This window comes from Malus sylvestris, chromosome 10 (assembly GCF_916048215.2).
Source record: "Malus sylvestris chromosome 10, drMalSylv7.2, whole genome shotgun sequence".
In the NCBI taxonomy this organism is placed as follows: domain Eukaryota; kingdom Viridiplantae; phylum Streptophyta; class Magnoliopsida; order Rosales; family Rosaceae; genus Malus; species Malus sylvestris.
The window spans coordinates 13,525,680-13,669,858 of NC_062269.1; the positions used below are offsets into that span (position 1 = coordinate 13,525,680).

Sequence of the window (144,179 nt, forward strand, 5' to 3'; positions counted from 1 at the left end):
TCGTGGCCATTGCCACACCACCTCCTCAGCCCATGCCAAGCCAATTTCTAGCCTCTGCCAACCGACGTGCCGCACCACCCTGATAGCTACCCTACACAGCACAAGAAAATTAGGTTTTTCTTACATTGGTGCAGTGTGGAAAAGACAATGAATCAACGGAAAAAAAATTTTGCACGAGCAAGCGAAGAAGAATGTTAGGGGAGGGGGAACAAATATCCTCTAGCTTTCTCTCTTTCTTGTAGGGATAAATAGTTTCCCTCTGAAGTTGATTTAACCCCTACTTAAGGTAGGCTTAAATAGGCTTTGGAGGCAATTTATATCCCTTTCCTAGAAGAATCTAATTCCAAGTCCAAGTGGGAATCTGCATCAAAGTTGGAGATCTCTACACCTACTGCCTATTCTTGTGAGCAGCCCAGCAAGTGTGGGGGCATTTGTGGAGCCAAAAATAATTAAGAAAATTATGGAGGTGACACGTGGACTTTTGGGTTAAAAGCAAAACTACCCTCGAGGCACACAGGGATTCCCAAACGCATACAACGGACAATAACGGCTCAATCAAAGAAAAGTCAAAGGTGATCAAAATGGTATTTATTCAAATCCCTCTTATCACTCCTCATCAAATCTTTATTCAAAAGGTAACTCCCAAAACTTCTTATTTAATTTGGGATTAATTACCATGTTAATTGCAAGATATTATTTCACATAATATCTTGCAATTATTCTCCAAATACACCATATATGGCCGACTACTCCCGTATAAATATCCCTATTATGCCACCAAAAACCTAAGTCATCTATTACCCACAAACTCCTAAACACATTCTTTTCAGAATTCTAACTTTGGCATCGAAGATTCTTCGGTCAAAGCTCTCCCCCCCCCCCCCCAAAATTCATTATGGGCGCGTGAGGCTTTTGGCCTTAATCGAAGGTGTTATTATTTTGCAGGTGCATTTTTGTCAAAGGAAGAGATGGTGGATACTTGCATCCATAACAAACATCTGTGTGAACCAATTCTAGAGGTTTAGTTGCCTTCCAAGCTTGATTCCTTAGAAAACTCTCTCAGTGACATTTCCCCAAGGTACGACCTTCACACACTTCATCATTTTCCTGCAGTTTTGGTAATTCCAGCACCAAATCTTCCTCATGCATCAGTTTTGGTAATTCCTTCACACACTTCACACACTTCATCATTGTCCTACACTAAGTAGGTTCTCATCAAACCCAGACACAAGCATCAGATTTTTTATGTATCTCTTCCCTTGTTTTATGTTAATAACCAAAGTTCCTTTTCCTACAACTTGGACCAATTCACCAATGCCCATTTTGACTTTTGTAAATACACCCTTGACTACATCCACAAGCCAATCTTCATGAGCATTCATGTGGTTGCTGCAACCATTGTTCACATACCACACATTTGACATTTTAGACGTAACAGCTAAATGGTAAGCAAAGAATAAGGTTCCTTCTTCTTCTGGTAGCTTGCCAAAGTTCACTATTTGGGTTCTTTTGGCATTACACTCTTTGATGGTATGCTCGAGCCTGTCACATTTTGTGCATTTGGGCTTGCCTTTAAAGCAACATTCTCCAGTGGAGTTTATCACAGATTTTGCAATTTGTACCTTCACCAGTGCAACTCTTCTTCACATTGTTGGGTTTATTCTACAATTTTTGCTTCCTTTTGTTCTTCCAATTTTTCTTAAACTTAGGGTTAATAGATTGGGTGCTCTGAAGGTTACTACTTGACTTAATACTCAGACTAGATAATGCTCTCTCTATCGAGTTCTCTAAATGCCTCTTAAGCCTTTGTTCATAGGCTTTCAGTGGTGCAATAACTTCATGTACACCCACAGAGTCTATAATCTTAAGTTTGTCCAACCTCAAACACAATAGAATCATAAAATCTAGTTAAACTCATTAGAATTTTCTGGACCATTCTCTGTTTTGATAGTTCTTCACCATGAGATTTCATTTGATTGCTAATTTCAAACAACCTAATGAGATATGTAGATAGGGACACATCTTCACCCATTCTTAAGTATTCAAAATAGGCATTTGACGGTTTGCCCCTTGAACTTCCTTAGAGATTCCAATTTCCCCCTGAATTTTAATTTAAACCGACTACTACCTGAACTTTTATAATTAGCCAATTTCCCCCATGAACTTTAACTTTAGACGATTACCCCTTTAAAAGTTTATAAATAGCCAATTCCCCCTAGCGTTAGATTTGAAAATTTTCACCCAATTTTCCATTCTTTTTGCCCCTATGCAGTTTGTTTGTACCATACTTGACCAATCCCGAAAGTACCGAGCACCGGTCAACGTTATACCGTCAAGGACCCATAAGAGTTTCCCTCCAACCAGGAAGCCAGTCACAGCGTGACACGTGTCGACATCAGAAGCCAATCATAGCGCGACACGTGTCAATATCAGAAGCCAATCACAACATGACACGTGTCAATGTCAAAACAAAGCTAGAAACTCTCTTCTATAAAAGGAGATCATTCTCCCACAATATTTCCTAATGTCATTTGTACTAAATCATTTACTAGTACTCACTAAAGGAGAGCTTGAACCTATGTACTTGTGTAAACCCTTCACAATTAATGAGAACTCCTCTACTCCGTGGACGTAGCCAATCTGGGTGAACCACGTACATCTTGTGTTTGCTTCCCTATCTCTATCCATTTACATACTTATCCACACTAGTGACTGGAGCAATCTAGCGAAGGTCACAAACTTGACACTTTTTGTTGTACCAAAGTCCTCGCCGATTTTGTGCATCAACATAGTTGTCATGTGTTGTCCGCGTGATCAAAACGGACAAAAAAATTAGACGAAATTTTTTAAAATCAAGCGGTAGGGGATAAATTGGCTATTTATAAAAGTTCAGGGGGGTAATCAGTAAAATTAAATTTCAAGGGGGAAATTAGCTAATTATTAAATTTCAGGGGGTAATCAACTAAAATTAAAGTTCAAGGGGGGAAATTGACAACTCTATATAAGTTTATAGAACAAATCGACAAATATGCCTATTCAAAATCTCTCCTAAGGCTTTGAACTTTAATCGATCTCACCTTCTTGTCACCTCTGTACTCTCTTTGTAGCACATCCCAGGCATCTTTTGCAATTTCTTCATTGGCTATGCGAGGGAAAATCTCATCGGACACAGCTCCTTGTATGAGCCCGAGTGCCTTAGCATAGCTTGTTAGCTATGGCTGCTTCTTCATCTAAGCTGCCTTCTTCTTCAATCTCAAGAATCTCGTACCCCTTTTCTATAAGATTCCATAGGTCATGAGACTTGAAGATTGTTCGCATTTTAATGCTCCAGAAATCATAGTTTCCTCCATGGAAAATGGGAGCTCTCAGCTCACTGATGCAGGATTTATCCATATGAGGCTTGAATAGAAGATTTATGGGTTCTTCGTTGAGTTCCATTCTTTTTTTTCTTCACAGAATGAATGCTCAGCTCTTAGTGAAAGAACCTGAGCTCTAAGGCCATGTTAATGTTTAAGAAAAACTGTTTTGTATTTCTGAAAAAAAAATGTAGAACAACCAAATGAAGAAGATGAAGAAAGCTTTGTAAATTATTCCATTTCTGTAAGGATTGATGATTACACCAAAAGGTAATGTTAGGGAGACTAAATTTGTAAACAAAATTTGCAAACTAAATGATGTGTCACCAATAAGAAACAAGCACGTTTATCAACATTTAGTTTTCAAAATTTAGTTTACAAATTTAGTCTCTCTAGCATTATCCTTACAACAAAACAACTACATTCCTTATGTAAGGGAATGTTGCACAGATCCAAACCTAATGTAGGACTCCATGAGATTGTGACACATGGTAATCCAATGGCATGTAAGCCATAAGCTAGGAAAGAACCTAAGAGGTACACTTCTCATGTAAGCTCAAGGTACTATCCTACACACTACCAATTTATACAGTAAACTAATTAAACTCTAACACTCCCTTATAATTGGTTTACTGACTTCACCACAAGCATCTCCCTAAGATATGCAAATCTGTCCTTTGGCAGTGCTTTAGTGAATATATCTACTAGCTGCTCTCTTCGTGTAATTCATAATGTCTATGTTCTCTTAGATGTAAAGTTTGTCGACATTTGGATTCTCATCTCTCAAAGGTGCTGCATATAATATGTAATTACAGTAAACCTTTAGGTCTTGGCTTTTTTTGCATATATGTTGTGTTTTTTTATCACTGGGGTTTATTCCAGTGTGATGAAGAGAAAGAAGTCCATTAATCTTAAAGCCAAGTTCATCCAGAAAAAATGGAGGGTTATTGCTAGACAAGCATATTTCTTCACATGGAAGCACAAAAACTTTTACTGCCTAAGACGTATAGGCAGCCGCTGCCTAATATAACCAGAGTCACACTTTTAGTTCAGGCAAAAGTTGAACAGTTCACAAACGACATTTGTCACACTTTGACAAAGGATCTAACGGTTAAAAACTTCACAGTATAGAATATGCGGAGTATTACTAGAAAATCCCTAATATAACGAAGATTGTTGGAAATTCTGTGTAAGGGTTGGGAAAAGGGTAAGTGGCTCCCGTCTTGGGGTATCTAACTATAGCACTGTGCACGGTGGCTCGATCCCGCTCGCTGTGAAGCATGCCACCATAGGGTCCCTTCCTTTGGGGAAAGTAGAATGGTTTGGGTAAATTTGGCTCCCGGTTGAATTGTGCATGTAACATGTTTCTAGAGCCCACCTTGTCGTTACTTCACAGTAATATTTCCAGTTGTGTAAAACTGGAAATCCACATCAGGATCCAGGGCCAACACCATTAATTTATCAATGAAAGTATTTCAGGACTTCTGTTGCACAAGTTATTACTTCATTGTGTACTAGATTTCCAAGCCTCCACGACATGCCCAGCGAAAATATATATATACAGTTAATTAAATCCAGGCCTATATATACAACCAAACCAAGGTACTACTACTGCTGCTTCTGCTTCTGCTTGTTGATGTCATAACTCGAAACCTATACAGTGAAGCTCCAGTCCCTAGATTATAGTTAGCCATATATACAGTATCTCACTGCATGAGTAACTACAATCAGCTATATACTACATTTGGTCCCAACCTTCACTCACTTCACCAGCTAGCTCGGAAAATACTTGGCTTCGTACATGCATGGATGGAGTTGTTTGTCCTCATCTTATCTGTCAACCACATTCTAACATGTATATGTATCAAACTGTGATTTGCAGGTAAAAGAATAATGATTTTCTTTAATTGTAAGGAGCCAAGCAATGTTCAATATGCACTTATAGCAGCAGGAGTAGTAGAACCTGCCTTTAAGGCCTTAAATTCCACTTAACAAGATAGAGGGTCGCTTAGGTGGTTTGATGGGATCTGAAAGTTGCCATTTGATCAAACAACAACACCATAATATAATGGCATTGAAGTATTTTCATTTTTTTTTTTTGGGTAAAGTTTTCTGTAAAACCCAAAGACCATAACATCTAGGGTTTAATATCACCTATGGTTTCACCGTAATTATTGCTGTGCGGTGGCATGTTTCAAGAAGGCAAGACAAGTTTGCGTGATTGGACCTTCCCTACAAAAAAGTAGCATCTTAGAGGAATAGGATCCTATCCAGATCGTCTATGTGAGGATCCCGAATATCACTTCATCATGTTTGCTCATCTGTCATCTTGCAGTCAGAAATTATTTTGAATTTTTTTATTAAAATTGAATATAAACAGTATTTGACGAAAACTAACCGCACATTATACGATGAACGGACATGATAAAGTGATCTCCAAGATCCTCACTAAAAAGATCCCGAGAGAATCCTCATCCCATGTTAGGTGTACTACTGTAAGCCATAGCATGTTGGCGGTTGGCCCTTAATCCTTTCACGTTTTGTCACCCCTAAGGCTAGATGTGTACTTGACCATTCCAACTAAGGTTAGATGTGTACCAACATTTTCCTTTGTTCTCGAGACTCCGTTGTTTGATTCTCCCCTCACATAGACATATAGGTAAATACATGCGGGTTTAACGTTAATTGCCTACAAACTTGACTACCAAAGAGGGTCCTCTGAGCGAAAAGTAACTTTATGCAACAGAATCACCGTCACCCGGCGCCTCAATCCAATAATTAATATTATATGACATGTGAGAAAAACTTACATATGGCATGTTTTACTATATGAAATGCTACATGATGTTTATTGACAATGGTAATTGTACACCCTAAGACAATCAACTTGTCAATAAATAAAACCATAGTTGCAATTCTCAACGTTTTTAAAGAACAAACGTATTGTCTAAACAATAATTGTAAAATTGGTTATGTGTGCTCAATTATGTAACATGACAATTGAGATTAAGATTTACATCGAGACATCCAACTTTTTAGGAGAGAGGGAGAGAGAGAGAATCCTTGGTATTTAAGTTGGTAGGTAGTAGTATCTATCTATTATGCATAAAGAGAGAAGAAAATGTGAATAGTGTTTTGGTGTCATCAAGTTTCAATAAAAAAAAGTGGACAAAAATGCCCCCAAAACAAAAAACTTCAAAGGCATGTGAATAGAGGTATTTTCGTCATTTTAATAGTAATTTTTTAATAATTAATTTTTTTGTGTGCGTGCATGTGTGTGTGTGTGTTTTTTTTTTAATAATTAGTACATCACAATAGGCTAGCAATAATGTGATTCAATTTCTCTATTTTTAAACACGTTCAAAAAGTCTTAAGAGGTATGTAATGCCAGTTATAAAAAAAATCATTTGCACGTGAATAATAATGTGATTAAACTAGTTGTCAAATGATTGTTTTTTTTACACGTTCGAAACATCTTAAGAGGCGTGTAATGTCGGTTATAAAAAATGTCATTCGCACACGGATAATAATGTGATGAAATTAGTTGTTAAATGATTTTTTTTTTTGTTTAACAAACAATATTATCTACACTAAGGGGGAGGGGGTGAGCTTAGCCTCACAATTGGCTAGCAATAATATGATTCAATCAGTTGTTTATTACATATTATTTTCTCTATTTTAAACACATTCAAAACATCTTAAGATGCATGTAATACCGATTATAAAAAAAGTCTTTCGCACATCTTCTTCTTCTTCCTCCGAATTTGGGTTGCAAATTCGGTTTTTTTTTTCTTCTTCTTCCTCCTTCTTCCTCCTTCTTCTTCCTCCTTCTTCCTCCAAATCTGGGTTGCAGATTCGGTTTTCTTCTTCTTCTTCTTCTTCTTCTTCTTCTTCCTCCAAATTTGGGTTGCAGATTCGGTTTTTTTTTTCTTCTTCTTCCTCCTTCTTCCTCCTTCTTCTTCCTCCTTCTTCCTCCAAATCTGGGTTGCAGATTCGGTATTTTTTTTTCTTCTTCCTCCAAATCTGGGTTGCAGATTCGGTTTTTTTTTTTTGTCTTCTTCCTCCTTCTTCCTCCTTCTTCCTTCTCCTTCTTCTTCTTCCCAGATTCGGTTTTTTTTTTCTTCCTCCTTCTTCCTCCTTCTTCCTTCCTTCTTCTTCTTCTTCTTCTTCCTCCGAATCTGAGTTGCAGATTCGGGATTTTTTTTCTTTTCTTCTTCTTCCTCCTTCCTCCTTCTTCCTTCTCCTTCTTCTTCTTCCCAAATTCGGTTTTTTTTTTCTTCTTCCTCCTTCTTCCTCCTTCTTCCTTCCTTCTTCTTCTTCTTCTTCTTCCTCCGAATCTGGGTTGCAGAATCGGTTTTTTTTTTTTCTTTCCTTCCTTCTTCTTCTTCTTCTTCTTCTTCCTTTGAATCTGGGTTGCAGGGTCGGTTTTTTCTTTTTTCTTCCTCCTTCTTCTCCTTCTTCCTTCCTCCTTCTCCTTCTTCTTCTTCCAAATCTGGGGAAGATGAAGGTTTTTTTTTTTTAAATATATATATGTATAATTTTATTTATTTTTTTTATTTATTTTTTTTATAAATAATTTATTTTTAATTTCCATGTGGGTGACACGTGGCGTCCAGTCATTGTCCACATGGGCGCCACGTCACAGTTGACGGGAGACTTAACAGTTTGACTAACGGATATATGAGACTGTCCCAAAATTTACACTTTAAGTATGACTCTGGGACGAAAAAAACTTGATATACTAAATGTTGAAAATCACGAAACATGAGGATAGTAAACAGTTTTTTACCCTTATTATTAAGGACAGAAAAACACAGGAAGTAATTATTTGTAGGCTTTTCAAGAGATGATGTTAGAAGTAAGGCTTTTGGATGGTAAAGTTGAGGAATACTGGGACTCGCCAGTCACCATCTATTATTATATTCATAATACTATAATAGTTCTCTTTTATTGCAATACAAGATTTAGTGGCGTTTTATTAGAGTCAAAAGGATCCTCTCCGTAAAATGATTTCTGACCGCACGATTTACGATGAACAGACACGATTCACGAATTCCCGAGATTCTCACAAAGAGAAACTGACGAGAATCTAGACTCTTATTAGAGTAGTTCTCACATTGAGTAGAATGAGCATGAAGTTGAGTTAGACTGAAAAATAACAATGATCGAAATGTGTGAAAGTGGTGTAACAAGCGATGTGGCCCTTACTAAATAATTTTACACAAATTACAACAAGATTGGAAGTGCAAAAGTACATATTCTTTATGGCATTTGAGCTAAAAAATTATTTAGGAAGTTAAGTTGTTTTGTAGAATGTACCTTCTTTTTTTCTGTTCACTTGATTAAAAATTTCATTCACCTAAAATATAACTACAAATGGTGTTTTCTACAAACAAACAAAAAAAACCCTCGAATAACTAGTTGCTCTCACGTCTCAAGTCTCACCAATCACCATTAGTCTTTTATGTTTTCTGGTGAACTATCTCTCACTATTCGATTTATTAATAGTTAGTGTGAATTTAAATGCCAGAAAGCAAACGTCCATTTCTAAGTAGTAAAGTAATATATACAACCATCACAACAGATCATAACACGACTATCAAGGGATGTTTGTTTGCTCTCATTAACTTTCACTAGACTAGACTAGACTAACTATTAGTCTAGTTCTGTGTTTGTTACCGTACGAGACAAACGTTAATGAGATTAGCCGGGACTCGCCCAGACTAAGGGTGTTGCTAGAGGTTCTTAGCAAGAGTCCCCGAAAACCATGGGACTAGCTAAGACCTTGGTTCTTCTGCTCTACTGCTAGCATCCCCTCTTTGCTCTATTTCCTCTCTCCTACTCCAGCCCCTCTTTGCAACCACCAAAAGCTCGACGCCAATCTCCATGTTCACACGTGACCTAGACTCAAAGTCAGGACTGGGATCAGAGCGTACCAAATGCCCAAGTACCAGTTGGGTTTTCGTCGGTGGCGGAAAAAAGCTGAGCTTCACTGTCACGGTTACGACAGACCTAGCGTCAATTTCAATTTCAATTGTGAAATTAGGGAGAAAGTTGTGAAATTTGAGATTTGTATTTTGTGATTTGTGAGAAAGTTGTGAAATTTAGGATTTATATTTTGTGATTTGTGAGAAGATGGAGGGGGCGTATGACACAAAAAGAGGGGGTATGACGGGAAAAGAGGGAGAAGGGGTATGGCAGGAAAAGAGGGGGTGCGACGGGAAAAGAGGGAGACAGAAAGGGAAGAGAGAGAGATGTTTCAAAAGAGAGAAAGAATTCTAGAACAGGAAAAGAAAAGAAAAATTACTTGTTTGGATTAAGTACCTAAAACCCTCCAAACCTTTAGTGTCATTCTAAATTGGTCTTAACTTTTTTAAACATTCCAAACAAGTAACTAACCTAACGAAAATGTCACATGTGTTAAGCCCCAATTAATTTTTCAAACATAGATTGTATTCAAAACCCACCAACTGGTATATTATGATCAACATTAATATTAATTGCCTTAAAAACTAAATTTCAAACATATAACATATAATATGGAACCCAATTATAAAACGGGCATTGAATTGAATCAAAAATGGACCAAATTGAAATTACATCAAGAGGGCAATCTTCTACAAGGGAAAGGGTTAAGAATTCAGATAAGGGTTTGATGAGCTTGCTCCTAGTATGTGTTTTTCTCATACGCCGATTATTAGCTCATAAAGCTTCCAATTCTTCTTTGTGGCAGCGAAGTTGGTGGTGACAGCATCATGGCAGTCAATACCATTTCAGCAACCTCCACAACATTCTTCTTGATATTGGTAGCTTGAGTTGTAGTGTGGAGTTGGTGGTTCTACGTTGGGTTTGGAGATGATGGTACAATGGGAGTGGTGGTGACTGTTAGTTGGTAAATGATGCTTCCATGACCTACCATTGATTTTGGAGAGAAAATAACCCCTAGTTAATTAATAGATTTTTAACTAGGGTTTACAGATGTGTTGTTTTTAATAGGTTAGGTACCTGTTTGGAAAGTGCAAAAAAGTTGAGACTAATTTGGAATGACACTAAAAGGTTAGGGGGTTTTAAGTACTTAATCATACTTTTTATTATCCTACTTGTAGTCCAATACTGCACCAAACGCCTTACTAAGTTAATCCAGCTTAGTCTATTCTGAGCCAATCCAACTCAACCCCTAGAATTAGTCTAGTTTGAGATAATCTGATGCAACATATGCACTCAAATCATACTTCCGGATTCCAAAACAAAATTGGTACTAATTGGAATTACAGAAAGGCAGAAAGGTAAAGTAGAATTTCTCAAAACGACAAACAAACCTTGTGTTTTGGCAACTGTCCCACAGAGGAAGAATCGCACGTTGTTTGTTATCCAGATCTTCGCAACGGCACCGTCGGCAGTCCCTTTGTATTGTCACCCTTTTACTCGTTCAATTTCACCCCAGACGTCGAGACCACCAAAACAGTAACACAGTAAAAGGTAATTCCAATGGGAATTGGATCTTCTCCCCTAGGCAAAGCCTTGGGATCCTCCTAACCAAATAACACGGACCGTTGGATTTTGATAAAACGGCTACAATTATTATAACTTTTAGAGGAGCTCCCTGTTTATAGCCGTTTGAACTTCTGTTTAATTTATAAAACGAAATCTGAGCAGTCCAACAAATCACTCCCTCAACATCCCTCTTGGATCTCACACTTTGCACCCTCTCTTTAGAAAACCAAAAAAGGGAAAAAGGAGAGAAAGCACACATTATGTGCGTGTGTGCGTGCACTGCTTTAACCTTCTTTGTACTCTGTAGAGAGAGAAAGAGGAGACAGTGAGATGGAGGACTGCAACTGTAAGCGAATGGCGGCCATAGACGACTCCACCACAGCAGCCGTATCAAAAAGGAGAAAGATCACTGCTTCAACGCCACCATTGCCTCCATTGCTGCCAAGTCCAACAATACTTCAGCTCATCGACTTCCCCTATTCATGCTCCAGCTTTTGCTCCGATCACTCTCCACCTCCATCCTCGTGATGCTCCACCAATGTTCTCAACGACGTCGCCGCCGCCCGTAGCTCGCCTCGCCTAGATCTGGAGGTGAATCCCGCCTCCTAGCTCGCATCGAGCTTCGAATTTCTCTTCCCCCTTTCTTTCTATTTGAAAACGAGGACAAAAAGAGGAGAGAGAAACTAGTGAATGGAAACTGTAATAGTTGATTTTTCTCATTTCCGTTAGGATTTTCACAGGAAACAAACAGACGCTTACTCTATCCCTCTCTCTCTCTCTCTCTCTCTCTCTCTCTCTCTCTCTCTCTCTCTCTCTTCATTATCCTTCAATTTTACGTTTCTAAGATTTTATTGCAATGTTTAACAAATTCGAATTTAAATTTCAAAATTCATTGCACCGTTTGCAGGCCAAGAGTTCCGAAACGCCATTCTCCAACTCGACCTCCGTCACCAACAATAAATTCATGTTTCACTTCTCATTCCTTCATCATAATTTCCCTCTTCAATTTCTCCAAACCGAAACGTATTTTTTTCAGGTTAATTTTTGTTTCATCAGCAGGGAGACGACGTCGTCGAGCAAGCTGTGCCTGGACTCGAACGAAATGTCATCACCGGCGCCGGTGGTGTCTCACCAGCGGAGAATCTCGGTCAGTAAATCGCCTCCGAGTGAAGAGATCGAAGAGTTCTTTGCCGCCGTCGAGAAGTACGAGCATAAGCACTTTACAGAGAAGTGAGTACCTTTTTCAATTTTCCATTTTCTTTTCGTATTTTTTTAATTTTCCATTTTCTTTTCGTATTTTTTTAATTTTCCATTTCGTGTGCTGCACTCAACCGCCGGTGCATTTTAGCAGGAGACGGAAATCGGAAACCCTAACTAACCACAACAACAACAACAACAACAACAACAAAGCCTTTTCCCACTAAGTGGGGTCGGCTATATGAATCCTAGAACGCCATTGCGCTCGGTTTTGTGTCATGTCTTCCGTTCGATCCAAGTACTCTAAGTCTTTTCTTAGAGTCTCTTCCAAAGTTTTCCTAGGTCTTCCTCTACCCCTTCGGCCCTGAACCTCTGTCCCGTAGTCACATCTTCGAACCGGAGCGTCAGTCGGCCTTCTTTGCCCATGTCCAAATCACCGGAACCGATTTTCTCTCATCTTTCCTTCAATTTCGGCTACTCCTACTTTACCTCGGATATCCTCATGCCCAATCTTATCCTTTCTCGTGTGCCCACACATCCCACGAAGCATCCTCATCTCCGCTACACCCATTTTGTGTACGTGTTGATGCTTCACCGTCCAACATTCTGTGCCATACAACATCGTTGGCCTTATTGTCGTCCTATAAAATTTTCCCTTGAGCTTCAGTGACCTACGACGGTCACATAACACGCCGGATGCACTCTTACACTTCATCCATCCAGGTCGTATTCTATGGTTGAGATCTCCATCTAATTCTCCGTTCTCTTGCAAGATAGATCCTAGGCAGCAAAAACGGTCGCTTTTTGTGATCTTCCCTAGATTGCTCCGGTCATTAGTGTGGATAAGTATATAAATGAATAGAGATAGGAAAGCAAACACAAGATGTACGTGGTTCACCCAGATTGGCTACGTCCACGGAATAGAAGAGTTCTCATTAATTGTGAAGGGTTTACACAAGTACATAGGTTCAAGCTCTCCTTTAGTGAGTACAAGTGAATGATTTAGTACAAATGACATTAGGAAATATTGTGAGAGAATGATCTCGTAATCACGAAACTTCTAAGTATCGGAGTGTGGTATCGTCTTGACTTGCCTTATCTGTCTCATAGGTAGATGTGGCATCTTCTCTGGAAGTACTCTTCCTCCATCCAGGGGTGGTATCTTTAACTGGTGGAGATGCACAAGGTAATGTATCAATTTCACTTGAAGCTTACTTGTAGTTTCAGGCTTGGTCAAGCGCGATACAAACCATGTAGTAGGAGTCTCCCAAGTCGCCGAGCTAGGGGATCTGCTGAAAGAGGTGACAGACAAGGTAAGCAATCAGAGCTCCGGCTGATTGTTCACCTTCTCCCTATCTTGCAGCAGCATGAAGGATAAAGAGAAGAAAGATGAGAAGAGATGATATGGGATACTTTTGCTTTTGAAGAAGTAACTTTCCACAGGCTTATTCTTGAACTGAGCTGGAGGGTTTTCTGGTTTCCTCCAGAGCCGACTGAAGAATTTGAGGGTCAAAACAAGTCCATCAAATCTAGAGTACGTTCGACCCTACTGATATGGGATACTTTTGCTTTTGACAGAGTAATGGATGTATCGGCACGTGTGCTGTTACGCTTGTCTCCACATGCTTCCTTGTATCCTTCGCACTTGCCCTATTTGTTCCTCAAGCAGATGCGGTATCTTCCCTGGAAACATAAGATGTTGAAGATGAGTACTCGAGAGCAATGCCAGGTAAGTAATCAGGTAAGGGGTTCCAGGCAGTCAGTTCCTGGCTAGAAGCTTGATTCCAAGTGCTGACTGATTGCTCTCTTTCTCCTTGTCTTGCAGGTAACAACAAGGCCAAAGGAAAAGACAGGGAAAAAGCATGATATGGGATACTCTTGCTTTTAACCCTGATGATATGAGATATTCTTGCTCTAGTATAGCTTGTTTGCAAAGGTATTATCGGGGGGAAAGAAAGCTGAATATTTCGAAAGGCTTCGTTGGGAGTGCCCTCTCAGATATGAGGAAGGGTTGAACATTTTTGCAGGTCTGCCTGTCCGTTGGGGATGGAGGTCGACATATATAGGAGTCTCCCTAACAACAAGTAGTAATGCTATTCCTTTACCCTGCTTGGTCATAGCACGGTAGTGGGAGCTGCCAGCTTCACATGTTTTAACTCTGTCAGAGCACTTTGAAAAAGTGGTCTGTCGTATCTGGCTCTCGAGAAGTCTTCGACAGAATGCCCATAATTTCCGCAAAGCTGAGTGTGCGTGTGACAGGTGCTGACAAGGCTAGAAAAGAAGGTGCCTCTTCGATTTCTGAGATCGGCCCTCGTGGTCTCTGAGCAGCCCAGCTTTTGAGAAAGCGAGCGTCTCTTCGATTGATTCGGAGAACGATGCATCTTCGATTTTTAAGAAAGCAATCATGATGGGGGTCTGGCTCTCGAGATTCGGGGAGCAGTGTCACTTCGATTTTTGAGAAAGTAATCATGTTGGGAGTCTGGCTCTCGAGATTCGGATGGCAGTGCCTCTTCGATTTTGGAGCAAGCAATCTTGTTGGGAGTGTTTTCTCGAATGTGAGTAAAGGTTGGGCATGTTTGCTAGTCTACCTTGCCACGAAGCACAGAGGTTGACACACAGGGATTTTCGAATTATCCAGCAATGGTACTGTTCCTTTACCCTCTCTTCGATTTTTGAGAAAGTAGTCATGTTGGGAGTCTGGCTCTCGAGATTCGGAGGACGGTGCCTCTTCGATTTTGGAGCAAGCAATCTTATTGGTAGTGTTTTCTCGAGTGTGAGTAAAGGTTGGGCATGTTTGCTAGTCTACCTTGCCACGAAGCACAGAGGTTGACACACAGGGACTTTCCAATTATCCAGCAGTGGTACTGTTCCTTTACCCTTGTGGGTAATAATATGGTAGCTAGACCTTCAAAATTTATGGGTCTAAACTTGGTTAGTGCTGTTTCTTTGCTATTCTTTTACCTTTCTTGGTCAGAGCGATGTAGTGGGAGCTGCAAGCTTTACGTGCTCAATTTTGGCAGAGAACTTTGGCAAAGTTATCTGTGGTACCCATGAGCTATTGTTGCGTGTGGGAAGTGGGTGATTCAACAGTAAGATTCATGTGTTTTCTACTTCCTCAGAAGTCTTCGACAGAATGCCCATAATTTCCGCAAAGCTGAGTGTGCGTGTGACAGGTGCTGACAAGGCTGGAAAAGTAGGTGCCTCTTCGATTTCTGAGATCGGCCCTCGTGGTCTCTGAGGAGCCCAGCTTTTGAGAAAGCGAGCGCCTCTTCGATTTCTGAGATCGGCCTTCGTGGTCTTTGAGCAGCCTAACTTTTGAGAAAGCAAACGCCTCTTCGATTTCTGAGATCAACCCTCGTGGTCTCTAAACAGCCCAGCTTTTGAGAAAGCAAACGCCTCTTCGATTTCTGAGCAGGCGCCTCTTCGATTTCTGAAGATCCGTCGAGTGCAGATTTTTATAGGGGCTGGCATTAAGTTCCAAAGCACACTTGAATCTCCACCAGTAGAAGCTCCATTCTTGCACTTCTAAGATCTTGATTTGTCCAACCTCTTCTCTCTTCAACACCTTTGAAAATGTCTGGCCCCTCCGACCGTCGTTTTGACTTGAACCTTGTTGAAGAGGCAGCCCCGCCTTCTCCAGACAACATATGGCGCCCATCCTTCGTCTCCCCTACTGGTCCTCTTACCGTTGGGGATTCTGTGATGAAGAATGATATGACTGCTGCGGTGGTGGCCAGGAACCTTCTCACTCCCAAAGATAACAGACTACTTTCCAAACGGTCTGATGAGTTAGCTGTTAAGGATTCGCTGGCTCTCAGTGTTCAGTGTGCAGGTTCTGTGTCTAATATGGCCCAACGCCTATTTGCTCGAACCCGCCAAGTTGAATCATTGGCGGCTGAGGTGATGAGTCTCAAACAGGAGATTAGAGGGCTCAAGCATGAGAATAAACAGTTGCACCGGCTCGCACATGACTATGCTACAAACATGAAGAGGAAGCTTGACCAGATGAAGGAAACTGATGGTCAGGTTTTACTTGATCATCAGAGATTTGTGGGTTTGTTCCAAAGGCATTTATTGCCTTCGTCTTCTGGGGCTGTACCGCGTAATGAAGCTCCAAATAATCAACCTCTGATGCCTCCTCCTTCTAGGGTTCTGTCCAGTACTGAGGTTCCGAATGATCCCCCTCCGGTGCCTTCTCTTTCTGGGGCTCTACCGACTGCTGAGACTTCTCCTAAGCAACCCTTGTGAAGGCTCCCTCTTGTTTGTTTATTTTGACTCATGTATATGTACACATTTGTAGCTTATCGGGGATATCAATAAATAAGTTTTCCTTCATTTCAACGTATTGTGTTAAATACACCAAAACCTTCTTCGCTAAGTTCTTTGAATTTTCTTTTGTTGAAGCTTGTATGTTGAAGCTTTCTGAGTGGAGCATGTAGGTTGGGGTAGTGTTCCCTTAATTTCCCGAGTGAGAAAAACTTCTCGATTGGAGACTTGGAAAATCCAAGTCACTGAGTGGGATCGGCTATATGAATCTTAGAACGCCATTGTGCTCGGTCCTGTGTCATGTCCTTCGTTAGATCCAAGTACTCTAAGTCTTTTCTTAGAGTCTCTTCCAAAGTTTTCCTAGGTCTTCCTCTACCCCTTCGGCCCTGAACCTCTGTCCCATAGTCGCATCTTCTAATCGGAGCGTCAGTAGGCCTTCGTTACACATGTCCAAACCACCGTAACCGATTTTCTCTCATCTTGCCTTCAATTTCGGCTACTCCTACTTTACCCCGGATATCCTCATTCTTAATCTTATCCTTTCTCGTGTGCCCACACATCCAACGAAGCATCCTCATCTCCGCTACACCCATTTTGTGTATGTGTTGATGCTTCACCGCCCAACATTCTGTGCCATACAGCATCGCTGGCCTTATTGCCGTCCTATAAAATTTTCCCTTGAGCTTCAGTGGCATACGGCGGTCACACAACACGCCGGATGCACTCTTCCACTTCATCCATCCAGCTTGTATTCTATGGTTGAGATCTCCATCTAATTCTCCGTTCTTTTGCAAGATAGATCCTAGGTAACGAAAACGGTCGCTCTTTGGTATTTCTTGATCTCCGATCCTCACCCCTAACTCGTTTTGGCCTCCATTTGCACTGAACTTGCACTCCATATATTCTGTCTTTGATCGGCTTAGGCGAAGACCTTTAGATTCCAACACTTCTCTCCAAAGGTTAAGCTTTGCATTTACCCCTTCCTGAGTTTCATCTATCAACACTATATCGTCTGCGAAAAGCATACACCAAGGAATATCATCTTGAATATGTCATGTTAACTCATCTATTACCAACGCAAAAAGGTAAGGACTTAAGGATGAGCCTTGATGTAATCCTACAGTTATGGGAAAGCTTTCGGTTTGTCCTTCATGAGTTCTTACGGCAGTCTTTGCTCCTTCATACATATCCTTTATAGCTTGGATATATGCTACTCGTACTCCTTTCTTCTCTAAAATCCTCCAAAGAATGTCTCTTGGGACCCTATCATACGCTTTTTCTAAATCTATAAAGACCATGTGTAAATCCTTTTTCCCATCTCTATATCTTTCCATCAATCTTCGTAAGAGATAGATTGCCTCCATGGTTGAGCGCCCTGGCATGAACCCGAATTGGTTGTCCGAAACCCGTGTCTCTTGCCTCAATCTATGCTCAATGACTCTCTCCCAGAGCTTCATTGTATGACTCATTAGCTTAATACCCCTATAGTTCATGCAATTTTGTACGTCACCCTTATTCTTGTAGATAGGCACCAAAGTGCTCGTTCGCCACTCATTTGGCATCTTCTTCGTTTTCAAAATCCTATTGAAAAGGTCAGTGAGCCATGTTATACCTGTCTCTCCCAAAACTTTCCACACTTCGATTGGTATATCGTCTGGGCCTACTGCTTTTCTATGCTTCATCTTCTTCAAAGCTACAACAACTTCTTCCTTCCGGATTCTACGATAAAAAGAGTAGTTTCTACACTCTTCTGAGTTACTCAACTCCCCTAAAGAAACACTCCTTTCATGTCCTTCATTGAAAAGATTATGAAAATAACCTTTCCATCTGTCTTTAACCGCGTTCTCTGTAGCAAGAACCTTTCCATCCTCTTCCTTGATGCACCTCACTTGGTTTAGGTCCTTTGTCTTCTTTTCCCTTGCTCTAGCTAATTTATAGATATCCAACTCTCCTTCTTTGGTATCTAGTCGCTTATACATATCGTCATAAGCCGCTAACTTAGCTTCTCTCACAGCTTTCTTCGCTTCTTGCTTCGCTTTTCTATACCTTTCACCATTTTCATCGGTCCTATCCTTGTATAAGGCTTTACAACATTCCTTCTTAGCCTTCACCTTTGTTTGTACCTCCTCATTCCACCACCAAGATTCCTTTTGGTGTGGGGCAAAACCTTTGGACTCTCCTAATACCTCTTTTGCTACTTTTCGAATACAACTAGCCATGGAATCCCACATTTGGCTAGCTTCCCTCTCTCTATCCCACACACACTGGGTGATTACTTTCTCTTTGAAAATGACTTGTTTTTCTTCTTTTAGATTCCACCATCTAGTCCTTGGGCACTTCCAAGTCTTGTTCTTTTGTCTCACTCTTTTGATATGTACATCCATCACCAACAAGCGATGTTGATTAGCCACGCTCTCTCCTGGTATAACTTTGCAATCCTTACAATGGCATATCTTGGATTTTGATCAGTTTCCAATTGGGTTCGGAATCTGGTGCAGGTACAACTATGATATCGTCAATGACGTGCCTCTAGAGGGTTGGTACCAGTGGGTTCGTTTGAAGTCATAAGCAATTCAATTAGCTCTAGAGAGAGAGCAGATGAGAGAGAAGAGAATGGGAAATTACGATAAATTGACACTATGCAGAACAAAAGTAGCAATGCAGCTTGTAATTTTATGCATGGAGATGGAGGTGGGAGTGGTGGAGGAGAGTTTGCTTACGACAGTTCATTTTTTCAGGAGTCAAAAAGACTCACAGAGGAAGGTTTGGAATTTGATCTGGGTTTTTAATGTTCGGGCTTCTCTTTTCTTTTTATGTGACTACAAAAACAAATGGAAGCTTCTAATTCTCTGCAAATCCTCCCAACTTTTTTAATTATTTAAGTTCTAATATTATTATATAGTCTTGCAACAATTTTCCAGATTTGGATTCCCCCATTAACCACATTTGGTAATTACTTATTTTTTTGTTTTTAGCTTTGGAACTGTTTTGGGATTTTGTGGGTGTGTGAATCTCTCTCAAAAATTTTCTTTTTTTTTTTAGGAAAACTAATGAAAATGGCTTAAACTTTGAGTTTTAACGAAAATGACAAAATAAAGAGTAAAGTGAATAGTACCAAGATTGAGTTTTAATTGAAACGTCAAAAAGACATTTCAATTACTCCACTTGCCGGCTTATGCGAAAGTGGATTAACGAATTCGTTGTTGGAAATTCATAAGGCTAGAATTGTTCAAGATTTTGAATATTTTAAGATATAAATTATTTGGGCAAATTACAAACAGAAAGATTCAACTAAATGTTTTATATAATTTTAGGTTTTGGCTTCTCTATTAGATTACTAGAGATAAAACAAAGTGAAAAGGATGAGCTACCTCTACTAGGAGTACTAGAGCGGATTGCAGTCTACCAACTCATACTACCAAATTTTAAGAGAAGTTTTAACGAAACACTCCTGGTACTGTTCATTTTTAACGAAAATGACATTTTTAATCTAAAAAGTCACTTCTAGTACTATTTATTTACCCTCTACCATAATAGCGAAAATGAGTTATTACACCACGGCATGAGTTAGAATATAACCATATATAATGTAGTACTTTTCCATGAAGCACTTGAATTCTAAATAAACATTTTGTTAAGCTTCTAACAACAATTTTGCTACCAAGTGTGATTATGAGCAGACTTATACATTACTTTCTGCATAAGCAATCCACCAATTCCAAACGGGTTCTTAAAAATGAAAATATTGAGAAGGGATGTGTTATTCGCACATCTATTTTTATTTCTTACATGTCTTTTTGATTAGCGGTCGTCTGATCAAATGAATTAAAGAATATCAAATAACAAGAATTAACAAAGGATGTATGAGAAGTAAAAAAGAGTGTATAAATAGCACACCCTATTGAGAATCATTTTTGCCATTTCAAAACACTTTTTTTTATCTTTTTATTGATGAACAAAAGCACAAAAGATGTGTTTTTATTATTACAACAATAATTTTACACAAATGGGAGGGTGAGTTTGTTTAAGCTATACAATGAGAATCTAATTTAGTATCGAATTCATCATCTACGAAATTCAAACCTAATACATTTCACTTATAAGTAAAACGAAAACCAAATAAGTGAACAAAAAATACGTTTTAAAAGAAATACCACCAGACTTCCAGCTGCTTCTGAAAAGGTGGACTCAGTCACTCACTCATTTCACACTGGAGAGGGAGGAGGAGAGAGCGAAAGGGTGGCAGAGGGTATTGTCGGACACAGATGCGATGCAAAGCAAAGCAAAGCCAGACGAACAGGTACATGCATTTCGACATGATTACACACGTGTCAAAAAGCCAATAATCAATCAATCCACTCTCTATCCATGTGGGGTTTGCTTGCTTCCGCCCATTCTTCTTCCTTCTTCTAGCTTCTCCTTTGCCTTTTCCTATTAAGTAGGTCAGGCAAACGGGTCGTGTCTGTCGTGTTCTATCGTTTTCGTGTAACACCTATTATCTTAACATGTCGTGTCGTGTCACACCCGTTATCTGAACAGGTGCTTAACAAATAATTTTTCGTTTGGGTCAGGTAAAGTGACCCGACCCATTATGAACCATTATGACCCCGTTAAGAAAAATAATTTTTTTTCTTAAATTTGCACATACCACACATTGCCACATAAATATTATTTCAAAACATTAAAACAAATTTTTCGTTTAAGTACTACATCTACACTCGAAAATAAGAGCATAATAAACAAACATCCATACACTACTAGTCTATTACAAAATATTAAATGTGCAAGGATATGCAAAATAAAAGAGTTTTTGTTTTCAAGGTTGTGAAGTCTTTCTCAAAAGTTTAAACTTTGCCAATGGAACTCAAAGCTTGCATTACTCTTTTTACAAAATCCTCAATTTTCATCAATCATCATGACATAAGATTTTGTGATATCCACTAGTGTAAATATTTTAAATTGAAGATCAAATTCATTTATTGTATTCATATAAGGTCAAGGAGTGTAGCTGTAAAAAATCATCAAAATAGGAGTTAAAATAACTGTTAAATCATGATTTTTAGTTGATAACCATCGAAGATTTTTGCCCCGTTACTTGATCTTTGAATGTTTGTTTTTTGCGATTTTTGGCGTATGCGATCTTGAAGTATATACAAACAAGTTTGACGATTGGATCGTTGAAATTAGTTTTGTAGAATGTGTATCACATCAAAATGATAGATTCACTAACACTTAGAGTTTATTTATATTTTCATTAAGTATAACATAAGATTTTGTGGTATCCACTAGTGTAATATTTTAAGTTGAAGATCGAATTCATTCATTGTATTCATATAGGGTCAATTAGTGTAGCTGTAAAAAATCATCAAAATCGGAGTTAAAATAACCGTTAAATCGTGATTTTTAGTTGATAACCGTCGAAAAGTTTTATCTCATTACTTAATCTCTGAATGTGAGTTTTTTGCAATTTTTGGCGTATGAGATCTCAACGTTTATACAATCATGTTTGACGGTTGGATCATTGAAACTAGTTTTGTAGAATGTGTATCCCATCAAAACAATAGATTCACTAATACTTAAGAGTTTATTCATACTTACATTAAGTATAACATAAGATTTTGTGGTATCCACTAGTGTGAATATTTTAAATTGAAGATCAAGTTCATTCATTGTATTCATATAGGGTTAGGGAGTGTAGCTGTAAAAAATCATCAAAATTGGAGTAAAAATAACCGTTAAATCGTGATTTTTCGTTGATAACCGTCGAAAAGTTTTGTCCCATTACGTGATCTCTGAATGTTTGTTTTCTGTAATTTTTGGCGTATGCGATCTCGAAGTATATACAAACATGTTTGACAGTTGGATCATTGAAACTAGTTTCGTAGAATGTGTATCCCATCAAAACAATAGATTCACTAACACTTAAGAGTTTATTCATACTTTCATCAAGTATAACATAAGATTTTGTCGTATCCACTAGTGTAAATATTTTAAATTGAAGATCGAGTTCATTCATTGTATTCGTATAGGGTCAAGGAGTGTAGCTGTAAAAAATCATCAAAATCGGAGTTAAAATAACCGTTATATCATGATTTTTCGTTGATAACCATCGAAAAGTTTTGTTCGGTTACTTGATCTCTGAATGTTTATTTTTTGCAATTTTTAGCGTATGCGATCTTGAAGCATACACAAACAAGTTTGGTAGTTAGATCGTTGAAATTAGTTTCGTAGAATGCGTATCCCATCAAAACGATAGACTAACTAACACTTAGAGTTTATTTATACTTTCATTAAATATAACATAAGATTTTGTGGTATCCACATCCACTAGTGTCAATATTTTAAATTAAGGATCGAATTTATTCATTGTATTCATATAGGGTCAAGGAGTGTAGCTGTAAAAAATCATCAAAATCGGAGTTAAAATAAATGTTAAATCGTGATTTTTAGTTGATAACCGTCGAAAAGCTTTATCCCGTTACTTGATCTCTGAATGTTTGTTTTTTGCAATTTTTGGTGTATGCGATCTCAAAGTATATACAATCATGTTTGACGGTTGGATCGTTGAAACTAGTTTCGTAGAATGTGTATCTCATCAAAACAATAGATTCACTAACACTTAAGAGTTTATTCATACTTTCATTAAGTATAACATAAGATTTTGTGGTATCCACTAGTGTGAATATTTTAAATTGAAGATCGAGTTCATTCATTGTATTCATATAGGGTCAAGGATTGTAGTTGTAAAAAATCATCAAAATCGGAGTTAAAATAACCGTTAAATCATGATTTTTCGTTGATAACTGTCGAAAAGTTTTGTTCCGTTACTTGATCTCTGAATGTTTGTTTTTTGCTTTTTTTTACTAATGCGATCTCAAAGCATATACAATAAGGTTGACGGTTAGATTGTTGAAATTAGTTTCGTAGAATTTGTATCACATTAAGTTCAATGGTATATATATATTTATTAAGTATATTTAAATTTATTTATTTTGTACATATAACACTTAAGAAATTGAATGATATTTATATTTAAGCCGATCCAATGGTCACCAATTTTTAATATTTAATTTAATATATATATATATAATTATTATAGTTATTAGGGGTATAAAATTGTTAAATTAATATATATATATATATATAATTATTATAGTATTTTTTTAGGGTTATAAAATTAATATTTTGCTTATCGTGTATCGTGTTACCCACGTGAATACCCGAACCAACCCGTTATCTTAATAGGTGTTTATCGGGTTACCCGATAGGACCCGATTCGTTATCGTGTCGACCCGAACACTTGTTAATTTCGTGTCGTGTCGTGTCGGGTTATCGAGTCATGTCAGGAATTGCCAGGCCTACTATTAAGTACCAAAAATAGATTAAACAAAAAGCAAGATTGAAATAAACAACTCTACAAACCCTTTAAAGGAAGGGGTCTCTATTTCTTGAAAGAAAATGGAGATTAGTTGTGAGACCCATTTCATATCGAACTTCAATAAACCAAAACGTGTATTTTTGTAAATCTTGATTCATAGATCATTCTTGCAAAAATTTGATTCAATTCAAAACCATTTACCTATTTAATTATCAAGATAAAATTTCAATGTTTATGTTTGGACACAAAATGTTATTTTGGGCCGAGCTCAAAAATATCCTTGACCCAAAGGTGTTTGTTTAGAATCTTGTCATGGGCCGGCCCTGTCAAGGTTGGCCAAATCCTACTACAAAGAGGATTATTTCGGATAAAGGTGAAGTAGTCGAGACCTAGTATGATAAGGAGTCCTAGGGATGCTAGGACTCAGGAAATGAATTTGGCTTGTTTAAAAGGTGGGTTCAAATTCCCAATTGAATTAGGATTGGCCGAGTCCTAGTTAGATTAGGTTAAGGAGTCCTAATCCGAGTGTGGTTTTAGCTCAGCCATGAGAGAGTTTGTTGCTATAAATAGATAAGGGAGTGCATCATTCAAAGCCTCTCCAATCCAACACGCAAGCTGCTCTGCGCAAACTCTCGCTCTACACAAAACCTCTCAACAACCTTGAGATTTTTATTTTCTTTTTCTCGACGACACATCTTCAATTTGAATAAACAGCACTGTGAAGGCAACCGGTGGCATCTTCAGTTTGGATAAACAACACTGTTGTCGTAGAATCAGCCTACCACGGAGCACCTTCAGTTTGGATAAACAGCATTGCGTCAAGACCGACTGGTTATCTATCCAAGTCTCGATCAAGAAGGATTTTCGAGTCCTTATTGGTAGAGTTCAACTCACTAGCCTTCTCGGTGAAGTAAGGTGTTACAAACTACTAGGCTCGGCATATTGAATGCCGAGTTGTTTTATGGTTGGATATTACAAGTAAGTTGTAGAGTTCGGCATTCTGACGGTCGAACCACATTCACCATTAAGACATACATCTCTTTTGAGTACTTGTGTCTGTATAGTTTGGTGCCAGTTCGGCGTGCTTATTGTCACAGCCCGTCCCGGAATTTTTAATTCCGAGGACGTGAAATTACAAAAACGCCCTTAAACGGGATTAAGGTGCGTAATTTTGGTGTTTGTTTTACCTAAAATTTCTAAGCTATTGTTGTGTTGGACTTTAGGTAGGGTCCTATACCCTAATTTCCTCCCCATTTTCCGTAACCTTTCCTTCTCTCTCTTCTTCTTCCATTTCAGATTTTCACTCTCTCTCTCTCTTACTCTCTAACATACGGACTCACACACAAACCACAATCAAATCTCCACGAACGTCCAAGCTAAGACCACCATTGCAACCCTGAGGACTTCACGATCACGTAGGTACCATTTTCAGGTAAGTTTCATTTCGAAAAACCCTAGTTTCTAAAGTTTCCGTGAATGTGTACTGTTCATGAGCTTTGAATTGGTTGTGTTTTAGGCCAAACCAAGCTCATAGTGAGCTTTAGGAAGTCCCAAGGATGCTCGGAGTGCTTCGTTGGAAGTTTTTGGACGTAAGAACACGGAGATCGACAAGTTCAAAGTTTAGCCGGAGCTTTCGAGGCATTTTCCGGCGAATATCCGGCAAGTTAGGAGTCTAGGTAGGTATCAATCTCTTCGTCTCGTCAAGTACTACAACTTTCCTTTTTGTTTCACTCAATTTCGTTGAGTATTGAAGACGTTATATTCATTTGAAAAATACCCAGTTTCCGGCGACCTCCGAGGCTTTCGAGGCCGTTTCCGGCCAAACCACGGCGAACTAGGTGTTTTGCAAGGTACCATTCTCTTTGTCTCTTCAAGGGCTACAACTTTCGTTTTTGAATCACTTGATTTCGTTGAGAAATGACAAAGTTATGGCAATTTGAAAAACTGCCCAGAAAACGGCCGCCGGAAAAACCAGTCCGGCGACCCAAGGAAGAAGAAGGTGCTACAGTAAAAATAAAAAATAAAAATAAAATTATTTTAAAAATATGTCGACGTTCGTGACGTCGAGTAGTTCACTGTGGTATATTCATATACCTAAATTGAACACCGTATGAGAAAGTTATTGAGGATTGTTGGTTAGGTGTTCAAATAACGTTTTATAATTTTCACATTTAGGTGAAAATGTGAATTGACGATCCGACCGTTGGATCGTCACCAAACTTTGATACGTTGCATTACGTAATATTTGAGGATTATTGGAACTTACAGATTGGGAATCCGATTTGTGGATCTTCCGGATCAATCTACGTAGTGACGTATTTTATATAAGTTATATATTCTATCGATATGAATTCTGAGGTTGGAATTGATTATTGTTTTAGGCGCCGATTGTCATGACGCCTTGGCGTATTGTGCTAGGGAGTTGTAGGGCGAACTCCAGGTGAGTGGGCAGTTTTGTTTTCCATATATATATATACTTGACGTTTCCCAGAAATTGAATTGAAATGAAAATATGTTTAAAATGAAATGCATATGAGTTATGTGGAAAAACGGGAAGTGAAATACCATGCATAGAATTGATATGAAAAGTATATAGAAATGTGAGTTGAAATGCCATGCATGAATTAATATATGATGCATATGTATGAATTGGTGCGGTGGACGCACAGGTAAGAATTGATTTATGATGCATATGTATGAAATGGTGCGGTGGACGCACAGGTGAGTATTTAATTACTGTTATGATGATGATGATATATATTGAGCTCAAATCCTGCACCATGGTTTAGTGCTTATAGTATTCACCGCATCGCACGCTCGCCTTGGATCCAAGTAGATGCTAGTCGTACAGTCCACGCGGAGTGGGTACGACAGGCCAGTCGCGAGAGTGTTAGTGAGATTCCGACTGGTGGGTGACCTTAGATTATGTGCACAGATGATTTATGAGAAGCACTAGAGCGTAACTTGTGTGCAGAAGGCCGGACAGGTCACAGAGGTGACTCCGGTAGAGTGATAGTGATAGATTTTGAGCTCTAGGTTCAACCGTACAGGGCTATTAGAGGGCCTACGGTTGATTACTTTCTTGCACCTGATATGATTATGTTTATGCATTCATACCTTATTATTGTTGAGATGATGTGGCATGGCATAATTAATATGAGAAATGTTGAGATGATGTGGCATGGCATAATTGTTATGAAAATGTTGAGTTAACGACTTGAAGTCTTGAGAATATATATGTATATTTATATTTTACATTTCTGGGAAAGTATACAGGTTTTACGGAGAGGGGTTACAACGTTTTGAGAAATGTTTGGATTTGGAAAAGAATTGTTTTACTGACCCACTCAATTTTGGTTTTGCGCCCCTCCAGGTTCAGGAATCACAAAGGTGTGGTGACTACGAGGAATACAGCGGGGTTCTGACAGATTGGACAAAATTAGGACTCACATTCGGGTGTATCAACTTATAAATTGTATAATTAAAGCTTCCGTACTGTGCAAATGGTTACGTCACTCTCACGTGACGGCCAGCATGCCCTCCTTCGGGACGGGGTGTGTCAGTTGGTATCAGAGCATGGTTGCAATCTTGGACATTTTGAGAAGTTCTAGTGAATTCTGTCAGAACTACACCGCCTCGTAGCAAACCACGTAGTTAGAGGAACTTAGTCTCCCTAATTTAGCGGTTTTGGGGGAAACTATTACTATGGTGATTCAGTCTATTGTCTAAAGGGACATTTTAAGACGGGTTATGAGTTGAATTTGAATCACCTTATGGAATGATCAACCTGAGGGAACGAAGTGACGGATTAACCAATTGGAAAAGATGTTTCGGAATATGCAAGTTAAAGGAAATTTCCTTTTGACAGGTGGGTCGAGACGACTACCTGGTTTTGGGTATGAAATTGTATCCTGGTGGAAACAGGAATGTTAATTGTTGTCACCAGAGAAATCAGCCGATTTAAAATTTTTTTAAGGAAAAGTTTATCCCTCCGGCATTTATCGATGGTAGTAAGCAAGAGTTTGCAAATGTGAATCAAGGAAGTTGACGATAAAGTTAATGATTCGTCATATCAAGGATATAGAAAGATTCAGAGCTTCGAAAGAAGTGAAGCTAGAGTTAATTCTTCCAGCTGAGGTTTTAATGTCGCTGGTCAGAGTAAAAGTGATGGATATACTGGTAATCCCAGATATTTGAGACAAGGTGTCTCGAGTAAAGGAAATGTACCTTGTGCAGCAGGTACAAAATTAACACTTTGGGAAATGTGAAATTAATGAATGTGTTTATGTGAACAGAGGGGACACAGAATTGTGAATCGTCCCTAGAATCAGTTGTACTCAATAATTTTCCATGATATCATAGTGTCGATTCAGCAGAGTTATGGACTTAGTAGTTTGGTCGGATTGACCGTGAGTACAGAGAGATTTGATGAGTTATATGTTCAGCTGTACAGACCATGAGAAGTGGATTCGATTGACACATGAGAAATTAGTGAGTTATAGGCTCGGCCGTACCGACCACGCGGAGTGGATCCGGCCGACGTATTATTGAGATAAGAGTTGAATCAGCCGTATTGGTCATTCTAGTTGACTTCGGCTGATATATTTCTTATTATGTATGTTATTACCTTGAGAGTAGTAAATAAATGTAGTTGAGATGAGTGTATGTATTTTGCATTGAGTGACAAAATAGTAATGTTATATCTTTGAGAGTGGTTGCCTACTTATCGAGACAACGATGATTTATCAGTATTGCGGGCTGCAGACCGTAATATTAATAACTCATTCGTGGATTCGTTAAGCAAGCAACCCGGTAGATTATTTTATGTTAGTATTGTACTTATTTGGAATGCTTAATAATAATAGAATATATATTGTATCAGTTAATTTTGTTCCATTAGATTGGTTGGTTATAATTGTGACAAGACGAAATGTTATGGGAAACCAGTACTTTCCGTCGATCTGGATGAACAGAGATTACTTTTGTAAGTATGCAAAATGGATTGAGTCAGGCTGTTATTTATGCTGTGAGAGCAAAGAGATTGTTTTCGAAAGGCTGTCAAAAATACTTAGCTCATGTGGTGCTAAATGATGTTGTTTGGAGTAGTGTGAATAATGTCGAAAGAGTTAGACTTTTCTTGATGTCTTCCCTGAAAGTATACCTGGATTGTCTTCAGGCAGAGATATGAGGTTCATTATTGATTTGTTGCCAGGTATAAATTTATATTGGAGATTGGTTCATGATGAGTTAAGGGAATTGGAAATTTAGTTGAAAGAATTGGTTGATAAAAGTTTTATTCAACCTAGTATAACACTTTTGAGGAGCCCCAGTTTGTTGGTGAGAAAGAAAATGGACTTAGAGATTGTTCATTGATTATAGACAATGGAGTCGGGTAACGATTAAGAACCGTTATCCATGGTAATGTACTGATGTTTATTTAACCAGCTTAGAAGTAATTGCGAAGATTCAAAGATTGAATTGAGATCTGGTTACTACCAATTGAATATTATAAGTGACGTTGATCATAAGATGGTTTTCTGGACTTGTTATGGTCCTTATGAAGTTTGGTGATGCTATGTGGATACTCATGCTGTTTTATGAGTTGATGGATGAAGTATTCCAATAATGCCTTGATAGATTGATATCATTTTCATTGAAGATATTCTGGCATATTCTGAGCCAGAGCAGAGCATGTAAACGTATTAAGTCGGTGGAACAAAGATTGGAAGAACGTTGGTTGTATGCTAAGTAGCAAATGCTAAAGTTAGGTGAATCAGGTGGCATTCTGAGATTGGTTATATACTCTTAAGGTATTCAAGTGAATCCTTAAAAGATAGCAGAAATTGAGGAATTGGAACAACCACGAACTGTAATTGAGATTCGGAATTTCTTAGCTTACCAGGCTATCTTGGATGGTTGTGAAAGATTTTTCAGTCATTGCTTTGTCATTGACGAGACTGTTGAGAAAAGAGGTTATGTATGAGTGGGAAGGAAATTGTGAGCAAAGGATTCAACAACTGAAGTATTTCCTCACTCATGCACGTATTTTGGTATTCCCAGAGAATAGTGGTAATCATAAATTTTTAGTGATGTTTCTTGAATGGTATTGGATGCATGTTGATGCAAATGTTAGGGTGATTGCATACGTTTCACGATAAATGGAATCTCATAAGATGAATTACCCTACGGGTGACTTGGAAGTCATGATTACCATTCTTGCTGTGAAGTTATGAAGGCATTATATTTGGTAAGAATGCAAGATTTTTACGAATCCAAAAAGTCTTCAATATCCATTACTTGGAAGGATTTTGATATGAGGCAGCGAAAGTGAATTGTATTGCTTAATGAACATGATTGTACGATCAGGGTGATCGTAAAGTTTGTTCTAGCTCAAGCACTTGGTGAGAAGACTACAGTAAGATTAATGTCTGGCACGTTTGGCAAGAGTATCATCTTGTGGATTGAAAACCAACGGAAGAAAAATTAAGAATGGAAGATCGAGAAGAAGTTATACTTGTTAAGTAACAAGTTAGTACATTTACTCCAGTGTTGAGTAACAACCTTTCCCAGACAGTGCAACATTACTTATTTGTTTTATGGAAAAGAGAATTGGTTTACGGAACTGCTGAGTTTCTTAAGTATGTTGGTTGTGCAGTTTCCGAAGTAACGCCATAAGGATCATGAAATGTGTCATGTGAGTCGGTTTTTGATGACTTGTGAATGGAATGTTTCTGGGTAGAGAAAGATTCGATCAAGAAAGAGTTTTAGTAGACCCTGAGACTATGGATGAGTCTCCTCAAAGTATTCAGGTGATTAAGTTTAACCTGAAGGTAGCCAGGAATGGCAAAAGAGACTAACAGATGGATATGCCACTAATCGAGTGTGTAAGGTAAATGGTTTGATATTTTTGGAAATTTCACCACGAACAGAAATGGCGAGAATTGGAAAGGAGACAAGATAAGATTTAGACACATCAGACCATTTTTTTTTATCACTAAAGGAATCAATAAAGTTGCATACAAGTGGTGATGTCTTCAGAGTTGGCTAAGGTGTATAACGTATTTTATATTTCGATGCACCGTCCCTATTTTACGGATTCGTCGCATAAGATTCTGGTTCAACCTTTGGAGATTAATCCGGATTCGACTTGACGAGGAACCAGTGACTATACTGGATTGGAAAGATAAGACTCTGAGGAATAAGACCGTGAGCTTGGTAAAAGTATTGTGGAGGAACCATTCAGCAGAAGAAGCTACTTGGGAGACAAAAGAACGGATGAGAGATATGTATCCGAGGCTATTTTTTTTTTAGTATTGAGAGTTTGGTTGGTGGCTGGAATTTCGGGGACGAAATTCTATAAGGAGGGGAGATTGTCACAGCCCGTCCCGGAATTTTTAATTCCCAGGACGTGAAATTACAAAAACGCCCTTGAACGGGATTAAGGTGCGTAATTTTGGTGTTTGTTTTACCTAAAATTTCTAAGCTATTGTTGTGTTGGACTTTAGGTAGGGTCCTATACCCTAATTTCCTCCCCATTTTCCGTAACCTTTCCTTCTCTCTCTTCTTCTTCCATTTCAGATTTTCACTCTCTCTCTCTCTTACTCTCTAACATACGGACTCACACACAAACCACAATCAAATCTCCACGAACGTCCAAGTTAAGACCACCATTGCAACCATGAGGACTTCACGATCACGTAGGTACCATTTTCAGGTAAGTTTCATTTTGAAAAACCCTAGTTTCTAAAGTTTCCGTGAATGTGTACTGTTCATGAGCTTTGAATTGGTTGTGTTTTAGGCCAAACCAAGCTCATAGTGAGCTTTAGGAAGTCCCAAGGATGCTCGGAGTGCTTCGTTGGAAGTTTTTGGACGTAAGAACACGGAGATCGACAAGTTCAAAGTTTAGCCGGAGCTTTCGAGGCATTTTCCGGCGAATATCCGGCAAGTTAGGAGTCGAGGTAGGTATCAATCTCTTCGTCTCGTCAAGTACTACAACTTTCCTTTTTGTTTCACTCAATTTCGTTGAGTATTGAAGAAGTTATACTCATTTGAAAAATACCCAGTTTCCGGCGACTTCCGAGGCTTTCGAGGCAGTTTCCGGCCAAACCACGGCGAACTAGGTGTTTTGCAAGGTACCATTCTCTTTGTCTCTTCAAGGGCTACAACTTTCGTTTTTGAATCACTTGATTTCGTTGAGAAATGACAAAGTTATGGCAATTTGAAAAACTGCCCAGAAAACGGCCGCCGGAAAAACCAGTCCGGCGACCCAAGGAAGAAGAAGGTGCTACAGTAAAAATAAAAAATAAAAATAAAATTATTTTAAAAATATGTCGACGTTCGTGACGTCGAGTAGTTCACTGTGGTATATTCATATACCTAAATTGAACACCGTATGAGAAAGTTATTGAGGATTGTTGGTTAGGTGTTCAAATAACGTTTTATAATTTTCACATTTAGGTGAAAATGTGAATTGACGATCCGACCGTTGGATCGTCACCAAACTTTGATACGTTGCATTACGTAATATTTGAGGATTATTGGAACTTACAGATTGGGAATCCGATTTGTGGATCTTCCGGATCAATCTACGTAGTGACGTATTTTATATAAGTTATATATTCTATCGATATGAATTCTGAGGTTGGAATTGATTATTGTTTTAGGCGCCGATTGTCATGACGCCTTGGCGTATTGTGCTAGGGAGTTGTAGGGCGAACTCCAGGTGAGTGGGCAGTTTTGTTTTCCATATATATATATACTTGACGTTTCCCAGAAATTGAATTGAAATGAAAATATGTTTAAAATGAAATGCATATGAGTTATGTGGAAAAACGGGAAGTGAAATACCATGCATAGAATTGATATGAAAAGTATATAGAAATGTGAGTTGAAATGCCATGCATGAATTAATATATGATGCATATGTATGAATTGGTGCGGTGGACGCACAGGTAAGAATTGATGTATGATGCATATGTATGAAATGGTGCGGTGGACGCACATGTGAGTATTTAATTACTGTTATGATGATGATGATATATATTGAGCTTAAATCCTGCACCATGGTTTAGTGCTTATAGTATTCACCGCATCGCACGCTCGCCTTGGATCCAAGTAGATGCTAGTCGTACAGTCCACGCGGAGTGGGTACGACAGGCCAGTCGCGAGAGTGTTAGTGAGATTCCGACTGGTGGGTGACCTTAGATTATGTGCACAGATGATTTATGAGAAGCACTAGAGCGTAACTTGTGTGCAGAAGGCCGGACAGGTCACAGAGGTGACTCCGGTAGAGTGATAGTGATAGATTTTGAGCTCTAGGTTCAACCGTACAGGGCTATTAGAGGGCCTACGGTTGATTACTTTCTTGCACCTGATATGATTATGTTTATGCATTCATACCTTATTATTGTTGAGATGATGTGGCATGGCATAATTAATATGAGAAATGTTGAGATGATGTGGCATGGCATAATTGTTATGAAAATGTTGAGTTAACGACTTGAAGTCTTGAGAATATATATGTATATTTATATTTTACATTTCTGGGAAAGTATACAGGTTTTACGGAGAGGGGTTACAACGTTTTGAGAAATGTTTGGATTTGGAAAAGAATTGTTTTACTGACCCACTCAATTTTGGTTTTGCGCCCCTCCAGGTTCAGGAATCACAAAGGTGTGGTGACTACGAGGAATACAGCGGGGTTCTGACAGATTGGACAAAATTAGGACTCACATTCGGGTGTATCAACTTATAAATTGTATAATTAAAGCTTCCGTACTGTGCAAATGGTTACGTCACTCTCACGTGACGGCCAGCATGCCCTCCTTCGGGACGGGGTGTGTCACTTATACTCTTGTGAATATAATCACCGTGACCAAACCTGGCGCCGACAATCCGTGAACTTAGCAAGACTAGCAGCCATGTCTTCATGCTCTATAACCCGAAGGCCGAGACGTGTTCCTTCCTCCGCCACATTCGCAAAATCGAGAAGTCAGAAGCGCGCTCAACACAACACAACACATTTTATTCCCCGGCCGAGCTCGGCCAATGAGTTGGCACGCCCTACACATAACCAAATGACGTAGTTAGCTTATTAATTACTCGGCCTGCGCGCCACGTAGGCTTGGTAGTTTTTAGGATCAACAATTTCTTAGAGAACAAAGTATTCGTCAATTTCTATGAACTCAATTAAATGCCTCAAATATTTCCAATTTGGCTAATATTTTGTAAGGATGATCTATGAGGTATAACTTAAAAAATAGACGATTCGAATCGTTAAAGTTCGATGCGATTGGGACCCAACCATTAATTCCCATTTTTATTAAAAAAAATAGGGATCCCTTCTCTTAAGGCTTCCAACAACCCTACATAAGGAGATTATATTCACACACCTCAAATTACTTCCCCTACACCCTTTTAATTTTTTAATATTTTTCTATCAAGTGTTAGTGGTGTGTGGAAAATATTAAAAAATTAAAAAGGTGTAGAAAAAGTAATTTGGGGTGTGTGAATATAATCTCACCCTTATATATATATATATAATCTAATTTTAAGTCCCTAAATCGGATTTTATGATAAGTAAAGTTGATATGTTACATTACTTATCATATTATATATGTAGAGGTACAAAGAATGTGAATCGAATTATTTTAAAACTAAAGTTTTTTTTTTATACAAGCGATAATCTTTTTTAAACCAATTTCAAAATTCTACAAAGATTCAAACTTGAGTGCACAATGAAAGCACATATTTTTTTTATAAAATACGATTGCCCCCACTTCTACAACTTAACAATTACACGATGGATGGCACTTGTATCTAAATCTTCGGAACCACGTCAATGGATGTCATCATGTCACTTACATAGATAACTCCACAATTTATTAGAAAATTTGGTTTTAAAGTATGATCAGTGTGATCAATAGTACTATGATTTAATGATATTTCTTCTTATTTGTAAATGAGAAATCTCATGTTTCACTCATTTGGATGTCAAATTGATACCTAATTATTACAGATGGTCGAATGTGTGACTTAAGCCCAAACCCCTCATCCCTAAGTGTAAAATATCATTGCATAAAAAATGATGAGTGCTTCAGTGTAAGCACCAATTGGTCGGGCTTGTAAGGTCGTCCAATAAAAAGTTGTTACACAAGTGAGGGTTCATTAACCAAAAAATAAATAATTTTGTGTGTGCTTGTAAGAGAGAGTGGGGCTTTATCCTTACATTCCCCTTCAAAATATATTATTTTAATATTATAAAAGAAAATTGTTATTAGCATTATAAAAAAAAAAAAGTCAGCTTATTATCGTGAAAAGAATTTTGTGGCTAATGATTTGGCTTGTTTGGGTTTGTCATATAGTTTGGTTCAAGCATTTTGTGAACAAGCTCCTCCTTGTCATCGGTTGCTAGTTGTAGATATAGCTGAGATCTCGTGGCCTCATGATATTCTATTATAATCTTCTTCTTTTTTTCGGGCCTATTGACACACCCCGACCTAAATCGAGGTATGATGGCCGTCATGTGAGGGTGACGTAGCCATGTGCAACGTACGGAAGTGAAGGTGATAAGATAATGTGGGTAAGTAAAAACCAAACTAGCTACTCTACACTAGGTAAGTATACAAATATGAGTGGAAGTATTAGAGTGTAGATATACATAATCAGAGCGTAGGTACCAAAGTGCAATCCAGTGGCTAAATACTAATTATATAGGATATGAAAGAAAACTCTACATTGATGGATGTCTGTCAGAACCGCCGTAGAGTCCTCGTGAGCCACCAACACGAACTTCAAACTAGAACTTGGAGGGGCGCAAAAATAGAAAATGTGAGTGGGCAAAAATAAAACCTTTCAAAACCATTTCACTGTCAAAATATATAACCCATCACCATAAAACCCGTATAATTTTCCCAAAAAATAATAATACATACGTATATAGAAATCTTGCTCGAGAGTAGTGAAAACCAAGTATATGCCATGTCAAGTATCTCAGCAATGAAATAAGTAAGCCAGGTGAAATAAATCAATATAAAGTGATATGTTAGCCGGAGTCACCTAGCGTGACCTGTACGGCTGAATCTATAGCTCATCTACCAAATCTTGCACACAAGTCGAAACCACCTAATGTGGTATGTACGACAGGCTAGGTGCAAATAAATACACTCAAGTGCTATGATCACGTGAAGGTTGTGCGAAGTATCTCAATTCACCTATGAGTCGAAACCACCTAAGGTGGTCTATACAATAGGCTGGCACTTGCCTTGGATCTAAGGTAAGCGTACGGTGCAGGAGGTGAATGATCACATGAAGGCTAGGCCCTGGCCTAGGGCGAAGCATTAACAACAAGGTGCAGGATAATGAACACTAAATGTATCTCAACATAACCATACACACTGCAATCACTATCATCAATATGTACTCACCTGAAGCTTACCTGTGTGTCTGCAGCACCATGCAATAATATGCATATCTATACTAATACATATACTAAAATATAATGAAATCGACATAGTATTTAAAACATAATTTCATTTAAAACCATTTCTGGGGAAAGGAAAATCATATATACGTATATATATAAAACCAAAAGCCCACTCACTGGTATGTAGCTGGGTCGTAACCCCCGAGTCTCACCTGGCTACGCTCGTCTTCTAGGAACGTCTCGCCTATATGTGAAACCATTGATTTAACGTTAATTTAAGCACATAATCAAAACCGTATAATAATTTCTCATACGTTGTTCAATTGGGGTGTTTGAATATACCATTGTGGCCTACTTAACACCACGAGCATCCCCATATTTTTAGAATAATTTTTCGACGTCCCACGCGCCCTCACGCGCAGCATAAACCGTTAACTTTTACCTGACACCGTTAGTATATTCCGTCAAAGTTGACGGAATATTCTCCTTCCTTCTCCGATGGTTCGCCGGAATCCAGCGCAAGCCACCGCTGCGTCACCGGAAACTGGAAAATCGTAAAACTTCAATATCTTCTTCGTTTTTCTAACAAATTCCACAATTGTTATATCCATTTGAAGCCCTGAACTAGTAGAACATGATCTTACCTCTTAGAGGTCCTAAGACCGACGAAAAGTGGCCGGAAAATCCTTCAATATTCCGGTTAAGTCTGCAACTCGTGGAACTGACCTATCCCGACGTCCAAATCTTCCCAAAAATTGTTCCCATGTCTCTATGGAGCAGTTTTAAGACTCCCTTAAGCTTTAAAACTCTGTGAAATAACCACGATCACGACAGAGCAACAGAGCACCACGCCGGAGCTCTTAGGTTCTCGGGTTCCCATGGTCCGTTCTTTGTTCCAATGGTACGGATAGGTTCGTGAATTCACCAAAAACACGTCGGTGCAAAGCTTAAGCTCAATCGATGAAGTTTGGATGGTATTTGAGAGTTGAAGGCTCGAATTGTATAGACAAGGGAGAAGACTCAAGAAGAGAGAAGAAGAAGAGAAAGTTTGTACGTGTGGTGTATGTGTATGTAACGGGATTGGGCAGAATTAAAAGAGTAGGGCCCTGATTGGGCCATAAGGTTTAGGGCTAACAATTTAAATCAAAACAAACCCACAATTCTAATTGGACCCAAGAAAGTAGGAGGTATGATGATTGGACCATTTCCTTAGCCCGACTACACAATCGTTTATTCGTAACATTTTCGTTACGAACCCAATTCAGCCCTAACTCATGTCAACGCTCTCGTGACGTCGCGTATAATTTACTCATGTCTGCTAAAAAAATAATTTAAAACTATAAATGTACATCTATGTCACTACGACTTGAGGGTATAATCGTCAATTCCACACATCCGAGGATAAAAATATACATTAATTCGGGACGGGTCGTCACACCTATGCCCCATTGTCAACCAAAAAAAAAAGTCAGCGTACTCTTCTTACTTATTTCATGGATTAAATAATAATTTTTTGTAGTGTTAATAGCTCTTCCCAAAAAACTATCCTAACTATTTAACATATGAAATTACGTTAATAACCCATTATGTGCAAGAGGTTTGAAAAATATTTTAAGGACCTAATTTTCATGTGGTGATAATTCAGAGACTAAGGGTTAATTTGGTATTGTGCTTTTAAGAAAACTAATTCTAGTGAGCTGTGAGAATAAACAACTGTAATATAAAGTTTTTGAGTGTTTGATAAACATTTGTTTTGTAAAAAAAAAAAAAATGTCTGAGTGTTTGGTAAAATTTTATATAAACTGCTGTGAATATGTTAAATAACTAAAAAAAATATGATATTTGATTTGATATAATAGTTGTAACATCCCACATCGACTAATGGAGAGGGGGTGATGTGCCTTATATGTACATGCCTACCTCCTATAGCATGAGGCCTTTTGGGAACTCACTAGCTTCGGATTCCATCGAAACTCTGAAGTTAAGCGAGTTCGGACGAGAGCATTCCCATGATGAGTGACCCACCGAGAAGTTATTGCGTGAGTTCCCAGAAACAAAGTTGTGAGGGCGTGGCCGGGGCCCAAAGCGAAGCTAGGGGCTACTATCCTGCTACTTATCAGTGAGTGGGCATTTTCTTTCTATACATATGATATGGTTTCCAGAACATTTTCTTAAATGATTTATGCTTTGAATGCCATGTCGTAATGAGTTGCACTTTGAGTATTGCACTGTTATACTTGTGAATGATATTGTGTGATGTTGTGGAGACTCAGGTAAGCTTTAGGTGAGTATGATGTGATTAAATGGGTTGTGTTGCATTGGTATGCATATATTTATTTAGAGCTCATCAGGGTTGCACCCGGTATTAGTGCTCCCACCCGGGGATTAGAGCCAGCCTTCATGTGATCGTTCACTGATGCGAAATATTATAAGCACACAAATTAAACCCTCTTTTTGACAATTGTAGTATAGATGTAAGTAGGGTATCGTTCTAAACCGGGGATTAGGAGGGCTTGCTAAAACCTCTAAACTGACTCAAAAACAAAAAGAAACAAAGTTAAAAATGTAAACCAAAGACTTTTAAAACAAGAAAGTAAAAGGGGGATTTGGGTTTGGTGAAGTTGAAAGTAAAACAAATAAACTAAAACTTAAATAGATTTTTAGCTAGGAAGATTATAAAACGAATTTGAGAAATAAGATGATGGATAGATTAGTTAGAGGTCCGTTCTTCACACATGACACACTTGTACATGAATCGATTTCCAATTGCTTTTCAATAAACTATGATGCTCAACACCCCAGATTGACCGTGATGCACAAATTAACCCTCAGATTTTCCTTTACTTATTGAATTGGATGAATGCATGCGACAATCCAAATTATTCTCTAAAAGTCCCCTATATGAATGCATAATAGAGATACAATCAAAGATCATTACGTTCAATGAAAATCATAAGTGTTGACGAGGCAATTGTAACTATGAATGCATGATACGTTTGTCAAGAATTCAATTAACGCGATTGTGACAAGCAACCTTCACTACTCATGAATATAAACTTGTAACAATTAGGTGAAACTCATTTATATTCTAGCATCTAATTCATGTATGAAAACTAAGTATGCATCCTTAATAAACATACAAGAATCAGTTATGAAGAAAATAGATAATTGAATTGCAATCACAACTTATCAAATCACAATTGGAAGAAATCAATTCATATCACAAGCATGTTCATGGCTTCAAACTTCCTCCTAACTAAATAGGGGTTTAGTTCCTCATGTTCACAAAACAAAGATAAATAGAATTATACATTGAAAACAAAAGAAAGAAAACACCTAAACGTTCCAACGATCCATGTTGGATAGCAAGCACTTACAAGAACTTTCCTCTTCTTCTTTGTTGCAACACAAGGTTGGAGTGATGTTTTGAAGGGTTGGTTATGTGGAGGAATGGATGGGAAGGAGTTTAGATATGTAGGGAAAGGCAAGGCAACGCTTGGAGAATGGTTAATTTCTGGATGATTTGAATGAGGTTGCTGCCATGGTATTTATAGGAAAAGGATGGACTTGTTTAACACAAAATTCTGGTGGAATTGAGTAGGTGAGCACGGCAAGAGTGGGAATTGTTGGTGGGTTAGGTATTGAGTCATCCATTCACATGTCATGGTGAGTTAAGCATTGCATCATCCACTCACATGTCATGGTGATTTAAGCATTGCATCATCACTCAAATTTCTGGTGAAAGTGAATCAATGCCCACGGCATTGAAGAATTTCTTGGTTTTGAGTGAAGTTTTGGTCAATCCTTCTAGAAATTTATCCCTTCTTGCAACTTGTATTTGTTTCACCAGATTTTTAGCATGTTCATAGCCTCTTTTGTCTTCAAATTCGTCCCTCCTCATGCCTCCATGCTTGCACAATCCAATCTTGGCCCAAAAATGCTCTAGAATGTTCCAAATTGCTCATTTTTGCATACTTTGACAATAAAACCTGAAATTGCACGAAAATGACTTTAAACACTAAACTAACTAAGGAAAAATAACATAAATGCATGAGAACAAGCCAATTAAGTCGCATAAAAATGCTCCTATCATTCACCTCCCGCACCGCACACTCACCTTGGATCCAAGTATGGTGCCAGCCTGTCGTACAGACCACAATAGGTGATTTCGACTCATAGGTGACCCGCGATTTATTGCACAACCTTCACGTGATCGTAGCACTTGAGCGTACATATTTATACCTAGTCTGCCATACAGGTCACATCAGGTGACTCCGACTCGTGTGCTAGCCTAGGTTAATGAGCTATAGTCTAGTCGTATAGGTCACATTAGGTAACTCTGACAGGCATGTTATTTTATATTGATTCTACACCTGGCTTACATGATTTAAACGTTATGACATGGCATATTTTGGGTTTCACTGCCTTTGTGCATTATTTTATATATATATATATATATATATATATATGTAGTACTATTTTCTGGAGACTATACGGGTTTTACAGTAAGGGGTTACTATGTTCAAAAAGGATAAATGTGTTTTCAAACGCTTTGTTGTTTTTTTTTTGTCCACTCACCTTTCTGTTTTGCGCCCTTCCAGGTTCTAGATAGTTGATCATCTTTGGTGGCTCACAAGGACTTTCTGGTGGTTCTGACATATCCATAAATAAGTAGGGATCTTCTCCCTGTTTGTATAATTAGTCCTTGTTTAGTTTGACTGCAATTATGATACCTATGCTCTGAAATGTTTGTAGCTTGACTGAGTTACTTCCACACATTTAATATGTTCTTTAGTATAGCTAAGTCTTAGTTGGTTTTTATTTATTCGCATTTTCTTATTATCGTAACCACTTATGTGGCGCACTTGGCTTCGTCACCCTTACGTGACGACCAGCACGTCTCGACCTCGGTCAGGATGTGTCAGTTTTCTATCCCATCCTAAACCGGGCTCCACCATATCCCGAGCTCGACTTTGGCATAGCACGATATTGTCCGCTCTGGGCTTACCATTCCCTCACAGTTTTGATTCTGGGAACTCACGAGCAACTTCCCAGTGGGTCACCCATCCTGGGATTGCTCTCGCCCAAACTCGCTTAACTTCGGAGTTCCGATGGAATCCGAAACCAGTGAGTTCCCAAAAGGCCTCATGCTATAGGAGGTAAGCATGGACATATAAGGCACATCACCCCCTCTCCGTTGGTCGATGTGGGATGTTACAATAAAAAACAAAGGTATTTTAGAATACCTCATTTGGCTAAATGAATGAAGATCATCTTCGTTCATCATACATCATGCTGCCAGAGATTATTTTAAATACCGGCCTTCTTCTTAGCCTAGTGGTTAATTGCGCTAGCATGATTCCTCAAAGTTCTGGTTTCGTAGGCTGGCATTTGCGATGGTGATGATGATGATGATGATCCCACATCGACTAACGGAGAGGGGGCGATGTGCCTTATATGTACATGCCTACCTCCTATAGCATGAGACCTTTTGGGAACTCACTGTTTTCGGATTCCATCTGAACTCCGAAGTTAAGCGAGTTCAGGTGAGAGCATTCCTAAGATGGGTGAAGCACTGGGAAGTTCTCGCATGAGTTCCCAGAAACAAAACCGTGAGGGTGTGGCCGGGGCCCAAAGCGGACAATATCATGCTACGGCGAAGTCGAGACTGGGATATGACAATAATTGTCAAAGAGAATGATATAAGGGCAAGGATTGTAATTTTTTAAAATATATAGGGGTATAATTGCTATTTAAAAATTTCATTAAATGGACACTGATTACTATGCTTTGAAAAAAAAACACTTTTTTTAGATGCATGGTAGACATTGGTTCTACTTTTCTACCGTCATTATTATTTTTTTTTTAAATTAATTTCTTTGTTTTATCAAACATATTTGATGATCTAGATTTTTTAATAAACTGTTTTTTTAAGGCACCACAATTCCAAACCATCCCTAAATCGATAGTTCACCCTTATTTTTTTTGGAGTTGAGTAAATTTATGGTTAACCAATGGGCAAATTACATGGAAAATGTAAATACATTGAGCAAAAGAAGAATTAAAGAAGGAAGAATTAGGAAAGAGAGAGAGAGAGGGAGAGAGAGATAGGGGTGGTGGCCGATCGATGCCTTTTCTTGGTTTGCTTGCTTGCTTTGGATCTGATGCACCTAAATTTCAATGTAAACTCTCTCTCAGTCTTGTCACTTGAGCGAGATAGAGATAGAGGTGGGGATTGGTAAAAGAATGTTGCTTGCTTATTAATGAAGGTCATTAATTAATTATAAAGATTTTACATTATTTTTTTAAATTGATCAGCTGGTGTCTTCGCCTCGGGATTCCACTCTTTTGACTGTCAGGAATACTTATAGAGGTATTTCAGTCTTTTCCTGACCACCATCGTGTGATTCACAAATGCTGAAAATTGAACCTTTTTAGGTGATTAATTATAAAGATAAAGGTGTCATTTGACCTTATGAACTAGTTTTTTTTTTTTTTTTTTTTTGTATATTAAGGAACTTGACTTGTTAAAATTGGTCCCTTTGTTGTCTAATACCGTCTGATTTTCCATTAAAATGTCAAATGTCAGCAATGTAGACCAATAAAAACATTTTACATGGAATAAAAATTATAAAAAAAAAATTTTGTAAAACAAAAAAATTAATAGAAATGCTCGATTATACTGAAATCAAATATAAACATTTTCTAATTCATAAAGATAAAAGAAAAACTTAAAAATTATATACACTCATAACTCATTGTCATCACCCCTTTTATCCACAAGGGCCACAGGCCCACAAGTACCATCGTCAACAAGCTGCCCATTTGGGCGGGCCACTCCCAATTCCCAAATACGCCAACCCCCTTCCCTGACAACTAGGTCTAGCAAACGGGTCGCGTCTATTGTGTTTATGTCGTTTTCGTGTAACATCTGTTATCTTAATGGATCATGTCGTGTCACACCCGTTATCTTAATGGGTCCTTAACAGGTCGGGTCACTTTACCCAACGGGTAAAGTGACCCGACCCGTTATGACCCGTTAAGAAAAATATTTTTTTTTCTTAAATTTGCACATACCACACATTGCCACATAAATATTACTTCAAAACATTAAAACACATTTGTCGTTTAAGTACTACATCTACACTCGAAAATAAGAGTCTAATAACAAAATAATACATACACTACTAATCTATTACAAATATTAAATGTGCAAGGATATGCAAAATAAAAGAGTTTTTATTTTCAAGGTTGTGAAGTATTTCTCAAAAGTTTAAACCTCAATTTACAAAATCCTCGATTTACATTGATCATCATGAAATTGTATTGGAACTTTGGCTTGATCTCAGCCGATCCAATGGTCATCAATTTTTTAAACTTAATTTAATATATATATATATAATTATATTATATAATTATTATAGTTTTTAGGGGTATAAAATTGTTAAATTAATATATATAATTATTATAGTTTATTCATATTTTTATTAAGTATAACATAAGATTTTGTGATATTCACTAATGTAAATATTTTAAATTGAAGATCGAATTCATTCCTTGTATTCATATAGGGTCAAGGAGTGTAGCTGTAAAAATCATCAAAATCGGAGTTAAAATAACCGTTAAATCGTGATTTTTTGTTTTATAACCGTCGAAAAGTTTGATCTCTGAATGTTTTTTTTTTTGCAATTTTTGGTGTATGCGATCTCGAAGTATATACAAACATGTTTGACGGTCGGATCGTTGAAACTAGTTTTGTAGTATGCGTGTATCTCATCAAGACAATAGATTCACTAACACTTAAAAGTTTATTCATACTTTCATTAAGTATAACTGGTATCCACTAGTGTAAATATTTTAAATTGAAGATCGAATTCAATCATTGTATTCATATACGGTCAAGGAGTGTAGCTGCAAAAAATCATCAAAATCAGAGTTAAAATGACCGTTAAATTGTGATTTTTCTTTTTATAACTGTCGAAAAGTTTTGTCCCGTACTTGATCTCTGAATGTTCTTTTTTTTGTTGCAATTTTTGGCATATGCGATCTCGAAATATATACAAACATGTTTGAAGGTTGGATCATTGAAACTAGTATCGTAGAATGAGTATCCCATCAAAACAATAGATTCACTAATACTTAAGAGTTTATTCATACTTTCATTAAGTATAACATAACTAGTGTAAATATTATAAATTAAAGATCGAATCCATTCATTGTATTCATATAGGGTCAAGAAGTGTAGCTGTAAAAAAATCATCAAAATCGGAGTTAAAATAACCGTTAAATCGTGATTTTTCGTTTATAACCGTCAAAAAGTTTTGTCCCGTTACTTGATCTCTGAATGTTTGTTTTTTGCAATTTTTGGCGTATGCGATCTCGAAGTATATACAAACATGTTTGACGGTTGGATCATTGAAACTAGTTTCGTAGAATGAGTATCCCATCAAAACAATAGATTCACTAATACTTAAGAGTTTATTCATACTTTCATTAAGTATAACATAAGATTTTGTGGTATCCACTAGTGTAAATATTTTAAATTGAAAATCAAATTCATTCATTATATTCATATAGGATCAAGGAGTGTAACTGTAAAAAATCATCAAAATCGGAGTTAAAATAACCGTTAAATCATGATCTTTCATTTATAACCGTCGAAAAGTTTTGTCCCGTTACTTGATCTCTGAATGTTTATTTTTTGCATTTTTTGGCGTATACGATCTCGAAGTATATACAAACATGTTTGACGGTTGGATCATTGAAACTAGTTTCGTAGAATGAGTATCCCATCAAAACATAGATTCACTAATACTTAAGAGTTTATTCGTACTTTCATTAAGTATAACATAAGATTTTGTGGTATCCACTAGTGTAAATATTTTAAATTGAAAATCAAATTCATTCATTGTATTCATATAGGATCAAGGAGTGTAACTGTAAAAAACCATCAAATCAGAGTTAAAATAACCGTTAAATCGTGATTTTTCATTTATAACCGTCGAAAAGTTTTGTCTCGTTACTTGATCTCTGAATGTTTGTTTTTTGCAATTTTTGGCGTATGCGATCTCGAAGTATATACAAACATGTTTGACAGTTGGATCTTTGAAACTAGTTTCGTAGAATGAGTATCCCATCAAAACAATAGATTCACTAATACTTAAGAGTTTATTCGTACTTTCATTAAGTATAACATAAGATTTTGTGGTATCCACTAGTGTAAATATTTTAAATTGAAGATCGAATTCATTCATTATAGGAGTGTAGCTATAAAAAATAATCAAAATCGGAGTTAAAATAACCATTAAATCATGATTTTTCGTTTTATAACCATCGAAAAGTTTTGTTCGGTTACTTGATCTCTGAATGTTTTTTTTTTGTGATTTTTTGCTGATACGATCTCGAAGCATATACAAACAAGGTTGACGGTTGGATCGTTGAAATTAGTTTCGTATAATTCATATCCCATCAAGTTCAATGGTATATATATATATATTACCAAATGACGGAAGCCAAAGATATATATGGATACGAGAAGCTCTATATATTTGATAAGAATTAGATTATGATTTACAGGAAATTGGAAACCAAATGAATCAAAATTATAATTACATTAACAAATGAAATCAAATGCAAAATAGATGTAATGTTCATGATGAATTGAAACTAGTGATGTGGATATTTATTTGAAAATAATTTTATTTCAAATCGGAAACCGACTTACAGTTTCGTCTACTGACGATTGATAAGAAAAACGATGGAGCGCGCAGGCATCCTTGATTGAAAATTAAAATACAAGTGTTTGATAATTTTGGTGGATGAAAAATGGAGCTGAGCTATGACTTCTGTTCTTTTGAGAATTCGCAGAGAGTCTCAGCTGTTCGACGAAAGTCCCCTTCTTCCGAGAATGAGCCTTCCTTTTGTAGGGAGAGGGTTGATAATTGAGATCCGGGAATCCTGCTTTGCATGTGCTGTGGGCTGGAAAGGTGCCAAAGGCTGATGAAGATGTCGGGCACTGTGGAATCACGCGTCCTTTTTCTGAAATGAAATGATAGCTACTGTTGATGAATAGTGAAAAAGTGATTTTACTATTCATGAATAGTAAACTGTCTAGAATTATTGTTGCTGATGGCTACTGCTTTCGGTGCTGACTGCTACTGCTTTTGATGTCTTTTTCTGATAATTATTACATGGTGAAACTGTTTATTCACATGCGTTCACGTGCTGATTACAAATCAAATGGATCCTGGGAATCCTGATAATTTGCCCATGGGGTCTTCTGGCTGGTTGGATTGGACGGATGTTGTGATGATGCATCTGATGAGTCTGAATTAGGGTCTTCGTCTTCGTTATCACTTTGTAATAAGGCTGCTTTGGCAATAAGTTTATCTTCCATCTTCAGGAGTTGAGAGGATTTCCCTTTCTTCTTCGAACTTGAAGTTTTTGATGATTTGGACTTTCCTTTGAGGGAGGATGAAGGACTAATGTCTGATAAGGACTGGGTATTTTCTGGGATTTCTGGCAGTGCCTGTGTTGATGTAGCTGGTGGAGATATCGTCGGAACATGTGTAACTGGGAATTCCGATGAGACTAAGCTGATAATTTTTCAAAAGTCAAATTTGTCTCACCATTTAACCCAACAAGCTCTGTAAATTTCACATGTTTTATACTTATAATTCCATTTAAAAATCCAAGGGACTTTATATTTTGCCATAAACAATGAAAAAAGAGTAATTCGAGTATCGAAACGGCTCATGTCAAAATGCTTCTGGAAACCAAATGAAAGAACTTGCATGAGTTCTTCTGGTAGTAAGCTGGCTGTTGAGCCGTGAGCTGACCACCAATTTGGAAACCAAGCTGGAAAGTTTAACCTGAAACTTTTGTCAAATGTAACAAACCAAAAGTGACTAAAGTCAGATGTTTGGTGGAGGAAAATATTGGTCCATGCCTGGATGTAGTCAAAATAACTATATCTGTTGTTTGGGATAAGTTCGTGTTTGGAATGGAGTTCTTTGGTCTGATAAAGGGGGATTCCCCATTCTTGTTCAGTGAGAAATTTTCCAATATGGAGTGAATGGTAAAAAAGTTTAATTGGCTGAGTAGTGCTGTAAATAGGTTTGATAGAAACTCCTGCAGTCGCACTAAGAATAGCTTGATAATATTGGAGGGTTTTGAAAGATTCAGTTGGGATATAATGGTAGTTTGGAGGTAAGATGGTTTTGGCTATTTTATCTGGCGACTGCCTTTTGTTAATGTGATGGGGAATGCAAAAAAGTTGTTCCATCGGATGTTTCTTAACATAAGGAGAGGTTTTAGCAAAGTTAGGTGTTTTTTGGGTTGAAGGTGAGGGCATTGATGAATATGGATCATAAGGGTTGGCTAATGCCGTTTGGTAGTTTGGTCTTAATTGGCCAACAATTGATCCTAAAGGAGATCCTAAGCGAACAAATCGATTGGTAATGGCTAGGGCCGATGATGAGGAATCAGGAATAGATTCCTGTTTTACTGGTGGTGGAGGAAGAGTGGCCGGAAGCCTCCTCTGATTATTGTTGTTTTTGTTGGTCGTCATTCTTCCCCTGCAAAAATTCTCTGGTTAAAAAATCTGGGATGCAGTTATGGTTGCCTTTAATGTATTCAATATCAAAATAAAAAATGCTTAATATGGCTTGCCATCATGCAAAAATCTGTTTAGATGCAATGTTTTGAACATCTTTTTGTAAAACATGTTTTGCAGATTTGCAATCGACTCGAACTAAAAATTTTTGATTTAATAAATCATCTTGAAATTTACTAATGCATAATACAATAGATAATATCTCTTTCTTAATAGTACTATAATTAGTTTGTGCAGGATTCCAAATTCCTGAATGGAAACAAACAATTTGTTCAGGAGATTCGGAAGAAGTTTTTTGCTTGAGGATACCTCCATAACCTGCATCAGATGCATCAGTTTCAACTATTTTAAAATAGTTAGGAGTTGGAATGCCAAGACAAGACAATGTCTTAACATGAGTTTTAATCTGTTCGACAATAGAAGTATGAATGGTAGACCATGCTGGAGGATTATCTTTAAGACGATCAAACAATGGTTTACACTGCTGACGAAGATGAGGATAAAATTCTGAAACATAATTTAATGATCCAAGGAATCTTTGAAGTTGGGTTTTATCAGTAATCTGATCTGGGAATTTATCAGCAAATTGAATGACTCGATCTATTGGTTGGATGGTAGACTGATGGATGTTATATCCTAGAAATCTAACATTGGTCTGAAACAGTTTGATTTTAGAAGCTAATACAACTAATCCATTGGACTTAATAATTCTAGCAAACAAATGCAAATGTTTCCAATGTTCATCCATTGACTTTGAATATATAAGCACATCATCAATATAAACAATCGAAAAATGGCTATATTGATTAAAAATCTCATTCATAATAGTTTGAAATTCACTTGGTGCATTCTTTAAGCCGAAAGGCATTACATTCCATTCATAATGTCCAAAAGGAGTTACAAAAGTTGTTTTATATTTATCATTTTCATGAATTTGAATTTGCCAAAAGCCTGATTTCATATCAAATTTTGAAAAAATAACTGCTTGAGAAAGTCTTTTTATCAAATCTCTTTTGTTGGGAATTGGATACCGAATCCATTCCAAAACTTCATTCAAAGGTTTATAGTTAATAACTAATCTGGGAGTTCCTCTTTCTAATTCTGCGTTTTTCTGAACATAAAATGTAGGACATGACCAAGGTGACTTACTTTTACGGATAATTCCTTTATTAAGAAGTTCTTGGATTTCTGTTTTACAGAATTCCATGACTTCTTGACTCATCTGGATGGGTCTAGCCTTAGTAGGTATCTTAGATTCATTAAACTCCTTTATATAAGGAAGTTTAACTATGTGTTGTTTGCGGTGCCAAAAAGCATTGGGAATATCAGAACAAACTTCATTAATAAGTTTCTTTTGGAATTTATCAATTGTTTATAACAAAGATTTATTTGTTAGCTATTCTTCAATCCTTTTGTGATTAATTTCTTCCTTTAAGAAATTAATATGTTGTAACTTATTAGTGATAATGCTAACAGTTTTTGAAATATTATTTTTCTGTAAATGTCTCAGTTTTTTTAGGTCTGTTTCCCGACAGAACTCAAACATGACCTTTTGTCGTAAGACTCTGGTGGTAATCCTATTATGATGTACCTTAAAAGGATATATGAGTGCTAAAAAGGAAGACCTAATATGACTAGGTCAGAAATATTTTTTATTAAAACAAATGGGGTTTTGAAACAAATGTCATTTTGGCAAACATGCGCTTTTGGTATTTCATATTTCAAATGCATTGGTGATTGATTAGCAGCACTAAGTATTTCTGTGGATTTATGAAAATACTTGGTAAGTATTAACCCTTCTTGAATACAATTCAAGTCTGCATCCGAATCAATTAAAGCTATGGTTTCTAAATGAAAATCTTCAATTATTATTTTGATTTTAGAATACCATTTCTGGATTCTTACCTTTTCTAAAAGACGTAAGATTAGATTCTCAGTAGATTAGGAACCTGAATCTGAACTGGATGAAGAGCTGGCAAGTTCTTCCTCGTGAGGATTTACTAACAAATGTGTTTGAACCTTACTAAGTTGTGTTCGAACTTCTAGATTTTCAAATTTTAAAAGTCTAATTTCATCTTTGATTTTACTAATTTCCTGCTGGAGATCTTTGATGGTTTTTTCTTTCTTAGTCTTATTAAACCTTTCTAAGGTTTTGCTAAGAGAGATTTTAGGAGTAGAATGGGTTTGACTAGTGCCTGGTTCATCTGAAAAAAAACTAATTTCTTTAGTTTCTTGAGATAGAAAGACTTAAGTTCTTGGTCATCAACTTTACTTATTAGTTCAAGTAGAAAATCTTCTTGTTCTTCTTGTTTATTAAGGAATGAAATTTTATTACTATAACAAGCATCAATACATCCGACCTTGATGTCTGGAGACGAGCTATTGCTCATTGAGTTGTAATCAGAAGAGGATAATTCTAAATCATCTTCTGACTGACTATGGTCTGTGTCTTTTAATTCCAAAACTTAGATTAACTGAAGTTTCTCTTGCTTAGAGATCTTCAACTGATTGGTAGTTTTCTTTACTCTACATTTGTTGGCATAATGACCAAATTTACCACATTTGTAGCATTTGCCCTTCTAGGTTTGGTCTTTGTATTGGAATTTTTTGGAAGGTTTCTTCTTCCATTTGGAATGTTTGGGTTTTTCATAAAATTCATTTCTTTCAAAATTCTTGTTCTTATATTTGGGGTGTCTTTTACTAAAGTGTTTGGTTGGATACCTATTGTAGGTATCTGACCGTTTCTTTTTGTTAGAAGGAGCAATGGGAGGTAATCCGTATTGCTCACAAAACGTTCATAACTCATACTTAGCGATGAATTTATCTTTATTAACTTGTTTTGAAATTTTCATATCGATACACATTTTCAATCCTTCCTTCTGGATAATATTTATTATATTTCCATAAGTAAGGGTATGATATGGTATGATACCTTCTTCGTTTACTAAAACATTTCGGGTTTTATGTGCAAAAAGATTTGGTAATCCATTTATAAATTTTTCTTTCCAAAATGGTTGATTACTATCTTCTCTGAGCATGACTCTAGACATGAATACATCTTTGTACCATCTGAAGTCACTTAGAGTTGGACATCTCAGATTGTTGAGTTGATCATGGATCCTAGAGGTGACATTACTAGGTGTTCCTATAAAGTGTTATATAATTGTAAAAAGAAGTGTGTTAATTGCATCAGGGACTCCTTGTCCGATGTGTTCATCAAAAATTGGTATTCCTTCTTCATCTTTTTTAACAGCATTTAAAATTTCATTTCTGGATTGTTCAGTGAGGTGTTTCTCCCACCAGGAATGAAGCATTCCAGTGAATCCAGTGACCAAAAGGTCAACAATAACAGGTTGACTAAGATTATGATTGGTAATATAACTATTAGCAACCATGGACATATGTTGGAGCTTATTAAGAAGCTCTTATTCTGACAAACCATCTATATTCCATTCATAGATTTTATCAGAAGAGACAGAAAATTGATTTTGAATATTTTTTTCTTCAAATTGAATATCAGGAGGGGTTGGTCTGGGATACCAGTTTTTTGTAAGAGATGTAGGATTGATGCGTCGATGATTGATCCTTTTAAGTTCAAGGTTCTGAAAAGCTTGTTCCACTTTTCGGATAGAGTCTGTACCAGTGTCTAGTTCAGAGGATGGAAGAGATGATTCTGACTGAGATTCTTCAGGATGATTTATGGTTTGGACTGTTTTTTCTTTCTTTAATTCAAGTAACAACTGATCAATTTTTTGACTTGTGGAAGTAGAGGATGATTTCAAGGCTACTGCCTTTGAAGAAGATTCTGAGAAATGTACTAAAGGTTTTTCTTTGGTTTTTGAGATAGAAAGATTATCAATCTTTGTCTCAATTTTATCTAATTGTTTACCAATTGTATGAAGACTCTAATTGGTAAAATTATTTTGTTCAATAATGGGTTTGGTTCCTGCATCTTCTTTCGGGATTTTGAAAGGAGTTGCTGGAATTTGTTTATTAGCAGTTGTGATGAGAATAGTTTCTTGTGGGGGATGACTAGAAAAAACAATAGTCTTGTCTTCTTTAAGCCAGTTTTCGTTGGTTATTACTTCTAATTTTTTGTCAGACTCATAGTACTTTTCAACATAATCGAAGAAAAATACTTCAAATTTGTGTGTTTCCATAAATTCATTCCATTTTTTATAAATTTCTGATTTTTCTTCTTGGGTATATTTATTTCTGAAAATATTCCTTCGTGGAATATTCTCTTCAGCTTCAATATCAGCATTGAGCATTTTACAATTCTTTTTTAATGGTTTATTTAAAACTAAAAGTTGATGGTGAACATGACTTGCTTCAAAGTCAGATTCAGTAGGAGAAGTTTGTCCTCCTGTTTCTTGGGTTTGATGGGTTTGAGGTTGATAGACTGGATGTGTCACCTGAGTGGCCGTTTCTACTGATTTTAGTTTGATATTAATCAAGTCGTTGATTAATTCTTGTTGGGTTACTGATGAACTAGTGTCTACTGATTTTAATTTCCTATTGGCTAGTGAATTTATTAACTCTTGATCTTGACCCATCCTATCGGTTGGTATGGATCCAGAAAAAGAATTTCTGCTAGGACCAAATGATTTTTGTGAGTAAACTGACTCACAAGACCTTCTGGCAGGATGGTCAAAATTGATTTTGACAGTCCCATCAAAATATTGTTCTATGTTATCTAGGTTAACTAGACTGTTTTGGATAGCTACTGGCTTACTTTCATTAATCAAACACCAATCTGAAGATAGACTGATATCTGACCACCTAATGGTCCTTGGTACTTTAATGTTTGCATTTTCTTGATTAGTTTGAATTAAAAGTGTATGATCTCTCGGACTTTTGGTTAAAGCCTGAAAGTTCATATTCGTGCCAGTGACTTTGTAATAGACTCGATAAATTAATGCCAAAGGTTGTGCTCATTCAAGGACTTGGTATCCTGAAGTCTTAATATTCAGAGTGAGTGCTTTCAGCATGTGGGGGTTTGAAAAATTTATGGTAAGGTCTGGAAAACAATCAAAATGAATAGGTCCATTATAGAGACTCGACTCTATCATACCAAGTATGCTATCACTAAAATTAGTGAATCTAGCATCTCGGAGACATAATAAAATGGAGGTATTAAGACCTTTTCTGGTTAATGGTTTTACGGCTATTTGAACTAAGCCTATATGAATATAGTTATGACCATCTTTCCTATGGGATTTGATTTATTCTGAAGAAAACAATTGACAAGTCTCATGTTCTTTGCTAAGAGCATAAGCCTTTTCAACTATCTTGACATGATGTTCACTTCTAAATGAGGCTACTAACCATTTCTTTTTATAAATATTTTTACTAAAGACTTTGGGGATGTTCCAATCTCCAAAATCTATACTATCATCAGTTTGAAAATCAAGTTTTTGTTCTTCATTGACAATATCAGGTACGGCGCCTAAACTGGACCTAGAGCTAGTGCTGGCCATTGAATTAGATCTAAATAATCTACTCAAAATTTTCACAAATCAAACAGTCAAAATACAAAAAACTTATGCTGATTCACCTTCCTCTTGCGCTAGCTAAACCCCTTCCCCACTCATGCGATCCGCTCATGCCTCTCCTGGGTCTTATTGTTTGGAACACGCCTTACTGTTTGGTTGGGGAGTTAAACAAACGACTGTGAGGACTGACAGATAAGGTAAACTGTGAATTGAAAGTTTGAATGGGAAACTTACTTTGCAGAATTATGAAAATGCTAATGCAATTACCACTCACTTGGCTCTGATACCAAATGACGGAAGCCAAAGATATATATGGATATGAGAAGCTCGATATATTTGATAAGAATCAGATTATGATTTACAGGAAATTGGAAACCAAATGAATAAATTATAATTACATAAACAAATGAAATCAAATGGAAAATAGGTGTAATGTTCATGATGAATTGAAACTAGTGATGCAGATATTTATTTGAAAATAATTTTATTTCAAATCGGAAACCGACTTACAGTTTCGTCTACTGACGATTGATAAGAAAAACGATGGAGTGCGCATGCATCCTTGATTGAAAATTAAAATACGATTGATAAGAAAAACGATGGAGCACGCAGGCATCCTTTTTCTTATCAATCGTCAGTAGACGAAACTGTAAGTTGGTTTCCGATTTGAAATAAAATTATTTTCAAATAAATATCTGCATCACTAGTTTCAATTCATCATGAACATTACACCTATTTTCCATTTGATTTCATTTGTTTATGTAATTATAATTGATTCATTTGGTTTCCAATTTCCTGTAAATCATAATCTGATTCTTATCAAATATATCGAGCTTCTCGTATCCATATATATCTTTGGCTTCCGTCATTTGGTATATATATATATATATATATATATATTAAGTAGATTTAAATCTATTTATTTTGTACATATAATTTACCGGTACATGGAGTAGTACATCACGTGTCATTATAAAAATAGTGGGATATGTCATGACACACCCCGTCCCGAAGGAGGGCATGCTGGCCGTCACGTGAGAGTGACGTAACCATTTACACAGTACGGAAGCTTTAAGATACAATTTATAAGTTGATACACCCGAAGGTGAGTCCTAATTTTGTCCAATCTGTCAGAACACCGTCAAATTCCTCGTAGTCACCACACCTTTGTGATTCCTGAACCTGGAGGGGCGCAAAACCAAAATTGAGTGGGTCAGTAAAACAATTCTTTTCCAAATCCAAACATTTCTCAAAACGTTGTAACCCCTCTCCGTAAAACCTGTATACTTTCCCAGAAATATAAAATATAAATATACATGTATATATTCTCAATACTTCAATTCATTAACTCAACATTTTCATCATAATTATGCCATGCCACATCATCTCAACATTTCTCATATTAATTATGCCATGCCACATCATCTCAACAGTAATAAGGTATGAATGCATCAACATAAATCATATCAGGTGCAATAAAGTAATCAACCGGAGGCCCTCTATTAGCCCGGTTGAACCTAGAGCTCAAAATCTATCACTCTCACACTCTGCCGGAGTCACTCCGGTGACCTGTACGGCCTTCTGCACATAAGTTACGCTCTAGTGCTTCTCATAAATCATCTGTGCACATAATCTAAGGTCACCCACCAGTCGGAATCTCACTAACACTCTCGCGACTGGCCTGTCGTACCCACTCCGCGTGGACTGTACGACTAGCATCTACTTGGATCCAAGGCGAGCGTGCGATGCGGTGAATACTATAAGCACTAAACTATGGTGCAGGATTTGAGCTCAATATACATCAACATCATCATAACAGAAATAAATACTCACCTGTGCGTCCACCGCACCATTTCATACATATGCATCATAAATCAATTCTTACCTGTGCGTCCACCGCACCAATTCATATATATGCATCATAAATCAATTCTTTCCTGTGCGTCCACCGCACCAATTCATACATATGCATCATATATTAATTCATGCATGGCAGTTCAACTCACATTTCTATATACTTTTCATATCAATTCTATGCATGGTATTTCACTTCCCGTTTTTCCACATAACTCATATGCATTTCATTTTAAACATATTTTCATTTCAATTCAATTTCTGGGAAACGTCAAGTATATATATATACGGAAAACAAAACTGCCCACTCACAGAATACATCGACGTGTCGAAGGTCCCTGAGCCTCCCTTAGCCATGCCCAACGTCCATATAATCCTCGCCTATACGAGAAGTAACCAAATTGACGTTATTTAACGCATAATCCCACTCTTAGCTAATAACTCCTCATATATTGCTCAAATTGGGTATATGAATATACCACTGTGATCTACTCGACGTCACGGACGTCGACATATTTTTAAAATAATTTTTTACTGTAGCACGCGCCCCCACGCGCCAAGGAAGGCACGGCCCATGCGCCCCCACGCGCATCATCTTCTTCCTTGGGTCGCCGGACTGGTTTTTCCGGCGGCCGTTTTTCAAATTGCCATAACTTTGTCATTTCTCAACGAAATCAAGTGATTCAAAAACGAAAGTTGTAGCCCTTGAAGAGACAAAGAGAATGGTACCTTGCACAACACCTATTTCGCCGTGGTTTGGCCGGAAACTGCCTCGAAAGCCTCGGAGGTCGCCGGAAACTGGGTATTTTTCAAATGAGTATAACTTCTTCAATACTCAACGAAATTGAGTGAAACAAAAAGGAAAGTTGTAGTACTTGACGAGACGAAGAGATTGATACCTACCTCAACTCCTAACTCGCCGGGGATTCGCCGGAAAGAGCCTCGAAAGCTCCGGCCAAACTTTGAACTTGTCGATCTCCGTGTTCTTACGTCCAAAAACTTCCAACGAAGCACTCCGAGCTTCCTTGGGACTTCCTTAAGCTCACTGTGAGCTTGGTTTGGCCTAAAACAAAGCCAATTTGAAGTTCATGAACAGTGCAATATTACGGTGACACTGAAACTAGGGTTTTCCGAAGTGAAACTCACTTGAGTTTGGTATCCCCGATCTCGTGAAGTCCTCAGGATCACGATGGTGGTCTTAAATGGAACGTTCGTGGAGGTTTGATTGAGGTTGGGTGTGAGTCCGTATGTTCGAGAGTAAGAGAGAGAGTGAGAGAGTTTTCTGAGATGAAAGAAGAAAAAGAGAGAAGGAGGAAAGGTTACGGGTTTTAGGGAATGTTTTGAGGGTAGGAGGCCCTACCTAAGTCCAAACACAATTTAACACACACAAATATAAATCTAATTGTTAAATTTTCGCCCCTTAGTCCCGCTTAAGGGCATTTTGGTCTTTTCACGTCCTCGGAATTAAAATTCCGGGACGGGCTGTGACAATCTTCCCTCCTTATAGAATTTCGTCCCCGAAATTCCAGCAACCAACTAAATCAACCATACTCCAACAATAGCTTCAGTTAAAAATCTCTCATCCGATTCTTTTCCTCCCACATAATTTTCCACTGAATGATTTCCTTCACAAAGCTTTTACCACTTACTCTGTCTTAATTTTCAGGACCTTCTTTTTCCAATCCAAAGTCATCCTTGGTTCCTTATCAAGTCGAATGCAATTTAACTCTCAATAGTTGCATCAGGATCTCATGTGACGAATTTGCCACCTAGTGACAACGTATCGAACCCAAAATACATTAAGTACCTTAGCCAACTCTGAAGACATCACCACTTGTATGCAACTTCATCGATTCCTTTAGTGATCAAATCAATCTGATGTGTCTAAGACTTATCTTGTCTTCCTTTCCAAATCTTGCTATTTCTTTTCATGGTGAAATTTCCAAAAATATAAAATCATCTACGTTATACACTCGATTAGTGGTATATTCATCTGTTGATGTCTTTTGTCATTCCTGGTTACTTTTAGGTTAACTTAATCACCTGAATACTTTGAGGAGACTCATCCATAGTCTCAGGTTCTACTAAAACTCTTTCTTGATCGAATCTTTCTCTACCCAGAAATATTCCATTCACAAGTCAACAAAACACACACATGACACACTTCATGAACCTTATGGCTTCACTTCGGAAACTGCGCAACCAACATACTTAAGAAACTTAGCAGTTCCGTAAACCAATTCTTCTTTCTATAAAACAAATAAGTACCGTTACTCAACCCTGGAGTAAATGTACTAACTTGGTACATTGACCAACTATCGCTTCAAATTCAATCATAACCATCCTATGTACAAGGAAACTTGTACACATAATCCAAAGTAATATCTTTCCATTTCCACTGCGAAACAGAAAATAGTTATCTCAATCCAAAGGTTTATCTTTTTCTGCCTCGGTTAATTCTTAAATTTCCTCGTCAAACATTTAAATTTCGAGTACAACCTTACCAAACAGGCCTAACTTGAAAATTAACAAGTATAACTTCTTCTCGATCTTTCATTCTTAAGTTTACTTTAATTGATTTTCAATCCACGAGAAGATAATCTTGGCAAGCGTGCCTGACATTAATCTTACTGCAATCTTTTCACCAAGTGTATCAGCTACAACAATTCACGATCACCCTGATCGTACAATCATAATCACTAAGTAATTCAATCCACCTTTGTTGCCTCATATCAAAATCCTTCCGAGTAAACAAATATTGGAGACTCTTTTGATTTGTAAAATCTTGCATTCTTATCAACATATAATGCCTTCATAACTTCACAGCAAGAATGGTAATCATGACTTCTAAGTCACCCGTAGGGTAATTCATCTCATGAGGTTCCATTTATCGTGAAATGTATGCAATCACCCTAACATTTGCATCAACATGCCTCTAATACCATTCAAGAAACATCACTAAAAATTTATGATTAGCACTATTCTCTGGGATTACTAAAATACGTGCATGAGTGAGGAAATACTTCAGTTGTTGAATCCTTTGCTCACAATTTCCTTCCCACTCATACATAACCTCTTTTCTCAACAGTCTCGTCAATGACAAAGCAATGACTAAAAACTCTTTCACAACCATCCAAGATAGCCTGGTAAGTTAAGAAATTCCAAATCTCAATTACGACTCGTGGTTGTTCCAAATTCTCAATTTCTGCTATCTTTTAAGGATTCACTTGAATACCTTAAGAATATATAACAAATCTCAGAATGCCACCTGATTCATCTAACTTTAGCATTTGCTACTTAGCATACCACCAACGTTCTCTCAATCTTTGCTTCACCGACTTAATACGTTTACATGCTCTGCTCTGGCTCAGAATATGCCAGAATATCTTCAATGAAAATGATATCAATTTATCAAGGCATTATTGGAATACTTCATCCATCAACTCATAAAACCGCATGAGTATCCACATAGCATCACCAAACTTCATAAGGACCATAACAAGTCCAGAAAACCATCTTATGATCAACGTCACTTATAATATTCAATTGGTAGTAACCAGATCTCAATTCAATCTTTGAATCTTCGCAATTACTTCTGAGCTGGTTAAATAAACATCAGTACATCACCATGGATAACGGTTCTCAATCGTTACCCGACTCCATTGTCTATAATCAATGAACAGTCTCAAGATCCATTTTCTTCCTCACCAACAAACTGGGGCTCCTCAAAAGTGTTGTACTAGGTTGAATGAAGCTTTTATCAACCAATTCTTTCAACTGAATTTCCAATTCCCTTAACTCATCTTGAACCAATCTTTAACATAAATTTATACCTGGCAACAATTCAATAATGAACCTCATATCTCTGCCTGAAGACAATCCAGGTATACTTTCAAGGAAGACATCAAGAAAGTCTAACTCCTTTTGACATTATTCACACTACTCCAAACAACATCATTTAGCACCACATGAGCTAATAATTTTTTTGACAGCCTTTCGAAAACAATCTCTTTGCTCTCACAGCATAAATAACGGCCTGACTCAATCCACTTTGCATACTTACAAAAGTAATCTCTGGTCATCCAGATCGATGGAAAGTACTGGTTTCCCGTAACATTCCGTCTTGTCACAATTATAACCAACCAATCTAATGGAACAGAATTAACTGACACAATACATACTTTATTATTACTGAACATTCTGAATAAGTACAATACTAACATAAAATAATCTACCGGGTTGCTTGCTTAACGAATCCACGAATGAGTTATTAATATTACGGTCTGCAGCCCGCAATACTGATAAATCATCGTTGTCTCGATAAGTAGGCAACCACTCTCAAAGATATAACATTACTATTTTGCCACTCAATGCAAAATACATACACTCATCTCTACTACATTTATTTACTACTCTCTAGGTAACAACATACATAATAAGAAATATATCAGCCGAAGTCAACTAGAATGACCAATACGGCTGATTCAACTCTTATCTCAATAATACGTCGGCCGGATCCACTTCGCGTGGTCGGTACGGCCGAGCCTATAACTCACCAATTTCTCATGTGTCAGTCGAATCCACTTCTCATGGTCTGTACGGCTGAACATATAACTCATCAAATCTCTCTGTACTCACGGTCAATCCGACCAAACTACTAAGTCCATAACTCTGCTGAATCGACACTATGATATCATGGAAAATTGTTGAGTACAACTGATTCTAGGGACAATTCACAATTCTGCGTCCCCTCTGTTCACATAAACACATTCCTTGATTTCACATTTCTCAAAGTGTTAATTTTGTACCTGCTGCACAAGGTACATTTCCTTTACTCGAGACACCTTGTCTCAAATATCTGGATGGAACGAGGCAAGTCTGAAAACTTTCTATAATATTCATTTATCGTCAACTTACTTGATTCACATTTGCAAACTCTTGCTTACTACCATCGATAAATGCCGGAGGGATAAACTTTTCCTTAAACAAGTCCTTAAACAATTTTAAATCGGCTGCTTCCTCTGGTGACAACAATTAATACTCCTGCTTCCATCAGGATACACGTTCATAACTCAAACCAGGTAGTCGTCTCGACCCACCTGTCAGAAGGAAATTTCCTTTGACTTGCATAATCTGAAACATCTTTTCCAAATGGTTAAACCGTTACTTCGCTCCCTCAGGTTCATCATTTCATAAGGTGATTCAAATTCGACTCATAACCCGTCTTAAAATGTCCCTTTTTATAATAGACTGAATCACCATAATAATAGTTTTCCCTAAACCGCTATATTAGGGAGACTAAATTCCTCTAACTACGAGGTTTGCTACGAGGCGGTGTAGTTCTGACAGAATTCACTAGAAACTTCTCAAGATGTCCAAGATTGCAACCATGCTCTGATACCAACTGACACACCCCGTCCCGAAGGAGGGCATGCTGGCCGTCACGTGAGAGTGACGTAACCATTTACACAGTACGGAAGCTTTAAGATACAATTTATAAGTTGATACACCCGAAGGTGAGTCCTAATTTTGTCCAATCTGTCAGAACACCGTCAAATTCCTCGTAGTCACCACACCTTTGTGATTCCTGAACCTGGAGGGGCGCAAAACCAAAATTGAGTGGGTCAGTAAAACAATTCTTTTCCAAATCCAAACATTTCTCAAAACGTTGTAACCCCTCTCCGTAAAACCTGTATACTTTCCCAGAAATATAAAATATAAATATACATATATATATTCTCAATACTTCAATTCATTAACTCAACATTTTCATCATAATTATGCCATGCCACATCATCTCAACATTTCTCATATTAATTATGCCATGCCACATCATCTCAACAGTAATAAGGTATGAATGCATCAACATAAATCATATCAGGTGCAATAAAGTAATCAACCGGAGGCCCTCTATTAGCCCGGTTGAACCTAGAGCTCAAAATCTATCACTCTCACACTCTGCCGGAGTCACTCCGCGTGACCTGTACGGCCTTCTGCACATAAGTTACGCTCTAGTGCTTCTCATAAATCATCTGTGCACATAATCTAAGGTCACCCACCAGTCGGAATCTCACTAACACTCTCGCGACTGGCCTGTCGTACCCACTCCGCGTGGACTGTACGACTAGCATCTACTTGGATCCAAGGCAAGCGTGCGATGCGGTGAATACTATAAGCACTAAACTATGGTGCAGGATTTGAGCTCAATATACATCAACATCATCATAACAGAAATAAATACTCACCTGTGCGTCCACCGCACCATTTCATACATATGCATCATAAATCAATTCTTACCTGTGCGTCCACCGCACCAATTCATATATATGCATCATAAATCAATTCTTTCCTGTGCGTCCACCGCACCAATTCATACATATGCATCATATATTAATTCATGCATGGCAGTTCAACTCACATTTCTATATACTTTTCATATCAATTCTATGCATGGTATTTCACTTCCCGTTTTTCCACATAACTCATATGCATTTCATTTTAAACATATTTTCATTTCAATTCAATTTCTGGGAAACGTCAAGTATATATATATACGGAAAACAAAACTGCCCACTCACAGAATACATCGACGTGTCGAAGGTCCCTGAGCCTCCCTTAGCCATGCCCAACGTCCATATAATCCTCGCCTATACGAGAAGTAACCAAATTGACGTTATTTAACGCATAATCCCACTCTTAGCTAATAACTCCTCATATATTGCTCAAATTGGGTATATGAATATACCACTGTGATCTACTCGACGTCACGGACGTCGACATATTTTTAAAATAATTTTTTACTGTAGCACGCGCCCCCACGCGCCAAGGAAGGCACGGCCCATGCGCCCCCACGCGCATCATCTTCTTCCTTGGGTCGCCGGACTGGTTTTTCCGGCGGCCGTTTTTCAAATTGCCATAACTTTGTCATTTCTCAACGAAATCAAGTGATTCAAAAACGAAAGTTGTAGCCCTTGAAGAGACAAAGAGAATGGTACCTTGCACAACACCTATTTCGCCGTGGTTTGGCCGGAAACTGCCTCGAAAGCCTCGGAGGTCGCCGGAAACTGGGTATTTTTCAAATGAGTATAACTTCTTCAATACTCAACGAAATTGAGTGAAACAAAAAGGAAAGTTGTAGTACTTGACGAGACGAAGAGATTGATACCTACCTCAACTCCTAACTCGCCGGGGATTCGCCGGAAAGAGCCTCGAAAGCTCCGGCCAAACTTTGAACTTGTCGATCTCCGTGTTCTTACGTCCAAAAACTTCCAACGAAGCACTCCGAGCTTCCTTGGGACTTCCTTAAGCTCACTGTGAGCTTGGTTTGGCCTAAAACAAAGCCAATTTGAAGTTCATGAACAGTGCAATATTACGGTGACACTGAAACTAGGGTTTTCCGAAGTGAAACTCACCTGAGTTTGGTATCCCCGATCTCGTGAAGTCCTCAGGATCACGATGGTGGTCTTAAATGGAACGTTCGTGGAGGTTTGATTGAGGTTGGGTGTGAGTCCGTATGTTCGAGAGTAAGAGAGAGAGTGAGAGAGTTTTCTGAGATGAAAGAAGAAAAAGAGAGAAGGAGGAAAGGTTACGGGTTTTAGGGAATGTTTTGAGGGTAGGAGGCCCTACCTAAGTCCAAACACAATTTAACACACACAAATATAAATCTAATTGTTAAATTTTCGCCCCGTTAGTCCCGCTTAAGGGCATTTTGGTCTTTTCACGTCCTCGGAATTAAAATTCCGGGACGGGCTGTGACAATCTTCCCTCCTTATAGAATTTCGTCCCCGAAATTCCAGCAACCAACTAAATCAACCATACTCCAACAATAGCTTCAGTTAAAAATCTCTCATCCGATTCTTTTCCTCCCACATAATTTTCCATTGAATGATTTCCTTCACAAAGCTTTTACCACTTACTCTGTCTTAATTCTCAGGACCTTCTTTTTCCAATCCAAAGTCATCCTTGGTTCCTTATCAAGTCGAATGCAATTTAACTCTCAATAGTTGCATCAGGATCTCATGTGACGAATTTGCCACCTAGTGACAACGTATCGAACCCAAAATACATTAAGTACCTTAGCCAACTCTGAAGACATCACCACTTGTATGCAACTTCATCGATTCCTTTAGTGATCAAATCAATCTGATGTGTCTAAGACTTATCTTGTCTTCCTTTCCAAATCTTGCTATTTCTTTTCATGGTGAAATTTCCAAAAATATAAAATCATCTACGTTATACACTCGATTAGTGGTATATTCATCTGTTGATGTCTTTTGTCATTCCTGGTTACTTTTAGGTTAACTTAATCACCTGAATACTTTGAGGAGACTCATCCATAGTCTCAGGTTCTACTAAAACTCTTTCTTGATCGAATCTTTCTCTACCCAGAAATATTCCATTCACAAGTCAACAAAACACACACATGACACACTTCATGAACCTTATGGCTTCACTTCGGAAACTGCGCAACCAACATACTTAAGAAACTTAGCAGTTCCGTAAACCAATTCTTCTTTCTATAAAACAAATAAGTACCGTTACTCAACCCTGGAGTAAATGTACTAACTTGGTACATTGACCAACTATCGCTTCAAATTCAATCATAACCATCCTATGTACAAGGAAACTTGTACACATAATCCAAAGTAACATCTTTCCATTTCCACTGCGAAACAGAAAATAGTTATCTCAATCCAAAGGTTTATCTTTTTCTGCCTCGGTTAATTCTTAAATTTCCTCGTCAAACATTTAAATTTCGAGTACGACCTTACCAAACAGGCCTAACTTGAAAATTAACAAGTATAACTTCTTCTCGATCTTTCATTCTTAAGTTTACTTTAATTGATTTTCAATCCACGAGAAGATAATCTTGGCAAGCGTGCCTGACATTAATCTTACTGCAATCTTTTCACCAAGTGTATCAGCTACAACAATTCACGATCACCCTGATCGTACAATCATAATCACTAAGTAATTCAATCCACCTTTGTTGCCTCATATCAAAATCCTTCCGAGTAAACAAATATTGGAGACTCTTTTGATTTGTAAAATCTTGCATTCTTATCAACATATAATGCCTTCATAACTTCACAGCAAGAATGGTAATTATGACTTCTAAGTCACCCGTAGGGTAATTCATCTCATGAGGTTCCATTTATCGTGAAATGTATGCAATCACCCTAACATTTGCATCAACATGCCTTTAATACCATTCAAGAAACATCACTAAAAATTTATGATTACCACTATTCTCTGGGATTACTAAAATACGTGCATGAGTGAGGAAATACTTCAGTTGTTGAATCCTTTGCTCACAATTTCCTTCCCACTCATACATAACCTCTTTTCTCAACAGTCTCGTCAATGACAAAGCAATGACTAAAAACTCTTTCACAACCATCCAAGATAGCCTGGTAAGTTAAGAAATTCCAAATCTCAATTACGACTCGTGGTTGTTCCAAATTCTCAATTTCTGCTATCTTTTAAGGATTCACTTGAATACCTTAAGAATATATAACAAATCTCAGAATGCCACCTGATTCATCTAACTTTAGCATTTGCTACTTAGCATACCACCAACGTTCTCTCAATCTTTGCTTCACCGACTTAATACGTTTACATGCTCTGCTCTGGCTCAGAATATGCCAGAATATCTTCAATGAAAATGATATCAATTTATCAAGGCATTATTGGAATACTTCATCCATCAACTCATAAAACCGCATGAGTATCCACATAGCATCACCAAACTTCATAAGGACCATAACAAGTCCAGAAAACCATCTTATGATCAACGTCACTTATAATATTCAATTGGTAGTAACCAGATCTCAATTCAATCTTTGAATCTTCGCAATTACTTCTGAGCTGGTTAAATAAACATCAGTACATCACCATGGATAACGGTTCTCAATCGTTACCCGACTCCATTGTCTATAATCAATGAACAGTCTCAAGATCCATTTTCTTCCTCACCAACAAACTGGGGCTCCTCAAAAGTGTTGTACTAGGTTGAATGAAGCTTTTATCAACCAATTCTTTCAACTGAATTTCCAATTCCCTTAACTCATCCTGAGCTGGTTTTTCCGGCGGCCGTTTTTCAAATTGCCATAACTTTGTCATTTCTCAACGAAATCAAGTGATTCAAAAGCGAAAGTTGTAGCCCTTGAAGAGACAAAGAGAATGGTACCTTGCACAACACCTATTTCGCCGTGGTTTGGCCGGAAACTGCCTCGAAAGCCTCGGAGGTCGCCGGAAACTGGGTATTTTTCAAATGAGTATAACTTCTTCAATACTCAACGAAATTGAGTGAAACAAAAAGGAAAGTTGTAGTACTTGACGAGACGAAGAGATTGATACCTACCTCAACTCCTAACTCGCCGGGGATTCGCCGGAAAGAGCCTCGAAAGCTCCGGCCAAACTTTGAACTTGTCGATCTCCGTGTTCTTACGTCCAAAAACTTCCAACGAAGCACTCCGAGCTTCCTTGGGACTTCCTTAAGCTCACTGTGAGCTTGGTTTGGCCTAAAACAAAGCCAATTTGAAGTTCATGAACAGTGCAATATTACGGTGACACTGAAACTAGGGTTTTCCGAAGTGAAACTCACCTGAGTTTGGTATCCCCGATCTCGTGAAGTCCTCAGGATCACGATGGTGGTCTTAAATGGAACGTTCGTGGAGGTTTGATTGAGGTTGGGTGTGAGTCCGTATGTTCGAGAGTAAGAGAGAGAGTGAGAGAGTTTTCTGAGATGAAAGAAGAAAAAGAGAGAAGGAGGAAAGGTTACGGGTTTTAGGGAATGTTTTGAGGGTAGGAGGCCCTACCTAAGTCCAAACACAATTTAACACACACAAATATAAATCTAATTGTTAAATTTTCGCCCCTTAGTCCCGTTTAAGGGCATTTTGGTCTTTTCACGTCTCGGAATTAAAATTCCGGGACGGGCTGTGACATGTCATATGTGTGATAAAAAGTTAATAACTTAAAAAAAATAAAATTTCTCACCACTTTTATTAATTTTCATTTTTTCCTCTCTTTTTTGTTTCCTTTTCAGTTTTTCTTATAATTTTCATTTTTCCCTCCCTTCTTTTTCTTCAAAGGGCGGCAGCCTACCCAACTTTCCCTCTTTTTTTTTGTTTCCTTTTCAGCTTTTCTTATAATTTTCATTTTCCCTCCCTTTTTCTTCAAAGGGTGCGGCAAGAATGGAATGAAATTATGGAATCAATGGATGCATATTAATTAATAATTATTATAGTTTTTATAAAATTTAATCTAAAATGTAATATCTATATATATATATAATTATTATAGTTAATATTTTGGGGGTATAATTATTATAGTATATATAATTATTATAATTAATTTAATATATATATTTATTTATTATAGTTTTTAGGGGTATAAAATAGTTAAATTAATATATATATATATATATAATTATAGTATTTTTTTAGGGTTATAAAATTAATATTCTGCTTATCGTGTATCGTATTACCCACTTGTATACCCGAATCAACCCGTTATCTTAACAGGTGCTTATCAGGTTACCCGATAACGACCCGATTCGTTATCGTGTCGACCCGAACACCTGTTAATTTCGTGTCGTGTCGTGTCGGGTTATCGGGTCGTGTCAGGAATTGCTCGGCCTACCGACAACCCATCAAGTCCAATTGCCGACCCAACACCACTTCTCTGTTATGTTCCTGTTAATACATTGATCATAATTAGTGATATATTAGTAGATTAAATAATGAGTATTAGTGAGTAGCAATTTGGTTTTTAGTTCCATATTCTAGATGCAACCACGACATCAAAATATCAAATCGAGTCTATGGTTTATATACACCAAAGTCACTCCAAATACTCATCCAAATTATTCGAATAAACCAAATACCAATTTTTTTTGTGTGGGTCATTTCACTCGTTGAAAATCCCAAACTCATTCTAAAGAACTACAAGTAGCTTGATCCTTCAAAACGGGTACGTAGGTAATTTAGGCATTTGCTTAAATACAACCACAAAATCAAACAAACACTTAAATCCCCAAATTTACAGTCTATTCATATTGGAATTAAGGGGTTTTCCATTTTAAGATTGTTTTAATAGATGCATAGTCTTTTTAATGGGTTTGGTAGGGTGTGGGGTCCACGGTCTTTTTAATAAAAAATGAAATATTTTAATTTAATTGGACAAAGGAGTGGGTTCCGCGTTTTTCATGTTTACAGTTAACGATTAATTTAACAGATTAACTAACGGAAGTTTAACATTACAACGAATTTGTAAGTTGATGTATAACATTGCAATGTTCAAAAGATGTGGTATAAATTTGTAATGCGACCCAAATTGAAGTGATAAAATGTGATTTACCCATTTATCATAATTTTCTTTTTCTACCATGAATCTTGTATTAACTATTTGGAATAAGCACTAATTTCAGTACAAGTAGATTAACCTAAAGAATTTGAGTTCGAAATCATTGAATTCGACCCACAGTTGACAAGACAAGGATCCTCTCCATATCCCATTTGTGAGGATCCTAGGGATCCTCATATCCTATCCGTTTATCGTACATCGTGCGGCCTGCTTTTGTTAGGTACTGTTTGTGTTTAATTTTAAATTAAAATAATTTATGACCATACAATGTACGATAAATAAAGAATATGGTGTTTGGATACCTAAAATCCTCACAAAGAGGATTCAGATGGAATCCAAATCCAGTTGACAATTGTGTTGTAATAATTGAACTAGCATTCTAATGCAAGTTGTTGAGTAAGATTGAACACATGGTGATAGTTAGACCTGGCATTTTGGACCCAACCCGCTAATCTGACCCGACCCGTTAATATTAGTATTTGGATGGACTTAACGGGTCGAGTCGGGTCGTTAACGGATGAACCCGTTAACAACCCGTTAAATAACAGGTCACTTTGGGTCAACCCGTTAGACCCATTAGCACCCGTTAGTTGAGGATGTTTTAGTAATTTCAATAAAGTCTTAACAACAAAAAATAAACTCTATGCAAAAAAAAATAATAATAATAATTGTTAACGGATGAAACGGGTGACCCGTTAGTTTAACGGATCGGGTTCGGATGACTCGTTAACTTAACGGGTCGGATTGTACCCGATCCAAACTCGATAAACCAAACCCGTTTACAAGTCAAGTGATAGTTGACTAAAATTTGTCCCAACTTCAAACTCTTAACAAATATAAAAAGACTATGACTTACTTGATCATGGCATTCATTAATGATTAAGAATAATAACATATAGGTAACTTATTGGTGAGTGAAAATTGTACAGATCATACGACTAGTGCTAGAGGTACTAATAGACACGCTTGACGTAACTTGGTGCATGATTGTTGTGGATTAGGAAATGTGATAATATGGGGGGTAATCTTAGGAAATGTGAAATAATATGGGGGTTAATCTAGAAACTGGGTTGGGTATGAGAAGGGCTTGCCTAACTTTCATGTACATATGTGTTTATTTGAGCCTACAGGATGATTTACTACATCACTAACAAAAACCAAACAAAAATTGATGAATTACTATATTATATTATATTCTTTCTAAAACAAACAATGGTCAATTTAGCCAACTAATACTACGATTCAGTGGAACTTCTTTCACTAGTAAATGAAATCTCAAATAACTCACTAGTTCGCATGAACATATCAAGTTTGTGTTGAGTTTGATACCTAATTATAGTAATCTGAACTCATTGTTTAATATTCTTTCTTTTGGAAGGAAGTGTCTTTACTAGACAATTTAAATTTATATTTTAATATGGAGCACTATTGTATATACTTACATTTGACACCTTCTGCGTAGCATGCTCATCATCTCGAATTGAGTCATAATCACCCATTATGACATTGCAGGAAGAAATTATTTGCAGAACTGAAAATAAAAACATTATATTTGTCAGTAAAATATATTTTTAATTTGTAATGGAAAGAAATCAATGCTCGGGAGGCAATCAAGGGGGCATTCATTAAATATGGGTGCTCTCAATTAGTATAACTAGAATCCTCTAACAGTTTATTTGGAAGTACTTTTAAAATGATTAGAAGCGCTTTTAGAGATATTAGTGCTTCTTGCAAGAAGCAATAGTTACGTGCTTCTTTTAGAAAGCATTTTAAGTGCTTTTTCAGGATTTACTTGCATTTTTACTAATAATTGATTCCAAAAATATTTTGACTGAAAACGCTTTCAGTCATTTGAAAAACATTTCCAAACGACCTCTAAGTCGTTGTTAGTGTCCTTGCCCAACACATTTCTTTTAGGAAAGTACAACATTCATTGATTGACTCATAACGAGCGCACTGCTCGCCAAAAATTGGTTGACAAGCAATTTAGCCGAACTCTAGCTAGGCGTTATATCATTTATGTCTCTTTATAGACTCATTTTCACGTTGGTGGGCAACGAGTGACTAGGAGTTGACGTTTGGAAATACGTGTCTTAGAGCTCCATGCCAGAAAGTTATCAAGTCTGTTAACTGGCTCAAGCGGTCAAATAGTGACCGTCTTCATTGTTGTTGCGATAGTGCGATGTCTATAGAGTTTTGTGGGCTAGCTTGTAAGCCCTATGTCTTGATCTTTGTCATCACCTTGTGGGCTCTCTTCAGGCCCATATCTCTAGGCCCGATAACAACTATGTATGTTATTTGAATGAGTCTAAAAGGATCATGTGTTAACAATAATCTTTCATAAAAGTTGGTTTTGTTTTTATAGCAATAAAATTGAGGATTCCGACTGCTTAAGTAAAAAGAGTCTAGTCATACAATGAAGATCAATATATGATTATAATTTGGTGTAGACTTGGCATTCGTATCGTGTTTTTCGTATTTGTGTCATTTTCGTGACATACCCGATATTTAAATGGGTTGTGTTGTGTAATACCCACTAAAGTAAATGGGTAATATGACCCGTCTCGAAATCGACTTGTTAATATTATTAGGTAATATGACCCGATCCATTACCCATTAAAGGAATATATTTTAAACCACTAAGTAATGAAAATGAAAAACATAATTTGACCACAAAAAATGGAAAATATAATTCTAAATTAGTATAGGCATCCTATGACACACCCTGACCCAAAATCAGGGCGTGCTGGCCGTCACGTGGGCGTGACGTAACCAAAAGTGCGACGCGGAAGCAAAAAGGGTAAAAGAAATACGAAGGAATAAAAACCAACTACTAGCAATAATATCCAACTAACATGCTAGATTGAGTTTAAGGGTGAAACACACATAATCAGAGCATAAATACTAGGTGCAGTCAAGTAGGACCATTACTAAATTACAACACCCGAAGGTGAGTCCTACATTAGTAATCTGTCAGAACGCCGTGGGAATCCTCGTGAGTCACCAACACTACTAACTAGAACCTGGAGGGGCGCAAAACAAGATTGAGTGGGTCAGTAAAACAAAGCTTTTCGAAAAATATTTCATTTAATAACACTTCTAACCCCTCACTGTAAAACATATATACTTTCCCAGAAAAATCATATATATATAACCATATAAAACAGCAAATAACTCAAATCACAAGTCTTTAACACTTTTCATGAAATATGTCATGCTATGCTTCAAAACATAATAAGGATGCATCAATATAAAAGGTGAAATAAGGAATCAACCGGAGACCCTGCAGTTGTCCTGTACGGCTAATTCTATAGCTCAATATCCAATCCAACTGGAGTCACCAACTGTGACCTGTACGACAAGAATGATGTAAGAATGCGCTCTAGTGTTTCTCTCATCAACAGTTGTATAACAATCTAAAGCCACCTATAAGTCGGAACCGCCTCTAATGGTCTATACGACATGCACCTACTTGGATCCAAGGTGAGCGTGTGGTGCGGGGTGAATAATACAAGTACTGACACCGGGGGTGCATGTTATGAGCTCTTAACATAAATCACATCAAACAATAACTAACCCACCTGATACTCACATGTGTGTCCACAACACCATTTCACATATATGCATCAAATACTAGTTCATATATTTCATATAATATGTATGCATGGCATTTTTAAACATACTATCATTTAAATTCAATTTCTGGGAAAAATCAGTAGTATATAGGTATATACAGAAAATAACTGCCCACTCACTGGTATGTCGAAGGGTCGTAACCCCCGTGACGCCATTGAATGCCCTCGTCCTCGGAATAGGTCTCACCTATATGCAAAACAACTATAAAAACGTTATTTTAAAGCACATAACCAACAATACGTAATAACTTCTCATACGATGCTCAATTTTGGTATCTGAATATACCAACGTGATCTACACAACCTCACGAACATCGTGATATTTTTAAAATATTTTTCCTATGGTGCACGCGCCTTCACGCGCAGGGGAGGCCACGGCCTCACGCGCCCCCTAAGTGCATCATCCCCTACCTCCAAACGTCGGAAAATCTCGCCGGCGCCGGAAACTGGGCAACCTGTAAATGCCCTTTTCTTGCTCGATTTTGCACCATTTTCCACGAAATTGTCACCAAAATGTCACAAATCACGAAAAGAAGAAGGTTATACCTCTTTGGATCCTCAAAACCTTCGAGATCACATCGGGGAAGGTTGAAACTTCGGCGACCTCTGTGAAACTTCGAAACTAGGCTTCCCGTGGACCAATTTTTACCAACGATGCACTCCGAGCATCATGAGGACCTTCTTGAGCTCACTATGGTCCTAAAATTCACAAAAACTTAAGGGTTTAAAAGTTTATGAATAGTGACCAATTCAGGAATTAGAAAAACTAGGGATCCTTACGTCCAATTCCTTCGATTCTTCTTCTCCGAGCTTCCTTAGAGCCTCACTAAGCTTCCTATGAGCTTCAAATTCCTAGAAACAACCATATTTACGTCTTCATGAACAGTAATCAAAACTGGGGTTCGGATTTCACGAGTTATCGAAGGGTTCCTTACCTGAAAATGATATCCCTGGACTCGCCACACCACGAGGAATACAATGGTACCTTCAACGCCTTCGATTTGTGAAAATTTAAGGGTCTTTAGGTGTGGTTCGTATGTGAGGGAAGAGAGGGAGAGAGGGTGTTCTATGAAGGAGGGAGGTACGGGATAGGAGAGAGAGAGTGATAGGGATTTGTGTGGTCTTCCTAAGTCCCTAACCACACAAAATGCACACAATTATTAATCCAACTTAATTTTTTTTCCAAGAATTTAGGAAGGTATGCATTATTCAAATAAACATGTCACACATACCTTAGCAACCTTTAAGGGAAATTCCGTTAATTCACATCAATGATAAATATAATTTCGGGACGGGCTGTGACATTCCACATTGTCACATAAATATTACTTCAAAACATACAAAAATTTTTGTCTTTCAAGTATTATAGACCCCAAAATAATAGTATAATGTAAAAACATTAGTACAATACTACAAAATACTAAAATGTTCATGGATAAGCAAAATGAAAGGAGTTGCATTTCAAAATTGAGGAACCTTGTACGGTTTTTTAAAGTGTTTGATATTTTTAAAGGATAAATCGCCAAAATGGTCCCTAAGATTTGCATAACTCATCACTTTGGTCCCTGAGATTCCAAATCGATAAAAGTGGTCCCTGAGATTGTCCACCATCTATCATTTCGGTCATTCTGTTAAAAACTCCGTTAAGTGTCCCGGAGCTCTTGGTCGGAAGTTTGGGGAATTTTCAAAGCTTCGTAACTCAATCTTTTCTTAACCAAATTCGACCCATAATATATCAAAATGAAGATAGGAAAGTGTAGAATAAGATTATACCTATTTTAAAGCCCAATGGTTGCCGAAGATTTCCGAAAAATAGCCTCAAAGTTAACTGGTCCGAGTGAAAACTTGAAAACTCGTCGGAAACTAGGTAAATTTTAAACGTTCATAACTTCTTCAATACTCAACCAAATCAAGTGATTCAAAAACAAAAATCATACTTCTCGATGAGACAAAGAGAATGGTACCTTTTTTGAAGGCTAACTCGCTGTGGTTTGGTTGGAAAACGGCTCGAAAGTGGCTGTATTGGTCTCGAGTTAGCCACTTTTGAGCCATTTTTCGGCCAAACCACGACGCGTTAGCCATAAAAAAAAGGTATTATTCTCTTCATCTTGTCAAGAAGTATGATTTTTGTTTTTGAATCACTTGATTTCGTTGAGCATTGAAGAAGTTATGAGCGTTTAAAGTTTACCAAATTTTCGGCAAATTTTCGAGTTTTCACTCGGACCAGTCAACTTTGAGACTATTTTCTGGCTATCTCTGGCAACTATTGGGCTTTGAAATAGGTATAATCTTATTCTACGTTTTCCTATCTTCATTTTGATATATTATGGGTCGAATTTGGTTAAGAAACGATTGAGTTACGAAACTTTGAAAATTGCTCAAACTTCCGGCTAAGAGCTCCGGGACACTTAACGAAGTTTTTAATGGAATGACCAAAATGATGGATGGTGGACAATCATAGGGACCACTTTTATCGATTTGGAATCTTAGGGACCAAAGTGATGAGTTATGCAAATTTCAGGGACTTTTTTGACGATTTACCCTATACTATAAAAATAAATAAATAAAACTTAAAGCTTTAAATTCATATAGAATAATACAATAATACATATTTAATATACACTATATACATATAACGATAGCTATTGTATTTTATAGAAGGTTTTTTTAGTAGTTTAAAAAATTAAAATCATCAAAATAACTTTTTTTTTCTTAACATGTCGAATTAGCTACGTGTCATCTTTGTGTAAACCTGTTAAGGACTCATTATTAACGGATTCTTATTATGTGACCCGATAACGATCCGATTAGTTATCATGTTGACAAAAAACTAATCATTTTCATGTTTGTTCACACGATATTGTGTAAGAAATTGTAAGTCTAATTTGATGTATAGGTCGAGGTACATAGTGACATGATAGATACTGATATCGTACATTGAGTGCAAAAAATAATTAAGAAAATGTTACAATAACTCTTTTATCACGACTCTAATAAATTTAAATTCTAGCTCCACTCCGACCCTCACCCTCGTATGAAAAATCAAATTGAAGAGCAGAGTCTTATCCTAAAACGCGCGTGGTACAGTGTGAGGTGTCCCGGTGGACCCACAATGACGATGACCGCATAGGAGTCATGATCCAGAAGAAGCCCCACCACGGCCCCCATTATCGTTTCTCTCTCCAGAAATTCAATTCAGGATTTCGTACAAGAACACGAGTGGCTCTTACAATCCAACACCTCTCCAACCACCATTTCCCCATCTACCTCACAATTCCACCACACCAAAAACCCTAGGATTCAATCCCAAAGTTCTCCCAAAGAAGCTCAGCAGCTATGTGGAGCGGTGGCGGAGCTAGTGGTAGTTGCGGTGGCGATGGTGGCGGCGGTGGAATCTACTGGGGACGGAAGGAGGAGGTCTCTCATTCCAAAGGAATCGTTGTCATCTTCGCTTGGGTTTCGATTCACGAGAGGCACTTGCAGAATCACGTGGATTTGTACTCGTCTCTCGGTTGGAATTCCCTCGTTTGCCATTCCCATTTTCTCCATGCGTGAGTGGATTTTCTTTTCTCGCATTTTCTCACCACCCAAACAGAACGTAACATGCATGAGATGTATCTTTAGAATTCTTTTTGTGCTGAATCGTTCATGGATTTGCTTGTATTTGGATATTTGGTTTATGATTCATGGATGGGTTTAAAGATTGGAGTTTTATTCGATTTTGCTGCATTTTGAGCTTATTTTTCTGCTCTGGTGATGAAATTTTGTGTAGATTCTATCCCGAAAAGGCCATGTCGTTCGCCTTTGTTATTCTCAATGAGCTTGTTGAGGTCAGCTTCCTTCCCAGTTTGCCAATTTCTTATTCATTGCTTCTTTAGATTTTGATGCATATATTTAATATGGAGCAATGATCCGATTCCCGGGCCAATGACTGTATGGTTAGTTGTGTGTGTATGTGTATTACTCGCCTAATGGTGAGAAAGAACCGAACTCTTGCACTATGTTTGGATAAGGGAAATAAATTTGGAATTTGGATTAAAGACAGAATTTATAAATTGACACGCACTAATTCCCTTGTTTGGATTCATAAACATAGAAATTTAGAATTTCCGCATGGAAAAAAACTTGGAATTTGGGACTTCCAATTCCCAAGTTTAAATTACATGTAAATAGGTGTCATTTTCCAATTTCTATGATTGAGAGTTTAAAAACAACAAATTCTGTATTCAATTTCATTGTTCTTTTAGGTTACCCAAACAAGAAAATTCACAAATTCTATAGAATAAAACTCCATCATTTAAATTTCTGTCATTTTAAAATTCCTTAGTAATCTTAAATTTCTTCATCCAAACATAGTGTTATATGGTGTAAAATCCCATCCCATCCCATTCGAATTTCAAAGTGTTTTTAATGCTGGATGAATTTGGCATACATAGCTTTTAATTTTGCTCAAGTTTACTCTATGGAGTGTCCTGTTATTTATTTATATATTTTGGGTATGCAGGAGCTAAGGGTTAAGCCATGTCCTGTAGTCTTTGTGGCTCTTTCTGCTGGTACAAAAGCTTGTATGTACAAGGTTTTTCGGGTAAGTTTTGTGAGTAGTAGATACCCGACTTTGTATTTGGCACTGATAAGTTGATTTCTGGAATTGTTGAAGTCTTAGCCAGTCTTTTCTGATTTTATTTCAATGTTTGTACTGTGTAATAACTTTAAATGTAACTGCAGATTCTTGACGGAATTTGTGACGGTCAGCATTATCTGGTATGCTTTTCTTTGTAGTTTCAGTTAAAACATGTGGTGTATTTTATTCATAATGCCCATTTGATCCCATATGCTCATTTTTGGAACTCTGTTCTTATGGGTTATTTTAACTATGTGAAGGCTGAATATCAATTGGTCAGAAAGTGTATTACTGGACACATCTATGATTCTGGTCCTGTTGATTTTACAAGTGATCTGGGCACTCAATATGCTCTACACCCAACCATTCTAAAGATGCCTGGATCGTCAAAACTGGTTTCTTGGTTAGCTAGAGGCATTGCTTCTGGTTTGGATGCGTTGTACCTTACTAGATTTGAATCCCAATGTGCTGAGTATTGGCACGCTCTTTTTTCGTCTGTTGTAAGTTTTCATTCAGCCTTTACTCACCTTTAGCTGTCCGTTGCTTGTTTCTGTTAGTTTATGGACTAATTAATGTTTTTCCTGTAGAGTTTGGGTGCTCCATTTCTCATTTTGTGCTCTGATAAAGATGATCTGGCCCCTTATCACATTATCTGCAATTTCACTCACCGTTTACAAGAACTTGGAGGAGATGTCAAGCTTGTGAAATTGAATGGCTCCCCTCACCTAGGTTTGTATAAAAAAATTGATTTCCTTTTATCCTTATCCTGTTCTGTAGTTTTGATTTCCTTATTGTGCACTACCTATGAAAGTTATATCGCTCATCAGCGATGTGTTTTGGTATCGGGAAACCAGTAGGCATAGCTTAGCACCATTCTTTAACATAATCTTGATAGTTATTGGATATCTGTAAGAAATTACATGGTTTTGTTGGGTGAAGTTATGGCATGTCAACGTGTTTCAACAGGCAACACTTTGAAGAGTATAAATGTCTTGTTGGAATTGTCTGAAACCTTGTGGGCACCATCTTATCTTGGACAAATAGAAAGTAAAAAAAATAGATGCAAAAGTGTTCAGATTATATGGTTAAACCTTTGTTTAGTTAGTAGATTTTGGGGACTTTCATTCTCTTAGCTGGAGGCCATGATTCAGTCGGTCTTGTACCGTGGTATATTTCATCCCAATCTATGGTACTTGAGAATCTAGACCTTGTACTGACCTTAAGTCCAACATGACCATTGGTAAAATGAACTTTCAGAATTGCAGATAGAGTTAGTTGAGTTCCTTTCGCGTTCCTGGATTGGAAAACACTGCATAGATACTTAACTAGCACATGGAAATTTTCACATTGTTATCGCTTGGTTGCTTTAATGCTTGTGGCACAGAAGAACTAAACACACGCAATTTTCTGTTCATTTCAGATCATTATAAGTATTATCCAATACAGTATAGGTCTTCTGTTACTCACTTTCTTGAAAAGGCTGCTTTGGTTTTTTCTCAAAGAATTAAAGAACTTGAAGGTGACAATACTAGCATGGAAGGCATGCAAGATGAGATATCTGAACTAATATGTGATCTCCGGAAAGCAGCAGTTAACTCCAATCAGAGCCTTAGAAGAGTTGCAGTGGAGCCAAGCGACCACTTCTTCTTGCCAAGTTCAGCTGAGAATCAAAATAGTAAGGACTCCGGGTCTTTACAAGATGAACAAAAAGAAAGATCCGTCTCTCTGCCCAGTCCCCCAAGCATTAGTGCACATAGTGTACTTGGCCAAGTCCTGTTTGATGTTTGTGTCCCTAAGAACATTGAGGGTTGGGATATTAAATTTTGCGGGTCTTTGAATGGGCAGCCATTTCCCTCTGCTCTTAGGAATTCACCTCCTCGTGGTCTCAAAAGCTTTCGTCGCTCAAGATTATGACTTCTGTTATGGGTTAGCCGTCAATGCAACAATGTTAGCCAGAATAGAGGCAAATGTTGGAGGTGAGGTCTGCCATTTCAGGCATCTTTGGTGGTATCCGGAATAAATGCATGCATATTCTAACTCGTTCGTCCTCTGGAACGAAGTGTACAGATCGAACGAAGGATAATCACATGTATATAACAACGTAACCTTTATATGTTTAATATAGATTTTGTCTATATGATGTAGCTTCGAAATGTATAGATGATGATACATATCACCAGGAGATAGGTGCAAAGTTGGTTTGCATAAGATAATAGTTTGTAGGTCAGCTGCAGCGCGGCCCGAAACGACCGTGAACGGAGTAACTATGACTGTAGATATTGGATGAATCATGACTGTAAGATTTATACGCTGTTAGTAGCAGGAAAATGAACTGTAACTTTTTTCTGAATAAGCTAATAAAAATTAGATACAGATGAGAGAATCTTGGTTTGACTCAATTTCTCAATGGACAAACACGTCGAGAAAATTTCACGGGTGCTCATTCTTCTTCAATCTTGGAATTATTTATTGACATGGTTGATTATTTAGTACTCAGTCGAAATCATTTCGCAATGTCTATGAGTATTTATGCATAGAAACTTGTCATTTCGACCTTCCCATTTCCCGAATGCTGCTTAGCGGCCGTATTGGCAAATCATTAATGTGAAATTATGAATCTCAACCCATAATTAGGTTCCTTCTTGGACAAGATAACGTCACTAGTGGAAGTGAATTGAGTTTAATTTCTACTCTCCTTCTAATTTCAATAGACAACTAGTGGCAAGTCACGGTTATTCACTTGTTTTGGGCTCGGAGAAGCTATGAAGAATTTCAATCTGCCCATGGCCACAGTCAAGTAGACTCACTAGCTCGGATCATAAAACCCAAAACTTCCACATTTTTTTTGCTTAGTAGGAAACCGCAGTCTATGCCCTTACCCTTGCTGTTGTTTCGTTTTTTATTTGTTGAAATGGCTAGAGAATAAAGAGGTGAGTGTTTGTCAAACGCCAATGGCCATGGCGGTGATGCAGGACTGCAGACACCCCCAAAACTTCACACTCGCCATGAACGTCAAGGAAGAAGAAGAAGAACTCTCCGACTCTTGAGTATTTTCCAGAAGAAAAAGAAGACGACGAAGACCACGGCGAAGCAGAAAGCTTGACCGTTTCCCAGTTTCGTCTCCGCAGCCGCCCAAAATCCCTTCATTCACCTCCCCCTTTGGTTCCCTCCCTCTCTCCCTCTCTCTCTCCCTCTCTCTCTCTAGATTGTGAATGTATTTGCTGAATGGTGGCTGTTCGACTGCAGGTAGGGGTAGAGCAGATGGAGCAGACATTGGAGACCAAGCAAAATGTGCTCAGCACTTGGAGACGTCCTACACGACCGACCCATATCACCAAGCGAGTGAGAACGTTTTTCTTTTCCATTGATTTCCTCATGATTTTTTGAGTTGGGTGCTTTTAACAATTATATGGGAAACCCAAAAATTGTGCCAGCCAAGAACATGCCCATCTGTTGTTTGATACATGTTTGATAAACTGCCTGAGTGAACTTTTTCTGCAAATCAGTAGAATTAGAGTGATTTTGTGATTTCCGACACGGCCCTTGTGATTTTACATGTATTCTGCTGCATGTCATGACTCATATTATCAATACAGAGCTAAATGGAAAGTTGTTATGATTATTTTGACAGAAAGTTCCTGGTCATCCTCAGAAGCATGGAGATGGAGGGTAGGTATATTTGTCGAAATGTTTTCGTTAATTAACTTGGCCACTTATGTGCTTGAAGTATACAACATAGATGTTTTGATTGATTGACTAGGTGTAAGCGGAAGAGAACCATTTTCGACTCTTTTAAGGATCATGAAATATCTTTTGTGAGAAACCAAGTTCAGGACATCCAGGCAAATCTTGGAGCTGACCCCGTCTTTGTCAAGTCTATGATACGTTCAAATGTTTCCTCTTGCTTTTGTTTGGTGAGTCGTAACTCTTAAGTTCTTAACTGATGCACCACGTTTTGAAGGCCTGGACTTGGATTCCTAGACAAATGTGTAACTGCTTGTGTTCTTAATTTTTCTATTGACAGACACTGCCTAAGCAATTCTGCCATTTGTATTTGCCATTGCATGATGCAACATTAACCCTCGAAGTTGAAGGTGGGGAAAAATACAGAGTGACGTTTCTTGGGGAAAGGAGGATAGTCAGTGCAGGATGGCAAAAGTTTTCTACTGCAAACAAGTTACTTGTCGGCAACCTTTTAGTTTTCCGTTTGGTCAGGCCTTTGAAGTTCAAGGTAGTCACTGTTGTTTCCTGGCAAATACTTTTTTTTTTTTTTTTTTTTTCCGTAAATTTTACAAGAACATCTTGGTTTTTAATACCCTCATGTCCACTTACTATGCATTTCTTCATAGGATGAAGTGTATCTGCCATTTCATGTGGTTTTATCGGTCTAACTTCTTGATATCTACCATGCTGCGGATTAGTTTATGTGCTCTCTACACAATGTTACAGGTGTACATAATGGGAAGACATAGTCTAGCTGAAGTAGATGCAGCTTTTAGCCTCTTGAAAATGAAATCCTGCGCAAACAAAGAAGTGTTTGGTACTCTCTCTTTCTCTCTCTCTCTCTCTCTCTCTCTCTCTCTCTCTCTACTTTGCTCCTTCACAAATTATTAGATGATTGCATGTGCACCAGAAATATTAACTTGGTGAAAGGTTATGTAGAGAAAAAACATCTAATGACTCCTCCACGAGATGTTTCCCAAGGCAACATTCAAAAGAAAAGTTCGAAATTAGGTACTAATCCGGAGCTTGTTGCCAACCAATCTGAGGATGACAATGAGGACTTTGCCTCCAACTTAGCGGCAGATATTACATTTCGAGGACCAGCAGCTGATTTTGAAGATGTTAGAATGATTGATAATTTCACCATTCTTGTGAATGGTGTGACTATAGATACTCAACTCTCCGCACAGGTCAGGACTATCTATTATGATCTATGCTGCTCACAAGGCTCATTTTTGCATGACAATCTCCTCAAAAGTATTGACAGTAAGTTGGCTGCTGAAATAATAACTGAAACCACCAACATCGCTAATGCCATTAGAGCTTGCAAGCTGCCCCCCTCTCGTGCTGATTATGTAATGCAGGAGAAGACTTTACACGCCTTTGAGCTGTTGGGTATGGATGTTGGATTTCTACGCGCGAGACTGAAGCAGTGTCTGAGCATTGCCTCCAAATACGAAGTGGCCGCAGAATCAAAGAGGTATTTAGAAGGTAAAGTTGAGCAAGTTTGTATGAGGGAGAAGATTAGAGATCTTGATTCAAAGCTTTCGGAGTTGAAAGAGACCATGGAAAGTTTTGATGCTAGGATAAAGGCTTTAAAAAAAAATTCGAGGAAGCGCGAACTTATCTTTCCATGAAGATTTTGGTGCTCCGTGTTGATTAAAAGTAAAAGAAAACACGCACACGCACACACACACACAAAAGCCCTTTTAGGGTTCAAAAGAATTCAATGGCTTAGATGATTTTGTTTTTCTTCAAGTAGATGTAGGGATTTCACATACTTGAGTTGGTTGTTATACATGGTGCTTAACCTTATCTAATCAAATCCTTTGTTACTTTTAATAGTACTGTTTGGAGAGTGTAATTATTTATTCTTTTACTTGCAATGCACGTTTAAAATGGGGATCTTTACATCATTCTCTCATCTGCTTTTTGGATAAATATACTTTTGAATATTTTAGGAGACGCATCTACAACATTTAGAGCATGTTTGGTACTCTACTTGAATCTAATTTTTTAAACTCAAAAATAATTTTCAAGTTTTAGGCCTTAAAAACTTGTTTGGTAGGATTATTTTCAAAAACTGAACTCAAGACTAACTCAAAAATAGTCTATTATCTAAAAACACAAAAAGTGAGTTTTTAGAGTTTTTAAACTTAAACTCACTCATTTTTTTTTCTCTCCCTTCTCCCCTCTCACTCCAAATCTATCTCTCTTTTCTTCTTTCTCTCTTCCCCCCCCCTTTTTTTTTTACCTTTTTCTTCTTTCCTCCAATCCGCTCTCTTCATTCTCTCGATTCTTTCTCATTCATCTTCCTCTTTATCTCCTCCGATCTTCTCACTTCTTTCTCTTTCCTCCAATCATCTCTTACTTTCTTTTCTCATCTCTCCTCTTTCTCTACCCCGTTTTTATGGATCTTTTTGTCCAGTTTAAGTTGTAAGATTTAAAAATTTTAAATCTCATACCAAACAAGTTTTTGAGTCTTAAAGAATTTTTTTTTCAAGAAAAATTCTTAAGAAATGTTTTGAGAAATTATAAAAATTTTCAAATAGGATACCAAACAAGCCCTTAGAAATTGAGTGTATTTTATGAGACTTATTATTGACACTTTAAAAATCTCATTTTACACTCCTTACATATGTATTTTTCTTTTGAAATACATAAAGTTTGGAGTGCAAAATGTGACACACCCCGACTTGGAATGTCCACTAGACCCCAAATCGAGCCGTGCTGGCCGACACTTGGAAGGTGACGAAACCATAAAGTGTGATAATGTATAAAATGTGAATAAATTAAAATCTAAAAGTGCCTAAGTACACCAGTACGCGGTGAGCGGGTCTGGTCCCATTTCACACATGAGCATAAGTAAAGTACAGTAAGGTAAGATAATGATTATACCATCATAAGAAGACACCTACACTGGGAAGTGCCACGAATCCTTGTCGATACGGAACTCTGCTGCTAGAACCTGGAGGGGTACAAAAACAGAAAATGTGAGTGAGTGAAACAAAACTCTTCAAACCAATTCCAACTACCAAAGATAGTAGCCCCTCGCCGCAATACCTGCTTAATTTCCCAGAAAATAACAGGTGTAACTATAAATCAAGACCATAATCAAAATGATAGTCTTACAGTTATGCTATGTCAATTATCTTAACAGGAATGAGTAACCCAGGTGAATTAAACCAATAGGAAATGGCATGTTAGCCGGATCCACCCATCATGTACGGTTGAATCAATATTTCATCCCATATATGCTAGCATCTCATCACATATCTCATCATAAATATATACTAGCATCTCATCATATATCATCACATTTATGCTAGCATTTCATCACATATCTCATCATAAATATATGCTAGCATTTCATCACATATCTCATCATAAATATATGCTAGCATCTCGTCATATATCACCACATTTATGCTAGCATTTCATCACATATCTCATCATAAATATATGCTAGCATTTCATCACATATCTCATCATAAATATATGCTAGCATCTCATCATATATCACCACATATATGCTAGCATTTCATCACATATATCTCATCAATCATGGCTAGCATATAAGTCGGAGTCACCTTTAGTGACTTGTACGACATATTCATATGCATATAAGTCGGAGTCACCTTTAGTGACCTGTACGACATATTCATATCTCATCACATATCTCATCAATCCTACCACATTATATACTCACCTGAACTTACCTTAGCCTCCGCATTGGTGTGCAACACTGTGCAAGGTTGTACTAAATCACTTACTAAAATGTCGACTAATTATGGCATGGCATTTATAAACATAAAACCACAATTTCTCGTTTCCTCGTACGTTGATTTATAACCAACATTTATTCACCCAAAACATAGGGTTAGATCTCACGTTTTTCACCAGATTCCTTCACATTACTCATTTTCCCAAACAAAGCTTTTGTCTCGATTATTTAATCTCACTTATTGTATGGCTGCATCTAACGTCTCGTTAAACTGCCTACATACCCTAAACAGGGATCAAGCCATTTGTAGTTCACATTAGTACTTTAAAGCATTGACAGTAATTATATGAAATATTCAATTTATAAACGTTTGAGGAGATGTCAATCTTATATATATATATATATATATATATATATATATATATATATATATATATATAGGTTTGAGCTACGACACCCTCGCACGAATATCGAGACATCACGAACTATCGTCGCCTGTGGCCAAGTATCAAATCACGTCTCAGAGTTCTTACCGATAGAATACATAATTTACATAAAACATATCCTTAAGGACCTTCAAGAATAATTTGAGACCCATTGACCAAGAGTCAACGGTCGATCGAAGATCGACTGTTGGGTCCACAACGCTGTATAATTTGATCCGGAAGATCCGCACATCAGATTTCCAATCCGCAACTTCCAAAGATACACATTATGCTTCTAGAATAACATACTAAAATTTAATTACGATCCAACTGTCGGATCTCCGCCAATTGCCCAAAACCAAGTGGCGGTTAACATTTATTTTATAAACTTACAAATCCAATTCGGGAAGATCCGTATATCAGATTCCCGATCTGTAAGTTTCTATGGTTCTCAAATATTACGTAATATAATTTATTAAAGTTTAGTGACGATCCAACGGTCGGATCGTCGATTACTATCCTAATCAAGTGGTGGACCTTTGTGGAACTTTGCCGGATTTTGCAGATTTTGCAGATTTCCTAGGCGATCTTTGGAACTCCATATCTCACTTGTTTTTCAACCAAATTCAACCCATAATATACCAAATCGAAGCTAGAGAAATGTAGAACAAAATTATACCAGCTTGGAGTCCAAATGGTGGCCGGAGGTGGTCGGCAAATTGTCTGAAAGACGGCTGTCCGTGGGAAAATCGGTAACTCGCCGGAATTTCTGGGCAACCTTTCAATGTCCATAACTTTGTCAATACTCAACGAAAATAGGTGATTCAAAAACGGAAATCATAGTTCTCGACGAGACGAAGAGATTGGTCCTTACACGATGGCTAACTCACCATGGTTTAACCGGAAAATGCCTTGAAAGTGGATGAGGTCTCCGGAAACTGGGCAACCTTAAAATTGTTATAACTATCTCATTTCTCCACCAAATTAAACGATCCAAACATAAGAATTCATCTACAAAACATGAGGAATCGATTTATACCTGCTACTAAGGACAATTAGGCCGAGAAACACCTTAAATCACCATGAACCGTACGAAACCCTTGAATTTGGGTGTGCTCCATTCGACCTCGAACGAACTCCAACGCCCCAAAACTTGTTTGGGCTTTATTCCAGACCTCATGAGGGTGCTATAGGTGGTGGTAATTGGTGAAATTCGTTTCAATAATAGGAGAATTGACTGTAAAGGTTTCCCGCACCCACCGGTGCGGTTTTCATACCTTCATGGCTAAATTTCTACAATTTTCGGTTGTAATGGGTAGATGGAAGGTCGTGGAACATTTTCCAGGGGGTTAGATAACGTGGTTCATCGGAAAAACCGACGAAAAATCACTGGAGAAGATGAAAAGGACCGGGTCGGGTCGGAAAATGAAACCGGGTCGACGGATCCCCCACTCCCCTCTTCTCTCCTTTTTCCTCCTTTCCTTTGTTTCTGATTGGGCCATCCTAACTCTCTCCTCTCCCTATTAGTCACACACTTCCTCTCATTTTTTGTTTTATCTTCTTTCCTTTACATCTCCACCATCCATTCCTCATTTCCTTTAATCTGGGCCACCCACGTGGCACTCCAAATTTTCCCCTCAACAAAATCTGAAATTAATTAATTTACTAAAATATCCTTAACTTTAAATATTAATAACTCTTTCGTTATAGCTCCAAATCATGTCCCGTTTGTGCCCACACGTCCGTAGCGACGAGTAACATGAGAACACGCCAAGAAAATGAGTCTCACATGACACGACGCGGTAGTCAATTCAAGTCAACACTTTGTCTCGAAGGGCATCTTCATAACTCACGTATTAAAATGAGAATTTTTGAGTGCCAATAACAATTCCCTTTTTTATTTACCTATTTTGTACTCTAGTATACTAAATTACTAATACCAGAAGAGTGAATTTTCCACAAACAAATGAGATTCGACTCTCTGCCACCTAACAGTTAACGTTAGTTTTCGTACTAACATTATAAAACATCATGTAAAAAACATGAGTTGCTAGATAATTCCACTTTAGGAGAATCCCCTTCATATTTCTCAACCAAACAATTCAAAGGGGAAATTAATAATATAGCATTAATGTGGCGTGGTTTCCATGCATTGCTCACAAAGGGGCAAAATAGGTATGATGTAAAAATTTGAATTACTGAACCTCAAAATTAGCTGACTCATCACTCTAATATGTAAAGTAAATTGAGGTGCTAATTAATATAGTTAATGGGTTTAAATTGTTGTGGCATATTTTGTTTGAAGAAATTGTTGTGGCATAGTTAATGGATTTTTTAGATGTGTATTTCTCATTTTATGTACTTTTATTTATGGGTAAATTACACAGTAGCCCCTTAGGTTTTGAGGTTTATTACAACCCCATACAACAACTTTAAAACATTTCACTTTCATACCTCAAGTACTATTTTATTTCAATATAATACATCCGTTAGATTTTCCATCTATTAATCCGTTAAATGCTGACGTGGCTGCCACATTTGTGCCACGTGGCTACCAAATGTCTGCCATGTGGCAAAAAAAATAATTTTTTAATTTTTTTTAAAACCTGAATTTTCTCAACAAAAAAAAAAAATTCAAAAATTGAAACCCACATCTGCAACCAGCGATCAGAAGGAGGAACAGAAGGAGAAGAAGAAGGAGGAAAATAAATTATTTTTTTTGTCCCAGCGACCAGAAGAAGAAGAAAAAGAAAGAAGAAGAACCCCCCCGGCAACCCTCCTCCCGTCCCCCCCCCCCGCGCGCCCAGCGACCCCCCCTCGGCGCCCAGTCTTCTTCTTGTTGCAGATCTGGGTTTCTATTTTTTTTATTTTTTATTTTCTTCCTTCTTCTTCTTCTTCTTCTTCTTCTTCCTCTTCCTCTTCCTCTTCTTCTTCTTTTTGCAGTGGGTTTCTATTTTTTTTTCTTCCTCCCTCCTCTTCTTCTTCTTGCAGATGTCGGTTTCAAATTTGCTTTTTTTTTTGAGAAAATTCAGGTTTCTTAAAAAAATTAAAAAATTATTTTATTTGCCACGTGACAGACATTTGGCAGCCATGTGGCATATATGTGGCAGCCACGTCAGCATTTAACAGATCAGTGGATGGAAAATCTAACGGATGTATTATATTGAAATAAAATAGTACTTGAGGTATGAAAGTGAAATGTTTTAAAGTTGTTGTATGGAATTGAAATAGACCCCAAACCTGAGGTATGAAAATGTAATTTACCCTTTATTTATTGTAAACTATGAGGAGAGAAAAACTTGATTTCTAAGTAATACAAGATAAATTAGAGTTGTCTAAAATAATGTATGTTCCAAAAGCATAAAGATTAAGGCTTTGAGTTTTTTTTGGACCAAACGATATTATCTACACTAAGAGTGTGGGATGTAGGTTAAGTCTCATAATAAGCTAGCAATAATACGTTTCAAATTCACATTTGACGATAATCGAATATAAGACCTCTTACTTAACATTATTGGTCACAAAAATTTGACTCAGAAAGAGATTGCTAGTCAATTGGAATACATATTTCTCGTTTTTGTAAATATATTTTAGATTAAACATTCATTATTTCTAATAAGCCTATTATCTATATTTAGTGCTAGGAAATTTAAAGTTGATAAATTGCAAGGAGCATTTTTGCTCACCACCATAACTATTGTGTATGCTCATCATACACCTAATCATTTGTTATGTGCCGTTTCATCTAACTCTAGTTAACTTTCACATTAAATGTTACATTTGAATATTGAAAAATTTAACTAAGGTTAAGTGAAAAACTTGAGATAACGAAGCGCTGTCAGAAATAACAATTCCGATTCGTTTTGGTCCTATGATCGCTCACTTCCAAATTATCAGATTCTCAATACCATTTTTTCAAAACCTTGCATCTCCCAAATTATTAGATTCTCAATACCATTTTCTCAAAAAACTTGCATACAACAACTAACCTTCTATTGTTTTCAATGTTTAAAGATTACCGAGTAGTGTAAATTTCAGATCCTTTCTTTAAAGCTTGAGCAGATAGACAAACTAATTGTAAAAAAACACATAAAACAGAGAGAAAAAAAAGATACCTGGGATAGATGGAAACTTGTTTGCAATTTCCCATGTATATCCATAGCATAATTTTGAATTAATCAGCACAAAAAATAAGTTTTGCAGGACACACGATATCAGGGAAAAAAGGGTATACAGAGATTACGATAGACTGTGGGATGTTGTGATAGGCTTCTTGTTAATACTATATGTTACATCAGATTCTTTATAAACACCTCTAGGCAACAAAAGTAAGCATTCTTCACTAATTAACTCTCTCAAATAGGCTCAATTTTCAGTTTAAATTTGGTCAACCGTTTGGAATGCCTAACGTTTTCAGATTCTTCATTTCTTAAATCAACTAAAAAGAGAAAAAATTAAAAAGGTGAACCTGCTGGTCGCTGTCGCCCCCGATGAGGAGATCGAGGGGATTGATTTTAGCTTATCGGTTGAAAAGCTGGCTTTCTTCTTCTCATTCAGGTTCTAATATGTGTCTTCTTGTTCCTTCAAAACACTACTAGTAGTTCCAATCACGTGCCATTGGATCATAATCCAAATAATAACATAAAAGTTGTCAGAAGCTGGAACAAAATTAAAAAAAAAAAATCTATCACATCAAGTTCAAGCCTCCACTTACCATAATCTAATGTGTGCAAACTGGGCATTCATGTGGCTTCCCTTTCTCCAGCCAAAACCAAACAACATCATGCTCATCCTCTGCAATTAAAATACAACAAAAAAAAAAGACATCAAAATCATAGGAATAAAAATTTAAAAGATTCTTTTTTTTCTCAGATTCTCAACCTTCTCTAATCAAATCAGCTTACCCTTTTCAAAACCCTACAAATAACAGATCGAAGGTTTATGCAGACCCAAATTCAATTATTAGAGAAAAGGCAGTGAGGATGGACTTCTGGAGAGATAAAGTGGTTTGAAGGAAGAGAGAGAAATGGAATTTTGGAGAAAGATGGAATTTTAAAGAGAAAGAAAGCAGAAAGGCGAGCGAGAGGAAGAGAAAAAGAGGACATTTGGTGGATTTGTGTTTGTCGTTCGTGGGTTTCGATTGGAGAGATCTGCATTGGAAGGAAATGGAAAGGTTTACTGAACCTTCGAGAGAGAGCTCGAGAAATCTGAGAGAGAACACGCATCCACGATCAGAAACACGTGGCCATCGTGTGTAAACCTGGCAGAAATGAAATTAAACAAATCAAGTAGGGGTAAAATTAGGAGAACATTGTGCTTATGAACAGTGTTTCAGTTCATTTTCTCTTTTAGAGCAACTTCATCGTAGAAGCCCTCCCCCAGGCAATCCATTATTCAATCCACCATGTGAATAGTAATTGCCCTTAATGAACAGTAACTGCTTTTTGCATCTTCACCGTTGCACTTGAATAGCCCTGGCAATAGGCAATAAAATAGTATTAATTTTTTTTTTTACAAAATAATAGTAAATAAATTTATTTGTAATTTCGGATAAGATATTATAAATCGTTATCGTTGTGCCACGTGTCATTTACCCAAAACGACTATTATTGGTCATAGATTTCGATAAGATTTTTATCCAATGTCATCGTGCCACGTGTCGTTATCTTTTCAGAATCTTTCAGGATAGATTTTGATCAGATTTTAAATCGTTCTTGTTGTGCCACGTGTCATTATCCGAAAAGATAATTATTGGTGATGGATTTCGATAAGATTTTTATCCAATGTCGTTGTGCCACGTGTCGTTATCTTTTCAGAATCTTTTAGGATAGATTTCGATCAGATTTTTAACGAATGATGACATGCCACGTGGCACTATCTACAACCTAATCATTTCAGAATCCTCCATATAATCCATCATCCATCATTTGAAATCTCACACTAATTTTCTCAATATCTCTATCATTATTCATAGTTTCTGCTTCCTTCTTCGCTAAATCAAAATTTGTATTATTATTCATAGTTTCTACTTACAATGTCTTCGTCTTCAAGCATGATGTGGGAAATCGATCAAGAAGAGGAAGAATTGTTTAACCAATCTGAAGGAATGTTGAATCTTCATATAGCCCAAAATGAGAAGGAAGAGGATGAGGAGCGGAAAAGGAGAAATGACGAAGCAAGAATCGCCAGAGACTCACATTCCCGTCGAGTCATCCAAGCTGTGGCTCAGATATGCAGGCCTACCCATTTCGGAAAACCTTGATAGAAACAGGTAACGACGAGGTGTGAAGCAGTTATTGGACGATTATTTTGTCCATAACAGTGCATGCTGCTGTGTTGATCCAACAGATGCTTGTTCAAGTACCTTGAGATAGCTTGCGGCAATGGCACGCTTCGACGGAGATGTGGCTTGTGAGACGAGCCGAAGCCAGGGTGCTGTGCAATGGCATGCTGCCGAGGAGATTATGAAGCAGGGTGTGAGGGAGGGATGAGATCGACGGAGATGACCGGAATGTTAAAGCTGTTGCGGTTGAGATTAGAGACCTTGACAAGGACGACCTAGATCGCCATGCCATATCTTTGCTGGCTGGAAATTTAGGAAATGCGAATGGGGAAATTTGGGCTTGGGTGGAACCTGTTGGAGCTGTTGCGGTTGACCTGGAAGGTTTCTTTTGGCAGGGATGAAACTACAGCAAAGGAATAGTGGCGGTGGATCCATTTGGTTGTCTTCGTCTGGTGGTCCTCCATTGCCTCTACCTCTCTTGGAGGATTTTCCAGAGCCCCAATACCACTCCCTCATTCCCATAACAAGTAGAAAAAGGAGAAAAATGCTTTTGACTTTTCAACAATTTACCTGAGGTGGTACTCTCGGTGTTGCAGAGAGAGCAGGGAGAACTCTGTGTCTGTGTCTGTGTCTCTGTGTGGTTTTGCAGATCTACGGTGGTGAGATGAAAAAAATGAAAGAGAACTGACATGATTTTTTATGTCGATTCCCACAGACGGCGCCAAATGTTGATGCACAAAACCGGAGGTCTTGGAACAACGTAAATCCCAAGGTTTGGGCTACGTCCACACTAATTGTATTGTATTTCTCTGAGAAGTGAGGGAGAGAGCCTCTGTAATTGTATGAAAGGGGATGTGAGAGGGTTCCAGGCCTAAGAGTTGGCCTCCTCCAAATTGTGAGGGTGAGGGGTCATTTTATAGAATAAGGACTCCTCACTTATTACATAGTTGCACCTTCCTTTATCACATAATTACCTTTAAGTCCCTCGAGTATTTGTACGAGATCTAAATACGAGGCCCTAAATATGGTATAAACATACATAGTTTAGCTAAATTGGAACTTTTTTTGCTTGATGGAGATTAAGCTGGCTGTTCATAAGGTCCCTAGCAACTTATATTCCAAGTACTTTGACAATATTTTTTGTTGTGATCCAATTGCCTGATTTGGGAGCCTCAGCTTATGTTGGAATTCCACTAAGGTTTTTGTTAATATAACTTCTTCCTCTCCGAGATATATAGATTGTTTTGTGAAGGATTTAGTTACTAATTTGGAGCAAGTAGTTATTTTCATTTACGTCTTTGCCCAAAAACATATGCAGTGTGACCTGTGGGAGGAGGTCCTCAAGTTGGATCCAATTCATAGTCTTGGATGCATAATTGGATGTTTTAACTATATTATTGATCTTTCAGAGAAAGTTGGAGGTAATAAAATCCATACAGCAAATATGAACAATTTTATCAATTTTCTTAATCGCGCCAATCTTTTGTCTTTAAATGCGTCTAAAGCTCATTTTACTTGGACTAATTGTCATACGGATCATACGGTTGTTTTTGAAAGATTGGATAGGGTGGTGGCTAACCCTTTTATGGTTAAATATGTTCCTGGATTATTCATTTGCATAAGGGTGAAGTGCCAATTTAGTCTCTGAACTATAGCCTCAGTGAAAATTAGGTCTCGGAATTATTTTTTTTGGGTAAAATAAGTCCCTAAGTTCATTAAAAATTGCTTATTTCATCCCTACTTTTATATTTAAAGCTATTTTATCCAATTTTTCGTCAATTTAAGTCATTAACACACTTTAAAGTGTAATACCGTTATTTTCTCGCCTATAAGCCCTTAACATTTCATATAGATTGAGAATATGACTTCTAATTTACCTTCCACAGTTAAATCCATACCCCATTTCTTTATATAAAATTACCATTCTACCCTCCAATTTGTATCATATGCAAGCAACGTGATTTAAATTAACAAAAAATTGAATATAGTAGCTTTGAATCTAATATTAGGGATGTAATTGGCATATTTTTATAATTCAAGGACTGATTTTTCTAAAAAAATAGTTTAGGGACCTAATTTTCACTCGGGTGATAATTGAGGGACTAAATTGGCAGTTCGCCATTTACATAACTATCCTATTTTTGGTTCTAATCATAGTCCTATTTTATTATCTTTAAATTCTAGTATGGAGAATAATAACTACTTCTTGTTTAAATTTGATGCTATGTGGCTTAATCATCCTCAGTTTAAAACGTATGTGCATTCTTGGCATTGGAACCTTAATATTAATCCTAAAGATGAATTCAAATTGTGTGTTGGTAAGTTTTAAATTTATGGTTTATCAATGGAACAAGTACACTTTTGGAAATGTAAAGGAGAAAAAGAAAGAATTGTTAAATGAAATTGATTAGCTTCAGAAGCAAATTATGAGTAACAACTCTGTTGATTTGATGAAGGAAAAATCTCTTCGAGATGAATTGAGTCATGTGTTACATTTAGAAGAAATTATGTGGCCCTAGAGAGCTAAAGCTATTGGTTGCAACCTGGGGATAAGAATACTAAATACTTTCAAACTGGGGCTACTATTCGTAAGAAAATAAATGAAATTACAAAAATCAAACATGAGAATGGTTTTTGGTGGTCCATTGGTTAGTGCCTTCAACATGTTTTTGTGCATGATTTTAAAAAGCGTTTTTCCTGTGATAGACCTCCATCGGGTGCTGACCTAAGTAACTTAGTGGATATCATTCAACCATGTATTTCTAATCATCATAATGAAACTTTGTTATCCCTTGTTATAGATGAGGAAATATGAGATACTGTGAGTAGTATTGGAGCTCTTAAAGCCGGGTCTTGATGGTTTGAGTGCGGCATTTTTCCATGGTTGCTGGGACCAAGTTAGGGACCCTGTTTCCTGTCTAGTCAATTTTTTTATTTTTTTATTTTTTTTATTTTTTTATTTTTCCAAAATGGATCCAGCTTAAGGCTAATAAATCATATTAACATCATTTCAGTTCCTAAAATAGATAATTTGGGACTATTGGCTCATAAATGTAAGACAAGCAATATAAGAGAAACATATGGAGGGAAAAAAAAAGAAAAGAAGAAAGAAGAGAGAGAAGAGAAAAGAAAGAAAGAAGAAAAATATATTAGTAAGCTACAAGGCCAAAGAGAAGAGAGAAAATAATGAGAGTTATCATTATATTCTTATTATTTCAGATAATGAAAGAAAGTATTACTACTGCCTTGAGGACGTAGGTACACTTACCGAACCTCGTATTGTGTCTTATTTATTTTATTCCACTGTACACTTATCTCAATTTCACAACACATTATCAGCACAAGAAGCTCTTGTGTCGATGGAAAGAATAATGCCATAAATCCAGTGAAGCACTACCTACCTCTCATCTTTATCGGCTGAAATCTCACAGATAAGAAAATCCTTTTACTTTATCTTCATACTTCTGTACAACTAATTTTCTTAAAGCAAATATACATCTAATTATATAACTGTTATTATTATTGGCAGAAAATATGACAGCCATGAACCTCCGAACTCCAACTTTCTGACCTCATATTTGAATATCATTGAAAATTCACTACAATTAATGTATAAGTGTGGCAAATGTAGACAAAAAGTTTATGCAAACGCTCGTGATTACATTCTTTATGTTTTTACTATGATCATATCGTCGTTTGAATTTTTAAAACCGTTGAAACCCTAGTGAACAGTGTTTTTAAGGGTGGTTGAAATTGTGTAAAAATCATAATAATTGAAGTACAAGTGTGAAAAATATCCAATCACTCGTGATTGCAACCTCTACTATGGGATGATGGTTATATCGTTTGGATTTAAAGCCTTCCAAACCCTTATGAATACTGTTTTTCCTATAACTTCTAAACAAATAGTAATAATAAATATACAAGTGTGGAAAACGTAAAACAAATATAGAAACGCTCATAATGACAATGGCTACAACTTTGGTGAAGGAGTCGACTCCAAAATTGGACACCATAATCCACAAACTTTAGTGACAAACTCTAATTGTCTGATTGTTGTTACGTCGGCACCTTAATTTTCATTACCAGAAGTCATTTTTTGGAGTTTCCCTTTGAAATTGTGATCTTATAGTGGATTGAAAAGATGAACGGTTTGGATCATCGACATCACGTTCTGATCTTCAAGGTTAGTACTTGATGTTTATAAACTCTCTAGATACTATAGAACATCAAGCAATAATTGAACAAACCGTAAGTACCGAAATGTGACGCCAATTATTAGAACCGTTCATCTTTTTTAATCCACTAAAACTACAAGTTTTAAAAAAAGAAAATCTGAAAAACAACATCAGGTGAGAAGAATGGAGCGCAAATGTAAATGATAATCTAATGGTTATGATTTAATTAAATGATTTATGGATGATGGTGTTGTGTTTTGGATTTGATCCCCTTGAAAGAGTTGTAACAAGCTTGTCATTACGAATGTTTCTATAATTTTGTCACATTTTTTACACTTATAAATTAGTTATTATGAATTTTTATAAAATAAACATTTCCAGTAAAATCACTATTCACAAGGATTTGGAGAGTTTTAAAAAGGGGTGTGATATCCACACACCCCATTTTACTTCTCACACACTTTTTTAATTTTCGGCCGTCGGATCAGGTGAATTGAAGAAGATCAACGGACAGAAATTATCAAGGGGTGTGTAGATAGTATTGAACTAAACATGGTAAATACCAATATTAAACTAAACATGGTAAATACCAAAAATATATGATAATATTTGAGAATTTCTTATTAATTCATTAATCTCCAAAGTGGAGTATATATAGGAGTTACAATTGGTATTACATATGTACTTCACCAATGTGGGACAATAAACTACTATTTACATTTTAACTAATGTATAACTCGCAACACTCCCCCTCAAGTTGGTGCAAAGATGTCACGCATGCCCAACTTGTCAAGCGAATCGGAAAACGCACTATTAGACACAGCCTTAGTAAGAGCATCAGCCAGTTGATCTTCAGATCTCACAAACGGAAACATAATAATTCCAGCATCCAATTTTTCCTTAATGAAATGTCGATCAATCTCCACATGTTTTGTTCGATCATGTTGCACTGGATTATGAGCAATCTCAATAGCAGCCTTGTTATCACAATGAAGTTTCATAGCACCTTTGTGTTTAAACCCAAGATCTCTCAACAATTTTTCCAACCACAACAACTCACATACACCATGAGACATACCACAAAACTCAGCTTCTGCACTTGACCTAGCCACCACTTTTTGTTTCTTGCTTCTCCAAGTAACTAAATTACCACCCACAAACATAAAGTATCCAGATGTAGATCGCCGATCAGTGATAGAACCAGCCCAATCTGCATCTGTATACCCTTCGACATTCAAATGATTATTCTTAGAGAAAACCAGGCCTCTGCCAGGAGCCATCTTCAAGTACCTCAAAATACGAGTTACTGCATCCATATAAGCTTCACTAGGTGAGTGCATAAATTGACTTACCACACTAACTGCATAAGCAATGTCAGGGCGAGTGTGACACAAATAAATTAATCTCCCCACAAGCCTCTGATACCGTTCCTTATGAGTTGGAACTTGATCTGGAAATAAGCCCAGACGATGATTCTGCTCAATCGGAGTATCAACAGGTTTGCAATCTAACATACCTGTTTCAGCTAACAAATCAAGAACATACTTCCTTTGAGATAGAAAAATACCATGCTTGGATCGTGCAACCTCGATTCCAAGAAAATACTTCAATTCACCCAATTCTTTCATCTCAAACTCAGTAGCTAGGTACTTTTGAAAGTGCTGTATCTCCTTTTGATCATCACCAGTCACTATCATGTCATCAACATAAATAATCAATGCAGTTAGCTTACCATTTTGTCGCTTTAGAAACAAAGTATGATCTGAATGACTCTGGATATACCCAAACTTCTTCATTGAACTTGTAAACCTCCCAAACCGTGCTCTAGGAGATTGTTTCAAACCATACAAGGTCTTTCATAACCTGCATACAATACCTTTTCCAGGAGATGTTCCAATACCAGGTGGGAGATCCATATACACTTCCTCCTTAAGATCACCATGAAGGAAAGCATTCTTAACATCAAACTGCAACAGAGGCCAATCCTGGTTTGCTGCCAAGGACAGAAGAACACGCACAATATTAAGTTTGGCAACAGGAGCAAAGGTCTCCTGATAGTCTACCCCATAGGTTTGAGTATAACCCTTAGCAACTAATCTGGCTTTATAACGATCAATAGAACCATCTGCTTTGTGCTTAATAGTAAACACCCATCTACATCCAACGGCTTTCTTCCTGTTTGGTAACGGAACCAAATCCCAAGTAGAATTCTTTTCCAAAGCTTCCATCTCAACTTTCATAGCATTAACCCACTTAGGGTCAGACAAAGCATCTTGCAATTTTGTAGGAATTGATACACTAGATAGCTGACATATGTAAGATGCATATGGTTGGGACAAACGATGAGAGGACACATAATTGTTGATAGGATATTTGGCTTTGGCATGCATATCAGGCTCATATTATACTTTAGGTTTTCCACGATTAGCTCGTGGAGGCAATTGATAAGTAGAAGAATCGTCAGAATTTACCTCATGTATGCCACCATCTTGTACCAAACAGTTAGAAGAATCATCACTGGACGAACCATCATCAGGCAACTCGTTAGACATATCAGCAGCAGGCAACCGATCATCAGAAGGTAATTCATCAGATATATTAGCAGCAGGCAACCGATCATCATCTGTAGCCGACTGATTAGTATCACGCAAAATAATAGGTTCTGTTCCCAACTCTGTTTGTAACACATCATCCATATCATCTCTTCGAATCTGCACTTCACTCCCCCTCTCCCCCTGAAGTGGAGAGTCGGAAGAGGGCTTCACAAAATACGAAACTTCCTCATGGAAGGTGACATCCATGGTAATATAAGTTTTTTGAGTCGGAGGATGATAACACTTATAACCTTTTTGATTGTTAGCATACCCAATAAAGACACACTGGAGAGCACATGCATCAAGTTTACTCCGCTGATGAGAGTAGACATGCATATACGCAATACACCCAAACACTTTCGGAGGAAGCTTTGAGACAGAAATAAGAGAAACATGTTTTTGCAGCACATCAAACGGTGTCTGAAAATCAAGAACCCGACTTGGAACACGATTGATCAAATACACAGCAGCCAAAACAGCATGACCCCACAAATGATTAGGAACACATTTATCTAACATCAATGAGCGAGCAACCTCCATTATTTGACGATTCTTCCGTTCGGACACACCATTTTGTTGGGGTGTAAACGAAGTAGTCATCTGGTGAATAATACCATGATCACGGAAAAAACACGCCAAAGTGTGATTCACATATTCTCCTCCGTTATCAGACCTGAAGACCTTAACTTTGGTCTGAAACTGAGTAGATACCATTGTACAAAATTCTTGAAGAAGTAACGGAACATCACTCTTATTTTTCATCAAGAACACCCAAGTTACCTTTTGCAGGACCCCACACATCAATAAAAGTAACAAACCAACGGAATCCATTAGAAGTAACTTTTGCAGGACCCCACACATCAGAATGTATCAAATCAAATGGTAAAGTAGCTTTAGAATCACTTACAGGAAAGGAAGCACGATGACTCTTAGCCATGACACATGTTTCACACTTGAACTCTGAATCACTACAAGTGCGAAACAAAGAAGGAAATAGATGCTTCATATAACTGAATGATGGATGTCCCAATCGTCGATGCCACAACCAAATTTGATGTCTGTTATCCACTTTAGCACTTAAAACTTGATGATTATTTGAACCGAAAACAACAGTATCCTCCATAGTCAAGATGTACAAACCCCCTATCCTTTTACCATAACCAATTATCTTCTGAGTTTGAATATCTTGAAAATAACAATACGTAGGATAGAAGTGAGCAGAACACTATAAAGTATCAAGAAGTTTTCCTACCGACAAAAGATTGCACTTAACATCAGGAACAAGTAAAGCACGGACCAGTGATAAGGTTGGAGTCAAAGAGATAGTGCCTTCACCCTTCACAGGGGAAAGTGCTCTATTTGCACTAGTAATATACGGATCACGAACATAATCACATAACTCATCAAACACTCTAGGGTCACTCGTCACATGATCAGTGGCCCCAGTATCAATTATCCATTTATTTGTTTCACCAAGATGCATAACAACACTATGATTATATTGAGCCATTGAACAAAATCACGAACAATAAAGGCACAAAAGATACGCAGCGGAATGAAAACAATTCACCAGAGACTGTAGCATCACTGTTCACGGTACTGTAGCAATACTATTCACGACACTGTAGCATTACTGTTCACAGTCTTGTAGCAAATACTATTCACGACACTGTAGCAATCAATGTTCACGCACTGTAGAAGACCACTGTTCACGGCGCTGTAGCACGACACTTTTTTTTTTTTTCACACAGAGGAAATCACGAAAAATGTGGGCACAAAATTTAAAGCACACAGGTCACCAAGAGTGAACTGCTCTGATGCCATATTGAACTAAACATGGTAAATACCAATATTAAACTAAACATGGTAAATACCAAAAATATATGATAATATTTGGGAATTTCTTATTAATTCATTAATCTCCAAAGTGGAGTATATATAGGAGTTACAATTGATATTACATATGTACTTCACCAATGTGGGACAATAAACTACTATTTACATTTTAACTAATGTATAACTCGCAACAGATAGCACACCCCTTTAAAAATCTAAACGATAATGTAAGATGTAACCATCGTCAAAGCATAGAGAATGCGATCGCGAGTTTTTGCATATTTGTTCACTTTTTCACACTTGTAATTGAATTATTATGGATTTTTAACATGCCTTCATATGTTGCAAAAAATCAAATTATGGTAAAAAATTCTTGATAATTAATTTACTAGTGTGAAAAAAATACGTGAACGCTCATGATCACATGCTCTAAGTTTTCACGATGGTTATATCGTCGTTTGGGTTCAAACCCCTCAAACTCTTATGAATAGTGTTTAGGATAGTTGAAAATGTGTAAAATTAATAATAATTCATTTACATGGGCAAAAAATGTGAAAAAAGAATATACAAACACTCGTGGTTAAGATTTTTGAAACCCTCCAAACCCTTTTGAATACTATATTTTCCTCTGACTTAAAAAAAAAACCAAAAATAGCAATAATTAATTTACAAGTATGAAAAATCTAAAAAAAATATATATATATAAAAACCCTAGTAAATGGCAAGGCTACAACTTTGCTGAAGAAGTCATCTCCGAAACTCGACACCATAATCCATGCACCTTAATAACAAACTCTACCTATCCAATTGTCATTTGCGTTTGCGCGTTAACTTTTCATCACCGAAACCCTTTTTTGGAATCTTGTAGTAAATTGAAAAAAATGAACGGTTTGAATCATTGACATCACATTCCTATTTTTAATATTAATGCAAATATTGGCCGATTGGGTTTATATGACAATAGAACCAACCCAACAAGTTACTCTACAATTTCCAACAAAACTACAAAATGTTGATCAAATCTCCACAGCTGTTGCAAGAGATAACATAGAGGTCAACTAGTCCAAAAATAACATATATCAAATTAAGAAAAGAAAAACAAAGAATACACTTTCGTATGTATCACAAACCATACACACCCTGAGTATAAATAAAAGATGATGGAAGAGAAGTGAGATATCACATCTTATTTAGAAACTTGGTTCAATCCATAACGGTGATGTTTCATAATGCCTTCCTTTATAGCAGATTTTAAAGGAATTATGAAAGGGTTGCTCGATTTGTCCATCATCCATATTCAAGATACCCATGTCCATATCCATTCTAAGATGAACACATGCATTATTCATGAAATAAATGCAATTTTGCTTCCATCTAGAATAGTCTAAGGCCTTAACAGAGAACGAAGAAGCATTTTTGCACAAGAACAGGGATTTATCCCCCAGATTCTTTACCTCCGAGTCCAACCATGAATTGCCGTCACTAGATGGGACCTTGAAAACTCTACAGGTGGTAGTTGGTTGAAAATTTTTCCTCAGGTTGAAAAAACACAAAACCACCAACAGGTCCCCAGCTGATTCCACCAGATAAGCTACTTTAATTTGCATCGTAAGACCTAAATATTCCTTTGGAAAACTTGGAGCAACAATCCTTAGTTTTGCTTGCTTAGGGACTTCGATATCACAAATAGAAACATGACAATAAAAGTCCATGGCATAAAGTTGTCCCTCATAATAAGTTAGATCATTTAATATTCCTGGTGTGCATAGACGTATTCTTATCCAATTTTCACTATGTCCGGGTTTGCAAGTGACAAAGCTTGACACAGATAAACTATGATAATGAAATTTGAGGTCCAAGACGGGCTAGTTGATAAGACAAACTTCCTGATGTCATAAAGGGACAACAAGGCTAGTGCCACACTAGGCACCGCATCTTGTAGCTCAATCTAGGCGATGATTTAGAGGATGTTTCAAACAAAATTTTAAATCTTTTTTAGATATAGTTAGCAACCATCCCAAAGAAGAGAGGGAAAGCTTGCCCTCAAGTTGGAGAGATATAGTTCGCAAATCTTAAGTTTTTTCATGTTGTAACACTTGCGGGTGGCAGCACCCTTCTCCAATGGAAGAATAATGAGTGAGACTTGATGTTTTGGTCCTAATAAACTAGGAAAGTAGTTTTCTTTGGCCACAACTGATCTCCTTGACTTAAAAACAACACAAAAAACAATGAACTCCTCCAAGGAACCCATACGTTCAACAGAGCAAGCCCTGAGATTTCAGGGTTCTGTGCGAAAGTGAATTGGAGGCCTTAAAAAGTACTAAGAATTTAATTTTTTTTTTATATTTTTTTGTTCAAAATAATAATTTTAATTTTCAATTGAGCTTCTATTAATTCTAATAGCACAAACAAATTTAACAAATCAACAAGTATATATGTGGCATATTGTTTTTCCTTACCTATTTAGAGGGTTAGGGTTCAAATTTGTATGTTATTATGTGGAATTTTTATATTATTTTGTGGAAGCTTATGCATTTAATAAAAATAGAAACTAAAAAAATGATGGAGATGAGTTTCGAACCCATCCCCTAAGCCGATGTAAAGAAGCAATAATTCCACTTACACTAAGACTCAAGTTTGTAATATTTTACACATACTACTATATATAAGTAAATGCATGCAAAATTGAAAAATCAGGGCCCTTCCGATTTAGGAGCCCTGTGCGGTAGCACCACTTGCATCCCTTCAGCGCCAACCCTGACGTTCAACTAAAGATAGAATAAGCTCTCGAGGAAGACCCGACCAGTCAACCAGCAAGACTTGAAAAATATATACCAATCAGTTGTCATCCCGCCTACCACCCCTATGGCCCTGTCGTTGAAAAAAGTATTGGAGTTGAACCCAACACCAAGTTCGAGAATTAAATTATGGAGCAAAAAATATAGGGGCTTCTAATGAAACAGTCTTATTACTATTCATACTTAAAAACTTCAAACTCATCCATGGCCAATATCTGAATTCCTCCGTATTTTAGAATATCTTAGAATATCTTAATTTGCAAGAGTCCATCTGTATGGTGATACAGAGGACAGTCTAAAAGATTCTTCATTAGTCATATATGCATAGCTTCTTCTTTGTGCATATGCATATACCAATGTGGAGGACAACTGGTAGACTTGTACAAGTTCATTTCCAAACTTCTATGTAATCTTCTGCTACTTTCTTTCCAAACTTATCCATTGACAATATTCTTAAGTTTTCCTTTGATATTTCTTCTAATAAGATGCCATCATCTATAATATCTAATCGTAAAGTTCTAATAAATTTGTCATATTTTTGTTGTCTTGTGCCAATTTTATCTTTTTCAGTATGATGCTACTCCATTTCAATATTTTTTTTCTTTCTAAAAACTCAATTTTAATTATCTCTAGTTCTTTATTAATGGGTTGAATAACCTCTTTTTCTTTATTCTTATGTTGATCAGTTTCTATTCCGATTTTCAATTCTCTTTTCAGGGTGTTACTTGCCTTCTGCTGCATTCTTAGAGATTGGAATTCTTGGTTCATTTTGGTAAATTGGTTAATCAATGCCTCATAATCTCTAAAAAGTGCTTGGAGGCTGTTTTCAAGTGAATGAATATGATTTTGTCTTTGATTGAAATTAAAATTAAAATTAAAACTATCAAACTCTTGCTCAAAAGCTAAAATTATTTTCTCATGACCTAATCTCATGCTTGGTTGCTTAATTTGAACATTCCAAAAGTTATCTAACAGAACATTCCAAAAGTTATCTAAGAAAACTTGTTGCATATCAGTGAGACTTGGTACACTTGGCTTATATGTCACATCCCAGACCGGCTCCACCGTAGCAAAATATTTTCCACTTGGGCCACGCCCTCACTATTTTGTTCTTGGGAACTCATGAGCAACTTTCCAGTGGGTCACCCATCCTAGGATTGCTCTAACATGAACTTGCTTAACTTCAGAGTTTCGATGGAATCCGAAGCCAATGAGCTCACAGAAGGCATCGTGCTATAGGAGGTGGGCATGTACATATAAGGCATATCACCCCCTCTCTGTTGGTCGATGTGGGATGTTACAATCCACCCCCCTTAGGGGCCTGACATCCTCATCATCACACTCGCACCGAACGGCAGAGTGGCTTTGATACCATTTTGTCACATCCCATACTCGACTCCACCGTAAAACGATATTGTCCGTTTTAAGCCACGCCCTCACGATTTTGTTCGTGGGAACTCAAGAGCAACTTCTCAATGGGTCACCCATCCTAGGATTGCTCTAACCCGAACTCGCTTAACTTCGGAGTTTTGATGGAATCTGAAGCTGGTGAGCTCCCAAAAAGCCTCGTGCTATAGGAGGTGGGCATGTACATATAAGGTACATCACCCCTTCTTCGTTGGTTGATGTGGGATGTTACACTATACCTCAATGTGGATTTTTTTATTCCTTCAACTATAGTGCCATTAAAGTTAAAGGTGGGTATTGGCGGTGATGATGGTGTAGTGCTCTTCCGCTTAAGGTCCTGCGCTATTTGAGGATATTCATCAACTATATTCCATTCCTCTTCAATGAATAAGTCGTAAAGAGATATCAACTAGTGTATTATAACTACCTTTAATATGTTAAAAAAACTATTTTAAAACCATTTACTGTAATTGTATCAATAAAATTGACCAGCTTTAGACAACTTGTTTGTTAGTATGTATCTTATTGTAATGAGAAACTATGTTTTGGCAATTTGTTCATTGTAAATATTTCATTATGTAAAAATAAAGAAAATGCTTCAAATGAGTTAATTAAGGAAAACTAATGAAAAAGGCTTGAAAACTTTGAGTTTTAATGATAAGGACAATATAAAGGGTAAAGTGAATAGTACTAGGATTGACTTTTTAGTGTAAAAATATGATTTTTCATTAAAGTGAATAGTACCGGATGCTTTTCGTTAAAGTTCCCAGTTAATTATTCCTAAAATCTCTAAATCTGCTGCTAGTAATCTTGGTTGTACATTACTAAATTTCCCTAACATCTACAACTTTTTCATCAGATTTAGGTGACTCCTTATGCTTTTTCTGGTATAATATACATGCCCATCCTAATGAAGATGCATCTATTTCAATTGTTTTTTAACTATCATCTAATAAAAATATTAATGGTGCTTTGTAATTTATGCTTTATATTTTAAACTAATTTAATATTTTCACTATTAAAATACTTTTGTCCAGTTTTGCTAGTTTTACTATGTAATATTGTAATTTTTCTTACTAAATAAGGAATAAAATTTCTTGTATATTTTATAATCTTAAGAATGCTTTTAATTGTTTTTTGTCCTCTAACTTGTCTGAAAATTAAAACTTTCTTAGCTATATGATCTGCAATGTTCTTGACTTAATATACATTCCTAAAGATTCTATACCTTACTATTCAAATGCTTTTTTATTTCTGCTAATCACAATTCCATTATTGATAAATTCTTGTAAAATTATTTCTAAGTGTTTTCTATGTTCATTCCTATTTTTACTATGCACTAAAATATCATCTACATAAACACTACAAAAATTATCATATTTCTTGAAAATTTGATTCATCTTTCTTTAAAAGATTGATGGAGCATTTTTAATCTAAATGGCATAACAAGCCATTCAAAATGTCATCCTAGACATATAAAAGTTGTTCACTCAATTGATTCTGCTAATATTGATGGAGCATTGTGCTAATATTTTATTTCGGGTCTAATGTAATTAAGGATCTTCTCTTATAATTCTAGTTTGTTCTGTTAATTGTAATAATTCTTCCAAACTCTTTGGTCTATCTAATTGTAATATCTCTATAAGGGTTGCTTCCTCTAAGACTGGGTACTCATGTTCAAATATTTTGATACACCTCGACCCGGAATGTCCACCTGGACTCTGCATCGAGCTGGGATGGCTGACACCAGAAAGGTGATGAAGCTTAAAGTGTAGTGAGGTGGAAATAAGAGTAAATTTAAACCTAAAAGTGACTAAACGAAAGAGTGTCCATGTGAGCGGGATTGAACCCAATTCACACGTGATGTCAGAGCATAAGTACAGTACAGTAAAAGTAAAATAAGAATTATACCATTGGAAGTATTCTCCTATATCAATATTTGCCAAGAATCATTGTCGACACGAAAGTGATCTGCCACTAAGACCTGGAGGGGCGAAAAATAAGGGTGAGAGGGCCCAAATATAAAGCTTTGTAAATTTTTTTTGAAAACGTAATAATCCCTTGTTGTAAAATAAGTATAGTTTCCAAAAATAGCATACTATGAAAATACTTATCGTAACAGTAATATCTCAAGAATGCAAAACTTCACAATATTTCGTAAATAACACATAACGTATGGTGCTCATCAACATATGCTGACACACAAGTTCATGCAGAGGTATTCTGACATTAATAGAACTGGGTGCAATAATGATCTACGCTCTAGTATTACTATCATGTGAAGACTGGCGCTAAGGGAATCACATACTAGTCCTAATTTCCTATAGCAATCTAGGACAAAACTGGCACCTACCATGGATCCATGGTGAGTGTATCGATGCGATGTGAACATACACGTGAAGGCTAGCCTTGGCTTGGGTGAGTACAAACACCAGTGTAAGCATGTATGATGATGAGTAACATAAGTATGATCATGCTACAGTAATTCGATAATTCTAGCCAATATAATACTATTCATGGTCGTATATATAATTAAGGCATACCCTTATAGTACGCATACTTATGCATTCTGTAAGATTATTTCATAATTCCCAACAATACGACATTTCTTATAAATGTTAATTTAATTATGGCATCACGTAGAAAATTCATCATTAAGTATATATGGAAACTAAATATATATATATATAAGAAAAGACCCACTCACCGTTACTTGCGAGGTCACATCCGTTCGAACTAAGAAAGCCGGATTCTTCGATAATAATCGCACCTAAGCATAATATTGAGGCCCATTAGTAAAACTCAGTTAAAACGTTTGAATTGAGAAAACGAACGGCGATTTTGGAATTAAGGCATCGAAATACTTTAAGAAGAGTCCCAGGAAAATTTTGTATAAAGTCAACAGAAAAAATCAACCCAGCCGCTCAAGCAATCAACTACGTTAAAATTTTAGAATTTCACTAAATGGATGCCAAAAACGGACTCGGGGCATCAAAATTAGCCTTAGAGGGTTTCTGAGAAAATTTCGTAAGAATCAACAAATGGAATATTTCGGATCCAGTTCAGTCAATAGGTCGGGATTGGCCCAATTCATGGGAAAACCCATTGAAAACTGAAAAATTCGTTGAAAAACTGGGAAATTTTCAAAGCTTCGTCTTAACCAAATTCAACCCATAATATATCAAAACAAAGCTAGAGAAGAGTAGAACAAGATTATTATTTGGAAGCCAGATGGTGGCCAGAGATGGCTTGAATCTCGCTTGAAAGTCACGGAGGTCGCCGAAAATTGGGGAAGGTTTAAATAGTTATAACTTCTTCAATACTTAGCAAAATTGGTTGATTCAAAAACAAAATCATACCTCTCGATAAGATGAAGAGAATGGTACCTTTTTCGAGATCTAACTTATCGTGGATTGGCTAGAAAATGGTTGGAAAAGTTGCGGCCCGATTGAGTTTCAATCCAGAAGGAAGTTCGAGGTGAGGTTGGGTGTTATGGGCTCATGAGCACAAGATGAAGCTCGTTGTGCCCTTGGTTTGGACGGTGGTGGTCTGAAATTTGTGCACCTTGTATATACAAGGAGAAAGGTAGAAAGAGAGAGCATAAAAGAAGAGAGAAGTGAAGGTAATGAGAGAGAGAGAGAACCGAGAGATGAGGGGGATGGGAGAGAGATTGTGGGCCCCAGTGGCTCACAATTTAAGGCCACAAAAGACAAAAATAAAAATATCTCCCGAACATGAAATTATCGAAATGTCCTCAACGTTTTAATTCTGCTTGCGCTCATGTGTTTGTAACGACAAGTATTACAAGAATACACTAATAGAGTAGATCAAATGTTTCATGACACAAAAGTCAACAAAAGTAAAAAATTTCGCCTCTTGGGGTATTTAAAATTATGAAAAACGTAAAATTAGGGATGGATTATTACATATTTCTTCATCAAATTGTTCTATATTATTATAATCATTATTTTCTTTGAATTCTCAAAATAATAATTATTTTGACTACTAGATCCTTCTATACTTATGTTTTTATATTCTTCTAATGTATTACTTTGGTGAGTTATTGTTATACTTCTCTTAAAAAAAATATTATATTTGGATTCATAAACAAAAAAATTTCCAAAAAGTTTAATTCAAACGCAAAATGAATGAGTATGATCCTATTGGTGAAACAATTATTTTTTTTAGTACATGTGAAACAAATGCTAATGGTAAATTAAATTGTTGTTTTCCTACTTTAAGAGATTCATATTAATGCAATGCATTAAATAAATAGGTCTTTTATCAAATTGTGTTATTATTGGTTCTGGTAGTAACTCTTCTCTTATGACACTTTTTGTGCTTCTTGTATCTATCATTGTTGTTGTTTGTATTTTGTAATCTTTTGCTAATTCTATTTCACAATTTATGGTAATTAACAAACTATAATATTTCCGTTTTTCTATACTATAAATGTTGTTTTCTAATATTTCATTACTTTCTTGTGATTCTACTAAATTAACTTCTAATAACCTATTATTATAACAATATTCACATAAGACACTTTCCTGGCTAGCCTAAATTAATGTATTTATATTCTTCTTCATGTTTTTCATCTAAACTATATATGGACTTTATATCTTCATTTTCTTCTAATTTAAACAACTCCATTAAATGTATTCTATATCTCTGCTGTTATCTTAATTTTGGAAACTTTAGTCTAATATGTCCTACTTCTCCATATAAATAACACTTACAATTACTTTGGTGTTTTATTTTTTCTTATCCATGGTCTACCACCTCTTTTCCTAAATTGTTTGGGAATATATTTACGTTTTTTGTATATGTTTCTAGAGGTCTGATGCTAAAATTCTTTTGTTGTTTATAGGATTTGTATGGCTTATATTTGTTCTTGTATATTGTCTTATGCTTATTCTTCTTATGACAACAATATTATTGGTGTAAATCTATGTTTTTACAATTCATGCAAAATTGTTTCCTAATTTGTCTTTTACTTTTATTTGGCTACACTCTTGTCTAAGTACGTAATATATTGTTGAAATCTAGGTCCTATTGCAACATCATTTTTTTAGATGCTTTTGAGACTTATTGCAAATTTTTTTCTCGTATTAGTCCTTTTATTTTTGTCATGTAAGTATCAAATGAATTAATATCATTAATTCTACAAGTTCTTCCTAAATAATACAAGAAAGCTGATGTATACTCAGTAAGTACTGTAAATCACAAATTTGTAGTTGCTCTAAATTTTCTAATAGCTCTTATTTGTTCTTGTTCACTTCGGGCATCTAACCTATTATAATCTAAAAAATCTTTTTAAATTAAAATAACAAAACCGTCTATGTTAAAATGTGTCTTAGCTACCTAATGTTGATCCTGATATTGAACTTTCCATGCTTGAAAATAATAAAAACCTAATCCATCTAAAGTATACTCAAAATAATCTAACATGTTTTGTGAATGACTAAAATCTAATATTTTACCAATTTCTATTATTTTCTCTCAATCTTGTGAATCTAAATATTCTAAACTTAATATATTACCTGCTATATTGATTTGTTCTATTCCTATTATAAAAGGGTTTTGTGGTTAATGCAAACATCAAATATGCAGGTAAGCAACAATAAATGTATATATCAGAATATAGTATGCAATGGAGCAATTGGAATGGAGGTAGGTAAGTCTTACATGGTGGCAAAGTCATGATGAATAAAGCCTTTGGGATAGTCTCTTCCTATCTGCATTTCTGTATGTTCAAGCTATTCAATAGGGCAAGTCTGTACTAAACGTGTAGTTATGAGATTAAGGATCGAACCAATATTCTGATCAATTGCATTTGGGTCATTTTTTAGTTTGGGAGCGGAGCTTATCCCTAATTTGGTCACCATAAAAGAAGAATATGCAAAAATTAATCAGAGTTTTTAGAAAATACAATACTTGATTACCTGCTGTTGGAATCAAATAATTAATATACAAGGAATTTTATAGAAAAATTACAAAATAATTCAATTGCAAACAATTTAATCGAAATTTGAGGAGCACAAAACCCTAGAAACAATTGAAACAAAAAACTTAAAATATCTTAGTAACATTATGAGCAAAAATCACTAATCATACAACCAAAATTAATAGAAATAAAAAACCAGTATGCATGAAAGACCAAAATAATCGTTGAGGGGGAGTAAATATTGATGAAACATTGAACATTGAGAACTTGATCCTATGGGTGATAGGAGCATATTTATGCGACTCAGTTAGCTTGTTCTTGTGCATTTATGTTGTTATTTCTTAGTTGATTTAGTATTTCAAGCCATTTTCGTGTGGTTGTAGGTACAAAGGGTTAAAGAGGCAAAGAAGTGCATTTTGGTGCCTTTTGGAGCAGTTTTGGGCATGGAATGGATATCAAATACATGGAGCAAAATGGTTGGACGAAATTAAAGATCTAAAGAAGCTAGGAATGTGCCAAGGAAAGGAAGAAAATAAATTGAGGACCAAGGAAGACAAGGAAACCATTAAGAATGAGGAAAGACTAGTCAAACTTGCCTTATCTTGTCGTTACCTTTCCTAATCCTAAATTACGAAAGATTTAGTCACACGAAGGGTTCCTAAATATTTTGGGACATTTCATTACATATTCTACAAGTCCTAAACCTACCCTAAAAGTCCAAGTCATACCATCCTTCACCATTTCTCTTCCTTGTCGTGCAAGAGAGCCATTCCTTTCCTATTTTCTGCCATAAATCACTCCATTTTACCACCCATGCCGTGCACATTCATCCATGTTCCCTCTTTGCACTCATTTGCTGCACCATTCCACTTCCTTTCCTTTGTCTACCATGTGCACAATATCCTTTCACCTCCTTGCACTAATTGATTCACCATTTACTCACCTTTCCACCCATGCCATGCATAATCACCCTTGTCCCCTTCTTGCACTCATTTCACGCACCATTACACTCAGTATCCATCCATGTCGTGCACCACCCTTGTCTCATTCATTATTTCTGATTTCATGCACCAAAACATTGAATCATTGCACTCAATTGTTGCACATTCCTTGTCCCCTTCACCCATCAGATTTCATACAACTTTTACCTCCATTACATGCACTCATTGATGTACTATCCACAACATTTGGAATCTCATGCTGTGCATTATGAGTCTTGCTGCACCTTTGACTCATTTCTGCACCATTCCACCTCCCTTTCCTTTCTTTACCATGTGCACAATCATTCATGTTCCCTACTTGCATTCATAGCTGCAACACCACTCCATTTTACCCCCATGCTTTGCATCATCACTTCACTTTCACCTTTGAATCATTTCAAACACCACTCCATGCACTCATTGCTGCAACACCACTCCATTTTACCTACCATGCTTTGCATCATTACTTCATTTTCATCCTTGAATCATTGCACACACCACCAATTTCCCTTAATTGCCGTGCACTTCCTCTATAAAAGGAAGTGTGTGTGGCAGCCATATAGTTCAGTTTTTTGTTGATCATTCATCCCCATTTCAATACAACCTTCATCCAAACACATCCATTCATCTTTACATCCATTCCTCCATACAAACAAACCTTCAAACACTCACCAACACCTTGTGCCGTAGCAAAGGAAGGGAAGGAAAGTGCTTGGACGTGCTTGCTGTCCAACTTGGATCGTTGGAGCGTTTAGGTGTTTTCTTTCTTTTGTTTCCAATGTTTAAATTCATTTTCTTTCGTTTTGTTGTGAACATGAGTGGCTAAACCCCTCTTAGCTAGGGGTGATTTCAAAGCCATGATTATGTGTGCAATATGATTTGATAAATTCCAGTTATGAACTCTTGAATCGTGAATGCAATTGGCTTAACTATTTGATTGATAACTTATTTGTATTTGTTGATTAAGGGTCGACACTTAATTGGCATGCATAAATCCGATGCTAGAATATAAGAAAGTTTCACATAATCGTTACAAACTTATATTCATAAGTAGTGGAGGTCGCTTATAAACCATCGCGTTAATTTTAATTCTAGCATGAGTGACATGATGTCATAGTTGCAAGTGCTTTGTCAATGCTTACGATTTTCATTAAACATAATGATCTTTGATTGTATCTCTATTATGATGTCATGTAGGGAACTTTTGAAGAATGTTTTGGGTTGTCGAATGATGTCATCCAATCCAATAAAACAAGGAAAATCTAAGGGTTAACTAGTGATGTCACAGTTAATTTGGGGCGTTGTCATTCATAATTCAATGAAGTAGTAACTAGAAATCGAGTTGTTTGCATACTTGTCATGTGTGGAGAAAAAGCCTCTAGCTATCTCATCCATCATCTTATTTCTCAAATTTGTTTTACAATCTGTCTAGTTTTTCATACTTGTTTGTTTGTTTCAACTTCATCCAAATCAAAACCCCCTTTTTAGTTTCTTGTTTAAAAGTGTTTCAAATCTATTTTAGTTTGTGTTTTTAAGTGTTTTGATTCAAGTAAAAGTCAATTGTCGTCCAAAGTCATTCCTAATGTCTAGTTTAAGTTTATTTAGTTGTTTTAAGCTGTTTTGAGTATTTTAAGTTTTCTTTGAGTCTTGTGAGTCTTGTTAAATGTTTTTAAGTTTAATTTTATGTTTTTGAGTCAGTTTAGAGGTTATTAGCAAGCCCTCCTAATCCCCGGTTTAGAATGATCCCTACTTATACTTATACTATAATTGTCAAAAGAGGGTTAAATTTGTGTGTTTAGTTAATTTTCGCATCAAGTTTTTGGCGCCGTTGCCGGGGATTTGCAACTTTGCTAATCCCTTGTTATTTCTTTTTGTTTATTTTCTTGTGTTTTTGTTCGTAGTTGCTGATTTGACTTGTTTTCTTGTTTTAGGTGGTTTATGACTCGAAGTTCTCAACCTGTTCATAAGCACATCCTTGACTTTGACGACGATTTTGAACAAACTTTGAGACGAGCAAGGAATCAACAAGAACCCCAGCCATCTCAACCTGCACCAGATCTTGAAGAAGACAAAGTAAAAAAAGAAAGAGGAGGCCACTACAAGGACTTTTGAAGAAGTCTAAGATATGACAGTAGACAATCGAACAATCAAGAAGCTTTCCACTTCGGAATTGGACAATGCTCTGCCCTTATGCATTCAATATCCAAGGGCGGCCCAAAACAAGACCGACGAGTTCGAATTAAAGTCTAGTTTATTGCACCATATTCCTAAGTTCCATGGGTTGTCCATGGAAGATCCTAATAAACATTTGAAGGAGTTTGAGGTTGTTTGTTTGAGCATGACCCTTATGAATGTTGATGGGAGCATTCTGAAAATGAAGGTTTTTCCCTTTTCTCTCTTAGAAAAGGCTAAAGATTGGTTGTATGAGCTAGCCTTCAGAACTGTCACATCATGGGAGAGTATGAAACGGGCATTTTTGGAGAAGTTTTTCCCAACTTCTCGAGTCATTCTACTACGTAAAATGATTAGTAGCATTCAGCAAAACCAAGGTGAATCTTTTCCCACGTACTATGAGCGTTTTAAAACCCTTGTTGCTTCATGTCCACAACATCAAATGAAGGAGGAGCTTCTTCTTCAATATTTCTACGAAGGGTTTCTACCAATTGAATGCCAAATGCTAGACGCCTCAGCGGGAGGAGCTTTGGTGGACAAAACACCCATGGCTGCCAAAACCTTAATTGCTAACCGAACATTGAACGCTCAACAATATGAAGGCGTTGGTCAAAGAGACAACCCACGGCAGCAACAAGTTAAAGAGTTAAGTGCTATTTCCAAACGTCAAAATCAAATGGCTAATCTTACTACTCTTCTTTCACAGGTGGTTGAAAAACCAAAAGAATAAAGTGTAGCTGCTTGTGGCGTGTGCTCAATGAATGGACATCTCACGGATAAGTGCCCTCAATTGATCGAGAACGGAGGGTGGGAATCTGCCAACGCCGTGGGTTTTGGGAGTCAAAACCAACCAAGGAATGATTCGTTCTCAAATACATACAATCCAGGCTTGAAAGATCATCCAAATTTCAAATGGAGAGCACCCCAACAAACCTAACAACAAAGTGCATCAGACAGCAACCTCTGGGCTTTTATCAAAGGCCGTATGCACCCGCACAACCCCAAACACAACCTGCCCAAAATAACTCAGGTTCGTCTTTTGATAATGCTCAAGTTATTCAGTTACTAACTACGTTGGCGACGGGTCAGGAAAATCAAGCCAAAGATATGCATAATTACACCAAGGAAGTGCAAAATCAAGCTCGAGAGGTGACTAAATTGAAGAGACAAATGGGACAAATGGCTGAGTTCATGGGGTAATTTAGTAGAGAACAAGGTAAGTTACGTAGTTCGACATATGTGAATCCAAAAGGAGGCTTCTAATATGCCAAAGCCATCACCTTGCGAAGTGGAAAAGAAGTTAGATCTGATCCTAACCCATCTAAATCCAATCAAAAGAATGATGAAAATATGCAATCTGAGGAGAAGGAACAAGGCCTGCCCTCGGCAAGGATTGAGCAATCTTTGCTGCAGCCACCTACACACCCTAATTCGACCACTAAAGGTAAGTTGGGTTCAAATTCCATGACTTCTAATTCCATTCCACCCAATGCACCCTTTCCTCGCAGGTTTATGCAATCAAAGAAGGATGAGAGTGACAAAGACATCATTGACACATCCAGAAAGGTGCAAGTCAACATTCCACTTCTAGATGCAATTAAACAAGTCCCCAAGTATGCTAAGTTCCTGAAGGAGCTGTGCACTACAAGGAAGAGGGCTTCGAACAAAAAGGTGGTAAGGGTAAGTGAGAATGTCTCAACTGTGTTGCAACGAAAATTACCTCCTAAGTGCAAAGATCCCGACAGTTTTACAATTCCTTGTGTTATAGGAAATACTCGCTTTGAATCTGCCATGTTAGATCTAGGTGCAACAATAAATGTCATGCCTTATTCAATATATGCATCTATGAACTTGGGAGAATTAAAAAATGATGGGGTGATCATTCAACTGGCCGATAAATCTAATGTGTATCCAAAAGGTGTTTTGGAGGATGTTTTAGTGCAGGTGAATCACCTAGTCTTTCTGGCGGACTTCTACGTGCTTGAAATGGAAGACTTGAACCATTCTTCTCAATTACCAATCTTACTTGGCCGACCATTCATGAAGACTGCCTGTACAAAGATAGATGTATTCAAAGGAACATTGACCATGGAATTTGATAGGGAAGTTATTGATTTCAATATTTCTAATGCTATGAGATATCCTCATGATGGTCACTCTTGTTTCTCTATTGATGTGATTGACTATTGGGCGCAGGAATTCCTTGATGATTTGAGTGAGGATGCACTTGAAAAGACTTTCACACAAAGCACTGGACTAAAAAACAAAGGGTTAGCACTTAGGTATGCACACGGCAACAACAAGGAACATCTTGCCGTGCCTATTCAAGAAGAATTAGTGGAGATGGTTGCTGCCCTAGAGTCAATTCCAAGGCATATTGGTAAGTCTCCTAACCTAATTTCAATTCCCATTTCAACTAATAAGTTGCTTCCTTCTGTAATCCAGCCCCTTCCCTAGAGCTTAAACTAATAAGTCTCCTAACCTAATAAGTCTCCTAACCTAATTTCAATTCCCATTTGAAATATGTGTTTTTGGGAGAACAAGAGACGCTGCCCGTCATCATCTCTTCTTTACTCACTGCACAAGAGGAGGACAAGTTGGTGAGAATGCTTCGGGAATACAAAACTGCCATTGGGTGGACATTGGCCGATATTAAGGGAATTAGCCCTACCACTTGCATGCATTGAATACTCTTGGAAGAATGAGCCAAACCATCTAGAGAAGCACAACATCGACTCAATCCACCCATGATAGACGTTTTGAAGAAGGAAATCATCAAGCTATTAGATTGTGGAGTGATTTACCCAATTTCTGATAGCCATTGGGTCTTGCCGGTCCAAGTTGTTCCTAAGAAGTCTGGAGTCACTGTGGTAAAAAATGAAGATAATGAGCTTGTACCCACCCGAATCCAAATCGGTTAGAGAGTTTGTATTGACTATCGGAAGCTCAATGCTACGACAAGAAAAGATCATTTCCCGCTGCCCTTTATTGATCAAATGCTGGAAAGGTTAGTCGGTCATTCATTTTATTGTTTTCTTGATGGCTATTCGGGTTATAATCAGATTGTGTTAGCTCCCGATGACCAAGAAAAGACTAACTTCACATGTCCCTTTGGTACCTTTGCTTATCGACGCATGCCATTTGGGATATGCAACGCACCAGCCACATTCCAAATGTGTATGGTAAGTATTTTTTTCAGAATTTGTGGAAAAGATCATTGAAGTGTTTATGGATGACTTTAGTGTTTTTGGTGACTTATTTGATGCATGCTTGAATAATCTTACTTTGATCTTACAACGATGCATCGAAACTAATCTTGTCTTGAATTGGGAAAAGTGCCATTTTATGGTAAAACAAGGTATAGTTTTGGGGCATATCATATCAGAAAAAGGGATTGAGGTTGATAAATCTAAAATAGATCTTGTACGTCACTTACCCTCTCCCACTTTGGTGAGGGAGGTTCGTTCTTTTCTTGGCCATGCATGATTTTATAGGAGATTCATCAAGGATTTCTCAAAAATCGCCCAACCCCTTTGCCGTTTAGCCCAAAAGGAAGTAGCCTTCGAGTTCAACAAGGAGTGTGAGACCGCTTTCAAAACTCTCAAGGACATGTTGACTTCGGCCCTCATCATCATGCCACCAGATTGGAGCCTTCCATTTGAGCTAATGTGTGATGCATCCGATTATGCCATTGGTGCTGTTTTAGGCCAAATAAGGAACAAATAACCCCACGTCATCCACTACGCTTCCCGGACCCTAAATGATGCTCAATTGAATTATTCTACCACTGAGAAAGAACTTCTTGCAGTTGTATTTGCTTTAGATAAATTTCGTTCATACTTGCTTGGCACTAAAGTGATTGTATATTCTGACCATCCAGCGTTGAAGTATCTTCTCACCAAGAAAGAGGCCAAACCAAGGCTGATTCGTTAGATGCTCCTACTTCAAGAGTTCAACATTGAAATAAGAGACAAAAAGGGGAGTGAAAACGTGGTTGTTGACCACCTCAGCCGTTTGGTGCATGAGGATGACTCCTTACCCATTCTAGAGACCTTCCCTGACGAGCAATTGCTGTCCCTAGAGGTAAGTGAGCCCTGGTATGCTGGTTTGGTCAATTATTTGGTCACAAAACAAGTTCCTAGCACTCTAGATAAATACAAACGTGATAAACTCAAAAATGATGCACGATTTTATGTGTGGGATGATCCATATTTGTGGAAGTATTGTCCTGACCAGATTATTCGTAGATGTGTGCACAATTCCGAGTTTAATTCATTTCTTGCATTTTGCCATAGTTATGCATGTGGGAGTCATTTTGGCACCCAAAGGACAGCCCTTAAGGTTTAAGAAAGTGGTTTCTATTGGCCTACATTGTTTAAGGATGCTAGAACATTTTGTAACTTGTGATAGATGTCAAAGAACAGGTACAATAGATGCCAAAGACCAAATGCCGCAAACCCCCATCTTTAATGTGGAGATCTTTAATGTATGGGGTATGGATTTCATGGGACCCTTTCCACCCTCATATAGTTTTACTTATATTTTGCTAGCTTTTGATCATGTGTCGAAATGGGTGGAAGCCAAAGCCACCCGTACTAACGATTCTAGAGTGGTGGCAGATTTTATCAAGGCTAACATCTTTTCCAAATTTGGCATGCCAAGAGTGTTCATAAGCGATGGAGGCTCCCACTTTTGCTATCGCACCATTGAGGCGCTGTTTAAAAAGTACAATGTGAAGCACCGGGTTTCCATGCCATACCACCCTCAAACAAGTGGCCAAGCCGAAGTCTCGAATAGAGAAATTAAGTAAATCTTGAAGAAAACTGTTGGGCCAAATAGGAAAGATTGGAGCTTGCATTTAGATGATGCATTGTGGGCATATTGCACTGCCTACAAAACACCTCTAAGGATGTCTCCATTTCGACTAATCTACGGCAAGTCGTGTCACCTACTTGTGGAACTGGAGCACAAAACGCATTGGGTCGTGAAACATTCAATTTAGACTTAGATGATGTTGGAATGAATAGGAGGCTTCAACTGAATGAACTTGAGGAGATACGGAACGAAGCCTATGAGAATGCACGAATTTACAAGGAGAAAACAAAGGCGTTTCATGACAAAATGATTCGGGGAAAAACATTCTCAATTGGACAGAAAGTGCTACTATTTAATTCCCATCTACAATTGTTCCCTGGTAAGTTACGGTCTAAATGGATTGGGCCATTTGTTGTCACTAATGTCTTTCCCCATGGTGCAGTCCAAGTTAAAAGCTTAAGGAATGGCGATGAATTCAAAGTGAACGGGCATCGTCTAAAGCTATACTATGAGAGTGATGTGGGGCAGATTGTGGAAGAAATCCCACTCAGTGCCGTGGGCCCTATCCAAGCTTAGAAGGAAGTTTTGTCCGGCTGCAAGACGTTAAAGCAAGCGCTTCTTGGGAGGCAACCCATGTTTTGCGTTCCTAAAAACCTTCCCTTTTCTGCAGTTTTATTTTGCCATGATTGTCATTTTTATTTGTTGTTTGTTTAATTGTTTTTTGTGTGGGTTTATTTTTGAAACATTGACAGATATGCAAGGTATTTTTATATTAAAATTCGTTAAAAATGAACAGGAGGCAAAAAAATACAAGAGGGAGCCTTCACAAAGGCTACTTAGGAGAAGTCTCAGTAGTCAGCGGAGCCTCAGCAGTCGGCGGAGCCCCAGAAGGAGGAGGTATCAGAGGTTGATCATTTGGAGCTTCATTACGCGATACATCCCTAGAAGACGAAGGAAAATGTTGTTGGAACAAACCCACAAACCTCTGATGATCAAGTAAAATCTGACCATTAGATTCCTGCATCTGGTCAATCTTCATCTTCATGTTTGTAGCATAGTTATGTGCGAGTCTGTGCAACTGTTTATTCTCATGCTTGAGCCCTCTAATCTCCTGTTTGAAACTTATCACTTCAGCCGCCAACGAATCAAATTGACGGGTTCGAGCAAATAGACGTTGGGCCATATTAGACACAGAACCTGCACACTGCACACTGAGAGCCAGAGAATCCTTAACAGCCAACTCATCAGACCGTTTGGAAAGTAGTCTATTATCTTTGAGAGTGACAAGGTTTCGGGCCACCACCGCAGCGGTCTTATCATTCTTCATCACCAAATCCCCAACGGTAAGAGGACCAGTAGGGGATATGAAGGATAGGCGCTATATGTTGTCTGGAGAAGGCATGGCTGCCTCTTCACCAAGGTTCAAGTCAAAACGATGGTCGGAGGGGCTAGAACATTTTCAAATGTGTTGAAGAAAGAAGAGGTCGGACAAATCAAGATCTTAGAAGTGCAAGAAGGGAGTTTCTACAAGCGAAAATTCAAGTGTGCTTTGAAACGAACTGCGTACCTCTATAAAAATGAGCACTCGATAGGATTTCAGAGATCGAAGAGGCGAGCTCAGAAATCAAAGAGGCCAATTCAAAAATCGAAGAAGCGCTAGCTTTCTCAAAAGCTGGGCTTGCTTAGAAACCACGGGCCATCCTCTTTTCCAGATTTGTCCGCACTTGTCACATGCGACCTCTGCACTCGACGGAGCTTAGAAATCAAAGAGGCAAGCTTAGAAATCGGAGAGGCATTTGCTTTTCCAGACGTGTCAGCATCTGTCACATGCATACTCAGCTTTGCAGAAATCACGGGCAATTTGTCGAAGCGCCGATTCCAGATATCTAAGAGGCACCTGCTTTTCCAGACATGTCAGCACCTGTCATATGCAAACTCAGCCTTGCAAAAATTATAGGCAATCTGTCGAAGATTTTTTGTTACGTAGAAAGCACGTGAAGTTTATTGTTCAATCATCCAACGGTTGCCGACAAAAGTGAAAGAATAGTACCGGTTATTAATTCATATAAATGTCGACCTTCACCCTCCATAGCAAGGCAAACATACATAACCCTTCTTCATCTCCAAGAATGCCTTCCCAACAAAGCCTTTCGAGTCACTCAGTGTTCTTTATTCCTTGGGGTACCTCTGCAAACAACTCATCAAAAGCAAAAGTATTTCATATCATGAAGGTTGAAAGCAAGAGTATCTCATATCATGCTTTCTCCCTGTCCTTCTCCTTGTCGTTGTTTTCACCTGTGGGACAAGGAGAAAGAAAGCAAATAGCCAGCACTTGGTATCAATCTTCCGATCTGGAACCGACTGCCTGGAACCCCTTCCTGATTGCTTACCTAGCCTTACTCTCGAGTACTCATCTTCAACATCTTATGCTTCCTCAAAAGCTACCACATCTGCCTGGAGAACAGATAAGGGAAGTGAAAATGATACCTTGAAGCATATGGAGACAATGTGCTAATTCATCCTCAGCTAGGGACAAGGAGAAAGAAAGCAAATGGTCGGCACTTGGAAAGATTGAAAAAGGAAACAGACCATCACCTCTACCTCGTGCATGCCTACCATGCAGAAGAAACAAGCAGAGAAGAATGCAGACTGCACAATCAAATCAATCCAGCAGAAGGAGTCTGATTTGAAACCAAGGAACTCTCATATTCCTCGCTCAGAATTCCAAACCAGTTCGAGATCAAAGCTGTGGAAAGTCAACAAGATCATCTATCTCCAAAACCAGATTTGCGTTTTTAAAATCTACTCTGTCTGGTCTTTACTTTGCCATACTTGTCATGTTTATTCATTGTTTGTTTGTTTGCTTGTTTTTGTGTGAGTTTATGCTTGAAACATTGAGGACAATGTTTAATTTAAGTGTGAGGGGGGGGTAACCAAGTTGTTTTGCATGAAATTCGTAGGAGTTTATCACCCATTACTTCTAGTGTTGTTCCTTGCTGTTTTTAAGTGTTTTTAAGCTGTTTTGGAGTGTGTTAGTGTGTTTTGACATAAAAATCCGAAAATCTCATAAATTTTGAAAAATTGTTTTGAAAAACCCAAAAAGAGTTGTTTTTGTGTGTTTATTTGTGTCTTAGGGTACCTTCCAACACAATGATGAGGATTTGGTTTTTAATTACATGACTGTTAAAGAGAGTTATAAACATGGATGAAAATTTGATTTACTCTTTGGTGTATGCTTGGTTGTGGTTATAATTTATGAATTCACATGCAATCATAAAGGAAAAATCAATTTTTGTAACATGCTTGAAGGAAGGAACTCAAATGAACACTACAACCTTGTGAGACTTAAGCCTAAACGTTTATTTGGAGAGTTAATAATATGTGCATCATTGTTTTCTAAAGTCATTGCATGATCTCATTATTCTTTGCTTGGTTGCTACTTAGAAGGCGTTTCATCATTTAGTTCCAAATGCTAGAACTCATGCCTATTTCATTCAAAGCATGCTATTGATTTGCTTAACACATAATCAAGATGAAGTTGTGTAGTGACCACCAAAGCCAAATTGCCGTGCCCCTATTTCATTATGTGTTTAAGTTTAACCCCGTTGAGCCTTGTTAAGCCTATGTTCTTTGTTAACACACACTATCCTTACCTAGCCTAGTTGTAGGACCATCCATACCCTTGTTCTTGAAGCATAGTAAAGCATGACTAAAAATGAACTCCTTTTTTATCAATGTATTGCAAAAAGCAAGTGTGGGGGAAGTGATTCTTGTGTGTGTGTGCGCCAAAGTCCTTAATAAGGCACGAGTAGAGAAAAGAAAAAAAAGAGTATGAAAAAGAGCTCTAAAGTGTTGTTTGTTAAAAAAAAGGGTCCAAAACATTGAATTCAGCCCTAAGTGTTGCATGAATCTTCCCTTTTTGTATTTAAAAGTTGATTCTGCATTCTAAAGTGAATTCCAAGTGTCTATTTAAAAGTTGATTCCTATCCTTTCTTTGTTAGCCATTACCCCCAAGCCCTGTTACAACCCTTGACTTCAATCTTGAGTGTTGTATGTTTCATTTTGTGGAGTTCGAAATTGGTATGAGCATATGGTATCACTGGTTCTCGCATCTAAGTAGTAGCATTCCATTCATGAGATCATATCTAAACATGCTTAATAACTCTAGAAAATTGATGTCTTTGTTATAACATATGTGAGTCCTAGTCTTTCGTGTTTACATCAATCTTCTCACATATAACTAGTGTAGGGTGTGTAGTCAGAAAATGTGTGTGAAAATAGAGAGTATCTTGTAAGGAATTGAGCAAATTCTCTAAGGCATGTTACTACATTCAAAACATCGTTTTAATTGCTTAATTGTGAACTAGTAAGTGGTGACTGTGATTAAGTATGTGCTCAAGTATGAAGATGACCAAAATTTATGGGAATGATGATTTAAAATATGTCATGTGCATTGGAAATCCCTGAGGCAAATGTTGGAAGGTTAGGTTGTGTTTTGTTTGTTTTGTTTTGTTTTGTTTCTTTTGTTTTGCTCGAGGACTAGCAAAAGCTAAGTGTGGGGGAATTTGATAAGAGCATATTTATGCAACTTAGTTAGCTTGTTCTTGTGCATTTATGTTGTTATTTCTTAGTTGATTTAGTATTTCAAGTCATTTTCGTGTGGTTGTAGGTACAAAGGGTTAAAGAGGCAAAGAAGTGCATTTTGGTGCCTTTTGGAGCAGTTTTGGGCATGGAATGGATATCACATGCATGGAGCAAAATGGTTGGATGAAATTAAAGATCTAAAGAAGCTAGGAATGTGCCAAGGAAAGGAAGAAAATAAATTGAGGACCAAGGAAGACAAGGAAACCATTAAGAATGAGGAAATACTAGTCAAACTTGCCTTATCTTGTCGTTACCTTTCCTAGTCCTAAATTACCAAAGATTTAGTCACACGAAGGGTTCCTAAATATTTTGGGACATTTCATTACATATTCTACAAGTCCTAAACCTACCCCAAAAGTCCAAGCCATACCATCCTTCACCATTTCTCTTCTTTGCCGCGCAAGGGAGCCATTCCTTTCCTATTTTCTGCCATAAATCACTCCATTTTACCACCCATGCCGTGCACATTCATCCATGTTCCCTCCTTGCACTCATTTGCTGCACCATTCCACTTCCTTTCTTTTGTCTACCATGTGCACAATATCCTTTCACCTCATTGCACTCATTGATTCACCATTTACTCACCTTTCCACCAATGCCATGCATAATCACCCTTGTCCCCTTCATGCACCAGATTTCTTGCACTCATTTCACACCATTACACTCATTATCCATCCATGCCATGCACCACCCTTGTCTCCTTCATTATTTCTGATTTCATGCACCAAAACATTGAATCATTGCACTCAATTACTGCACATTCCTTGTCCCCTTCACCCATTAGATTTCATACAACTTTTACCTCCACTACATGCACTTATTGATGCACCATCCACCACATTTGGAATCTCATGCCGTGCATCATGAGTCTTGCTGCACCTTTGACTCATTTCTGGACCATTCCACCTCCCTTTCCTTTCTCTACCATGTGCACAATCATTCATGTTCCCTACTTGCATTCATAGCTGCAACACCACTTCATTTTACCCCTCATGCTTTGCATTATCACTTCCTTTCACCTTTGAATCATTTCAAACACCACTCATTGCTGCAACACCACTCCATTTTACCCCCCATGCTTTGCATCATTACTTTATTTTCACCCTTGAATCATTGCACACACCACCAATTTCCCTCCATTGCCGTGCACTTCCTCTATAAAAGGAAGTGTGTGTGGCAGCCATATAGTTCAGTTTTTGGTTGATCATTCATCCCCATTTCAATATAACCTTCATCCAAACACATCCATTCATCTTTACATCCATTCCTCCATACAAACAAACCTTCAAACACTCACCAACACCTTGTGCCGTAGCAAAGGAAGGGAAGGAAAGTGCTTGGACGTGCTTGCTGTCCAACTTGGATCGTTGGAGCGTTTAGGTGTTTTCTTTCTTTTGTTTCCAATGTTTAAATTCATTTTCTTTCGTTTTGTTGTGAACATGAGTGGCTAAACCCCTCTTAGCTAGGGGTGATTTCAAAGCCATGATTATGTGTGTAATATGATTTGATAAAATCCAGTTATGAACTCTGGAATCGTGAATGCAATTAGCTTAACTATTTGATTGATAACTTATTTGTATTTGTTGATTAAGGGTCAACACTTAATTGGCATGCATAAATCCGATGCTAGAATATAAGAAAGTTTCACATAATCGTTACAAACTTATATTCATAAGTAGTGGAGGTCGCTTATAAACCATCGCGTTAAGTTTAATTCTAGCATGAGTGACATGATGTCATAGTTGCAAGTGCTTTGTCAATGCTTACGATTTTCATTAAACGTAATGATCTTTGATTGTATCTCTATTATGATGTCATGTAGGGAACTTTTGAAGAATGTTTTGGGTCGAATGATGTCATCTAATCCAATAAAACAAGGAAAATCTGAGGGTTAACTAGTGATGTCACAGTTAATTTGGGGCATTGTCATTCATAATTCAATGAAGTAGTAACTGGAAATCGAGTTGTTTGCATACATGTCATGTGTGGAGAAAAAACCTCTAGCTATCCCATCCATCATCTTATTTCTCAAATTTGTTTTACAATCTGTCTAGTTTTTCATACTTGTTTGTTTGTTTCAACTTCATTCAAATCAAAACCCCCCTTTTAGTTTCTTATTTCAAAGTGTTTCAAATCTGTTTTAGTTTGTGTTTTTAAGTGTTTTGATTCAAGTAAAAGTCAATTTTCGTCCAAAGTCATTCCTAGTGTCTAGTTTAAGTTTATTTAGTTGTTTTAAGCTGTTTTGAGTATTTTAAGTTTTCTTTGAGTCTTGTGAGTCTTGTTAAGTGTTTTTAAGTTTAGTTTTATGTTTTTAAGTCAGTTTAGAGGTTATTAGCAAGCCCTCCTAATCCCCGGTCCAGAACGATCCCTACTTATACTTACACTACAATTGTCAAAAGAGGGTTAAATTTGTGTGTTAAGTTAATTTTCGCATCAATGGGCAACGAGTTGAGGAGCAGAAGTGAGCTTGAAGGAAATGAGTTCGGTTGGATTCTAGGGTTTGATAGGTGTGTATGCCGTCGAAATCAGTGACGGGGATCAAATTGATTTCGTACAAGAGCTTTTTCATTCGAATCCAAGCCGAGCAGGAAGGAAGAGGTTGATAAGGAAACTGAGTTTATTACTTCATGTTGGTGGTTTCTAAAAGAGAAGTCTAAAGATTCATACTAGAAGCAAATGGAAAATGAAAACAAAGTAGAAGAAGTGAGAGAACTCGAGATAGGTGTTGTTTTAGTTTTCTTAGAAAGAAAATTTGAGAAGTAGAAAGACGAAGAGTGCTACCTGTCCCTTTCCCTTTCCACGATGAACAGCACATGGACATTAATAGAAATGTTATACTTTCATTTCTTAAACAATAAGATTGCATCTTTGGAGTATATATACTAATGACACACCTACTTGTGCTATCAACTAATTACATCATTATCTAACTAAACATTAGCTAATCACAAGGGCCGTTATAACAACCTTATAACAAACTCATCTATTTACAATTTTACCCTCTTTATCCCCCTTCAAACTAAACTGAGGGAACTGAAGAGAAAGTTTGTTCCTGAGAAGAAGGAATATGTGCTTGGACAGTGCTTTAGTGCATATATCTGCAACTTGATCCAGAGTGCAAACAAATAGAACAGTCACTTGATTTGCTAGCACTTTTTCTCTAATGAAGTGGTAATCAAGTTCCACATGCTTGGTTCTTGCATGAAAAATTAGATTTCTAGCCAAAGAAATAGCATAAATATTGTAACATCAAAGTTGTGGAGAAAAAGGAAGAACAAGTCCAACATTAATCAAAAGCTTGCAGATCCATGTCAATTATGTTGCAGTGTTGGCAAGTGATATGTATTCAGCTTCTGTGGATAAGCGAGCCACAATTGGTTGTTTCTTTGCACTCCAGCTGATAAAGGAGTCTCCTAAGTAGATGCAAAGCCTACCAATAGATCGATAATCAATGTTGCATCCTGCCTAGTTTGCATCTAAGAAAGTAGTGAGAGTGAAAGGCTTAAGACACTTTGGAAACCATAAACCAAGAGACAGTATGCCCTTGAGATATCTGAGAATACGCTTGATTGCTTGAAAATGAGATTGTCTTGGATGCTGCATGACTTGGCATACCAAGTTCACTGCAAATGACAGATCTGGCCTGGTCCAGGTTAAATACTGGAGTCCACCAATTAAAGACCTATATTTTGTAGGATTAGCAAACAGAGGAGACTCATGATCCAACTTAGTTGTGCTGAGAGGTGTAACACTAAGCTTGGAACCTTTCATGTGAGCTTTGATGAGGAGATCTCAAATGTACTTATTTTGAGACAGAAATATGCCAGAGGATGATCTATGAACTTCAATACCAAGAAAGTAATGAAATGGACCAAGATCCTTAACAGGAAATAAACCACTGAGTTGAGAAATGATTTCTTGGCAAAGTTGAGCATTAGGACCAGTGACAATAATGTCATCAACATACACCAACATGAAAACCAAGGCTGGATCCTTCTTAACAAATAAAGAGTAATCATTTTGTGAACTTGAGAAACCAAATGACTTTAAGGTGGTGGTCAACTTGTCATACCAATCCCTGGGGGCTTGCTTTAACCCATACAAAGATTTGGGTAACTGACAAACATGATGAGGCTTGGTAGGATCTTCAAACCCAGGTGGTTGTATCATGAACACAGATTTAGTTAAGTGGCCATGCAAGAATGCATTACTTGCATCAAGTTGATTTAGAAACCAATCAAACTTGGCAGCCAAGGTGAGAAGAAGACTAATGGTGACAGGCTTAGCAACTGGACTAAAAATCTCAGTGTAATCCAATCTTTGTTATTGATGAAAGCTTTTGGCAACAAGCCTGGCTTTGTACCTATCAATGGTACAATCAGGTTTATGTTTGATCCGAAAAACCCATTTTGCACCAACTAAGTTTTGAGAAGTGGCAAGGACTAGAGATCAAGTGTCAGTTTTAATGCGGGCATTAAATTCCTCCTGCATTGCTTTTCTCTAATGAGGGAATTTGGAGGCCTAAAGATAAGTTGTTGGTGTATAATCATGAGATATATTAGAAGGTAGAGGGTGTTTGGTTGCCAAGAGAGCCTTGGGTTTAACAATACCAGATTTTGATTTGGTTTGCGTTGGATGAATGTTTATAGGTAATTGAAGTGGAGCAATTGTACTGGAGATAGAAGCAGGATTAGGAACTAAAGTTGAAATTGGTAGTGATGAGGATGTAGGTGGAGGAGTAGGGTGAGGTGGATGAGAGATAGAGGAAAAAGTTAAGGTATTGGGAATTGTGTTATGATTTTGCAATGTAGAAGAACTAAAGCTGGACTGAGATTGTTGAAGGAAATCATCTTGAGCAAAGGGAAAGGTAACTTCATAAAAAATACATGCCTTGAGATGTATAATCGACCAGTGAAAGGATCAAGACATTTATATTTTTTGTGGTTCAAACTATAACCCAAGAAGATGCATTCCTTGCTTTTTGGATCAAGCCTGGAGGTTGTATAAGTCTTCAACCGTGGAAAGCATCTACACCCAAATATTTTCAAAGATGTATAATTTGGAGCTTTACCAAATAATAATTCCCAAGGAGAAGATTTGGTAGTTGTTGGCATCCTGTTAATGAGATAGATGGCTGTGGCAAAGCCTTATCCCAATAAGAGTGAGGAACCTTGGAGGCTACTAGAAGAGTTCTAGCAGTTTCAACTAGATGCCTATGCTTGCGCTCAGCACAACCATTTTGTTCAGGTGTGTAAGGGCAACTAAACTAGTGTGAAATGCCATGCAATTTAAGATGATTGAGAAATTTGGTAGTTAGAAATTCCCCACCAAAATTAGATCTTAGAGTCACAATCTTAGAACTAAGCAAATTTTCAACCAACGCTTTGAAGTGCACAAAAGTATAAAAGACATCAGACTTGGATTTAAGAGGAAAGAACCAAGTATATTTTGTAGTCATCAACAATTATGATGTAATATCGATACCCATTGACAGAGAGAAGTGGTGCAGGACCCCATACATCTGTGTGTAGAAGCTCAAGAGGCTTATTGGATGTACAAGATACAAAAGCAAAAGATAACTTTGAATATTTGCCTAGAGCACAACCAACTTTATGTAAAGAACTTGAAACTGAAATACAGGACTTATATGCTAGCTTATTTAGTATTTTGAATGTAGGATGGCCCAATCGTTGATGCCAAGTATCCTGTGAAGTTTTAGCATATGCTGCAAATGCATGTTGAGTGCCAGTAAATGGAGATGCATGAAAAGGATAAAATCCAGCTTTCACAGGACCTTTAAAAAGTGTTTTCTCTGAAGATGGATCATTCACAATGAAGTGAAAATGATACAAATGAATAGAGCACCAATTATCAAGGATGAATCGATTTGCAGAAATAAAATCTTGCTTAAGATGAGTGATGCGTAAAATAACTAAACACACAAAGTAACTCTCTTGTTGACAATTGTAGTATGGATAAGTAGGGATCGTTCTTAAACCGGGGATTAGGAGGGATTGCTAAAACACTCTAAACTGACTCAAATCTGTAAAACAAAGTTTAAAATACTAAACTAGACTCAAAGAATGCAAAACTAAACTCTAAAACACTAAAACAAATCAAAAGACTCAAAACAGCAAACAAACACTCAAAACTGCCTAAAAACCACTTTCTGGGCAGTTTTGGGACTCTAACACAACTTGGACGAATTTTGGTTTTCTAATGACCTAAAACACTTAAAAACATATTCTAAGACAAGTTCTAGTTAATATGACTCAAAGAAATAAGATGGGGTTGATTTTGGACGAAAATAAATAAAACAAAGCAAGAACAATGCAAACAGATTTTTAGACAAAATTAAGTAAATTGATGGGTGATAGACTAACTAAAGGGTTCTTCTCCACACATGATACACTTGCATTCAACTTTGATTTCCAATTGCTTCTTTCAATAAACTATGAATCTTAACGCCCTAGGTTAACTGTGATAGCACTTTTTTAACCTTCAAGTTTTCCTAAAGTTAGTGAATTGGATGGGAATGCACATGCAACAACTCAAAACATTATCTAAAAGTCCCTTACGTGAAAAGCACAATAAAGGTACAATCAAAGATCATTAAGCTTCATGAAAACTATAAGCATTGACGAGGCAATTGTTACTATGAAAAGCATGAAACGTTTGCCAAGAATTCACTTAACACAATCGTTTATAAGCAACCTCCACTACTTGCAAACATAAGGTTGTAACTATTAGGTGAAACTTCCTTATGTTTTAGCTTCAAATTCCTGCATGAAAACCAAGTTGGCCACCTTAATTAACACACAAAAATAAGTCATCAATCAAACGGTTAAGCAAATTGCATTCACAATTCATGAAATAACAATTAGACATAATCAATTCATCTTGCAAGCATAATCATGGTATCGAATAACCCCCTAGACAAAAAGGCTTAGTTCCTCATGTTCACAAAACAAAGGAAAACAGATTCATACATTGTAAATATAAGAAAGAGAACACCTAAATATTCCAACGATTCGATGTTGAACAGCTAGAATCTTCAAGTACTTCTTCTTCATCTCCTTTGCTGCGGCACAGGGACCTTGGGCAGGTTTTTGGGTTATTAAATGGTGTAGAATGGATGGGGGACGTATGGAAGTGTTTAGGGTTGATGGGTGATGCGGCTAAGGGTGATTTGTGGCAGAAATTTGGGTGAATGGTGGTAGAATGGTGCGGCTGAAGGTGGAGACTAGTTTCTGGCGTGAATGGGCAGTGTATGGATGTTTTTGGCTGCAAAAGAGGAGTTTATTTAAAGGATTTCAGGAATTAAAACCCTAGGTTATTTAGGTAATCAAAAATTAAGTCTAAGGCTTCTAGAAATAGGAAACAAAATTAGAAAATTAAAGGAAAGGCAAGGGAATATGCGGCAAGGTCCTAAAACACATTAGGAATGTGTTTTAATGCATAAAATCAGGAAACAACCCTCTCCCTTGCACGGCAAGGAAGAGGAAATGTCAAGGGGGTGCGGCAAGGGTTCAATAAAGGTTCTAGGCTTTTGTTTTGTGTCCTAGGATGCTTAGGAAGTCTTCATAATTGCTGGAACTTTAGGAACATTTAGGAAAAATCAAACCAAAGTAGGAAACCTTGGCTTAACTTTCCTACTTCAAGTAGGAATCCTTGTTGGAGTAGGAATCCTTGTTCTTCTAGGAATCCTCATGTGAGTAGGAATCCTTGTTGGAGTAGGAATCCTTTTGTGATTAGGAATCCATCTTCAATTAGGAATCCTTCGTTGATTAGGAAACCTATTTCCTTCAAGTCTTCAATTCATCCATTCCTTTTGCTTCAAGCATGTGATCACCATTCCAAGCTCAATTTTGCTTCAAAAGGCTCCAAAATGCATCTTCTTGCATCCATTAACCTTAAAACCTAAAAACACACAAAAGTGACTTTAAACACTAAAATAACTAACGAAACACAACGTAAAAGCACGAGAACAAGCCAATTAAGTCGCATAAATATGCTCATATCAATGAGGAACATGCAATACATTTTTTAGATCAAAGCAATGAGAGGCAGTATTAAGTGTAGATCAACCAGAGTTAAGTATAGGCAAACCTTTTTATATCACCGATATATACTTGTTCAGGTCTATTGTATGACTCAGGATTTTGCATATTGGTGTAGGAGTTGGTCATGTGCGAACTAGCACCAGAGTGAAGTAGCCATGTAGGAGTGGTAGTTGCATTGTATGCATTCTGAGAATTCTTGGTACCAAAATGTGGATTCATGCGTTGTGGATAGTCTGCAGATTCATGATCCATTTGGCGACAAATTTGGCAATAGATATTTTTGGTAGAATTGTTAGAGTTAAAACGAGAACCACGATTATTTCTTAATTTCCTTGATTGTCTCAATGAAATCTTGGATTGCCCTGAAAACCTTGATAGTTCATTTGAGTTCCATGATTGTTGTAATGTCTCGAATTAGAAAAATTGCCACAATGTGAAGAACCATAGGAATTCAAACGTGATCGACTTTGAGTAAAGAATGTCTGTGAACCAGAATCATCAGTTAGAGTTGGAAGAAGACCAACAGAAGAATTGAAAGCTTGAATTGGTGTTGGTGGAGAGACTTTCTTGCGAGCAATTAGCTGAAGTTCCTTGCTCAAAAGAAGTCCATAAAGTTCATCAATGGTGGTGGAACCAAGTCAAAACTGAATGGCATCAATAAATGATTCATACTCAAAGGACAAACCATGTAGAATAACAGAAATCAACTCAGAGGCTTCTATCGGAGCACCGGCATTGGCTAGGGCATCAGCAATTTCTTCAATTTGTTGAAGATACACCGCAGCCGTGGAATCACCCTTCATGACGGTACGAAGATAAGAATGAAGCTCGTGAATGTGCGATTGCAATGTAGTTGCAAGACATGATACTAGTTTCGACCATAGCTTACGTGCTGAATTAACACCAATCATGTATGGAATAAAAGCATCCGAAAGCGTATAATTAATCTAGATCAAAATATTCTGATCATTCTCAAACCACGTAATATATTGAGGATTCATAGTAGAGGTGCGATTACCAAATGAATCAAAAAGAAACTTCGGTGAAGCAGGCATTATGCCGTCAATGATACCAGTGACATTGTATCGGCGGAAGATCGGAGCGAACAATGCACTCCAGGTGAGATAATTCATCGTTGTCAGCTTAATCGGAACCAAAGATCCAATATTCTGGATCGTGATTGACAAAATTGCCATGGATGATGAAGAATTACGGCAATAATTCATCAGAGCAGGATGAATAGGAGATTCAAATTGAGAGGAAGGAGAGCCAGAGGTCGCCATGGCTGAAAAATCTAGGGTTTTGAGCTTCGAAGGGAGAAGAAGCACGAGAAGCAGGAAGCAAAGAGAGAGAAAGATCGAGGGTCGTGAGACTCAGGCGAGAGATACCATGATAGAAATGTTATAAACAATAAGAGTATATCTTTGAAGTATATATACTAATGACACACCCACTTGTGCTATCAACTAATTACTTCATTATCTAACTAAACATTAGCTAATCACAAGGGTTGTTATAACAACCTTATAACAAACTCATCTATTTACAATTTTACCCTTATTAGACATTAGGGGCAAATTAGTAAAGCAATAAAGGAAAAAGACCGAGGATGAGTAGCAATTGAAGGGCAATTCCGTTAAATCCTGTTGGTGAACAGTGATTCTCAATTGGGTTTTAGCATATAGATAATGTTCTTTTCATATTTAGATTCTTGCACCAAAACATAACATTAATGAAGGTTTGGTACAGGCAGACTTGTAAAGATTTTACTTCATCCAATGTTTTTTATGTGCCAATCCTTTGTCCCGCAGCTTATTAAAGGACTTCATGGAATTTGCAGATGCAATGAGGATATGGTCAAACACAAAGGGGTTCTTGTTTTAATGGCATTTGCAGCTCCTGTTGATGCAGCAGAAAAAAGAGCAAAAGTATAGTTTTGTTGAAAAAGGGGTTCTTGTTCATTCGTCCGTATTTGTATATCATATTTTCATGCTGACATATAAAATACTCATTGAAAGAAAACACAACGCTTTTTTTTTGCATACATGTCAAGATATATTTTTGTTGGTAACCAAACTTCTTCCAACACTTCGGTTTTCACTTAAACAAATTCTTTTAATTCATATTAATGCATTATCATAGATACATATTTCTTTTCATTTTTCAAACTGAAATTAATAGTAAATATATAGTATATATTATTTAGTCTACTCATAAAACTTTGCAATCCAAAGTTACCAAGGTTCCCGTGAAACCGTGAAGTATTAATTGTTCCCTGATATTATTTCTTTCTCTCGAGATGTAACGAAGTTCCTTCGACAACTCCAGCAGCTCACAGAATAGTACGATCATCAAGATCATCATTCCCCTTACACAGTACTTTATGATCGATATTCACGCCATAATCTGCATGAATTTTCGCCTTTAACTCACCCACACTAGTACCTTCGTAGACTACGATTTCATGATAAAGGCGGTTAGTCGCCAAATAAACTCCGACTTTAATCTTGTTGAAGACATGTATGGTAGCATTAGCGGGAATGTTATTGCTTTGAACAGTCAGTTCATCTTTTTAAAACTGCCCTTCCCATGAGAGCTCTTGCCTCTCTGCTGCGATTGGGACATTAAGTGTTTGCAAAATCAGTAGTTTTACTTCGATAATTCTTGCAGAGAAGGGAACCACCAAAGCGCCCATTGCTCCTTGCCATATGACTTTGATCTCCACTGTCTCACTGTCTGTTAAACAGTACATCAACCAGTAATTATTTTCGTTATGAACATGCATGCAGCCATAAATTTGCAAAAAACAAATATTGACAAAAAAATAATTGGTAAAAATTTACAAACGAAGCTTACAGAGCAAAATTTGCTTACCGGAGGGAATCGAAGTTCATAAAATAATTAGGATCACTAGTACAAAAATATGTTTTCGCGACGGAAACTTGCGCGACGTAGCAAATTTCGTCGCGCAAACATACTTTGCGCGACGCTACAAAGAAACCGTCGCGCAAACATACTTTGCGCAACGACACTTTGAGCGACGCCAGGCTTCGTCGCGCAAAGATGTTTTGCGCAACGTAGGTACCCCTGCGTCGCGCAAAACAGCTTTGAGCGACGTATGTCTTTGTCGCGTGAAGCTGTTTTGCGCAACGTAGGGGTACCTACGTCGCGCCAATATTTTTTTTTTTTTGGGCCTATCTTTTGGGGTTCTTGCATTGCCTTTTTCTTTTGTTGTATCCACTTGTGTAAATGTCAATAATTTTTTTTTTTTTTGGGCCTATCTTTTGGGGTTCTTGCATTGCCTTTTTCTTTTGTTGTATCCACTTGTGTAAATGTTTTAAATTGACGATCGAATTAATTCATTGTATTCATATAGGGTTAAGGAATGTAGCTGTAAAAAATCATCAAAATCGGAGTTAAAATAACCGTTAAATCGTGATTTTTCATTTATCGCCGTCGAAAAGGTTTGTCCCATTACTTGATATCTGAATATTTTTTTTTTGCAATTTTTAGCATATGCGATCTCGAAATATGTACAAACAAGTTTGACGGTTGGATCGTTGAAACTAATTTCGTACAATGCGTTTCTCATCAAAACAATAGATTCACTAACACTTAGAGTTTATTTATACTTTCATTAAGTATAATATAAAATTTTGTGGTATTCACTTTTGTAAATGTTTTAATTCGTTGATCGAATTAGTTCATAAGCAAAAGGGAAATACATATTTAAAAAAAAACAAAAAAAAAGAAAAACAAAGGCCTTGCGCGACGTAGGTACCCTTGCGTCGCGCAAAGCGTTTTTTTTTTTTGGGCCTTTTGCTTTTCTTTTTGGGGTTCTTACATTGTCTTTTTCTTTTGTTGTATCCACTTATGTAAATATTTTAAATTGACGATCGAATTAGTTCATTGTATTCATATAGGGTTAAGGAGTGTAGCTGTAAAAAATCATCAAAATCGGAGTTAAAATAACCGTTAAATCGTGATTTTTCGTTTATAACCGTCGAAAAGTTTTGTCCCGTTACTTGATCTCTGAATGTTTGTTTTTTACGATTTTTGGCGTATGCGATCTCGAAGCATATACAAACAAGTTTGACGGTTGGATCGTTGAAACTAGTTTCGTACAATGTGTATCCCATCAAAACAATAGATTCACTAACACTTAGAGTTTATTTATATTTTCATTAACTATAACATAAGATTTGTGGTATCCACTTGTGTAAATGTTTTAAATTGACGATCGAATTAGTTCATTGTATTCATATAGGATCAAGGAGTGTAGCTGTAAAAAAATCATCAAAAGCGGAGTTAAAACTACCGTTAAATCGTGATTTTTCGTTTATAACCGTCAAAAAGTTTTGTCCCGTTACTTGATCTTTGAATGTTTTTTTTTGTGATTTTTGGCGTATGAGATCTCGAAGCATATACAAACAAGTTTGACGGTTGGATCGTTGAAACTAGTTTTGTACAATGTGTATCCCATCAAAACAATAGATTCACTAACACTTAGAGTTTATTTATATTTTCATTAACTATAACATAAGATTTGTGGTATCCACTTGTGTAAATGTTTTAAATTGACGATCGAATTAGTTCATTGTATTCATATAGGATCAAGGAGTGTAGCTGTAAAAAATCATCAAAATCGGAGTTAAAATAACCGTTAAATCGTGATTTTTCGTTTATAACCGTCGAAAAGTTTTGTCCCGTTACTTGATCTCTGAATGTTTGTTTTTTACGATTTTTGGCGTATGCGATCTCGAAGCATATACAAACAAGTTTGACGGTTGGATCGTTGAAACTAGTTTTCGTACAATGTGTATCCCATCAAAACAATAGATTCACTAACACTTAGAGTTTATTTATATTTTCATTAACTATAACATAAGATTTGTGGTATCCACTTGTGTAAATGTTTTAAATTGACGATCGAATTAGTTCATTGTATTCATATAGGATCAAGGAGTGTAGCTGTAAAAAAATCATCAAAATCGGAGTTAAAACTACCGTTAAATCGTGATTTTTCGTTTATAACCGTCGAAAAGTGTTGTCCCGTTACTTGATCTTTGAATGTTTTTTTTTTGTGATTTTTGGCGTATGCGATCTCGAAGCATATACAAACAAGTTTGACGGTTGGATCGTTGAAACTAGTTTTGTACAATGTGTATTCCATCAAAACAATAGATTCACTAACACTTAGAGTTTATTTAAATTTTCATTAACTATAACATAAGATTTGTCCCGTTACTTGATCTCTGAATGTTTGTTTTTGACGATTTTTGGCGTATGCGATCTCGAAGCATATACAAACAAGTTTGACGGTTGGAGCGTTGAAACTAGTTTTGTACAATGTGTATCTCATCAAAACAATAGCATTCATTGGTTAAACAAAGTCTTTTTACATTAAGTTACATATTAAAAAAAAAAAACACTTAAAAAAAAAAACATAAAAGTAAAAATATTTTACAATGATGTGTAAACTAATAGCATTCATTGGTCAGGTGGTGCTTCAGTAGTCAGCGGAGCTTCAGCAGTCGGCAGGGCCACAGAAGGAGGAGGCAACAGAGGTTGATCAGTTGGAGCTTCACTACGTGGTGCCGCTCCTGAAGACGAAGGCAGATGCTGTTGGAACAAACCCACAAACCTCCGATGATCAAGTAAAATTTGACCATCAGTGTCCTGTATCTGGTCAATTTTCCTCTTCATGTTGGTGGCATAGCTGTGTGCGAGCTTGTGCAACTCTTTATTCTCATGCTTGAGCCCTCTAATCTCTTGCTTGAGACTCATCACTTCAGCCGCCAATGATTCAACTTGACGGGTTCGGGCAAATAGGCGTTGGGCCATGTTGAACACGGAACCTGCACACTGCACACTGAGAGCCAGAGACTCCTTGACAGCCAATTCATCAGACCGCCTTGAAAGCAGTCTGTTATCTTTAGGAGTGACAAGGTTCCGGGCCACCACCGCAGCTGTCATATCATTCTTCATCACCGAAGCCCCAACGGTAAGGGGACCAGTAGGGGATATGAAAGATGGGCGCCATATGTTGTCTGGTGAAGGCGGAGCTGCCTCTTCACCAATGTTCAAGTCAAAACGACGATCGGAAGGGCCAGACATTTTCTGAAGGTGTTGAGAAAGAAGAGATCGGACAGATTCAGATTTCGGAAGTGCAAGAAGGGAGTGTTTACAGGAGGGAGCTCAAGTGTGTTGTGGAAAAAAATTAACGCCTCTATAAAAAGAAGAAATCAAAGAGGCGCTCCTCAGAAATCGAAGAGGCGTCCTCTCGCAAGTTGGGCTTGCTCACAAACCACCGATTCCAGATATCGAAGAGTGTCAGCTTTCTCAAAAATTGGGTTTGCTCACAAACCACCGATTCCAGATATCGAAGAGTGTCAGCTTTCTCAAAAGTTGGGCTTGCTCACAAACCACCGATTCCATATATCGAAGAGTGTCAGCTTTCTCAGCCTCGTCAGCAACCGTCACACGCAAACTCAGCTTTGCGAAAATCACGGAAAATTTATCGAAGCATCGATATCAGATAACAAAGATGCGCATGTCTCTCTCAGCCTCGTCAGCACTTGTCACATGCAGAGAAAGCTTTGCGGAAATCACGGGTAGTTTGTCGAAACGCCGATTCCAACGGTTACCGATTCCAACATAATTACTTTCTTAAAAGCCGAAGCGTCACCGCTTTCGAAAACCGAAATTCCTATATATGTCGACCTCCCTCCTCCACGGACAGACAAACCTGAAAAAATGCTCAACAATTTCTCGCATTCGAGAAGGCACCCTCAACATAACCTCTCGAAATACTCAGCTTTATTTCCCCCCGATAAGACCTCAGCAAATAAGCCACACCAAGAACAAGAGTATCTCATATCATCAGGGTCGAAAGCAAGAGTATCCCATATCATGCTTTCTCCCTGTCTTTGTCTTTGTCTTTGTCTTTCTCCCTATCTTTGTCTTTGCCTGGAACTTTTGCTCTCGAGTACTCATTCTCAACTGTTGTCAAGGTCACGAATTCCACCGGCAAATACCTCATGATAGTGGATCAGATATTGGCAAATACCTCAACAGCAAGAGTATCCCATATCATCAGGGTTGATCGTACTCTAGATTTGATGGACTTGTTTTGACCCTCAAATTCTTGAGTCAACTCACTAAGGCGTTGTGAACTACACGTGCCGATTCACCACTCTTGAATCAAATCCTTAAAGATCAAGCCACCAACGGTCCTTGAAGATATCACAAGCCCGATTCAAGATCAAGTGTTCACCACCCTGAATCAAATCCAGTTCAAGAATAAGCCTGTGGAAAGTTACTTCTTCAAAAGCAAAAGTATTTCATATCATCTCTTCTCCATTTGCTTCTCCTTATCCTTGGTGCTATTTACGACACAAGGAGAAGGAGAACAATCAACATGAAACCGAAGTCGAACCTCTGATCCAGTCAAACTTATTTGTATATGTGTTGAGAAACAGTCAAACTTATTGTTTCAATTCTTAACTTTTTATAGTGACAAGTGGTGTATAATCCAAAGTTTCGGTCACATTGAATAATAATTATGCATAATTAAAGAAAAGGAATTGTTTAGAGTTTTTCTAGTTATATGAGCTCTAGTAGAGTAGGATGAGACCTGGTTTGGATATGGAATGAATAAGTAATTATTTAAGATATTCTTCTTTCAACTTATAATAATTATGTATAATTAAAGAAAAAGAAAGAAAACAAGAAATGATCTTAAAAGTTCCAGAATTAAACAACCGAACCTTAGGGTTATGATGGAGCTATTTTTTTATTTTTTCTGGGCTGCTCCACTAGTTCCACCAATCTGCAAACCAAAAACAAGCTGGCAACAATTGAACTAAACTTCTGCTGCCTTTCAAATTTCTTTAATTCTAAAGGAGGTACTTTTCTATGATATGCTCTGAAAGTGATACAGTGGCTCACTTGCTTGCCATCATTCTTAAAGCACGCCTAGTTAAATATGCTCTGAAAGTGATACAGTGGCTCACTTGATTTATGCTTTATTGACTGAACACTTGCTATATTCCACTCGGTCTCTCTCTTCCCTCTCGCCCATCTGTAAACAAATTTCCCTTTCCCCCTTTTTTCCTCCTAACAAATTTCTCAAAAATTTGGGCAGTTTTCTCCACATATTTTCACTAACTTTCTCAATCCGGTAAATCCGGTTTCTGGGAAGAATTGCTGGCGTTTTTGGGCAGTTTTCGTCTCAGGTAATGATCTCTGTGACCCTTAAAAGCATATTTCATATTTCCAGAACTGGGATTTCAATCCTTTGAATTGTATTGGAAGCTCATGCACTTTGAGCTTTAATACTTGATTCATGCACTTGTTTAGAATATGGGCATTAATATATAGTATTGATATTATTGCAATTATTGCTTTTTTCATAATCTTGATATAGTATTGATATTATTGCTTTTTGAATATGGGCATTAATATATGATTCATGCACTTGTTTTTTGAATAATCTTGTATTGATATTATTGCTCTAATTACTTATATTACTTTGGTTGCTAATTTATTAGTTTCAAATGCAAGAAGGGATTAGTTTCTAATGTTATATTTTTATGGTTCATAAAGTGTATAGATGTTGCATTTGATCACTCGTCGTCGGAGTGTGTCCAATACGGCCCCTGCATTATCAGCATCTACTGCTCCAGGATTGAGTGCTCCATTGATTGGGGAGCCTACACCCCTCAGTGCACGGCGGTCTCACCGGCGCCGCCGTGAGCCGGAGCCTTATGATCACTCTTCCTCGTCCTCCAGAGTCGAGGGTGGGGACTCCCAACCAGGTAGTTTTTTCTAATTCTCACTACGTTGTATTTTTTTTTTCATTTTAAAACTATTACTTTTATGATTGTGAAATTGTGTTGTGAGTTGTTAATTACTGTTTTAAGGTACTTTTATGATTAGGGGAGGTTTTGCCGAATTTTCTGTACAAATTTAAGCTTAGGGTTTTTACCATTTAAGTTTTTTTGGGCAGCTAAAAAAAACACCAGGGGGCCCAATCGAATGCTGAAGGAGGCACATGCTGTACGTTTGTCCGCCTCCTTGATCAAGATTGCATATGACTCGCGACATCGTGGAGCGGCTACCTCACAGCAGCATAGCAGCGTCGTTAATAGCTGTGGTTTTGTTATTCGGTATTGTTGTCCTATGCAGTGGACGAGTTGGGCACAAATTCCTGAGGAGACGAAGGAACTGGTGCGAGACAAGTTGACGGTTAGTATATTAATTTTTAGCCTTTATCATTTTTTTTTGTTTACAAATATTATTAAATTTATTTTATTGTTTTTCATATTTGTAGGTCAATTTTGATCTTAAGGACATATCCCCTGAGGTCAGTGCCTACTTAGAGGAGACCTTAGCAAACCGGTACAAAGATTGGAAGTGCGCTCTTCACAAGCATTTTCAGCTATGGGGTGATCCGGAGATTGCTCGTCTACAGGGTTACCCAGCTGAGTTGAAGGACCGGCTGGAGGATTGGGAGTGGCTCTGCAAACATTTTACGGACCCAAAATTTGTAGTATGTACATAATACTTTAATAATAATTTACTGTTTGTTATTTTTTTTAAGTTTTTTTTAATAATTTATTTCAAATAGTCACACTAACATTTATATTGTATGATTAACAGAAGAAATCTGTTGCTGGCATGAAAGCTCGGGACTCAAAGACACTTCTCCACCATTCCGGTTCGAAGCCTTTTTCGTATAGGCTTGAGGCACGACGTCAGGTAAAAGTATATTAATTTTTAAATTTTATACAATTTATTTTTTATTATTGATTAATAAAATTTTCTTTATGTTTTTTTCTTCAGGAGGGTTCTAAGTTCCCACAAATTGACTTGTTCAAGGACGTTTACGTTCGACCCGGCAAAGAAATCGCTGAGCAGCTTCTTGTAAGTATATGTAATTGTTATTATTCTTATTTTTATGAATTGTTCAAATATTATTTATATTTTGTTATTAAACATTATATGTTTTTTCTTTATTATTACAGGGCGATATGGTGGAAAAGAGCACTGCTATTCTCGAAGAAGCAACATCGCAGCTGTCACAGCCCGTTCCAAATTATTATATTCGTGGCTGTGAATGGACGAAATTGCCCTTAAGAAATACTAAATTTGTGAAGCTCAGGTTGCTAATTATCTAGGTTCCTAAGTTTGAAAATAAAATGGAATTTAATAAGGATGGAACTTAGATTTTTAGGTTAAAATGTTAAAGTTTGGTGTTTGGAGATTGGAATAAGGACCACGTGGGATCCCCACATCCCTCAAAACCCTCCTCATTTCCCGTTCACTGTCTTTCTCTCTCCTCCTTCACGATTTCTCACTCTCTCTGTCTCTCTCCTTCGAACTCACACGGACCACCACCAAAACCACCCTAAATCTATACCAACGTCAAGTTTGAGACCACCATTGGAATCCTGAGGACTTCACGATCACGTTGGTATCCATTTCAGGTAAGTTTTACTTCGGAAAACCTAGATTCTAAACTCCCCATGAAAGTGTATTGTTCATGAGATTTGAATTGGTTGATTTTTAGGACAATCCAAGCTCATAGTGAGCTTAGTGAGGTCCCAAGGAAGCTCGGAGTGCTTCGTTGGAAGTTTTTGGACGTAAGAACACGGAGATCGACAAGTTCAAAGTTTGGCCGGAGCTTTCGAAGCTTTTTCCGGCGAATCCCCGGCGAGTTAGGAGTCGAGGTAGGTATCAATCTCTTCGTCTCGTCAAGTACTACAACTTTCCTTTTTGTTTCACTCAATTTCGTTGAGTATTGAAGAAGTTATACTCATTTGAAAAATACCCAGTTTCCGGCGACCTCCGAGGCTTTCGAGGCAGTTTCCGGCCAAACCACGGCGAACTAGGTGTTTTGCAAGGTACCATTCTCTTTGTCTCTTCAAGGGCTACAACTTTCGTTTTTGAATCACTTGATTTCGTTGAGAAATGACAAAGTTATGGCAATTTGAAAAACTGTTCAGAAAACGGCCGCCGGAAAAACCAGTCCGGCGACCCAAGGAAGAAGAAGGTGCTACAGTAAAAATAAAAAATAAAAATAAAATTATTTTAAAAATATGTCGACGTCCGTGACGTCGAGTAGATCACTGTGGTATATTCATATACCTAAATTGAACACCGTATGAGAAAGTTATTGAAGATTGTTGGTTAGGTGTTCAAATAACGTTTTATAGTTTTCACATTTAGGTGAAAATGTGAATTGATGATCCGACCGTTGGATCATCACCAAACTTTGATACGTTATAGTACGTAATATTTGAGGATTATTGGAACTTACGGATTGGGAATCCGAGTTACGGATCTTCCGGAATTGGAATTGTAAGTCCATAATATAAAATGTTATCCTAGAGATATATTGTGGACCTCTGGAAGTTATGGATTTAAAATCTGAGTGGCAGATCTTCCGGATCGAACTACGTAGTGACGTATTTTATATAAGTTAAATATTCTATCGATATGAATTCTGAGGTTGGATTTGATTACTATTCTAGGCGGCGATCGTCGTGACGCCTTGATGTGTGGTGCTAGGGAGTTGTTGGATGAACTCCAGGTGAGTGGGCAGTTTTGTTTTCCGTATATATATATATATACTTAACGTTTTCCCAGAAATTGAAAATGCATGAAAATATGTTTAAAATGAAATGCATATGAGTTATGTGGAAAAACGGGAAGTGAAATACCATGCATAGAATTGATATGAAAAGTATATAGAAATGTGAGTTGAAATGCCATGCATGAATTAATATATGATGCATATGTATGAATTGGTGCGGTGGACGCACAGGTAAGAATTGATTTATGATGCATATGTATGAATTGGTGCGGTGGACGCACAGGTAAGAATTGATTTATGATGCATATGTATGAAATGGTGCGGTGGACGCACAGATGAGTATTTAATTACTGTTATGATGATGATGATATATATTGAGCTCAAATCCTGCACCATGGTTTAGTGCTTATAGTATTCACCGCATCGCACGCTCGCCTTGGATCCAAGTAGATGCTAGTCGTACAGTCCACGCGGAGTGGGTACGACAGACCAGTCGCGAGAGTGTTAGTGAGATTCCGACTGGTGGGTGACCTTAGATTATGTGCACAGATGATTTATGAGAAGCACTAGAGCGTAACTTGTGTGCAGAAGGCCGGACGGGTCACAGAGGTGACTCCGGTAGAGTGATAATGATAGATTTTGAGCTCTAGGTTCAACCGTATAGGGCTATTAGAGGGCCTACGGTTGATTACTTTCTTGCACCTGATATGATTATGTTGATGCATTCATACCTTATTACTGTTGAGATGATGTGGCATGGCATAATTAATATGAGAAATGTTGAGATGACATGGCATGGCATGATTGATAAAGAGATAATGTTGAGATAGTAAAAATGAAGTTTTGAGAATATATATGTATATTTATATTTTACATTTCTGGGAAAGTATACAGGTTTTACGGAGAGGGGTTACAACGTTTTGAGAAATGTTTGGATTTGGAAAAGAATTGTTTTACTGACCCACTCAATTTTGGTTTTGCGCCCCTCCAGGTTCAGGAATCACAAAGGTGTGGTGACTACGAGGAATTCGACGGTGTTCTGACAGATTGGACAAAATTAGGACTCACCTTCGGGTGTATCAATTTAAATTGTATCTTAAAGCTTCCGTACTGTGCAAATGGTTACGTCACTCTCACGTGACGGCCAGCATGCCCTCCTTCGGGACGGGGTGTGTCAGTTGGTATCAGAGCATGGTTGCAATCTTGGACATCTTGAGAAGTTTATAGTGAATTCTGTCAGAACTACACCGCCTCGTAGCAAACCACGTAGTTAGAGGAATTTAGTCTCCCTGATTTAGCGGTTTGGGGGAAACTATGATTATGGTGATTCAGTATATTATCAAAATGGACATTTTAAGACGGGTTATGAGTTGAATTTGAATCACCTTATGAAATGATGAACCTGAGGGAGCGGAGTGACGGTTTAACCAATTGGAAAAGATGTTTCATATTATGCAAGTCAAAGGAAATTTCCTTCTGACAGGTGGGTCGAGACGACTACCTGGTTTTGGGTATGAATTTGCATCCTGGTGGAAACAGGAATGTTAATTGTTGTCACCAGAGGAATCAACCGATTTAAAATTTTTTAAGGAAAAGTTTATCCCTCCGGCATTTATTGATGGTAGTAAACAAGAGTTTACAAATATGAGACAAGGAAGGTGATGATCGAGGGATATTATAGAAAGTTTTCAGACTTGCCTCGTTCCATCCAGATATTGTTGTTAATTTGGTGGAGGTGTTATGTTGTTTTAAGCTGGGTGGCAAAAAGGGAAGTGGTATTTTGGGTGACCACTATCCATTGTAGTTCTTATCAGGAGTATGCTAGATGTTGTTGAGCCTTGAGGACTCTGAGAACATGAGCAACGAGAATAAAGAAGAATAAGAAAAGAATGGGAATTAAAAGAAGACAATAAAGTTAATGATTCGTCATATCAAGAATATCGAAGGATTCAGAGCTTCGAAAGAAGTGAAGCTAGAGTTAATTCTTCCAGCTGAGGTTTTAATGTCGCTGGTCAGAGTAAAAGTGATGGATATACTGGTAATCCCAGATATTTGAGACAAGGTGTCTCGAGTAAAGGAAATGTACTTTGTGCAGCAGGTACAAAATTAACACTTTGGGAAATGTGAAATTAATGAATGTGTTTATGTGAACAGAAGGGACACAGAGTTGTGAATCGTCCCTAGAATCAGTTGTACTCAACAATTTTCCATGAAATCATAGTGTCGATTCAGCAGAGTTATGGATTTAGTAGTTTGGTCGGATTGACCGTGAGTACAGAGATATTTGATGAGTTATATGTTCAGCCGTACGGACCATGAGAAATGGATTTGACTGACACATGAGAAATTGGTGAGTTATAGGCTCGGCCGTGCCGACCACGCGGAGTGGATCCGGCCGACGTATTATTGAGATAAGAGTTGAATCAACCGTATTGGTCATTCTAGTTGACTTCGGCTGATATATTTCTTATTATGTATGATATTACCTAGAGAGTGGTAAATAAATGTAGTTGAGACGAGTGTATGTATTTTGCATTGAGTGACAAAATAGTAATGTTATATCTTTGTGAGTGGTTGCCTACTTATCGAGACAACGATGATTTATCAGTATTGCGGGCTGCAGACCGTAATATTAATAACTCATTCGTGGATTCGTTAAGCAAGCAACCCGGTAGATTATTTTATGTTAGTATTGTACTTATTTGGAATGCTTAATAATAATAGAATATATATTGTATCAGTTAATTCTGTTCCATTAGATTGGTTGGTTATAATTGTGACAAGACGAAATGTTATGGGAAACCAGTACTTTCCATCGATCTGGATGAACAGAGATTACTTTTGTAAGTATGCAAAGTGGATTGAGTTCAGCCATTATTTATGCTGTGAGAGCAAAGAGATTGTTTTCGAAAGGCTGTCAAAAATACTTAGCTCATGTGGTGCTAAATGATGTTGTTTGGAGTAGTGTGAATAATGTCGAAAGAGTTAGACTTTTCTTGATGTCTTCTCTGAAAGTATACCTGGATTGTCTTCAGGCAGAGATATGAGGTTCATTATTGATTTGTTGCCAGGTATAAATTTATGTTAAAGATTGGTTCATGATGAGTTAAGGGAATTGGAAATTCAGTTGAGAGAATTGGTTGATAAAAGTTTTATTCAACCTAGTACAACACTGTTGAGGAGCACCAGTTTGTGGGTGAGAAAGAAAATGGACTTTAAAGACTATTCCTTGATTATAGATAATGGAGTCGGGTAACGATTGAGAACCGTTATCCATGGTGATGTACTGAT

General features: G+C 37.2%; 2 protein-coding genes, 3 long non-coding RNA genes and 2 pseudogenes across 23 annotated transcripts in view; 5 read left to right on the forward strand and 2 right to left on the reverse strand.

Annotated features, from left to right (window-relative positions):
* The first annotated feature begins 24,784 nt into the window (after positions 1 to 24,784).
* On the forward strand, positions 24,785 to 33,479 carry LOC126584674 (uncharacterized). 2 transcript variants are annotated; one of them, XR_007610064.1, is made up of 8 exons: positions 24,785 to 25,123; positions 25,208 to 25,541; positions 26,073 to 26,131; positions 27,065 to 31,405; positions 31,490 to 31,649; positions 31,755 to 31,823; positions 32,355 to 32,413; positions 33,347 to 33,479. It is a non-coding gene; the product is annotated as an uncharacterized LOC126584674 (long non-coding RNA). The 2 variants fall into 2 exon arrangements; XR_007610063.1 differs by having other exon boundaries at positions 31,490 to 31,823.
* Positions 33,472 to 88,123, reverse strand: LOC126584677 (uncharacterized). Of its 13 annotated transcripts, none has more exons than XR_007610078.1 (6): positions 65,685 to 65,896; positions 62,248 to 62,407; positions 62,074 to 62,142; positions 61,657 to 61,725; positions 58,900 to 60,671; positions 33,472 to 33,535 (listed from the first exon to the last, which is right to left on the reverse strand). It is a non-coding gene; the product is annotated as an uncharacterized LOC126584677 (long non-coding RNA). The 13 variants fall into 13 exon arrangements; XR_007610074.1 differs by lacking the exons at positions 33,472 to 33,535; positions 65,685 to 65,896 and adding exons at positions 62,491 to 62,626; positions 88,044 to 88,123 and having other exon boundaries at positions 57,681 to 60,671; XR_007610076.1 differs by lacking the exon at positions 33,472 to 33,535 and adding an exon at positions 88,044 to 88,123 and having other exon boundaries at positions 57,681 to 60,671; positions 65,685 to 65,820.
* On the forward strand, positions 74,268 to 77,838 carry LOC126584672 (uncharacterized). Its single transcript, XM_050248999.1, has 7 exons — positions 74,268 to 74,633; positions 74,855 to 74,912; positions 75,587 to 75,667; positions 75,808 to 75,843; positions 75,964 to 76,203; positions 76,291 to 76,432; positions 77,124 to 77,838. The coding sequence occupies exons 1-7, from the start codon at positions 74,419 to 74,421 to the stop codon at positions 77,615 to 77,617; spliced, it is 1,266 nt and encodes a 421-aa protein (XP_050104956.1). The 5' UTR covers positions 74,268 to 74,418; the 3' UTR covers positions 77,618 to 77,838.
* Positions 78,621 to 81,268, forward strand: LOC126584670 (B3 domain-containing protein Os01g0234100-like; annotated as a pseudogene).
* Positions 88,124 to 99,598: 11,475 nt separating the features above from the next.
* On the reverse strand, positions 99,599 to 102,032 carry LOC126584256 (F-box protein At4g35733-like; annotated as a pseudogene).
* Positions 102,033 to 137,365: 35,333 nt separating this feature from the next.
* The window catches only part of LOC126584673 (uncharacterized), an 11,805-nt gene continuing 4,991 nt past the window's right edge, over positions 137,366 to 144,179 (forward strand). The window contains exons 1-7 of one of the 6 annotated variants that reach the window (XM_050249000.1): positions 137,366 to 137,526; positions 137,897 to 138,108; positions 138,300 to 138,538; positions 138,624 to 138,842; positions 138,953 to 139,051; positions 139,136 to 139,216; positions 139,318 to 139,380. In XM_050249000.1, the coding sequence (XP_050104957.1) occupies positions 137,904 to 138,108; positions 138,300 to 138,538; positions 138,624 to 138,842; positions 138,953 to 139,051; positions 139,136 to 139,216; positions 139,318 to 139,380 (906 nt within the window). In that variant the 5' untranslated portion in view covers positions 137,366 to 137,526; positions 137,897 to 137,903. The remainder of the gene's footprint in view (positions 137,527 to 137,896; positions 138,109 to 138,299; positions 138,539 to 138,623; positions 138,843 to 138,952; positions 139,052 to 139,135; positions 139,217 to 139,317; positions 139,381 to 144,179) is intronic. The other 5 variants (XM_050249005.1, XM_050249002.1, XM_050249006.1 and 2 more) reach the window with 5 other exon arrangements.
* LOC126584675 (uncharacterized) lies at positions 140,892 to 141,322 on the forward strand. The gene is made up of 2 exons (XR_007610065.1): positions 140,892 to 141,119; positions 141,172 to 141,322. It is a non-coding gene; the product is annotated as an uncharacterized LOC126584675 (long non-coding RNA).

Excerpts from the sequence above, each read along its gene's own strand:
- LOC126584672 (XM_050248999.1), top strand. The coding sequence starts at position 74,419 with ATGTGGAGCGGTGGCGGAGCTAGTGGTAGTTGCGGTGGCGATGGTGGC. Across the intron at positions 74,913-75,586 it reads TTCTCAATGAGCTTGTTGAG|GAGCTAAGGGTTAAGCCATG; the intron begins GTCAGCTTCCTT and ends TTGGGTATGCAG. Across the intron at positions 75,844-75,963 it reads GTGACGGTCAGCATTATCTG|GCTGAATATCAATTGGTCAG; the intron begins GTATGCTTTTCT and ends AACTATGTGAAG.